Genomic DNA, 126,053 nt, shown 5'->3' with positions numbered 1-126,053 from the left:
ATAACTTCCTCCAACCCTTCCTCCCTCCTGCACATGAAAAGAACTTTGGAATGTTTAAGTTATTCAAATTTACATTCTTATGAGCCTGATAAGATTAATTCATGTTATCGAATAAGCAGGGGGGAAAATTGTGGTTTGGAATCCCAAATCACCGAGTTATAATCTGAACCGCACATGCAAATTCCTTTGACACGGTATGGCACCCTATTGTATGCACACTAAGCGATAACGTAATGTTCTCATATACTCCATTTCCTAATAGGAATGAAAACTCATGCGTAGCCTACAAATAGTGGTGGAAAGGCAGGTCATGTCGAATAACGTTTTGATATGCTCTGTGTCTGGGTTCCAGTAAATGCAGCTGTTGGAATCATTTGTCCCAATTCCATCTTCAAGAGGCATCTCAGACTATACTTAACGTGGATCATCTCCATCGAGACACAGCCTGTCAGGTCCCGATTGGACGTGTTTGTACAGCGCCAACAGCGCCACTTCCTCCAGAGCAGCGGTTTGCACCTTCGTGGCGAACGAGACTCCAGCCACCAGTCTGCAGCTGTGTTCCCACGGCGAGTTAAACCGAGTGGGCACCATTAATCACTGCCACCCCCACATGGGCACTGCCAAGCCCCCAGCGAGAGACGAGAGGGCTGGGGGAAGGCAGAGAACCAGGCCGCCCCCCCCCTCCTCTCTCCCTTTGCCTCTGGAGAGAGTGCATTACGCCTCAGAGAGGCCGGTCCCGGTTATGTCCCTGAAGAACGGGTGCCACGCTGAGAGCAGCAGCCGCTGGGGGGAGGGTCGATGCCGCTAGGCTGAACACGAGACTGAACACCACATTAACGCCTTGGTGAGCCGTGGGAGGCCTGCCTCTGCTGATTGAGAGACCCCACCAAAACCACCACAATTAAAAAGAAAATGATTAACAATTAGGCATCTTGACAGGAATAAACATGCGGTTTGTAGACAAGCTTGCCTCCCATGTGCGTGTGTGTTAGACGGCAGTGAAAGGAGAGCTCGCCGTGCGAAGGTTCTTGCTCGTTGTTTACAGGGCTGCATAAGAGTTTCAGCCTCGTACTCGATGCAACGTCCACATGCGCCAAACCCTCACCTCAAGTGAGAGCGTATAGTCCTCTCAGCAGCACACAAATACTGTAGAGCAGTTATGAATTGCTCATGATTTAGTCTCATCAAAGCTACTTTATTTATGTAGAATCTAAGTGCTTTTATATGTGAAGGTTCAATACATTTTGAGACCCTAGGTACACATACAATAGGGAAAACCCCTACATTCTTACATGTTCTTTATTGCAAATATACAATTTGACAGGTCTGATTAAAACACTTTAGATTGCCATTCGACATTAAGTTGAATTGCAGTGACTCAGTGATATCAGCAATGTTCACATTTCACTGTATGGTCTGCCTGGTGAATTGTTGTGCACCCTTTTTCTTAGCCATGGCACTTGGTAAAAGTTGACTCAGAGTGACGGTAATAAATTGTAAAATAAATCAAAAGGCGCAAGAGAAAACACACTTGATAAAATCCTCTGACAATTGAATGATGAATTTGCTGGACGGTGCCTGGGTGTGCTGTGGGTTGCCTGGAGGTTATTGCTGTGTACTTTATCCACTGTTGGTCATTCATCACCTGGGCACATTGTGGCGGCCATGCCTTCTCATAGCGAGAAAAAGAGAGAGAGAGCGAGAGTGAGAGAGAGAGAGAGAGAGAGAGAGAGAGAGAGAGAGAGAGAGAGAGAGAGAGGGATTGTAGGAGAGTGAGTGAGAGAGGAAGAAAGTTAGTGTGTGACAGAGTGGGAGACAGAAAGAAAGACAGAGAGAGAGAGACACACAGAGACAGAGACATAGACAGAGAGAGAGAGAGACAGAGACATAGACAGAGAGAAAGAGAGAGAGAGAGAGAGAGAGAGAGAGAGAGAGAGAGAGAGAGAGAGAGAGAGAGAGAGAGAGAGAGAGAGAGAGAAAGAGAGAGAGAGAGAGAGACAGAGAACATGGAGGTAGCGAAAAGGATGCCTGCTAGTCCCAGCCACCGCCTTTGGATGTGTTGCTTCAACATGTAAAAAGTTCAGCTCGCACAGTGTGGGCTAAATCTCTACAGGTCTCTTGTGGTCTAAGTCTCTACAGGTCTCTACGGAAGACATTTATAGACCTATGTCCCTTTCCTCACTCAAGCAGTTGTACATTGGAAAAAGGGTGATGTCAAGACGGGAAGGTCTGAATTAGAAACGTCAGCATTCGAAACACCCAACCACACCTGAGACGCCATCTTGCAATTGGATCTGCTTGAGATGTAAAATATGCCGCAAATCGTAAGAAATAGGATTAATAATGCAGAGCAGTGTGGGTTTATGTGAAATCGGGACTCATCTGGACTGAGCCAGAACAATGAGAGATGTTAGAGCATTACTGATCATGGGCAGAACAAGTACTACTGAGGCGGCAGCGCCTCGGAACTGTTGGGAACAATCTGTCTGAAGAGATGGTCATAACCCAATGTTTCTCCTCGATATATCATTAATTCATAGGCTTGAGATGTTCATTCTCTAGTCAGACACTGGTAAAGCCCTTTTCTGGATTCAATTATAATGCGGTACTTCAGTGTGGTACATTTTGTTTTCTTAGACTTTGTAAAAGAAGGACGTTTATTAATTTTAAATCAATGAGACAGAGTAGCTAATTAAAATAATTAGTAAGACAAGACTCCTCTTCTCATCTGGCTATAAATATGTTTCATAAAGAGGATGAGATATTCAGATCTGTGAACACTTACCTGACTGGAAAAGTCACAACAGCAAAGCATTATCTAAAATAAGTGTCTTAAGAAAGAACATTTGGGAAAACTCCTGGAAAGTTTTTAGTCTTGAAGGAAAACACAATAAAAAATAGTTAACTGGTCCATGTTACTTGAAGTTGCATGGTTTCAGAGAAGCAATGCAAAATTTTAGAGAAAGAATAAATATATTTGTTTAGTTATGATTGATGAGAGTGACAACACTTAGTATAGCCTTGGGATAATGGAAATAAATATGAATGGCATTACCTTTCTCTATGAATACATTATTCCCGAAATCTCTCTCACCAAGAGTCCCAAGTTTTTGCATACATATTTATGAGACATAATCATAGCCAGATTTCTGTAAAACTGTATTACATATTCATACACAGGGACTTTGCTTATATAAACAAGTTAAACTACTTCATGCAAACTATACTGTTGCAACAGTTTACTGAATTAATTGGAGGAAGCGGGGAAGGAATTTCATTTTAATTTCAACACTGAGAAACCCATACCCATTTTTGGGTCTGCGTAAAATCAGTCCATAGTCCCATCTCGAGTTGCTTCCTTGTATGTGTACGTATCATATTTGTTTGCGGAAAGTTTGTTTGTTGTAGACCTCATTGAGATAGATTTGTGAGATACATCTGATATTTAAAGCTATGCTATCGATGTGACTGAGAATCGTTGGGCTTGGTTTTGGGAATGTGGATGAAAATGAAAATGTGAATGTATACTGACAGAGAAGCCAGGTGTAGATTCTAAGGCAGAAGATACCGCAGCAAATCTCTCCACACACCTGACTCTGAAACTCCAAAGACAATCTATGACATAGCTTAGCTTGTTCCATTTAGCCACAACGGGCATCTTGTCCAAAGTGTTACCTCGACTTGTAGGGACTTTGTGCTATCTCTTTGAAATTACCACGCCGTGTTTCACCCATCTGTCAAGAGAAAGTCCTGCCGTGTCTTTACTCTGCTCACCGCCTTTGTCTTACATTTTACATTGCGAGACTGCAGACATTTTTCACTTGACAGAAATAGACCTATCGTGTTTCCACATCAAAACCATGACGAGTCTACCTTGAAGTTGGATCCATTTTTAGACTCAGCATAAATCAGGGCTGATTTGATACTGAAGGGGTTGTTGACTGGCATGCATCAAACAATGCCAGAATAAGAATGATGATGGTAGTGATGATGGTGATAAGAATCGTGATAGGAAAGAAGTCTCTCAGATCGCTGAGCGGTTAGGGAGTCGGGCTATAAATCAGAAGGTTGCAGGCTCGATTTCTGGCCGTGCCAAATGACGTTGTGTCCTTGGGCAAGGCACTGCACCCTACTTGCCTCTGGGAGAATGTCCCTGTACTTACTGTCGCTCTGGATAAGAGTGTCTGCTAAATGACTAAATGTAAGTCTCTGAACAGTCGACTGGTCAAGTAGAACAAGCTTGCCCTTTGTCCAAAGTACCCAAGTGGGAAACAATTTATATTAATGCCTTAAATATGCATTACAGGATTCATTGCACTTGCTTTTAAGTATACTAAAAGTATAATTTTCAGTATATCCCAGTATCAAATGATTCTTATTGTACATTGATGGGACAAGTATGAGTAACCAGAGTATCATGAATGTGGCACTTTCCTAGTCAGAGTTAGCAGGGAGTGCATTTTGTGCATATACCTGAAATACGAAACCAAACAAATATATTTAGTATGCTTGGGTATAACAATGATTATTTGACTGTAATCAACATCTTTAACATTCAACGACTACAAACCTTCGTTTCCTCCTTAATGAACTTTTTAATTCAGTGCCCCAACGTGTTCAATGTAGCTGTAGGGTTTATAAAATTCCCCAACCAAGTAATGTGTACGTATCTCACTGTAAGATGAAAAGTTTTGTGAAATCAATACATAATAGCCCAAGACTTCAAAATACTGTGGCGGTACACTGCACAAGACTGAAGTTGGATCGATAGAGAAATACATCTGGTTCACAGCATGAGACGCAGAACGGATCGATAACAAGAACATTTGCAAGAATTCGAAAAGGCATTGACTATTTAATTAGACAGCTTCACATGTGCATGCAAAAAGTCTTGATGACCTACTGTTAATATGGCTCTGGGTGACTTTCAGCTTGATTTAGGCCTGCTGTGTTTAAGGTGTGCTCTACGGCAGCCGGAGTTGGGGGTTGGACACAATCGTCCCTTTCTTCTGCCAGGCCAAAATGATGACATGCTAATGATATATGCATGTGGTTAAATTATAGCCAATGGGAATATAAATTACAGTGAGGTGAAATTACATATGTCTCAATTGAAGAATAGTATAGTGACTATAGTATTATATGAATTAGCTTTAACTGTAACTACAGTACTCTGTCTCTGTGTCTCTGACATTCTCTCTCTCTCTCTCTCTCTCTCTCTCTCTCTCTCTCTCTCTCTCTCTCTCTCTCTCTCTCTCTCTCTCTCTCTGTCTCTCTCTCTGTCTCTCTCTGTCTCTCTCTCTCTCGCTCTCTCTCGCTCTCTTTCTCTCTCTGTCTCTCTCTCTCTCTCTGTCTCTCTTTCTCTTTCTCTCTGTCTGTCTCTCTCTGTCTCTCTCTCTCTGTCTCTCTCTGTCTCTCTCTCTGTCTCTCTCTCTCTGTCTCTCTTTTTGTCTGTCTCTCTCTCCCTATTTCTCTTTCCCCCTCTAGGCAAGGTGAGTATTTCCTCGCAGGGCTGTACATGTAAACATTGCAATCTAAAGATAGAAAGATACAACACGGCTGTGTAAGAATGGCTGCAGTAGCTCCTCCACTGGCCAACAGAAAAACACACAAGCACACACACACATAACACGCACGCACACATTACACACACGCACACATTACACACATGAACACCTTACACACACTCACACATTACACACACAAACACACATTACACACACACACACACACACATATTACACACACATTACAAACGCACACACAGAAAAAAACAGATGAATCATGAGAAAACGAAGAAACAGTCAAGTATAAACAATCTGATGGATGATTCTGTGAGGTAAAGGAGCTTAGAAAAGGCTTTCTGCATTGCTGCTGAATGACGCTTAAGGTTATTTGAGTTTGTCTTTTGATGACTCCTCTCATGATTTATTTAGGCAGAGGTATCTCGAATGACCTTGAGAGCAGCCTCACTTTGTGCTGATGTTTGGGTTAACAGGGGGTTATGGGAATTGTAGGCCCCTCAGTGGGATTTTTCTTTTGACCTCTGACTGGATATGCACCTCCACCACCGTAATCAATACCCTTCTCAGTTCTTGTGGGGAGATTTTGGGGGGGAAGAACAGGTACATTTAAAGTTTGATTTTAAAAGTTTGGACGCTGCTTTGAACCATCAGTTTAGAAACTCTCAGTTTGTATCAAGTATTTGACACAAAAATGTTCACAGTGTAGGCTCTAGAATTGTAGTTTGTACTTTTTTTTTTACTTTTCTTTTGCAATATTAACAGTTACAATATTATTGTACAATATCATCTCCAATAGTATTGGAGATGTTATATGGCTGGGAGAATGTGAATGTATAGAATACATTTACATTTAGTCATTTAGCAGACGCTCTTATCCAGAGCGACTCACAGTAAGTACAGGGACATTACCCCCGAGGCAAGTAGGGTGAAGTGCCTTGCCCAAGGACACAACGTCATTTTGCACAGCCGGGAATCGAACTGGCAACCTTCTGATTACTAGCCCGATTCTCTCACCGCTCAGCCACCTGACTCCCCATCAGAATATAATCATTAAGATCTTTGGTGGATAAGAGGCACCAGCCCACTCTACGTGCTATTTCTCGATCGAATCCTTCATATGACATGTGACTAATGTTCACTGAAAGCATCTGACTTTCATTAATCCTTCCAAACACCCTTGGGCTGGTCGAATGTTCAGTGCTCCTAAATCACTGTGTTCATCAATACATTTTAAATATTTAGACAAGACCCCAAGGCATCAATGCAATAAAAACATATTTACTGGTGTGTGTTAAGCAGGCCTTGCATTTCAACTCTCAGGAAGCGATGAATGAAGAACCTCATATATACTGGGTCAAAGTTTTCAGTATATCCTCTCCTTGAACCCCTACTCCACAACTTTAGCTACTGCACACTTATATTGCCACTGTTTTAGTCAGTGGTTTGCTTGGATTATACCTTCATCGCTTGTATGTATACTCCCTGTAAGACCCCTTGTTGTAAAATTACTATGTAATTTTTAGCTCTTTAATTGCTCATTTCTTTTTTTTTGAAAGACCAAATGAATCCAATAGCATTGCAAGGCATTAGGACCCATTGGTTATGTAAATGTGGTCGTTCCAAAAGAAATCTTATTTGCAAATGTCTTTTTTGGAGAGCTAAAGGTGATGTTGAAATTTTAAATCTGGTTTTACAGGGATATCTAGGATTCTGCTTTTGAAAATGTAACAAAAAAAAACATATATATTTACTATTGTAAGGCTAATACAGATGAACTCCTCAAACCTGTGTCCCTTCAGTACAGCCCATCGACCCCCACATTCTCCCTTTACTCCTACCCATCACTGACAGATATCGCTGGGCCAGATAGCATCAGCTGGTCTAAGAACATCAGTTAATGAGGTCCCTTAAGGCTGATACCCTCCAGACCCACACACACACACATCTACACACAGAGTACACTTGCATAAGCACATTTACACTTGCATATACAGTCACACACATAGATGCACACACACTAACCCCCTCACTTATCTTTCTTGTGGGGTCCATGCACTCATACTCAGGCACACATTTGGCTGCAGGCGAGAGGTTGTGTGGAGAATGATGGTGAGGGTCAAAGGTCAGGCAGAGAGCCGGCATCCAGGGAGGGCTCATTGTTCATTTGTTGCTCATTTTAAAGTGGTGCTCCAAAAGGCCAAAGGACCCCCAACTAACCTTCCAGCTGGAGGATTCTAATTTGGTTCTCCAGATCCTGTGAGATCACCAGCCATCAGCCATTGGTTTGTGTCAAATGGAAGAAGTCTTTCAGTCCTCTTCGTCAAAGACAAGGTACGTGCCAGACGTTGATAACAGATCAGCTATTGACTCACGCATAAATCTAGACCGTACTTCACTAATTCAATCATAAAAAAACACATAAAATATAATCCCAGTTATGTCTGAACAACACACTCATAAATAAATTTTATAATAATTTAAATAAATTGGGCTCTACATTTTGTATGAAGTTTGTGTCAGTGTGTATCTGTTTAATGTGTGTGTGTGTGTGTGTGTGTGTGTGTGTGTGTACATAACAGGAGTGTAGGCCCCAATTCCCAGATAAGTTGTTGAAATGAAATTAGTTGTAATTGGCTGAGCTTCTGGTGATTAATGGAGGCTAATAATGATAAAACATGTCCTCTCTGCAACTGCAAAAGAAATGGGCATCTTCAGCAGACCACTCATATCCTTACTGGCGGAGAACTGTCACGCATTCAGCTCAAATACACAGAAGGAATCGACAAGTTTGTCAAGCAAATGCATTGCTTAAGATTTACAGAGCTGTAATGCTATGTAATCAAGTTATAATTTATCAATTAAAATAATTATGAAGCAGATCCAATTTAATTAAACTGTTAAAGAGGGCGCAGGGGAAGCTAGTCATGTGTACACAAGCTTCTGTGTCGTCTGGGTTTCAGTTGTTCAGTTGCTTTGCCGTGTTAACTGTCACTGCACAGTACATTGCTCTGTACCTAATGAAAGTAGGCTGCTACGAGTTTGATGAAGTTACAACTTGGGTTGGCTTTGCATCAGTAGAGAGTGATAATTGTGTGAACTTGATCCTAAATGGCCTGATGTACTCAGAAGCTATACATTTTGGTGAGCTACGGTTACAGTATCTTAGTCCCCACCACTGAGAACATCTCAGTTTCAAGGGGAAGTGTGCTGAATTATGTGTTACTGGGCATTTACATTTAGTCATTTAGCAGATGTTCTTATCCAGAGCGACTTACAGTAAGTACAGGGACATTCTCCCCGAAGTAAGTAGGGTGAAGTGCCTTGCCTAAGGACAAGTCATTTGGCACGGCAAGGAATCGAACCAACAACCACCCTAACCGCTCAGCCATCTGGGCATCCTACTTTCTAACTCACACACACACTATCTACTGACAAATCCTGTGGCTGGGCAAATATCACATTTCCTTTCGGATGAATGAAGTGAATTGAATTAGGGATGGACATCATGTGTGTGTCACAGGTGTCATAACATTGTTTACCTAGTCGTATCCAGCTCAAACCCCTGCCCACAGCCCTGTCCCTGTCCTAAGCCTTAGCCCTAGGCCCTGTCCTAAGCCTTAGCCCTAGGCCCTGTCTTGAATTGACAACATCAAGAAAGTATTTCCTAGCAAGCTAGACAGAGCTTGAAGTAAAGCCATTTTGTAAGGTCAAGGATGAACTACAGAACAGACCCCACGAGATCATTTGAGGGGATAAAAGAGAAAAATAGACACCATACTGGTTTAGTACGAGTTGATCATCTGATCTGTGATGTTCGGTCCACTGTGTATTGAAATGGTCGATGATAATTGCAGGAAAACACATTCAGGTGTACAGCACGAAAAATTGGCCAATTTGTCAGATCTTTATGTGAGAATAGATTCTTTTTCCCCAGAATAACCTTTCTTTCTTTGAACCTTTTTTATCCTTTTTGTTGCCTCGCCCAAGACTGGGTGAATGAAATATGGAGATGATGAGTGTTGTTGTGCAATCCCCATCAATGGAATCCATTTTAGACCGATACTCCATCCTCTTCAACCAGCTACTGAATTCTCTCCCTCTGGCAGCTGAATGCTAAGGAAAAAGACCTAACAAAAACTTTCCACAATGACCAAGTCATTGTGTTTCCAAACTGAAACCATTTCTCTCCTCTGAAACTTTTAATGTTTTTTTTTCCGCCCCGCCCTCCTTAAAAAAAAGTGGGGAGCAGTAGCGTTTTAGCGAGGAGAGACTCAGGGAGGCCTTTTGCGTTGCACCCCCAGTCACACAATGCATGCGAGGCTTCACAATACGAATTCAATTTTCATTACCCCCCGTGTAATAAATGCGGTGTGAATCCTGGGAGGTCGTGGCAGCGGAAAATAAATCTGATACATGAATAAACGATGTCCCCGGGGAAGGTGGGCTCCTCCTTTGTGAGGAAGATTGACTCCTCCAAGATGGGACGTATCTGCCACAAGGAACGGAAACCGAAATAGAAACCGCCTGACGGAAAGGCGGTGGCTGAGTCTGTGTACTGCCTCCCCCATACCAATCTAAGAGCCTGTATATAATATTAATACATATTCTATGCAGTGTGACTGCAAGCCATCAAATTTCCTCCACAGGTCAGCACTTTCATAATTTCCACACCACAGGGAAATGTTTTTACTTAGACGTAGAAACTTTGTCGCTAACCTCGCCCGTCTGCCCACTCTCTTGCGCTCATCTATCCTACCACCAGTGTAAGCCTGCCGGGTTGTGTTTACTCACTGTAAACGCACTTATCAAAACATAGCAGCTTTGAAGAAGTTGCTTGGTTTGGTCATTTTGCTTCTCTGTGAGGCATACTGAAAACAGACTGTGAGCAGAGGATTGGAGTAGCCAAAAGCAAAGTAATTGCGTTGAATTAATTTGTGTGAAGGTCTATTTCCCAATGCGGCAGATACCAGAGAGTTCAACAGTGCTTGTACAGGCACTTGAGTGAGCGTACAACACTTTGACAATACATACTACTCTACTGTAGGCCTACCTACAAACACATTTATATAAACAACTGGGGAATGAAGGCTTCATTTATTTACTAATCTCCATTAGTGCCTGTTGTGTGTCCCAGTCTTATTGAGGGCTATTATATCAACAATTGAGTCCGTTCCTCCTCTCTGGCCCCACGGCAGATGGGGTGAGGTCTGTGAACTGTGGAGGAAATTTTGTGCATGGCTGCCACGCATGTGCCCGTGGCCGTGCCACATCCTGGCGTGACTTCCCCTGCTGCTTCCCAGGCTGGATTCTGACCTTCAAACAATGATATACAGATGTCTGGCAGAGGTGGAAAACCCAGACTCTGGCAATGGTAGAGGCCAACAATAAAAGAGGGATTGGCTCAGGGCCTTTGTCGTTCAGATGTGAGATAGACTCCATGAGGAATGTGTTGACAGAATAGCTAAACACTGTAGATCTGATGACTGCAACCAAAGTAGGGAGCTAGGGAGCTAGGGAGCAAGTAGGGATCCACTCCCGGCCGAGCCAAATGACGTTGTGCCCTTGGGCAAGGCACTTCACCCTACTTGCCTCGGGGGAATGTCCCTGTACTTACTGTAAGTCGCTCTGGATAAGAGTGTCAGCTAAATGACAAAAACGTAAATGTAGAGAGCTCATGGAACCTTACACCCAGTCAGACATTGGTTCTATGATTAGACAGAGAGCTCCTCATTACCTAAGCGACTGACATGCAGTCCAGTCAGCCCAGGGAGAGGGAGGGCTCAAACCACGAAGCGAGGAATTGAAGGAGGCACTTGACTTCCCATCTGAAACAACATACAAACCAAGCCTGAATGAATTGCCATATAAAAGTTTTTTGCCCACAGGTGCTCACATTTTTCACATCATCGTCCATCATGATACAAGTTGTTTTTACACCGAAATCAGATAGGACAATTGGCATCACAGGCGTCATTAAATCATTACGTCTACCAAATGACTAAGATACCCGCAATTATGTAGGGCCTATGACATTATGTCAGTTACCATATATATGTATAAAAACAAAAAAAAACTGATGTCATCCTGAACCTCCATTAAAAAGAAAATTAAAACTAGTCCACATTTGACAAACATTTCCAGCAAAACAGGTTTAATGGCTGCCCAATTTCCCCCCTGGATCCACTGTGTTGCAACGTGTGTCAGCTCTCTAAGTCTGGAAATAGAGAGGCGTGTGAGGCTGGGAGGCTGTGCCATTGGAGTAGCATGTAGCTGAGGTGTGTGTTAGAGCCCCGGCGGCTCCACTCGTTACAGAGATGACAGCGTGTTTTGTTTCACTACACACGGCTCGCACTGACAGTAAGAGAGCCCAAAGCCAAACAAACAGAGGCGGTAGCAATGCCAGATATCTCAGAATCTCTCTGGCTTGTCCACACACACACACACGCATGCACACCACAGACTCTTTCATACTTTGAGATGTGAAAGACCAACAGCTCAACAGCTTTGATGTTTGGCCTCTCTGCAGTTGCCTGCAGTGGACGGTGAGTGAAGACTGATGGTCAGATACGTTACTACCTCGTCACAAGGGGGTGAAGGCGGCTCTTTCTTGAACTCTGTCAAACTGACAATATGGATGTTTGTGGTGAGGGTACTCATACAGTACCTTTCAATGCGTTTTCTTTCACAGTTGTACTTATTGATCAAGTGACCAAAAGTTTTAACTTGAGAGATTCTACATCATTTCATCAGGTCATAAGCACTCAGTAAATGTTATCATCATCATCCTGTACTGTGACTGATTTTCCATGAGATTTCCTTGTGTATGCTTCAAATATCAGAATATACACACCTGTGTGGAATGAATAATTAATCATTTTGTTCAATAAAATCAACTAGCTACATCTACAGAGACATGTAGAGAGCAGTTCACTACCAACACAAGTGTCCATCCCCCGACCCACCCAGGATTTCAGATGATGCAAAGACAGAGCTAGGAATGCAAGCGCCGGTCCACAAACATACAGCTCTGTAGGGAAGAATATCACAGCAATTCACTCTCAGGCTTTGTTCAAACACTGCACAGATACTATAACATGTTTGCACCAAAGACTGGTCTTCCAGCAGTCTGTCAAAGCCTATAGCTTTGTTGCCCTTTTCTTGGTAACCATGTTGTGTTTGCTTGATTTCTCAGATGGTCCTGTAACTGTAGTCTTTCAATGACCACCAGTCAGATTAAGAGGTACCTCAGGTGGAGAATACACACAGACTTTGAACGGCTCTTTAAGAGATGCCCCAAAGATGAAAAAACAATCATCCATTTCTCTGGGGGAATCTTTTGTCAGGTCTAGTCTACTCTTTTCTTTCCAGAATACCTGATTTACTGAATTTACTTTGATGTATGCTTCACTCTCCAAATAAGCAGCTGGATGGGGGCAGACGGATGAAATATTGATATTTGGGTGCTAAATGAAGCTGTTACAGAGGGAACCCAGCCCAACTCATTGAAGGGGTTAGGGTCACATGGGGTTAGGGAAGGTTCTCCATCTGCCGTGCCCATTCAGAACAGTCCCTCTTGTTATTTCATAAGGTTAACTCAATTACATGGCAAGGTGATTATTCAGTCCGCAGAGTTAATAAAAACTGGAGGGGAAGCTCCTATCAGCTCCATGAGGGAGACTTTGTCACTTGCAATTCAAATTACAACCTGACTCAGTGGTACAAGATGACAAAAATAGCAGACAGGTAATGATCTATTGTTTAAGAGAGAGAGAGAGAGCATCTGAGGAAAAAAAGAAAAATTAGAAACCTTATGGGAGTTGAGGAGGAGGGGTCCTATTTAACAACTTTTTTTTTCTCCTTGGCTGTGGAAAACAATGGGAAAATAAAAGAAAGTACCTCTTGAATTACTGAGGGAGCTGGCACACTTGTTTTCTGCATGCAGCGTTGGAATAAAAGATTTGTGTCTGCATTGTAATTTATTCGAACAGATTCCGTTCCCCATGTGATACACTGTGTTTTTTTCCCTGTCGGAAATCCAAATGAAAAATTCGGCACATTTTAAAGAAAGTTGAAGACAGGGTATTTAGAACAGAGGAATACACAACCTGGGCCCCCTCTGCTTTATTCAAATCCCGACGGGACCCAGGGGTATTATGGGATGGGTTATGGTGTAAGTCATACTAATGCACTTTTGAGTGTAATACTTTGTCATCTCAGTGTTATACCTTCATTATGGAGATATCATGGGGCAAGGGTCACAGTGTGAGTTAATAAAAATAAAATAAAAAGAAACATGCATATTTCACATCAAAGATGAAACAACTAAAATACTTACCCTAAACAAAAACTGTACAATGTACGATAATATTTGATAGCACAGAAAGATGTTATATGGGGTAATGATTGTCAAAACAGGCTTGTGACTTGGGTTGTTATTATAATTTCCATTAAAGATGCACAGTATGTTATCTCTTTTAGCCTCCAACCTCAAGGATTTATCTGAATAAAGAAATCACCCAGAATATATATCTTTTTGTGAGATGAGTGAGTATCGAAAGTTATTAAACACCCTCCAGATTCTGGGTATGACTCACGTGTCTCAGACAATGACACTGAGATGTCTGTCTTTTAGTGGCGGTTCTACACGGGGGCTTACAGGGGCCAGTGCCCCTATAAAAATGTGCGTGAGAGAAACATCTCAAAGTATTGAGAGAGTTGAGCAGCTGAAGAGGGAGACCCAGAGCTGTTTGTATGATTTTAATTTAAAGCAAAATTAAAGTATTTCATGTTTAAATTATAAAATTATTATTAACTATTCAATTGAATATTTGTTTCCGTTTTTCAATGTGTCCCTCTGATTAAACACTGGTCCCACCTTGGCCCCCCCAGTAAAATTTGTCTTGAACCGCCACTTCTGTCTCTACAAACTATAGTGAATCCTTGTACAGTTATTTCAGGTCTACTTCTGCAACCGCAAAAAAATGATTTAGTTTCATCACACCTCTAAACAAAACTCCCCCAAAATGTTTTCATTTTCGTCTGTCCGACATAATGCACGACATGCTCCACAGTCACACCAAGTAACTCAGCACGAAACAGCCTTGGATGGGATACTGATCCGATCGAGATCCTAAAGTGGAGAGCTCCTACAGTAAATGACCCGGTAAGAGTTTATGAGGCATCCCTTCATCCATAGCCATTGCAAATGAGGGCCCCCCCCTCCCTCCACATCAACCTCCCTCCCCCCTCCACATCTACCCCCCCTCCACATCAACCCCCCCCCCCCTCCACATCTACCCCCTCCCTCCACATCAACCTCCCTCCCCCCTCCACATCTACCCCCCCCTCCACATCAACCCCCCCTACTCCCCCCCCATGAGAAATAATCCTGGCTACAAGACACAGGAAGTTACATGGCCCGGAAGCCATGGTGGCCAGATTTACGGCACGCTCAAACGATAATGTCCAACATGAAACTGGTGAGCAGGGAAAATTGGGTGGAGAAAAGGAAGAGAAATCAGACATTTATAGAGATTTGTAGGACATGCTGCTGTGAATGTAACTCCATTGTCCTCCAGTGAAATCTGTCACGGTAGGATGGTATGATGAGATCTATCTATAAACGCTATGGGATTGGCTGTGACAACAATGTCAATTGAGGTAATCCAAGGGGAATGTAATGTACTGCTTCAATTTAAGTTAGCATTTTGATTGGACTGGTAAAATGGTTAACCCTTCTGCCAGTCCTTGTTGCAGTCTTTAAACACTGCACTTGAACAACATCCAGCACGGATATTAGGATATTGTTCTCTCATCAATGTTCTCCTACAGTAATTTGTAGAAGCAGGTGTATGTAGCTGGCGACACTGAATCACTATTTTTGAGCGTTTCTTATACCCGTTCAACAAAATAGTGCAGCTCATGCAATTGCATGAACTATAGGCAAAGCCATAAGAAGTTGAAGTTTCCACACGCAACCAAAACAGAATACATTCATACAGCATTTTTACTGAAGTGGGTGTGGGTTTGGGTTTGAATGATTCCGTGTGCCATTTAAAGACCCAAAAGTCAAAACTAAAAAGTGGAAAATCCAATTTGACGTCCTGGGAATTGTGGTAGCTTTGCTCATTTCCTGAACTTTTATGTTCAGTTCATTGTTTAAAGACTTTTCATGTGATGGCACCTCATTAAGTATTTATGACTCCAGTACTTTGTCACCAGTAGAGAGTCCCCTGTGACTCTCTCTTTGTTCTGTGTGGACAGAGTAGCACTGAGGCTTTGTATCAATGTATGGATTTTCTACATACAATTGCATTTTGGCCTTGAAAACTGTCTTGAATGCCAGTCTTACATGAAACTGAAGAATGTCAGATTTAAGGGAGTCATTTCGGGGTTGTCAGTCAGGCTTGGATCAATGTCAGTTACAATAAAGAAATCAAATAGAGAAAACGTCTGTCTAGTGCATCAAAATTAAGTCAAGACAATTTAGCAAAGTGCAAGTTTGGGTTTGTGCAGTTCAGGTTTGTTCTCATTTTTGTGGTCCATCCATAACACAGCAAATAATTCAAGTTACATGCTATGCATCCTAAGGATATGATTAATTTGTTACCTTAACTTCATTGTAAGCATACACAAAATTAAACATAATTTTCCAACAACAAAATGTGTGTAGTTGAGATGTTATTGTTGCATTGTTGTTAAGATTTTATTATTATTATTATTCATTGTGTCTGGTCGCTGAAATGATACCTGGTGCTGTGCCTACTAAAAAGCACTCAGTCTACAGACATACTGTTGGATCGACATCCTTCTGACTGCTTACTGATCCATGACCTTCTGCTGTAAATTCCATATGCTATGTTTTTGTATGTCACTTTGAATAAAAGCATCAGCGAAATGAACAAAATGTAAATAAAATGTCATGCAAATGAATGTGGTCTGCTGTAACCAGCCACCAAGGTGATAATGGGCAAATTGCTTCTGTGTGCGTGTATTTGTGTTGTGTACTTGTGTTGTGTGTGTGTGTGTGTGTGGGGGGGGGGGTTGGTGGCATGAGCTAGACGAAATTGGTCTTGGTGGCAATAGTGGTGGTAATAATTGCTAGAAAAAATAAGGGATTTTTCATCCAGCCTCTAATTGTGAGCTGGTGAATGTCGTGTTTCCATCAACAGGCCTCTATTCAGTGATATTGGTGAGAGGCAACTAAGTAGATAATTGTAGCCCTACCTTAAATATTGAATAGGTTGAGTTATTTTTGACATTTTGTTGGTTTAGTGTATTGCTGAAGTGCTTGTGTAAAGGTCAGCACATGGGAATTACTTAGTGTACAAAATTCTGAATGTAGATTATTTCCATTTTCCCTGAATACCTGAATTTAAAAACAATTTTGCTACAAGCACAGGTAGTGGCTCACAAGGTCTTGGATTCAGCTGCACATAGGCTACTCTCCTCTCTCCATTAGGCCATGGTGGTCTTAGGGACGCTTGTTTTATCCCTCCTGACAGCCACGCTGCAACATGCCCCCATTTCACAGGTGGTCAGTGTGAGAGGGAGCATTTGTTTTATTTGAACTCAATGTCAACCTTACTCACCACAAATCTTGTTGAAAGAGGGAGTCTGAGTGTAAAATAAACCTACATCTTGGGAGGGGAAAGTACCTTTTAAGATCTGTCAAAGCCTCCGCTAATGGGGGTTATCCATCCTGGGCTTTCAAAATGTCACATTCCAGCCTTGTTCATTTGCATAACCTCTAAAGCAGACGGGAGAGCGAGAGTGCATTGATTCAGTCTGCGTCTCGGGAGACTCTCCCCATGTTGACACAGCCGACTCCGTTAGCACTAGAGCCGACTCTCCCTAATCCACTAAACGGGCTGACTTGCAGGTACTCCAGAGCTATTTTACAGTCACATCATGAGCTCCGCTCATTCCCATACATGCATCTAGCATAATCTGCTCCCTGCTACTGAATAAATATCACCAGTTGATAAATCTTGAAATGCCTTCTGAATGCCCTCAGGACTAGTTTCAAGGCAAGTGCAGGCTTTACACTCATAGGGGGGCTGGAAAAAATGCCCTTACAAGAAGACACACTTTGTTAATAGTGGTTTGTTGTCCGTCATACCGTCTCTAAAGTTATGCGCAAAACGCCTTCCTTTTTAAAGACTATGCAAAAAAAAAAGATTTTTTTCTTAAAAAGTCAAAACATGCAGTGTTACGGTACTACAAAGTAGACCTAAATCATTTGTCCTTCTTCAAAACAATGCATGGGGTGAGTTCCAGCTGTGTAGGGCAATAGACTATTTGCATGCATGATGTTAGTGTACCATATCAAATAGTTAAAGTGCACAGCGCTTCATGGACCCAGGGCATTGAATCGATTGTGAACTGTAACATCTCCTGGAGTGTGACAGCACAGTGGCAGGGGTGATTCATGGAAAGGTTCATGGATAATGATGAAAATCAATAAGGAATAATAAATGAGAAACAACTGAGCAGATTATGGGGTTATTAAGGCATTTCAACAATGAGAGGAAGAGACTGGCTGCTTATGGGGCTGCTATGCTTCACGGGGTCGAGAGAAATATAAAAAACCTTACAGGGCTTATATTGTCAAAAATACTTTTGGGGAAAACAATGATAGTGGAGTTCTCTCACTATGAGCTTTAGGATTTGAAAGTTTGTTGAATATATAGTGCCGGAAACGGATGAATGTGCAATCAAACATGCAAACAAAAGGAACAAATTAAAACCAGGAGCCTCGTTTGCCTCATTATCTAAAAGAAAACATTCTGGAGCTGTCAAGCACAGGCAGCAGATTAATTAAAATTTATATTGATTAGAAAAAATGCCTGTGGAGAAACCTGCACAAATAAATGAAGTTGAGTTGGTTTCTTTCATATACTGTACATCCCCTGCTCAGACAAAAACAAACTGATTTGCTCAACAGGTGAAAGAAGAGATAGCAGAGAGACTGCTAATCTACATTGGACAGTTTTAAATAGGAAAACAAATTGAAGAATGGACTAACAGTTTGTGGATGCACAAAGACTGATAATCTGCCATTATTGTAAACCATAATGTAAGTTGGAGAATTTGCATGACTAAATATTGTATTGCCTTCATTTAAAACATCAACTGTCACCGGCATTTATTTAAGTAATTGTTTTTGTACATGGATTTATTAGTTTAGTCATAAGTAAACATAGCATAGGAATTGTAATACCTGCACCGTATATCCCCTCCCCTGTCCAATACCACCAGAGGTCATCATCTCCAGAATTCTATTAATCATATCTATGAATCATTTCAGTAGAAAAACACAGTTGCCAATCAATACCAGAGAGGGTCCTCAAACAAATGTCCACTTCATTCTGGGGATAGGCAGAACTCAAAAGTATTTAACAATGTTCATTTCGTTTAGCACAATAACAGCAACCGTTTCCATAGGGAAAAGAAACCTGGAGGGGCGGAGCCTCCAATTCTGCCTATTGTACAACTTCCTTCTACTGTGGCTGTTGTATCAAAAAACAATAACATACGTTAAGATACTTTCCAAACCCAGGTTGTCAAAGGGGATTATGGATTAAGGTTTGGACAGAAAAGGATGGCCAATAGCTTTGATGGAATTGCTAGAGCTGTGCACAGCTGGCTGTGGTGGATTGAGGGTGGCGGTGAGGTGGGGCCTGTGCAGGGACCTGGGCGAGGATGGGAGGCCTCCTCATTCGGAGAGCTCCATCTGTTCCCTCTGTCAAGTCTGATGGGCAGGGTGCCCTGTGCCAAGAGCCTGCTGGCTTCCTCTGCCTTCATAGCTCCCCACACACACACACACACACACACACACACACATGTATACACATTCAAACACGCTCACATACACACACATACTCTGTGGTAGCATGCAGCGAAACAACACTTATTTGTGGATTTAGATTTAGACGCATTGAATCTTACTTTTTCTTTACATTTATAAACTACAATTTATTTAAGATTATTGGGAATAGCTTTAAACTGCCCAGTGGGTCTGTTCGCTTTCCTTTATGGATGAATTGTTGTATAAGCTGTGTCTTCAACTGATAGGATGTATCTTCTCTGCAAGGTGTTAATGTGTTTAAGAAAGCATTGTCACACACATTTCTCCTAGGATTGTATCTTCAAGTTTCGTCCCATACCACCGCTTGCTTTGTCAAGCAGGGGGTGCCTTATTATTTTATACCAAATCCTTTCCCCAGACTGAAATTAATTTCAAGTTAAAAGAGCCTCGGACTATGCCGACATCACATTTTCTTTTGAAGCTAAATTATAAAGCGTTCTTTTTGAACTTGATGTCAGTCAATAGAACTTCTCTGTAGATCTGACACTACATTATGTGATTGGATACTTTAGTGTGCATGCGTTCCGGCATGAAATCTGAAGATACAGTACATATTGACTGTGAAGCAACAGCCGTTGTGAAGCTTAATTAATTCAAGAGATTCGCAGGATAGCAGTTCAAGACGTCCACCTAGCTGGTGCGTGTCCCCGCCCTTTAAGTAGATTATGGCTCACCCAAGTACTCAGTGACACAGACAGAGCTCTGTTTATGTGTGTGGAATACACGCGCACAATATGTGTTTGTGGGTGTGAGAAAACATTTAGTCATTTAGCAGACGCTCTCATCCAGAGCAACTTAAGTCTCTGTACAGTAAGTACAGGGACATTCCCCCCAAGGCAAGTAGGGTGAAGTGCTTGCCCGAGGACACAACTTCATTTGGCACAGCCAGGAATCGAACCAGCGACCTTCTGATTACTAGCCCGATTGCCTAACCGCTCAGCCATCTGACTCCCCTCTCTGACTACGTGTGTAGGTATGTATGTGTGTGTGTGTGTGTGTGTGTGTGTGTGTGTGTGTGTAAACAAGACAGGGGCGTGTGTGGTAGTGGGAGGGAGGAGGGAATGGGGAACCTGGGTGTTACATACTGACAAGATTCCTTAACAGCCCTCATTCTTACCCGTAATTGGCTCAGCCACGGTGTAACACAGGGGCAAAGGTCTACAGCATGGTGTCTGCCTGAAGGAACCGAGTCGAAGGGGTTCAGGGAAGTGAAGAATTAACAAGTGGATGCCGACCACCTCTTTATCCACTTTGCGATTCTTCCAATCCTAATCTCATTTTGCGGGGTTGTAATGGTGAAGTCATCCTCCTGTAACGGATGTGGGATGGTGTATAGCCGAACTGCTTCCAACCGACTATCCACGCTTGATAGTGCATGATCATTAGTGGTGAACCGCAGATTAATATTTCATTAGGAGTGTGGCTTTGGCAGAATATACCATCCGTGTCGGCTGATGTGTATTCCTCCTCCTCTCACGCGCCCATTGCTGTCTTCCGTATTGGCAAGATACTTGGTCTCATCATGATGGACAGGCCAACCGAGCAAGGTTTAAGGCTATACAGACATCAGTGACAGTACCATGGAGTACCATCACCTTTCTAGAAGAAATACTTCCTTCTTTATGACTTGGAATGGTACACTTCAACAGCCTAGCCAGATTCAATAGAGACCCAACTGCTATGAGAGAGCTGGTTGTAATGTTTTGGTCCTGGAGATATTCAGTACAAAGATACAGTACATGAAGGACTACTGAATAGATTACTCAATGTAGATCTTTGGATCCAAATTCTGAAACTGTCTTCTTAATGCTACTAGAAAAACATGCATTTAACCATTGTTCATCTAGAATGTAGCATGCTGCAGGTGTCTTCAGGCTTTAGCTATTCTCCTTGCTTTTACTGTATCATCGGTCCTGGATACCTCAACAACTGTATTTTAAACGATATTGAAAAGGCTGATACATGCTGGTTCTCTGAATTCAACAGACCATTTATGCCATCTCACTGATGTCTGAATTGATGTGTACATAGGGAACATGAAAGAGATGTTCTAGACATTTCCAAATCCAAGTGTTTGAATTTGAGATACCTGCTTGCAGGTACAAGGAGCCTTTAGATTGAGAACGCCGAAATTGAGATAAAAGGCTCACGTACATTTTACCTCCTAAAAGCGACTGTCTGATTTCTGACATCCTGAATAAACTTGGTGAATTTTCAAAGATGACACGTTTAAACCCAGCCCTGTTTGAAATATCAAAGGGGTCGTAAACCAACTTTCTAAATGTCACCGCGGGGGATCCTCTGGTCTTTTGATGTTCATTTTATGAGTCGCTGGACTGACAGGTATGAAGGTAATTTAATAGTATTATCCGTGAGGAATTGATAGCTCTTATGTGGGGGTTTTCTTCTTTCGTGAATTGTCACTTTGTCAATATAAAGTATGAGTCCTTCTATCAACGTCACGGTTCTCCTGGCAACTGTGCTGCCTTTGGAAAGACACATTTGTGGGTCACTGAATTCGAATTGTCATTTGCCTGGTTCGCCTTCCTTGAAGAAGTACGCAGTGTGATCTGCACTACATGTGTCTGCAGAGACATAAGGATCAGGAGACTTTCTTCTCCCTTCAAATGTAAAGCTGAGCCCATTTATAACTACAGTATATTTACTCTGCTGCTTCTTGTTTATCATTGAGATATTTGAGTCTTGGCAGTCCATACTCCTCCAGGTGCAACAAAAACTGAAGTACTGTCACCCATTTCCTGTACTGCTTTAAAGCTGAATACAAGACAAGTCTAGCCTATTCTAGAGTTCTGTCGTAGCTTGTTTACATTGAACAAAGACTTGACTTGTTCTTGGTAATCATGACTTCCATAATAAACTCAGACATACTACTTACTTGTTGGTAGCTCTCCAAATGAAGTAATTGGATCTGATATAAAATGGCACATCTCTCTCACTCCACTACATATTGTTCACATGTTTAATTCTCCCTCCCTCCCTTCCTCCGCTTCTCTCGTTAATCTGTCTGTCTCTCCCACTCCTCTCTTTTACATACATGGCTGATTGCCTTTGTCACACTGCACCTCTGAGAATGCCTAATAGAGTTTAATTAAGTTGATCAAGCCTCCCTCCTCCTTCTCCTTTTCTTCGCTCTCTTTCACTCGCCATGTGATCAGGAGGAAGAGGAGCGATGAGGAGGGCTGTTATGCACACAATGCATACGATGGCATCGCGAGCAGCTAATCAGCCTATCAAAGGCTCTAATGAGCGGTTGCCAAGGTAATCCCCCCCCCCCCACACACACACACGCACACACACACATCCGAAACAAAATCTGTAAAAAGACCTCTCCCTGTGTGCACAGGAACTGCAGAAGTCCTTAAATATGAGCAATCAGCGGTATGAGTAGGTGATCAGGGGAGGGGGGGTTAGAGTCGGGGGTTGGTGGGGGGTTAGAGTCGGGGGTTGGTGGGGGGTTAGAGTCGGGAGTTGGTGGGGGGCTGAGAACAGGAAAGTTTGAAAACTGTGAGGAAGAGTGCATGATACTGTCAGGTGGCTGCGCGGGGTGTCAGGTGGCTGAGCTGTGAGGAGTCGGACTAGTAATCAGAAGGTTGCCGGATCGATTCCCCGCCAAGCTAAAATGACGTTGTGTCCTTGGGCAAGGCACTTCACCCTACTTGCCTCGGGGGGAATGTCCCTGTAGCCTACTTACTGTAAGTCGCTCTGGATAAGAGCGTCTGCTAAATGACTAAATGTAATGTAAATGATACTACATTTGCATTGATAAACATGAACATGAACATAAATATGGAACGCCTAAACATGTGTATATTTTGTATGTGCAGAGCACACTTACAGTAAAGAAACACATTTAATTCTATAATTAATTCTATATATTCTATCCTGTTTACTTTTCTCTTGTTCCTGAGGGTATACTGTGGAACACTAAGGGTCAGTATTAATGTGTGGTAGAGAATATATACACTTAAGGCCGTTCTCTGCAGTATGTACTATTGGCCATGACGTATGTTGACCAATGCCAATCTGAGTTTATATAATCTTGATAAAACGCACAGGAACACACAAGAACACACATCATTTCTCATATACAAACACACTCTTTTTCCTAAAGACAACAAACACAATTACACAGACACACACCAGTCTACTTCTCAAACTCATTTGCATTCAGTTTTAAAGCAAAACCAAGGCAACACGTAGGGGCAAAAGTGCAATGTCTCCCGAATGATCTGTGAGCAAAAAGCACCTCGAGCGATGCTAATAAGATGCACTTTGGGTGAGGCATTGGGAATCTGTTGTGCTGGCCTACATCCTTCTCAAGTGTTCCTTCATATGCACTATCAACCCTAATAATTTTAGCAAAAAAAACTGCTATTTTAAAAGCTTAGTTTTTTAATTAGATTTTTGTCATTATTATTATTTGTGTGGTCATAGTAAAATCAGAAAATTGCTCACAAAGAATACTTTGCAATTCCAATAACCAACATGCATTTCAAAGCAATTTTAACAAAATTTGCTATCACACAGCTATGACTATAAATCTGACCAGGTTACATGTACAGTATAAGGTAGGGCGTAGGAGAGGATAAAAGCAATGATGCCAGTCCTCCAGCCCTCCCAGGTTCAATGGCTGTGTTATGCTGTTGCTTATGTTGGCTTCCAGCATCTTCCCCTCAGTTTGACATTCTGCATGGTTTCCCTCTCAACCCTGGTGACCTTCTCCCTCCCAGACCACCAGTGACTCACCAGAGTGACTTAGACCTTGAGTTGTGGGCACAGCAGACTTCTGGAAGGAGTGCACTGGTAAAAAAAAAAATGTTACCACAGCATAAAGTGATGAAATGCAGTTGGGTACAGACCAGGTGTATGTTAAGGATATTCCGAAAGATAGAATCTATACATTGTTTTCTTTTTTTAGTCTTTTATCTAGGTTGTGTAGATTTTGTTTTCTTCAATTTGTTAGTTATTTGTTGACATTTACGTGGATCTCTAAAAAAACTTTCATTTATGCGCACCATCCTCGGAAAATAGATCACTAAACAAATCACTCTTCTGAAGAAATTGCATCAGACATTGATTGTAAAGCCTATCTTTAGTCTTTCTATATTATTAGTCCATATTAAAAAAAAGTATTACTGGGCTTGAGAGAAGGCTATAGGAGATTGTTGCTGGTATGCTTGGTTCCCTATTTCATGATAGCATCATATAGTAGCCATTCCCAACAGAGGGTCTCTCGAATACACCAGAGCACAACCAGTTTCTGAGGTAACTTGCTTCTTAAAAACAACTCTGCTACTTTCTACTTATTATCCCCCCAAACAAGCAAAATCTCAGGGCGCCTCTCTAATGCTCTCTGTGTGACTCTCAGCTTGGTTGATGTTAGAGCTTCAAGAGGACTCTGTGAAGTCTCCCTCTACTCTGAGCTTCCACAGTGTAGGGTTGGAGCCATCAAGAAACAAAGGATTCTGGGAGCTGCGGTTCCATTTGCCAGAGCGATTTTAAAGTGGCATGGCTCTTTCTAATGCTCAGCGGTCTGTTTTAAGATATATGCTTCCTACTTTTATGTCTAATGCAACTGCCACTTTCAAAGAAGCTGGATATGGCAAAAGCATACTTTCAAATATGTAAAAATAAGAGATCCGTGCTTCACTGGGAAAATGGGGGTATGCGGTTTGTGCAACTAAGGATGCACATTACTATGTTTCAAGAAAACTATAACACAAATATGCTTTTTTTAACCTCAAAAGGTAAAGTTTTTCTAGAGGTGGAATACAATAATTATGCATAGCAAGCAGCACAACTTGTAGAAAGTAATACAAATACTATTATGGGAGATCTTTGCCATCTAGACTATGCACCCTCCTCTAGTTCAATGAAATTAGCTTTTGCATCACAGCTTTGTTGAGGTGGGAGATGGGGACTTCAAGCAGCCCTTCAGATGTGGTGACAACGGGGAGGAGAGGGGAGACATGGAGTCAGATCGGCCAGGAGAGGGCTCTGCCTGTTAGGGAACAGACGGACTTATAAGGGTTACAAACACTGGAGCTCTGGAGCATCCTTCCTAAATTTTTGTAGCTGTTGTCCTCCCCATCATCATCATCATCATCATCCTGATCCTATTCGTCATCAAACTCATTTTCTTCCTGACAATCATCATCACCAGGAATTTATTTTGTGTCTTCTTCAGTTTTTTCCATGTTGATCCTGAACCAGAGCTTCGGCAGACCTGCTATTCTGGTATTATTACCCAGGACCAGGCACTGGCTGCCTTTGAATATTTCAATACCCCTGCTTATCTGGCAACCCTGGTGACCTGCCCGAGAGAGAGATGGTATAGAACGAAAGGGAACCAGAATGAGAAGGGGGGGAAAGGTGCTGGTAGAAATGTGCAATGGATACTGTGGACTGATATATAAGCGAAGGACTGGCTGGAGGCGGGCAGATGTATGAATAACAGATCTCTTGGCACTCTAATGTACCTGCCCTCACAACAAATTATGACTTTGTTTCTTTTCCCTTGTTATTTTATCCTTTTAAATAACCAGAAAAAAATAGAGCAGCTTATTCTCGAAAAGAAAAGATGTTCCAAGAGACGTTTTTATTTCTAAGTTCTCCAGCTTCCAAATGGTATTTGTGACTATGAATTGTTCTTGCTGACTGACAAAGAGTTCAATAAGAAACTGTAGAAATATTGCAGTTTATGTCAAAACTATGTTATATTAGGTTGTCACAAAATATGACCAATTTCTTTTATGTCAGAAAGGGTTAAGTGTACAATTCTGTTGAAACTGAACTGGCCTGCAAATGTCATCAAACCAGACCACTGGCTTGTCAATATATATTACCATCAGACAGGGGATCTTACATGAAGCTCTCCTCCTTAAACACAGCCTGGACTGCCCTTGACTCAGAACCGTTGTGTCTCCTGAATGCGCAAACAGGCATGGGACTATACTGACCATTTAATTCCATTGGAAACAACCTCAACAGTCACAAGTCAGGTAGCTTGTCGCTAATGTGTTTGACCGGATGCTGACAGTTAGCGATCTGGCTGCTACACTGCAGCTTGTTCACCTTCAGGACATTTCTTTCACAGCAGAGGTATGTGCTAGGGTCAAGCTCTCATCCGTAATGTTCTGAACGGTGGATAAAAGTGCAGTAAAGGTCCTCACCCAGGTTGCCGTGCGGATGGTCATGGTATAGCGTAGGGGCCAACGCTTTGGGGAGGCATCTGTGATGGTGTTTTGCGCAGGGGTGGGTAGAAGAGAAAGAGAACATTTCAGCCTCTAATTGGTTTCTTTTTCTGAGGCATACACTCCTCAGTCTCTCTCTCTCTCTCTCTCTCTCTCTCTCTCAGAGCCCCTGTGCTCTCTCTCTCTCTCTCTCTCTCTCTCTTTCTCTCACTCTCACTCACTCTCTCTCAGAGCCCCTTTGCTCAGAGAGGAACGGCGGAGAGCCGAGCAAAGCCTTTTGGATTTAAAAGGAATATGTATCTTAAAGGGGTGCTGGCGCGAGGAGGGGGTGCCACGACGATCAATAATTCATAAGACCTCTCCTTATTAGGGGTCTCCCTGCTGTAGCCGGGAGGGTACTTACAGGGGGCGGGGGAGCGGGGGCTTTAAGTTGGATGAGAGACTTCTGGGAGGGTAGGCGTGCCATGGAGGGAACGCCGGTACTAACCACTGTCGCCGACTCTGCACTCCCACCTGTCCTCACGCACATGCTATTGTCAATCATGATCACTCACATGTCTAAAATGCCAGGGCCCAAATCGATTATTCTTAGCATAACAATTGGAATGCCCTAAAGGTATAAAAGGCATTTAGGATTCTTAAGAATAAAGTTCTGGCTGAATGTATATGTATTCAATTTTGTTCTGTTATCCCACGGTGTTAAAGACGATGCTATTCCTTGTGTTATTGTCCGGACTGACTGATGTGTTATGGGTATCTGAGTCATTAATCACAAATATTATTGATGCCGTCGTGATTATGTTATCTGAAACTGGAACCTAAATAGCAGAGCAGATGACAGGAGAGAGGAGATGCTGTGGGAAGACAAAAAAGTGTCATTGAGAAGTGACATTTCCCCCAAAATTATAACTACATTGTTCACGCAATCCATTGCATTACCGAAGGCAGAAAAATTATACACCATGAGATCAATAGTCTTATTAATTTAAAAGCCGTATTGACGCTCGCACAACGTCTATATCTCTCGTGTTCCTGAGAGGCCTGAAGGCACAGTGATTCTGTACACACAGTTAAGAGGATTGGTCATCAGCATTCTTTTCTTCTTCTTCTTCTCTCCAGTCATCTCATATATCACTGGGTAGTCTTGCATGCATGTGCGCAAGTACAGTGTGTGTGTGCATGTGTATGTGTGTGTTGGGAGGGGGGGGGGGAGTTGGGGTAGGGTAGTGACTGATAACTCAGAGTGTGGTCAGTTCTCCTCCCTGAACCTTGCTCATTAGGGCCCAGCTGCAGCACATTAAGACAAGATGAATTACTCATCGCCCATGTGATGGGATCTAATCACGTCAAAGCAGTTTCTCTGGTCTCTTTTTACCACCACCCCCCCTCCACACACACACACACACACATACGAGTATCCCCTCCCTTCCATTTGGCTCCTAGTCAAAACACAGCTGAAGGTTATTATCCTTGTCCACAACTTGCAGCACCCTGCAGCATTTAACAAAGCTAGACTATCGTTTCCAACCAGTGAGTGTAAACTAGAAATCCCAAATTAATATAATTAAAACAGTAAATCCCCGGGGGACACTGCATGAAGAGCAACATTCTCCAGGAGAGTGAACTCATTTACTGTTAATGCTGCTGAAAGTGACTGCTGTTCAGGTAAGAGGCCTGATGTGAAGCAGATAAACAGTGATTACGGTTGCTGTGATAAATGATGGGACGGCATGCTCATGTGAGCCGTTTTACTCGTCATGGATCACAATTCTAAAGTGCTGCTTTCTATGCCGTGGAATTGTGGGGCCCGGGCTCCCGTGTTCATCTCATGAAATCAATAAGCTTTTATGTACGTAGTCCTATCAGACATTTAAAAAAAAGTGGACGTGGGGCAGAAAATCAAACGGGTGTAAATCTGAGTAAATGTATTTATTCATTACCTAGATGGTATCAATATGTGTTTTCTTGGATTGAGAACCTAACATGAGAGGTTAGATGGGACTGCTGGTCAGTCATGTATCATTTTCAGTGATACAGACGTGCACTGGGTTGCCCCACTTGGCTCTTATGTGTAAAGCTGGGAGTCAGGTGGCTGAGCGGTTAGAGAATAGGGCTATTAATCAGAAGGTTGCCGGTTCAATTCCTGGCCGTGTAAAATTACGTTGTGTCCTTGGGCAAGGCACTTCACCCCTCTTGCCCCTGTACTTACTGTTAGTCGGTCTGGATAAGAGCATCTGCTAAATGACTAAATGTAAATGTATATCTGTACATACAGCCGTGGCCAAAAGTATTGGGAGCGACATACATTTTGTGTTTGTGTTTGCAAAGCTTGCTGGACCTTGGCATAAAATGACTGCTAACATAATTTCAGTAAGTCATATCATCAGCACAGGGAAGTTCTAGCCAGGTGAAATCACTATCATTTGGATTGGATTTTAAGAGCAGATTGAGCTGTAAAAGAAGGGACAACATTTGTAATTGCCAAAACTTATGGCCACGACTGTAAAGTATACAAAGCATTCTATTCAAATTGTTTAAATTCTGAAGTGTTTTGCCTATAAAGGACTGGTACCACATTTTGTGTGGCTAATGCAGATACCCAGTACTGACAAGGTTTGAGAAAAGCATCAAAAAGAACAGTGTCCTTTTTGAATGATAGTGACAATGAAGAAAATTACAACACAATGGCATTAGTATGGGGCAGGGAATGTGTCATGTTCATTTTAATTTTACAGTCAACCCAGCCTGGTACTGGAGTTGTCCACTGTGAATACCACATACAGGATTCAAGTCTTCAGTACAGTCGTTCAACTTAATGTACAGATCTCATTTGTATCAATTTACTTAAAAATGATTCAGACGTCAAAATTCTCGCTGTCTTTCTGCAAAGGGATCTCTGGAATATAAAGTGGCCACATTCCCCGCAGTCCAATGGAAAATTATTTTAATGTAATCTCTTTCTATAGTATACCAAGCACCTTGAATGAAAGATCAGACACCCACATTCACACCTATGTAAAACCACCGCTGGCAAATATGCATTTACTAAAATCTTCTGTACACTATATTCGTAGTTCATGAACATATCCATTTAGCGACATCAAGCAGGATTAGAAAATATTTTTGAATAAATCCCTATCTTTTAAATTGAGGATTAAATTGGAGCAGCGTTGTGCAGTCTATAGAAATTCCAAAATAATCGAATACAAGACAGCAACATTATACTTTGTTTACTATGGAAATGAATCAGACTTTGTTTATGAAGGATAAGATGTCTTAATGCCTTATTCTCTTTGAAATAATGAACAGCAACAAGATGAAAACAAGTTTGTTTCTTAATCCAATTTCTCTTTTGCATTGGTCTATTACCCAAGAGTATTGAAGAGATTTTTTGTTCCTGGGTTTTTTGAAAAATTATTTTTTGTCACTTGTCTCTGGGCCTATTTCTTGAGTTTGTTTCAGAGTCCTCATGTCAATCAAAGACAAGATTACTTTGGTTGACATTGCTCCAGGAATCCTATCCACACACTATCTAATCAGTGAAGATACAGATATGCCAATGCGGCAGGGGCCCAGTTGTGAGATGCAGTGAGTGAGTTACCCGATTCCTGACACAGCAAGCTAGCCACCTTCTCTCCTTGTTCATGTTCACATATGATTCATTCAAGCTTTCTCCATGTCAGCACTTTGAGTGGCATGATGCCAGCTTCTGAAGCGGGAATACCAGTCAGACTTGTAAAAGATTGCTCCTATTGTTCTCACCCTTATGCCCCAAATTAAACAATGTCCCTTCATAAAAGCTTCTTGGCTTTGTGTATTAAGTGTCTCCAGCTGTAGGCATGGAAATTCACCTTTCACAAACACTATATCACCCAGCAAGCTGGGCATATTATACGCAGGTGAAAAACCTGGGTTTGGTCCAAAGGGGTTTCATTTGAACAGAAAACTATTTTTATGGTGAAAGTATTGTAATGCTCTTAAATCTTTGGTCTGTATTATCTACCCAGTGTTCCCTCTGTCACCTGGCTAAGGTTGTTCGGGTGATGTAAATAGCTACGCATTCTGCAGCGGTGCATTGGTGGTTGGTGTTGCTGTCAGAGTTTGTTTACGCCACAAACAGCCTCTCTCCGACCGTCCGTTGTCCTCTTACTGTCACATGCGATTGGACTTCTGCAGTCCGGTGGAGCGTTCTGTCAGCATGTGGGAGGGGAGAAGGGTGCGTTACGACAGCCCGGAGCGCTAGGCGTCCGCTGTCATCCCGGGGCCGGACTTGGGGAAGGCGAATCAGGGAAGATACGCGCCGATTGATAGATGCCATGTGAGGAATGCTGTGGTGGAAAGGGGGATGTTGCTGACTGAACGTGCTGTGGAATGGAGAGGTCCTGTGAGGGGCAGCTTGAAAACACAAATGACTAACTGGCCTTAAGGCAGATAGGGGAAGGGCCCTGTCACCGTCTATTACTGGGCCTCAGCTTCACGAGGAACAGCAGGAACACAGACCACAGATTCTGTTGTTCCTTTTATATAAGGCTTCATTCTTCAATGAAGGTTAACAATCACTATCTAAAACACAACATATTACTTTCTTGAAAAGTGTGCCGTTATCAACAAGGTGTAACGTCTTGTGTTGAAGAATGCAAAATTGTGTCAACATACATTAAATTGTATAATCATTGCTCACTGGCAGCTGTGTGCCGGGTTCATCTGCTGTAGTTTTGAACTCTAGAAGGGAGTTACACACGGGAAAGACAAACGAATAATAGAATAAACAATTTCTCACTCAACTGTTTAGTTAGTAGGTTGGTTTGTCCTTGCCCAATTTATGAAGGTGAAGAGTTCATATACAACAGGAAACAGAATCAGTCAGGGTCAGTGCGAGTGGGTATTCGGTTTGTCAGTTTGTAATATCAACAATTTGGTAACAAAGGGATTGTGGGTACTGGGCTACCAGGGGCGCAAACTGGGGAACTCAAGGAACGCTCAATAAACCTCTAGGTTAAGCAACCCAAAGGTGCATCAGCATTCTCGAAGCCCTTAATATCATCCTACCATGGCCTAACAGTGACTGTGGGAAAATGTCTGACTCCCCATCCTTAAACATCAAAAACTATCAACCAACCGATGCAGTGAAAGAAAACATTAAAAAGCCAATTCCATTAAAAACATGTTTTTCTTTTTCTGATAAACATGGCCGATAGAGGCCAATCCGGTTTAACCTTTAGCCTTCCATTGGGAGAGTAGGGAAACAATAGTATTTCCTGCTTGGCTCAATAGTCAAATCTTTACCTTATTGATTCTGTTGCTTCAGGGCTTAACCCACTCAAGTAATCAGTAGAAATGAAAAACTTTTTCAGGAACCTGAAACAGATCATTGTCTTTGTAATCATTATTATTGCCCCCATCTCTGTGTCGTTTCTTATCCCACATGGGTGGGTTTTCACTGGACCATGAAGTGGTCATTCAAGTGTCACTCAATGAATAGCAGCCTGATCAAGCGGAGGGCTGTTGCCGTGGCAACGGCCAGGGGAACACAGGTAAGGGCACGGCTGATTGCCTGAACTGAAGTGCGCTTGATGAGAGAACGGAGGCCACTGTACAATCACTGCCAGTGAGCGAGCAAACATCGCTTAGTGTCGGATGAAAGAAAAAACAAAACAACAAAAAGTGCATTATGGATGGAGCAGTGATTTCTGAACGGCTGAAAATAAGCTGCGATTCTGCTGATGGACCGAGCAAACCCACAACCACTTACATTTTGACAGTGTTCTCGAAAAAAATGCAGGTGTCACACTTTGAAGGACGCGATCAACCCAGCAACTTGAGAGACAGACATTAAGTCTGAATATTACAACCCGGACGTGTTAATCCTTAAAATGGAACCAGTAACCATTACTATAGTACTGTCGTCTTGCATACAGTGCAAAATGACGTGGTCCCCATATCGGCCAATCCCCTCGTGTGCTGTGTTACAGTTTACATAGAGGATCTGTGAATCCCTGAGAAGGGGCCTAGCTCGTGGAAGATTATGTCTCTAATAGTTCTCTACAGATTCCCTAACATCGATCCTAAACACAGAGCCACTAGTTTGGTTTATCAACGAAACCAGTAGAGCACAACAGACAAAATACAGTCGTGGCCACCTCTTTCCCAGCATGGTTCTCAGAGATAAATACACCCCTACCCCTCCCCCCACCATCCCAACAAAGCCGCTTATTTTCAGGGCCACCCCCCCCCCCCCCCACACACACACACACAGAAGAATGAATTATTAGCTTGTAAAATGTTGAACTTCTTCCTCCATTGGTTGAGGTGTTTACAAGGGGAAGGTGGAGGGCAAAAATAGAAAAGCAGGGCTCCTGGACGATAGAGGCTCTGGTGTTATGTGTTATCTTCTTGTGCAGAGGGCTGTAAGTGTTCTTGTAGTCATGTTGATGTGTCAGGTGTTGTTTCCAGGTGAACACAGTGCCAGTAGGCACTCAAAGTCACTGGCAGGCGTGTGCAGGGGACAGGCGGGTCTGGCCTGCGTTTGACAAAAGGTGTGAAAGGTGCGGCAAACTTAAGAGAGGACATTCAAATGTTACTTGCATCTTAGAGGCATTACTGAATGTTTGATACCGTATCACTAAAGGGGTGTGTGTGTGGTTGTGCGTGTGTGTGTATACTGAAAGTATCTCTTCACCCCAGACATTGCTGTGAAAATGTAAGCCTTCTGACACTGGCATATTATGGCACATTATGTGACCGGTATATTGTCATTGTAAATCTCACCTTGTAGTTATGGCTGTTTGTTTTATTCCAGCTCTATATTGTTTTATTCCTTTTCTATAATTTAGCTCTTTTTCATGGTTCATAAAAAAAGAAAGAATCGGTTTTATTGCCTTGTTGAGATTTACAGAACGTATTTTGCTTTTCATCTGATTCCTGACTAGATTGTTGAGACAAATAGATCGTACATATCTAATATTATGACTCAGCACACAGACTGTTTATACACTTACAGTAGCCTTTATTTACTTAATTAAAATCCTTAACATGCGAATAAATGGCATACTGTGTCACAAGCAAGAAATACTGAAGCCAGAGGCCTTTTAAGTCCTCTGAGCATTTCCTGGTTTTCTATTTTAAGGTTAATTCAATTATGCAACCAAATACATGCCGAGTGTTTTCTCACAATGATAAATACATTCATCCAGAGGTGCACATGCATATTTAATCTAGCCTACAGGACTCGACCTTACAAGTCCATATAGTTATACACGGGCACTGTGAAGACATTCTGCGAGGGGGCGGGCGACTATGGCTGGAGGGGAATGCTGTGTTTACAGAAGTGGTTGTGGATCTGGGATGGGCTTGCCATTTATAATCCTCTTCCAGTTTAATGGAAGTGGTCCAGCAATACTGTGGCTGGGAGTCCCCATTGGCCCCCTGTGTACAGGCCTACCCCGAGGTGCCACGCGTTAGAGCCGTCCAATCCTGCCAGAGGGTATATCTTCCAGATTGATAAACGGTGCATTCGTGAAGGATCGCCTCAAGTCAGGCAACAGAGAGAGAATAACACCGCTGCCCAGTAGACAAGATGTCGCCCCTCCGCACTGGATTTGACCTCGGGAAAGATGGACGATGCCTAACCCTTTTTCTTAAGTTGTGCTCTGCCATTTTCCTTTTTACTCACGTGTTCCTGTCGATAGAACGGACAATTAACATCGCTATCCTATGGTTGCATTTCAAATGGGGCTGTGTTAATTCCTTTAACATACACATGAATTGATTGCTGGCTTCGGAATCATTAATTAAGAACAAGACAATTCCTGGCGAGCTGCACATTGATGGAGAGCGAATCATTAGCGGTCCTTTGGGTCCTTTTAATACTCTCTCCCCGACAGTAGACGATTCAGCCGTCACTGGAGAGGCAGGCCCCAACTCACAAATCAACAAGCTTGACCTGCAATTTGAACTGGGGGTAGATCAGAGGCATTAAAACCTGGCGACGCCCCCTGCAGCGTTTCCCATCTATTGCTTTTCTATTAGCCAGCCTTGATTGTCAGGAAGAAGGAAGGGCCACATTAAAGCACTTGAGTGTAACAGGTCATTGAGAATGTGGGGTATGTAGAATGTTTATGATTTACTTTGCATTGTCATTGGCTGTTAGAATCTGACCATAAAAAGCTACTTCTAATTCGAAATGTTATCCTCGTCTCTGTCTCCACGCACTGTGGGCCTAAACTAGTTCAATGACAATGATCACCTCTTCTGAAATCAATGATGCCCTTATTTTGTCACTTGAGAGTATTGGCAAACTAATAGATTTCATAACTTGGGGCAATCACATGTAATTATGAGGAGTAAGAGCCCTTTGGTGACTGGAATACTTTGCATTTGAAATAACCTTTTCCCAAGCGTTCATTTTTTACAGAGAAAGCACAAACGAGGTGTGATTGCATTGATCTTACACCAAGTAAAGAAAAAGACAGGGTAGCAAGATGTCACATTAAACCAGGCCTTCTCATAAATATCACATTGTAAAAGGCTAGTGACCTTTACAAGAAGGAAGTGCTCACACTCCATTGACTACAACTGCTAGATGATGGGAAAAATGACACGGTTTCTAAGAGCTTTATCCTTTTGAAGAAAAAAAAGAGAAAAACAAGAGAATGACGAAAAGAAAAAAAAAACAGGCAGCACAGAATCAATAGGTCCCCCTATTTTCCAAAGCCCTGATCTACTGGTCAAACTTTTGGGCTGTTCCCTCTGGTGGGACCAGGACCTGATGAACAGTGGCATTTCAGGTTACAAATCAAATGAAGAGCTTGATTGCATCTTCAACCGACATTGATTTCCTGAGTCTGACGATGAACCCACGTCAATGTCCCAGCCCCTGATTAAACATCAAACGTCTTTCCTGACAAACCGGTGGAGGTTATCTAGATCATCATCTCTACTGGGAAAACATGGCTGATTGTTAAATAGCAGTTGAGTGACACAGTTCCACAGCGTTGTAATGCTAAAGCAAGGCTCAGAGTCTTCAGAAAGGTAAACATATTTGGATGTACCAAGTTTAATCTGTTGCTTTGATACTGCAGCTGCAGACAGTGTTAGAACAGTCTTAGAACAGATGAAGCCACTGTCCTGAGCAAAGTTAGTTTGGTTTGGAACTTGTACATGGCTCTGAAAGATTGAGGTTCTCTGGGAGGTGCTGAATGTGTAAGTAGGCAACATACTATTTTGGTACATATTGTATGGATGTAAGCATCCTGTGGACGCCTGTAACCATAATAACCGTAACTGTGAAACTATAACATTCGTAATGTCATAACATTTTTGTTAATTGACCAATTAATGTTTTGCAAATTTGCTAATCATAAATTACTGGAGCAGGTACATCTTGAATTGCAAAAAATATGCTCTTTTATTTACCAAAACATTCTTTCTATTAAAAAAAGAAATGCTTTATTTCATGACATGATTTATACCCAGAACTGTCATCAGATTATGACAGGTTGACTTTAGGGAATGCCATCATTGGCTCCCTCGGTCTAGCTGGAGGCAAGGTTTGACACAACAGACTTTGAAATGTTACGGCACACATTTCACTAATTACTTCAGGGCATCTATTTGAAGTCATTCGCTTCAGAATTTCAACAAGAACCGAAATGGATGGTCTTCACCATAAAAGGGGATGCACCATTCTGTATTTTGTCATGGACCAGTCCAGTGTTTTCCAGAGTGCATTAAAAACCAATGAAGGTTTGGAGAAAAGGAGAGGGTTTTTGCCCTGCCTTCCAGGAGGATGTAAAAAGTATGGGGTGAGGGAGAGAGGATTTGGGCAATCAGCGGAGTCTGACTAATCAAAAGCTGCTTGGGAGAGCATTAAGACAGACGTGTGGAGAGGAAATGTGACACCTGGAAATTACACAATGTAATGGAATCAGCCAAGTGGTAAATGTAGCTTTTAAATAGGTTTTGTGTTCTCCATTAACTTCCTAGACACTGATTGGTACTGACAGTGGGGAAAGTGCCGGTCAGCATGTTGCCCTCCCTCCCCTCCCCCCTCCCTCACTTCAACATTCACCTCCCACCTCCCCAAACACAAAGGCCCCTCATGGTTAGAAAGGTTGCTTGAGCCAAATAACATTGCTGTCAGTGTTGGGTTGGGAGAAAAGTAAATACTTTCGGGTTGTGACTTTGGGAGGATCTTGTGAAAGGTCAGAGGTGAGTATTTCTAAAACAGAAACGGAAAGACACGGTTTGTAACAGCAGGCTCTAATGAGTTGATCTTGTTTGCTGCTTGAGTACTGTTCAGAAAGACTACGATAGTCTACGATATCCTAAAAAGCCTGTTCAGACTGTCTCTAACTGTATAATCTTTTAGACATAGCTACATAAATCAATAGGTTTAAGGATCATATTTTTGCCTCAATTCCGATACATAAACAAAATCTGTGTAAATTTTTCTAACCTTTCGTGGGTCTACTGTCTCCTTAAAGTCAATGTGGACAGAGTATCCTGAAGTAACGCCAAAGTGTCTATCTAAACGTAGGAATATCAACTTGCTCAAAGGGGACTGTTCTGGTTGTATTCTCACTTGACACTAACCCTGCAGGTCACTCTATGCAAATGGAGAACCTGTCTGGTTGGGTATATACCGCATTTGGCTCTGCTTTTTGCATTTCAAATGAATGAATGATAAAAGCTCACTTTCAGTCCGTTAGAAACTGTCTTCTCTCTCTCTCTCTCTCTCTCTCTCTCTCTCTCTCTCTCTCTCTCTCTCTCTCTCTCTCTCTCTCTCTCTGTCTCTCTCATCCTTGGTTTTCCTGTTTCTGTTTCTTTTACTCTCTGTTCCCAACTCTTTATTCAAACACGTGGGTCTCCATGGAGCAGATGCAAGTGTATTACCCTTAATATCAACAGCATGGATGTTTTGCATACATATCAACTTTGCTCTGACTTTCCAATAGCCCCTTCAGTTACCCCTCCTCTATTTGAGGCGACGTGACTCTTCCTACAATCTAAAGTCATATTAAGAAGGTTAATTTGGTAAAACTGTTAGTCAGATCATTATTTGCCTCCACTTCAGTGCTTGTGTGGATTACCATCACAGTCATAATACTCCATGTTAACGCCACACAGGGTTTGTTCAGCTGAGTAAGTCTGCACAGGAATCCTAGCCTATGTTAAGTTCTTAGTGGTTGGCAGGGAACCACCTTCTCACACTTGTGTGATCTCCTGTGATCTCCAGAATAAGCAGCCTGTGGCGAAGGCAACAGTCATTGCACAGAGCTCCTGTGAAATAAGAGGTAATTACTGCCCTCCATTTTTGGAGGTGTTGGGTACTAGTGCCGTGGCCTTGTAATGGTAGTGTAACCCAGCCCTATTTCCAGGGAACGAGGGGGTGTATTTGTCAAAGTCCACCAATTACTGCAGCTACTGAACTTGTGATTTGCACGATCTTTCCGGTGGCAAGAAGTAAGGCATTTCACAAAGCCTTGGTATAGAAAATAGGCATATGTGCAAATATCAATGCCCATCCATTGGAGCCAACTCTGATTCATTCAACATGGTTCTGTTTATTTTAAGTTGTTGTTTTAAGTATGATATACCAATTTACTTACTTTATACTAATTTGAATTAATCAGAGATCTAGCAATCAGTCTATCAATCACGATACAGTCTAATACATAATTTAAACCTACAGAAGCATTGCAGTGGTGGACATAATAATGTTTGTTGAATTACAATAACATGATTTTCAGTGTACATGTGAATCAAAATACAGAATTCCAAGCATACATGTACATTGATAAGATGAAAACTTTAAATGCTTTTGACTTCCTATGTTTAATTTGGACATAAATTCCTTTGCAAACACAAATAAATCTGGGACAAATTCATTAATTATTAAACTGCCTTTTATTTCCACAGCTTCTGACTTGATTATGTCCTTTTTGAAAAGTCTGTACTCGATACCATCTAAAATGAATAATTCAGAAAGTATGGAAATTCTCAAACGCAGATTTCTACACTCATGCTGTTTTGTAATAGCACTGGCGAGTTTTGTTTCTGAGCACTGCCTTTCGGAGTAAGGAACACTGAGAGAAGAAGGTGGGTGGAGAATATTACAGGAATATTGTGAGGGCCATTCAAGTGACCCAAGGCAATGGAACAAAGGAATCAACAGACAATTGTGTTTAAGGTCCTCTATAACGTATTTGTCATTATTACCGTTCTTAAAAATATAAAGAAAATGGACCATAAACTGTATGTGGTATAACACAGGACCTGCTATTCTTGTTTGGAGATACACTACCCCTTTCACACTGACAACAATGTTAACAAGTCATTTTTCCAATTCCATGTCACCTGACCCTAACCCTCTTATAAGCAAATGCTAACAAGTTAGCTGTATATTAACCAGCTGATCTACCCAGAAGTGTTTTAAAAATTGCAAAATAATTGCCTTGCCATAATCTTTCATTTTGGTGACGCTGGTTTTATAAACAGCATACCATTTTTGGGTAAACAACTGCCTTATAACCTAACTTAACAAAAGGCTGGCCAGTCTTTCCTCTAGAGTCAAACTCAAATTTATAGTAAATTGATGATGATTCTATTGAGTTACCTGTCTATTTCTTTGAGACTTGTAACTCAAATAGCCTATGAGCCTCAGACGCGAGTTTCCATGTCTAGTCATTGACGCAAATGAGTGACTGCTTTGAATAATTGGACATCAGCAATATTAAACAGAAACAATAGTTACGCAATGTAAAAAAACGTGAAAATGTAAAAGTGTAGATCCAAAATTGTAAAGCTTTTTTCATTCAAATTAAAAACTTTACTCGACATGGGTCGGTAACACCATCAGTCTGGATGGGATTTTTTTTGGGGGGGGTTGGACTCTGGGGTACCATTGAGAGTGGCTCTGTCACGCCAAATAGTGTCCTAGGGCCAAATAGTGTCCTACCTGACGTCACAATGCCGTTCCGAAGCAAGGACGCGTCCGTCGCTATGCCGACCTTAAATTCCTGACATTCCTGAGATGGCTGCGCGTGCAGTGAGAATACTATACGCTTTGCCTACCCGGTCGGCTAAAATCGATGCGAAATAAGGTATTTTTTCGACAAAAAATGTACCAACTAGCTCAACATAGAAGGCAGTTGTTTAATAACCTTTGTAATATTTTTTGTTTACCAAACTAGCTAGCACTAGCTATCGAACGAGTGAAAACTGTGTGAGAGCGAGCCTGAGGTAAATTGCAATTTAGAAGCGAATACCTAGCAACCAGAATAGCAACCAGGATAGTTTCCCGCTGCTGGCACGCGCAGCCATCTCAGGAATGTCAGGAATTTAAGGTCGGCATAGCGACGGACGTGTCCTTGCTTCGGAACGGCATTGTGACGTCAGGTAGGACACTATTTGGCCCTAGGACACTATTTGGCGTGACAGCTCCACCCTGTGGGTGGAGTAATTGAGTAATTTAGCTAATCCCTAAAATCAATCAGGTGTCCAACTGTTGGGGGTTGTGTGAAAGAAGTGAGTGGATATGGAGAGATTGAAATTCATCAAGGCTGAGATGCAAGTTGACAAGAGGTAAAGACACACAAAAAAAAAAAATATGTAGAAGTTCAACATCACCCACTGTATCTACATGTTTGACCCTGTTAGCTGTTTACAATGTAGCAGCCCAGGCTTTTTTTAAATTCCCACTCTGCCACATTAAGTAAGTAAGTAAGTACATTTTATTCATAAAGCATACTAACACAGCAAGGCTGACCGAGGTGCCGAACAAAAGCACAACAAAATATAATAAGACACCATAAAAGTATGTGACTGGAAACTCTATTAGGCAAAACATTTAACCAAGTTTATCTAATCTCAAACGAGACTGTTGCTAATTCTATCGCATTTCCCTTTTTAGAGCATCAGTCAAAAACCGTCCATGCCTTGTGAAAATTCACTGGCCTTGGTGCGAGACGAGTCTTATCAGTAAAGACAGATGGGTTTGTCGATAGTTGACAGACATGCCGATAGCGGATTTTGTTCTTTATCTCAAATCACTTTATTGGATGGAAATCCAGACTGCATCTTCAAAGCCACAAAAGGCCAGCCACGCATGCAGGCCTGACAGACGAAGGAGCAGTGTTTTTAATAACCTTGGTGCCACCGAGGCCTGGGGATGAAGAGAGACACAGGGGGTACTGGGAGGGATGCCCTGGCTCTGTGTCTCAGCCCTTCCACACGCAGGGGAGCAAACACAACCGCTGGGCTGAAACAGGTGATAAAGTCTTGGCATGACTGCTGGTTCCACCTGAGTGAAAAGTCAACACAGAGAGAAAGGAAAGGGTGCTCATGGGCTATGACATTTAGTTCCCTTTATTCTTTGAGGAAGGTTAGTGATGAAATCTCAGATCTTTTGATGTGTCATTTAGATCTGGGTTAAACATGTCACTAACAGACAGCAACATTAAGGTACAAATGCACAATGTCTTCCAAGACTTGCCTAAACGTCTTTTTTCCAACGTTCTTCGATGTCGAAGAAATTATACATTGGATTTAGGTTAGGTTGGATTAAGATTGTTTTCGATCGCAGGATGTAACGACCAGAACACAAGCAAATTACATTCGAATGATTTGTGCTAGTTGGCTTTGTTTATAGCCAAGAGCATAGCTGTTCATGCATTTGGCAAAATGAAACGTTTTTTACAAAGCCTTCTAAACCAAGCTTCAAACTGATACAGTATAGTGTTGGTCCTTTTCTGCTTCACGGCGCCGGATCGACTCGACTCTTTCTGCCTTTTGAGGGGTTTTCATCTGGAAAATCCGGTACCTGGTAACCTGAGTTTTTTTTGGTAGGCTCTGCCATCATTTCAAGAAAGTTGAGGCAAAACCAAACAGTAGTACCTTATCAATAGTGTTGCTGTCGAACAGCACCTTAGATGGAATTTCTGACTTTTATCTTAGGGGCCGTTTAGGAAATAATTTGTGAGTAAGAAGCTTTAAGAATGTAAGAGTGTGAGAACATTTTCACTACATCCAGAAGTCAGCGCAGTAGTTTAGCAATTTTACAGAAACAGGAGCAAAACAGCTTTAAACTAGCACAAATCCTAACCCTAACCCTTTCAAAAAAGAAGTTTTGAAAGGTTGAAAAATAATTTCCTCCTACAGTCAGACTCATCCCCACCAGACATGATCCCAATGAGGTTGGTGTCGTCCGCAAACTTCAAGAGTTTGACAGACAGATGACTGGACGTGCAGCTGTTGGTGTACAGGGAGAAGAGCAGAGGGGAAAGGACGCAGCCCTGAGGATATCCAGTGCTGATGGAGGAGACTCCATCTTGTATTACCAGTTTAACGCACTGCTTCCTGTCAGACCGGAGTCTGTGTTCCACCTGCAAGTGGAGACGGGCACGTTCAGCTGGGAGAGCTTGTCCTGAAGCAGGGCAGGGATGATGGTGTTGAAGGCAGAGCTGAAGTCAACAAACAAGATCCTGGCGTAGGATGCTGGGGAGTCCAGGTGCTGTAGGGTGAAGTGGAGGGCCATGTTAACTGTCATCCACAGACCTGTTGGCTCTGTAGGCAAAGTACAGGGGGTCCAGGAGAGGGTCCGTGTATACACGTACATATATACATTTAGTCATTTACATTTAGTCATTTAGCAGACGCTCTTATCCAGAGCGACTTACAGTAAGTACAGGGACATTCCCCCGAGGCAAGTAGGGTGAAGGACACACGTTATTTTGGCACGGCCGGGAATCGAACTGGCGACCTTCAGATTACTAGCCCAATTCCCTAACCGCTCAGCCACCTGACCTGACCTGACATATGCACATATACAGTATATATGTGTATATGTATTCAATAGTCTCAAATAAAGCACTTGGAGGGTACTGTAACTCATTATTTTAATTGTAATTATGATTACTACAGCCACTGGACTTTATGTTTACACTACCTCAAACATATTTGAGGTAGGGAATTAAAGGAAAGCTGGCGTCAACTTGATGAGGGTGGAGGGGCTGTTCGCTATATTTCATAGCTTTTAGAAGATATGTAATTACTTATTGTTAGGGCAGGGGAGTTCTTCGGAAAAGTTACTGTGCACGACAAAAAGTAAATCATTATCAATAAATCCACAATTTTCTTTATAGTTACACATTTCTGGTCTTGTTTATGACTCTCCATGACTCAATAAAAAAATATGAATAAATAATATGCTCAATTTAGGGCATTGGTTATATCGTCTTATTCTCTATTTTTTTCTCTGTCTACATCTACCTCCACCTTTCTCCACACACCAGTCCCTCTTCTCTGGCCGTATCCATAATTCATAGTCTATAGAATTCAAGTGCTGGATGGGAAACCTGACTGAAAAGGGCAAATATACCTTCAGAATAAATAGTAGAAAAGGTAGAGAATACATTTCAGAAGGTATATTTATTACCCAGTATGAACATTTACCAAAAAGTGGGTGACCATGAAGATATTTTTGGGATGTTTCAGAAATAAACTAGTTGCATCATTGGGCAAAATCATTTACAACATTGACTGTATTTAGTAACTGTGCAAAGTCCAACATTTAAAAGTAACTATACTTCTAAACTCCTAAAAGTGCTCCTCTTGATACAATTTATAACAACAAAAAACTTCTTAATAATCGATGGATGTTTAAGGAAAAATATGAGTTACTCGTATTCAGTATGAGTCAAGTGGCTGAGCAGCAAGACACTTCACCCTACTTGCCTCAAGGGAATGTCTCTGTACTTACTGTAAGTCGCTCTGGATAAGAGCATCTACTAAATGTACTCTGTTGCTACAGTGTGGTAAGACTCTGTAGAGCTCTACAGCTTATTGATCTTGCCTCCTTTTACCTTGTTTGACATGGAGTGTGTCAAGACTGTTTAGGGTGTCAGTGGACAGGAGATGACCACTGAAAAAAAAGAGACTTTGTTGGATTCCGACCATGAAGAGAGAGCTACTGATTGGTCAAATTCTGTAATATGGGGTTGTGGTTCATGTTTTACAGCTGTAGGATGTGCATGAGCTCAGTGTCTGTAGAGTCGTGTCAGTGTCTGTAGAGTTAGCGTGTATGTTTGTATTTTGCCTCAAGATGTGTGAATGTGCCCGTGCGAGAGAGTGTGCGCGTGTGTGTGTGCACATGCCTGCTCTCCAGCACATGCCCGCCACATGTATGTGTGAGTACATCTCCCAACCAATGAAACTTTGAACAGCAGAGTAATTGATTTAGAGAATCTTCAAATCAATTCTCGGACAGCTGGGGCCAAGGAGATTAGGAGTGAAGCACACGCAGCCTGAAGTGCAGTTGGACAGACCCCAGAGCAAACAGTAATCTCAGGATTATAGACCTGGGGGAGATGTACCTGTTTTCTCTCATTTCGTTCCTCCTTTCTCTCTCAGAGGTGACAGTCTATATCCACTAGTCACTTTCCCTTGGCACTGCACACACTCTACTCTCACCTCTGCAGAGACTCTCAACAAGAAAGGGAAAATAAACTTACATGTTCCGTAACATTACTACGGTAAGTGAAGGTAAAATAAAAAATGTTTCAGGTTGACGTAAAATCTACCGTTGAAGAAGTGTATTTTGAGAGAAGCCCAGTCAAAGGCAAACAGTTGTTTTCTTGCTGTGTAATCAAAAAAGCACTTAACCTAATGAGAAGTAAGGAAACACGTTCAAAGGTCGTTTGTATAATTGTTTCGTTCTGACCAAGCGTTGGAATAATGATGCAGACATTTGTCCCATGGCTGGAATATATATTGTACCTTTTCGATAGATTCAATTAAATCACCAGAGTAAATCTGTCAGCATAATGGCGGACAGATGGGTCTCAGAGTAAAGACCAGTGAAAGAGTGAAAGTGTATCTAAGAGTAGCTCAAGAGTCTTATTAAAAAAAAAGCTCTAAAACAATTATTACGGCCTACAGCTGACACAAATACAATGATATAAATACACACACGGGTGTGTGTTGTGTTCATGTGTGTTTAGGTGTAGACAGACAGTCTTCTGTCAGTACCTGCACTCTGCTGTACTTACAAGTTAATTGTTACAGAGTGGATATCAACAAACAATGGCACAGGTGTAGAGAGGGCATATATTCAAATAAATCCAATAATTCATATCCGGCATCTTCAACTGAAAATGGAATGCCAGTCTTGGTTTTCATTAGTGTTTAATACTTAATGAACGAAAGCCATTAAAATGAGAGAACTGTAGATTTAGAAACCAAAATGTCATCTCTCATCATCTGCAAAAAGGAATTAAACGCTCTTGACAATGGCTTGTTGTGGAGCATGGCCCCGTTAATTTCCATTACAACAAAAATAAAGATGTAACAAATTTGCCCTGAACCCAAACTGCACAAACCAAAAGTTAGCAATTAAAACACACTACCTGATGAGCATCTCTTCTGGTACAAATGAGTCATGCAGTTTCATCAGTGTGGCTGCTCGTCAAAATATCAGCATGCCGTTCTCAGCTCTGCTCATTCTTTAGCTAGGAGGCAGCTCTTACAGACGTCACTTTGCTGCTTCTCTTTCAGTTCACATCAGGAACCCTTCGACATCAATGAAACGATGGACTGGGGAAAAAAACGGAGTAAGATTCCTTCGCATATAAAGCTGCTGGCTTACTGTAGTGTTGCACTCTACAAATACACTTTCATACAAACCAGTCAGACCATATCTTTACCCTTCATTATCAGCATACATGGCTAGGAATGCAACAAGGGGGGGGGGGGGGGGGGTGTCACAATGAGGTGTGAAAACATCAAGGGAAACGTTCTTTCGGCAGCTCAAGTCTTTAGCCTATAAGAGATGGGAAAGGGTGCCTTCCAGCATTACAAACTCTGAACCCAGGATACCAAAAGTGTTTGAGAGTGATATGGAGCTGAAGGAGGATGCCATGGCTATGGACGATTAAAGATAAAGTGTTTGTGCGTGTGTGCTTGTGGTGGTTTCACTGACAATCATAACACCACTTAATTGACAGGATTTTAACTCAATATTTCACATGCCCTGGGCTGGATCCCTTATATGTATTCCCGTCTAGACGAAACATACAGTAGAGAGCACAAGAAAAGATTGCTCAAGGGCTCTGAGCGAAGGCCTCAGGTCCCATTATGTGACAACACTGTACTTCTTCGAGACTCGCAGTAAAGTACCGTGGCTTAAAACTCTCATAAAATGCGACGGCGTGTGCTCTTCACCGCCTCCGAGCGTCAAAGAGAGTGCGGCTCTCCTTCACCTCGTCTGCGTAGCTCGATCCAGACGGGGAGAGAGGCGAAACTCGAGGCATGTCTCAGTCATAGACTAGGGTCCTTCCAGACTGCGCAGTGTGGAGACGACAGAGATAAAAACCCTGCGCTCTGACGGCTCCTGACTGTGTCATCACGTTGAGGAGAACAACGGCGCTCTGAAGACAAACCCGCTCTGATTAGCACCGGAGCAGTCGGCAGCTGCTCTGTGATTCCTAATCAATCCCTGAGCAGTGCTTTATAACCTCCTCATAACCCTCCTTTGTCCCTGCCGAGAGAGCCAAGTCTGGGCACAGAACACTTAGTGCAGTAGATGAGGTTCCACCTCTGATTGCCTTCAGCTACAGGAGAGAAATCATTCATTTACGTTACTGTCCTTTGGTGTCATAGTTCATCAATAACACTAAATGTGCATCTGGGTCTCATTATAGATCCAATTGGAAAGGATTTGTCTAGTTCATTTTGCTGTTCTCTAATGAGTAGTCTATGATGAGACGTTTGTATTGATGATTTAAGTTTTGGTATGTGTCTTAAAACATCCCGGACCAAGACATGTAACTGCAGATGCACCCGGGTGGAGTATGACTCTCTGGGGTCCCGGTTAACGACTTACTGTCTAACGTGCCGGGCAAAAAGAAAATACTTGTTGCTGCTGTTTTGCTCCCGCAATTACATCATATATAAGACCATGGACAAGCCACCGTCCTGTGGCACCTCAATCTCCTCTGACGCATCCGTGGAGGAAGGAGGCAATGTACATTTTTTGATTGTCTTTTTATAAGAAATGTTTGGACATCACTTACCAAGTAGGAAACAGCTTTGGTTCCTACTTGCCCTCAGTCCTCGCTGATGAACAGGGTATTTAGGAGCCACTACTAACTCTTACCCACACCGATAAACCCCCAAATACTCAATGACAACATTTGTGTAATCTAAGAAAAACCGACCCCTGAGATGGCATTAAGAAGATCGACTGCCTAAAGCCTTACATTCTTAATGTTAGCCGGCTGTGTGATCCAAAAGCAGCAGCATGGTCTTGCCCATACACTGTACAGTAGCTCACACAGGCTACAACACAGATACTGTTTCCACAGCAGCCAAATACGCATGCATGACGCTGTAGCATACATTTTTTCAAAAGATTCTCAACAGGGTGGGCAAGGTTATGGAGGCTGGTGTGTGTGTGTACTGTACTGGCACAACAATGTGGGCTCAGGGAGACGTGTTCTTATACTCCTACAACCATGTGGGGGGAGGAGAGGGGGGTTTATGGAAGGAAGTGGATGTAGAGCAGGCAGAGATGGGGGAGGGGGGAGGGGGAGATATGTGCAACCAACCAAAAGATGTGGGGATCAGATCACAGAGGGAGAAGGAAAATCTTCTCAGAGCATCTTCCCAGCTCCCAGCTGGATGCTTATACTGTGGCAGTGGTGTGTAATTTATGCTTGTCAGAACGTGTCGTATATATACAGCATGTAACCTGGAGCGACACATTACCCAGCCATTGGGCAGTGAGGGGGACTGCAGTCTAACGCTGGCGTCCTCATGTTTAATAAAGATCAAAAGAAATCCCAAAACAAACAGATTTTGCATTCGGTTTCAGTCGAAGTTCTTATAATTTTTACAAGGAATGATAGGATACAGACGTCTCTGCATTGCTGTTTTAATATTGCCAACGACCGCAGAACAGAAATCAATAAACGTCAAACTTAAAATAAAGCTGCTATTACCCCATGCAGGCCAATATTTCTCCCTGCTCACCATTATCTCTTGGAAAGTTTGTTATTCCACAGGGTCTCACAAGATCGGGATGGGTTTTGTGCCGAGATGTACGGAGATGGTGCATCCAGTGTTCAAGAAAATCACAGATTGTATTACATTATTATTATTATTATATTACGGATACTGTCATGTGCTGGGCCTTTCTGACCTCTTCTTCAGTAATGACGTGTGATTACATAAATACAGTGTTAATGTCGCAGCCATTGTGGCTGTTAATGTGTATGGTGGATTCTCTCACTGACCTATGGCTTCCCTTATGGGAAGACCTTAAGCAGTGCGATTGCCTGGTCTAATCATAAGCCGCTTCCACTCAGCATCCTACAGGTTTGAGGATCGGTTTTGGAGGGCAGGCTCCGCAACGTGCAGACAAGCATATGCTGGCTGGCAACAATGTCACCCAGCAGGATTCCAGGAGGATTGCACAGGGGAAAAAAATTAAGAAGTGGCACAAGTTCAAAGGCTGAGGAAGAGAATCCTCAGCACCTTCTTCATCCATTTAACATGTCGTCAGAACTCGGAGGATGAACCCCTCGTAGAAAAGGACATGCGGTACAATTCTAGAGCAAAAGGAAACATGCATTTTCACATGATTTATAGTACATTTACATTTAGTCATTTAGCAGACGCTCTTATCCAGAGCGACTTAAAGTAAGTACAGGGACATTCCCCCCCTGAGGCAAGTAGGGTGAAATGCCTTGCACAAGGACACAACGTCATTTGACGCGGCCGGGAAGCAAACCGGCAACCTTCTGATTAATAGCTCGATTCCCTAACCGCTCAGCCATCTGACTCCCTAATAGTAATATGATATGGTCAAATAAATGCATTTCCTGAATATTTCCCTCATCCGCTTTGGCCCAAATATGTTACATATTTAAATATATAAACTTTCAACCATTTAATGTTCAATCTCTCTAGAGAGAAGATTCCTATGATTAGGGCAGGTGTCCCAAATGTTGAACAATATGATTTGATACCAGGAGACAATTCTGCCTAATGCCTAACTATGTATACATTAAGTATAGTATGTTTCACATACTCCTGACATGAAATGTGCTCATTAGCCTACCTTTTCGTATCTAATTCAACACCAGGGAAGAGAGAGAGAGAGAGACGAGAGTGGGTGAAAAAGAGAAGTAGGGATTTAAGATTCCATATATATATATATATATATATATATATATAAAATTGGTTAGGTTGTCCACTCACATAACAAATAACAGCCCCCTTAACACGTTACTAACAGCAGAAACTTAAAAGCACATTAGAGGTACCTACCATATACAACACACATACATCAGAGGTCACATGACTCGTCACACAGTAGAGGCGCATCAAAAAGGTAAAATTTGGTATCTATGGCAACCTATGAGGGTCGGCTGACCTTAAACATAACATGATGTGCTTGATAAAATTCTGATGATGAAAACAATAAGGATCTCCCTTTTTTCACTGACAGGAACATTGGGATTAGAAAAGTGTCCCGTTAGTACAGTACATCCTGTTTTTCTAAGATTATTAGGGGCCTTTTAGGTCTCAGTGTTCCAGCTATATTTTCAGACCCTGAATTTCAAACCCTGCTAATGTCTGGGCACTGTCTCATACATCCCACCAAATGATTACATAAAATAAGAGTTTACATTCTCCTTTCTCCCTCTGTGTACTAAACTAAACTTAAATGTTTTTCTTTTTCTTTTCTGTAAACTGCAATTACACATATACAATGATCTGAGAGACATTTTTAAGAATCTAATAAGATACTGGGATTTGGAATTGGAATATTTGAGCAGAACGAATACATTCCACACTTGGACATTCCAAGACCTAGCTTCTTCCCTGTTTTCTTGATTTCTGTTCTATACAAGAGCACGGACGATGCATTGTGAGATATCGCTTTGATCACTAAACCAACACCATCTGCCACTCATTCCTCTTGGTGCTCTATGCACATTTTTGGTTTATGACATTGCAATCGATTGTTCAATTACATCGGCAATTGGACCATGGCACTGTCACCAATTATGTGTTGCATTGAGAAACCTTTAGGATATGCAACATTTAGTCAACCAGATTTTTGTATAGTTGCATTATTTTCTCCATTTCATCCTTCTGCAGATAATTTCTAAGTTCACTGGGCAGAATATGTTTCTAAAGCCTGAGATGATTGCACTCCAAAGTGCTGTTGTTGCCTTATGATTGCTCTCCGAACAGTTGTTGATGTCCTTAAGATGAGGAGCGGTTTTGGACAGTGTTGCTGTCCGTGGTGCTGACATTTTGTAACGAAAGTGGTTTGAAGAGCAAGATGATAGAAGATAGTAGAAGACACTAGACAGTCAAGAATAAATGTTCTTAGTACTTTGGACTATCTGAAAACAGTTTTCTGACATCAAAAGAGCAGTACCTGAATTCATGTAAAACTATTATTATTATTATTAGCTGTCACAGCTACATGCTAGAAATCATAAGAAACCTACCCCACACAAACATACTCCTCTGTATTTAACAGAGAGGAAAAATATTGTCCTTCATTAACTAATATATTTCGTATTATTAGCCCTGATGACTTATCCGTGACAACAGAACACTGCCCGTGATTTGTCTGTCAAAATTGTGGACGCCTCGTTCTATTTCTGTCAACATATGGAGTCAGATGGCTGAGCAGTTAAGGAATCGGGCTACTAATCAGAAGGTTGTTGGTTCGATTCCTGGCCACGTCAAAAATGGCGTTGTGTCCATGGGCAAGGCACTTCACCCTACTTGCCTCGGGGGAATGTCCCTGTACTTGCTGTAAGTCGCTCTGGATGAGAGCGTCTGCTAATGACTAAATGTTACGTAAACATATCCCATAAAGCACTGCAGGTGCATTCATCTTGACTGCATTTTTCTATTCAGTCAGGTTAAAACATGCACCTGAAAAAGGCTGAAAAAGAGTGAGATTTTAAAAGCTTGGTAAACGTGATAATGGATCTGTATCCTCCAGGCAGCCAGACTGACACCCATGGATCAAGAGGAAAATGTTGATGTACAAACCCTATAGGGTGCTATGATAAGCACAGACCATTTTTAAGAAAATATGCGCCTAATCACCTAATGTACTGTAAATGAAATATCACTGAATGGCAAGTACATTTGTAATACATTACCTTTGTACTGACTATTTTGAGAGGTTTACCGTTGCACATCAATATTTAATTATAATGTACATTGTTTTTATTACATAATACAGTATTTAACACAACAATGTATCCTGTCTCAGACTATTGCTTGTCACTCACTAGTTCACAATTAGCTTGGTTGTCTTGGTAGGTTGTCTTTGAAAGCAAAGATTTAAAATTCCATTGACGCTACAGAATTATTGTCTCTCTAATCCTTATAATTCAAGTATATTGTTTAGTCATTAAACGCCCACTGACTGGTAAATACAAATCCCTTCACCTTTCACTTTGGAGTCCATGGATAATTGCCGTACTTCTTTCTCTGAAGAATCCCTAGAGGAAAACAAGCGAGTGCTCAGGAAAGCAGCCCTGTTGAGCTTGACACGGTAATGTGCGGTTAGCTGCGCGAAGACCTTGTACAGGTCTGCCATCCCTGACAGAGCAGGCACAATAGCTAATTAGACCTTTGCCACCCTAAGGTGGTGAAACACTTCAATGCCTTGCTTCCTGCCAAAGCTTGAGCTCCCACTAGGTCTGATGTCTGGAGGGGTTCAGTACATGGAACTCTGACTCATATTGATCAAATTGTAAGATGTTCACAATGCTGAAGTCAAAGCTCTCATTCCCTGTCCGGTTGACGGGAGAAGTGGTATATGTTTGTCAACGTCAACTATTAAAAACAGTAGTGTTGCTAGATTAATTGGAAAGGACTTCAAATGGAAAAATGTGATGAAAATGGGGGTAGTTCTGTAACAGTCATTCAACCATTTGGAAAAACGTTGAACCCTAGAATAATTGTTTTCATGCCTTGTAAGACTTCGTCAGACGGATTCACTCAAAATATGATGACATCAACTTTCAACTTGAATCTGACTTCTCATGATCTTCTAAAACACAGCATAGCCTACTGTTTGCTGGTTATTTACAAAACCACAGATTACCTGAAGCAATGTTGAAGGTCAAGAAAATGTTAAACTAAATACAAATCACATAAATCCTGTTCCAAAGCATTAATTAAAGATTTTTTGGCCAAAAGTTCTAATCAAAGGTGTTTGTTTGATATGACAATCAAACCAATGTTTCAGCTTTTACATTTGCATCGGCGGCTATTTGAATATACAATGGACTTGATAATCACCTTGAAATTGCTTGCTGGCCCGCGATTGGGAGAAATCAAACGTCAAAGCGTAAGCTTGGTGAAGTGTGACAAACGCTTCGGTGCCAGCATTCATATCCCTCCTTTAATGTGTTTAGCCTCCTGTAGAGATAGGATCACAAACGACGATCAAACCGGATAGAACCTAAGTGAGACTGACTCCTGTAACTCAATATATGCAAATGTCACTAAGGCAAGGTTCACTTGTAGTGATTATCCATGTACAAGATCTGTGATTAAGCCAGTGTAACGCTGTGTGGTGCATTGATTAAAACAGCGAGTTTCAGACTGACCCTTTTTCTTGTGCTTTTTTTCTTTTAATTTCATAGATCTCAGACAGTGATAACTTTAATGGATGTGGTAGTTGGTCATTTTCCACCGGGTTGAAAAACACAGAAGGATTGGTCAGGCCTCACAAACTGCGAGTGTTGAATACAGAAATCAGAGCACAGCTCTCCATGTTTTGTGTGTTGATGAGTGTTAAGTACCACTAGGTTTAATTAAACTCATTGATATGTGCATGGCCAGGATGTAATTTTCTGTTGACCATAGCACACTGGAATGAGTTGAATTTTCCTCAGTAGTAACAATGTGTACCCAAGTTAAACTGGTAAAACTCACTCTTCAGTATAAATACCTTCAAAGAGTTCTAGTTACAGAAGTGTTGAGTAAAGGCCCGAATTAAGACTTTAGTTGGTTTGAAAACTAATTTCATCCCAGGTATGTGTTTTGGTTTAGGACTTTCAGGTTGGAATGGATTCCTGAGCTAAGACTGTAATGATTGCTTACTGTAAAGGATTTTACAGTGGATACAGGAAATGATTATAGACATTCATAATGTTATAATGGTTTATAACTTTAGCAGTTGTTGTTACTGATGAAGACATTTTCAGAACCCAGTATGAAGTTGGTAATATCAAGCTACTTCATAGCACTATTTGCCAAGCCTGTGGACTAATTATGAAGCAGTATCTTCTCAACATATGTTGAAAATTCAGACCTCATTCTACAACTCATAATCTATCTGCATGCTCATTATTACATTACGCTAATCCCTTTCAGAATCTACAAATGTTGCTGCCACCGTGTGCCCCAAGGTTTCAAAGAGCCCACTTTTTTTATTATATAAAAAATGAGAAATAATAAAACCGTACAAAACACAAGCACAATCATGCAAGAAACCAGTACGAGCATTAATGCAGAAGAACAGTGTGCTTTGTAATATAATTAAAAGTCCAAGGCAAGGCAATGCTGCAGGGTGCAATTACTCATAACTGCCAATGTGATAACACGAAAGTCAAGGGATTGCTGTATTGTATAAATTCAAAAATGTTTTAGCATTAGCAAGGCCCATCGAGTGCGTGTGTGTGAGTATGGAGGTGGGGCTGTTTCCAACGGCGACACACATGTACATTAATGTCTGGCTGAACACGCACTGCATACATGCAAATGCAACTGCTACAGCAAGAGTTGCATGGTTGTCATCCTGAATGACTTTGATATTCGACACCATGCAGCACTGCACAACCCTAGCACTGCACAGCCACAGCACTGCACAACCCCAGCCCTGCAAGGCCACAGCACGGCACAACCCCAGCACTGCACAGCCACAGCACTGCACAACCCCAGCCCTGCACGGCCACAGCACTGCACAACCACAGTACTGCACAACCACAGCACTGCACAACCCCAGCCCTGCACGGCCACAGCACTTCACAACCACAGCACTACACAACCACAGCACTGCACAACCACAGCACTGCACAGCCACAGCACTGCACAGCCACAGCACTGCACAGCCAGTCTCAACTCACTTGCAGTTCTCATTGTCATCCAAAATTGCAAAGGGAGACCTTAGATGAGAACTGAAAATGAACTTCTAGAATATAACACACTTCAGTATTGCTCATTCACAAAAGAGCATTGAGTTGTTATTAAGTTTAACTGGGTTGCTCTGAATAGAATACAAATTTGAGAGAAACGACTGGATATTTGGTTAAAACGCTGCATCACATTTATAAACAGTGACCATAACTGCAAACTCTCTCAACACCTGTTGTATGTGTCATGCCTGTTGGTTGAATATTAATGGTCCATTGATTTGGCAGCCTCAAACAAAAACAAAATGGAATCGCATTCTGAACCATTTATAAGGTACTTTTGAGCTCACTAAGCCTGTCTGGGATGAATGTTGCATATAATTAATTTTTCATTGTTTGTGTTAGACAGGGTCATTCAGGTTAATTGAGTCTTTCTTTACAATCCTGGCTGGGGGCCATGCGTCATGTCTTTACTGTATATCCATTTTAATTAATATAGAAGGAGTCAGCAGCAAGTCTTGCCAAGCCTAATGATGGGCAAACAAAGTGTAAACAACAACAAAGTCTGGCCCGCTCAACTGCCTGAGTAATATTAGCCAACATAGTAGCTAATCGGACAGTGGATGTCACCACGGCTTGCTCTCGCTCACAGACGTATACTCAAGTGAAATGAGTGGAGAATGAAGATAACCTCAGAAACAAAGTCTTTGGAGGGAGAGGTTCTGCCAGTGTGTATTTTCTGTCGTGATACAGTTGGCTCCGCTGGTTACTCTCTGTGGATTTTGAGGAACCTCTTACAGATAGTAAACACATTTTATATGTGTTTTACTGATGCCTTTTATGTTTAGAGACTGATGAAAAAAGTTATTATCTAAATGTTTTTGTGAACTGGTTTTAAAGTGATTTTGAGTGTGCACGCTCAACATTATTAGGGAGTTAAGACATGGCATCACTCCAGTCAATAGACAAAAAACCCAGCATGAATTAAAATCCACTTCCTGAGAAATTAAACTCTCAAGAGAGGTTGGGATGAGTTGATGAGGGAGTATGGTTTAATTTAGAGCAAAAGGCTATGAGGAGGTCCTATTAAGTATGCAAATATGCGTCACGTCCCCATATCCATCAGGACAGGTCACATGTTCCAGGCCTTAACGTTCCATTACTTCTAATCACAGTCTGATCACAACCTGAGTGTAAGTCTGTGACCTTTGACCCCTCTGGTCACACTTCTTTCTGCTCAGCTGTTGCCACCGTTTTACCGGGGTCATGTAAAATTGTAGAGAGAGAAAATAGGGGGAAGATCTGTTTGGAGAGAATGAGTAGCTCCTTGATCAGTCTCCCAGAGGTCAGTTACGGGAGCAGTTAAGAATCATTTTGTTGTCTGTTTGCACTTGTTGACCACAGGACCCTGTTGAGATCGTTCGTCTCTTGGACTCTGGCCTTTTGGAAAGGAAGGATTGGTTGCTATCGGATGCACTCCTCAACAGAGAGAGAGACAGAGAGAGGAGAGAAAGAGAGAGTTGTGTCCTTGGGCAAGGCACTTTAGCCTACTTGCCTCAGGAGATTGTCCTTGTACAAACTGTAAGTCGCTCTGGATAAAGAGCTTCTGCTAAATGACTAAACGTAAATGTAAACATCCTTGTGTCCTCCTGCCAGTGCAACTGAACTCTAATAACAGACATCAGGAGTGTCAGTTGTGCTAAGGAAGACATAGACATGTGCCATTTGCAAGATTGATGCAAAATCACTGTGGCAATACATACTCTTTAGCATCGACACATCAGTACACCGTAAAGAATCACGAGAGCCTCTACCATTCCGAGCATGAATCCAACATCTATCAAGACTCGATTGGTGATAAAGATAATAATTCAGAGTAAGGAAAGGCATGGGTCCATCCTGTATCTCTTTCACATCTATAACGTTTGGATTGTATCCCCCTTGCAGTCCTGTCCCATCTTCCAGACTGTCTGGATGACTGATCAGGCTAGCGATTGTCTCCCCTCACTCCCACACACCACCCGACACACATTTGGATGAGGACATACATCTTGAGCGGGTTCCAACTCCCAGCTACGGCGGTCCACGAGCCACGGTAAACGGTGTGATCAGTGCCAGAATTGTGCCAATTCCTCATAACCTCAGCTGCTCATGGCACCTTGCTTTGAAAAGTACTGTGTGAGGCCACGGCTGACATTCAATCTGTCAACAGACAAAAGAAAGCTGAAATATGACTCCGCTACTGGGGAAGTTAGTAAATCGACATTTAATTATCTGTGTCTACCCATTAAAGCTGCAAGGACATTATGGGCCAGTGTGATAGAGTCGATGAGAGATCCTGGCATTGACAACCTTAGTAGGGTGGATTTGGGTATTTTCTCCTGCTGTTACAATGTCTAGTCCACATAACTTTTACTCTAGGTTTAGGATGGATGTTCTGTGACTGAAATCACAAAACGTGATTAGTGTGGTGTCACAGAAAGGGGCAGGTCAATTGTCAATCAGGAAGCTCCCATGAGAAAATGCATGCAAAAGATTTCCCAGATTACTCTAATTCACCTCAGTAACAGAAGGACAAATTACACTGACATATGACACTGACATTTGTCCATGACCATTGAAGATGGTTGAAAAGGGCACACTTTAAGGTCATCAACAGGTTAGACAAAACAAAAATCTGTGCATTAATTGCTATAACAACAGAAATAAAACCATAGACATAAAATGGTCAACTTTAGTTTTCAAATTCTCTAACTTCCATGATTTGTGCTACAAAACAAATACTGTATTGTTTGAAAAGTCCCTTTTGAGGCCTTTGATAAAAACCAATCACGAGCTTGTGTAACAAGTGTCACTTGACAAGACGTCTGGAAGCTCTTGTCCTGAAAGATGTTGTTTCCATCAAAGACAAGCGAGAAACACGTAACCCAAAGCTAATATTTCTGGCAGGTTTATATTCACCTTTAGTTCTGTGGAGATGTTCGATCTCCAACATTATCTTCCAGTCGGTGGTAGAGTCTTTTATAGTCTTCTTGAAGTGAGAATAAAAATCAATGAGGAAAATGTTGCACATGAATCATTTTTTGCTGTTCAATAGCAGCACGGCAATTTCATCAAATAATTACGAACAATGCAACATCTTGGATTGCACATGTTCTCCTAGCCAATCACAGGCCTAGACTACTGAAGGCGACTGAAAGGCTCCTTGTAAACATTGATCGCTTCTTTTCTATTTGCGTCACTCGAAAAGTAAAACGAAATGTGTTGATCAATCCCGTCAACTAAGTGCAACCCTTGTCGATGTTTTTAGTTTTCACAATGGAGACTTGTTGTTTTCTGAACCATTAGCTATGACTGACTTGCCAGACAAGTCATTGATTGCTACGGTCTGCTAGTTAATAAATACAACCGCAATCATTTCGTGAAGTGGACATTTTGGAGTTGGTGCAGGCGTTTGAGGTCGTCATGTCTGAATGTATGACATGCTTAAAAGGAGTCCGATGGATTTACCTCTTCCTCTGTGAAGGAATATTTGGAGTCTCATTCAATATATCTCATTGCTACCATGTCCATGAGCTGGCAGAAACTTTGGCCATTTGTCTTCTTCACTCAATTTAACATAAATTCGGTAGATGTACTTTCACGACTTATTGCAAATGCGCTCATTGCAAAAACTGCAAATAAAATGTGAATGAATATAACTAATATATCTATCTAATATCAGACAAACGCTTCTGGGTTACTGTGACAGCCAGCATGATGGCATGCACATGACTTGGGCTCTGATCAGTGCCATAGATCAGCTCCATACTGTAGATCAGTCAGGGTGATTGAGAGAGCAGTCACAAGTCCTTCTATAGAGGGCACCAACAGACCTGTCTTGTTTGCTAAAGCTGTGTACATTTTGTATTTGAAAGAGCAGCAAGTCAATGAATCTTGATAATGAGAGGGCAGGGCCACATAACTCACATTGATAGTCCTTACATTGTGCCAAGGCCCGATAAATCTGCTCCCTGAGACATGAATATGCAGTGGCAGTTAGTTCAAGTCCTTCTCGCTCGCATGCCCTCTGATATAAGCACTTTGTTTTTTTCTCCCATTGAAAACAGGAAAACAAAGTCAATGGGCCAAAGCTTTCTTTGAATAGTTGAGTCATCCTCACATTATTACAGAATTAAACTTTTCTCTGATCTCTACAAACATTTCATTTTGTCAATCATAACAATTATGTTAATTCTGAACATTATTATGTAGTCACATTCATGAACTTATTTGTAGACTAACCTCCTACTATGTTCTCTTCTAACAGAAACACAACATTGGCAACTTTTGTGATGTCTAAAGGGTTGCCGTTGACCAGTGCAATTTACACATCTCTGTATGCATTGCAGTGGCCTATTTCATGACTGGGACCAGCATCCACCTTTCTGATTGCTTCTGATGCTGTGTGGCACAAGAAAGCCTTCTGCCAGTGTTCACTTAAATCTATACGGACTACTACAGTACATGAATACTCCATTCTTCCATCCCTGTATTATCACACCTTCAGCACAGAGAGGACAGGGGGTGACTTTTTTTCAGTGCTTGGTGTGGCCACAGTATCAATGTGAATGCAATCATATTTCACAGCTTGCAAGCAGACAACTCTGCATAAACCATGAAAAACGGACAGACAGATAGGCACTGAGCAGTTATGGGAGCTTAATATACTCAGAGACACACACTGAGCCCCAGAATAAATACAGTAAGAGGTCTGCTTTGTCAATGGCCCCATCCAGAAAATATTGTTTTTTGTCCCCCATGTAAATAATACCACCAAGCCATAAATGTAGCATTCAACTTTTGTCAGGCACTGTTGACAGACCTTTGTATTGATCGACGTGTTGCTCATCACCTCATCGTGACGTTTACTTTGAATAATTGTTCAAATATAAACTGGAGGATGCTGTGAAAATTCGTTTGGTATGTGTTCTGTCACGAGCCTACTGTACCAGCCATTCATCACGGTTTCTGTCATACAGTAAGCTAAACAGCAATAAACATGTTTCAGTTTGAAACACTTGGACAAGCAAGGAAAAAGGGACTTCGGAGTTGAGGAAAAGATAATACAAAATGTTGATGGTAGTTACCCCCATGCGTAATGATTCAAGTGCCTCTAGTGGCAATGAAGAAGAAGGCTCTTGACGCTCGGCTAACTCGAGGTCTCAATAGTAGAAATCTCAACCGTCAACTCATGCATCTGTGCATCCAGCAAGGGGTCAATTGCTTGTTAATGGACATTGAAATGTAGACATGCAAGACAGTCTACCACGGACCTAGGTATTTCACTTATGTATTGCAATTTTCGTCGTTGCGCAAAAAAGAGCCACATGTCAAAATTGATACTCCTCCAATGTTTTTCTGAAATTCAAGTATTTTCTATAGCAGAACGACTTAATTAGTATCGTTCAAATTTGAAAAGTATTCGGTTTCGATATATTGTTATATTCAAACATCCTAAATCTGGACGTTGAAGTCTATGAATAATGAAGTGCTTATTGTGAAACGTATTTGCAAGCCGCTTCCAAGCGCTCACAGAAACGTTCGAAGCGACCCACAGTACCGCAGGCGCAGTTCCCTTCCACATTGTTCGGGAATCCAGACCGGTTGTTGTGGTCCTTGAGCCAACAGACAGATAGCATCAACCGTAGGAGGGGATACAGAGACTCCTGCAGGCTAATTGCAACAGCCAGTGTTCGCAGGTGCAACACTGATCCTCCTGTATGAGGAACTGGAGCTTTATCTTGAAGAACCGTTCTGAGACTTGAGGGTGAAAAAAAAAAACTGGGAGAATGTTGCACCTTGCACAATGAGCGCAAATTTGTCGCAATCGCACAAATCCATTTGATGAGCAATTCTGAAGCGTCTTTGGAATCTTAAAAAGTGGATCCCACGACTTTACAATCATGCGAAATACTTGGTTGTCTCCTTGGTTGTCTCCACGAAGTTCTTTATTGGAATACTGGACAAAGGCTCTTCTAAGTCTTTTTTGGATTCAATACTCTTGCGGGATGCCCCATGTTATCCGAATAGGTAAGTACTGGTAAATTGTATAGAAGTTCTGACATCAGTGGCATTCTTAAAAGTTGCACCGTAATAATAAAGCAAACGGTCGGCTGTGAGTGCGCAACAGCAGTTTTTGGACTAACCGTGGTAGCCTACGGACTCATCTTTCAGCAATCTTTTTTAAATTTGTGCTTACTATTTCAGAGGATAGCCTAGATTTGACCACGTTATACAATATAAAATGATATATAACATCGTACTTCTAGAAACAACAGGAATCGAATAACCTACTGCAGATCTGATCATACGATTTGTTGAAAAAGTAATAGGCGATAGCCTGGACATGACCCCTTAGGCGCACTTGTGTTGCGTAGCCTACTACAAATAGGCTATGTCTGACATTCAAATCAAGTCAGCCGTTTTATGTGTAGCCTAAGAATGGAAAACGTGATTGTTTTATGTGATAAAAGGGTCGCTTTACATATTAATTTAGGTAGGCTAAATGTAAAGTATAACTACCTAGTATCTTAAAGTTTTCTTAATCAGATCCACCTATAATTATGATGGATCTCTTTTCCCCCTACTTCGTTAAAACAAGGTTACAAAGTAAAGCTCAGCACGTGATACTGTTATGGTATCAATACGTGGAAAATAAAGTGAGAATTTTCATTCGGAGACCGACGATGCGATGAAACGTGCCGCGTGGAGACCGAGCAGAATGAAAGATCAATACATTATTGTCTCGAGGCAAATCGTTTTTGACAAGTGGCCCTGTGCCGTGCAGGATAAATCCTCACAATGGTATTAACTGACATTAACATATCGTCACAAAGCTTCAGATAACTGATGCATGAGGCCCTGGAAAAATAGACTACTTCTACAACACTGCACTATTGCTTCTTTGCACTAAAGATTGAGTGAACTGTTGTAAGCTACTTGATTTAAACTAATGGTAATTTTAGAATACGTTGTTTGCTATTGACACGATGTTAACCATATTTCAGCTGTATGAATCACAATTAACCTTGGTGGACTCATGTCTTCAAAATAGTTCATTGTATAGCGCTTATATGTATTGATGTAAATTATAGCAGACCAGTGAAAAAAATCTGGTTTATTCAGGAATCGCCAATCCGTTATGCAGGCTTCCCATATGGGGAATGGACTGCTGCATAGTGAAGAGGGAACAAGACTGACAGTTATGAACACTTGTGATCTGTTTGTAATTTTATAGATGAATAGTGCACCTTTGTTTTACTACAGCTCCACATTTAATGGTTTCATAAAATAGGATGTGACCTATTTTGGTTTTGAAATGCCACAGAGACAAATTTACCTTGAAATGTGCAACAGCAGCATTGTAGCTTTTCATCCAATGTTCTTTTTTTGTGGAGGGATAGAGCAGGTGCGACTGGATTTCTGTACTCTTGAGTCAGTCTTTTTTGACAACTGTCAAAAAGGGTCAGAAGGACATACAGTACAAGTGGATGTTGCTGTTCCTTGATGTCATGAAGGAAATGTATAAGGACAATATCCCTTTTCCATGTCTTCTGTGGTTGCAGTGTACAAGAACGTGTGTTGTGTGTGCTCCATCCACTTTGCTATCCGTGAGCAGCCAAATACTGTTTTGCTATTGTTCTTTTCGCAATCATGACTTTCATAGCAAGCTCATGGCAAACGTGATACCTTGTTATAAAGTGTGAAAGTCTGTGAAAGTGTATGCGGATGTGTTGCCGCAAGTGGGTGTGTGTGTGGGTGCTGTGTGTGTGTGTGTGTGTGTGGGTACTGTGTGTGTCTGCGTGGCTGTCTTCACTCCACTAGAGGGCTCCGTTCAGGCTTGTGCACGACAGCCGACGAAACCTTTGCAACTGTTACCACGGTGATAACGCCACCATGTAACATAGCCATGCCGTTGTCATTGACGTGAGTGGTATGGTTGGGGACCGTGGGGTTGGGATTCTGCCTGTGTGTTGACTGCTCTTGGTTAGGTAGCTAAGCACCTCTCCCAAGTACACCATATGGGTAATGGTGGGCAAACAAGTTGGGTTTGACGCCATTGATTTTAGTGCTTTTACAGTGCATCGCTCCACACTGGGGCCAGATGGTCGATCAGACTCACTCGGTGAGCCTGTAGATGTCGAAAAGAATAAAATACTATTTCTGGTCTCCTCTGTCCGTCTCTGTAACGCTTTTCTTTCCAGCTTTTCCTTTTCAAACACGCCTAACTTTCTCATCTCGTCTTGGCGAGACATTAGTGGATAATGTGATGGCGCAGTGTGATAGGTGCAATTTTTGGGTGGAATACTGTGATTGGTTGGGATTTTGCCTGTCTTCATTGAAGGTCCTGTAGGCACTAGTATACATGATCAAGTTCTCTTTTTAATGCATGCAAGCCAGACCAGTAACATGCCAACTAGCATAATGTGATAGTTAATGTTGCATGGCTGCATCCAAAGACAAAAGGTAAAGTAGCTGACAAAACACGGAGCGTTACTCTGATCGCGTCTCATGGCACATTTTAAAGAACCGTCGGTTGGTCTGTATGCATGAAAAGTGTGCATATGTGAAATATCAATGTGGATTTTAAATCCAGCAGGGAGAATTTCCCTCTGACATGAAAATGATTATTGCATCAGTATCACATACAATTTCTGCCTGCAAATTCCATATTACCTTGAATTCCAGAAAATAAACCAAATCTCTTTCATCTACGTTCGAAGCAAGGATTGATTAAACTAATTTATGGTCTCCTGTCTTCTTTATTTTTGAACTGGGTTATTCAGTGCCAGGCAGGGATTTATTAAATAATCAATTACTTTATCTACCTAATACTTAAAGTACTTCATCATTGCCAGTTAATCAATCTCCTTCATGATATTGTGTCACTTTTGTTTCCTTAGCTCTATTTTTCCTCCTCGAAAGAGGTGCTTAAGGCGTTCTCATTTAGACAGTCACTCTGAATGCTCTGGGACTTGGCTTCATTTACCTTGAACTGAAATATATATATATTTTTTTGCTGTTCTTTCATAAAGGTGAAATATAAGACAATTTCACCCTGAAACATAACATAATACATAGACTTATGTTGAGAGAAAATGTATTATTTAGGATAAGCCAATCCTTTATTTGAAGTCGACGGTCAGGCTTCGTTTTGGACGTCTATGTCTTCTTGCATTGGTGTCTATACGACCACTTGGAAGCCTCACTTCGGTACCAGCAGCCGCGCTCTTCATCCTTCAAACATGGCCGAGCCACTTCAGATAGCTTTCTTTATCTACACCATAAAATGTTGGTCATGTGATTAGCCCCAACAGCAGGCTGGGGGGAGAGAGAGAAAGAGCACACCAACTCTCTGCTTTCAAACTCGCTGAGATACTCCTCACTGTGGTTCATGTAAACTTGTCCTCTGAAATGACACTGGAGATATTTCAAGAGGCTGCGCAAAAGCTCATAACAGCACTTGGCATTCTATTTATAAACGTTGGGGCCGAGACTAACATGCAAGAGAATTTTACCACAGAAGACAGGCAGCAGAAGAAAGACAAGGAAGAAGAAAGATGACAACTCGAGGTGCAACATCAAAAGTTGCGTCAAAATTAAGATGGCCATCGGTTGCTGAGTGGAAATGAATATTTCATTTTCATGTTAATGTAATCTGTCCCTAGACAGAAGTGAGAGCGAGGAGGAACTGGCCTGTTGGTGGAGAGTGAGGGGCCAGGGAGTTGTCGCGGGGCGTATGAACAAAGGCTTTGAGAGGTCACAGAAGAATTGGATCCAGAGAGAAGTTCCTTTGATGTATGATTCAGTGGTCTCTATCTGCGAGTCAGTGGGCAGAAGGAAAGATTGAAGGAGAGGCAACACAACAGTTGTTTTACCTACGCCGACACACTACTCACCTGCTTAGACGAATACAGTAGAAAATCACAGTAGCAGTATACAATTCGGTAGAAATACATCACGCCCTTTTTATGCCTACCTGTCTCTCTGGTTGTCTCATACACTGTGCACTTGCACACATGCACACACACACAAACCCCCTCTTCATAACACACTCCTTCAACTAGCACTCTCCTAAACATATGTCTGGTCTCACAGGGGCCCTTGTACACAATCCAATTCCATCCAGTCTGTCAGCACACACGCGGTTCATCATTAGCTACAATATAGCTGATGAGCAACAGCAGATGTTCGTTTTGTTCTGCACAGGGCTCTGTCTTCAAGTGTACCTGTACTCGCTTGTCACCAGGACTTACTATTCACACTCAACAGGAAGTACCTTATCACTGGAGTCCTATTTCAGGCGCATCATATCCTCTTATGATTCTCAATTTTGGTGAATTAGTACTCCAGAAGTATATCCACGTGCATTATTTTGCCAAAGTGTTACCTTGTTGTGCCAGAGCCATTTTTCTGATTTATCTGCATTCAGTGACAGCACATTTTCCTCTCTCCAGCTTTGGTTCAGTTCTATGACTTATAGTAATGATTGTTTAATGTAACTCAATGCAGACTAATGTAATGGATATCCAGACTAAAGCAACCTCACTGTATGACACAGCAGTGCCCGCTACCCCTGCTAGCCTTGCAGTCTTCCCACACCAGATGGTGTTTTCATATCATACAACAAAGTGTGTGTGCTCCACGGCAAAAGGTCTGCAGCAAGCATATGCTCCTGATAACTGTTTCAACATCTAAAAAGGAGATACCCTTATGTTAGCTTTGCCTTTGTGCTGTCCGTTCATCTAATTACATTTAGAAGTTAGGAAGACTCTTTGGTCATTGGGTTTCAGCGTGATGAGAAGGAGATGGACTTTTGCCATTGTGGTTCCATTCGTTCCGAGTGATTTTATTTATTTCCCTCCAGAGAGATGTTTTGTGGAGAAATCAACAATACGCCGTTCTGACCCTTACTGGAGAGTGAAAGGCAGGTGAAACAGCAGTCACTGATAGAATCAGGCCACCATCTTTGGACCATCCCAGCAGTCTTCTCCTGGGACTGAAATGTCATTATAACAGGACGTGTGCTTTTCCTGGATTTGACAGTGTTTTGATATTCATGAATGTCAATGTTGGCTTCTTTTTTTTTCAGCCAATGTTTCGGTACCGAGGCACTGAATCAAATTTCATGCTCTAGCCATTTGTCTTTATTATGTGCCCTTGTCCTCTCCGTTTGACTCCCCCCCCCCCCCTTCCCCAGCTTCCTCTGGGCTCTACTGGAAAAGTCAAACAACATTAAAACTATGAAAGACCAACCTTGATCATAAGACGTTTTCTTTGTGGGTCACGCTGCTTTGGAGCATTACTTAGAACTATCATCTTGGCAGAAATGTTTCGGGCCTTTGCCACATTTCAGCACCAGGAGTAATTTAGTTCTGAATGATTTTCATCACACGCACATACAAACAGAAACACACTCACACCCTAGTGTACACACAAGAAACACACACAAGAAACACATAAGAAACACACATAAGAAACACACATAAGAAACACACATAAGTGTGCACACAGCTGTGATTTTCACCTGAATGCGGTGAGTGAATGAGAGACAGTATGGCAAAGAAAAGGTTGGAAGACTCCCATTTAGTTTGTTAATTAGCTTGAACCTTTTGATCTCAATTTTAAAACCCGCCACATTGCTACGCTGGCGTCTTTTGTGAGTTGCCCCCGAGCAAAATAAAGCGGGGCCCTTTGTTCAGTCACCTTTCAAACAGCATGGCATTCATGGGAAACAGCTTCCCCTCCCCTCCGTTTACCTAAGAACATATCCATGTCCAGGCCCAGACTGAGCCTGGGTAAACTAGTGTTACTGCGGTCGTCCCTAGTTACACAGGTATTACAATGGAAATACCTTTTTCTTCCTTTTCTCCTTTTATAATAATCAGGATTTGACACGTGGTATCAGTGGCCTACGCTGGTTTAAATCGTATTTAGCAGGGAACACAGTACAGAGGAGGTGGAGCAGTGTCATGCTGCCCTTTTAATCGGGGCCTCATTGTTATGGGCGGTACTGCAAATGTCATGTCTGCTCATGTGACTTCTGCCTGTATTGTGGTTCCATGACTTGAGGACAGTGTGTGTGTGTGTGCGTGTATATGCGTGTGTTTATGTAAATGTGTGTGCGTGTGTTTGTATATAAAATGTTTATGTAAATACGTGCGTGTGCGCGCGTGTGTGTGTTGGCATGTGTGTATGTATGTCAAATTTTTATGTAAATGTGTGTGCGTGTGTGTGTGTGTAGTGTGGAATTGGAGATGTGGGAAGCAGCTCCAGAATCGCTGCATCGGTTACTAATCAACGGTGAGCGAGGGTTTCAGAGAAACTCCACCTTCATCCTGCCCCCTGAAGAGAAGGAACAGATGAGACTAACCTCTCTGGGGCTCCAGTCACTGCAAATGAATGGCTATCACTAAAGAAACTGTGATCTCCTCTGCCAGATTCCACCTTGCACCTTCCCCCCCCCTGCCCCCCCCCCCCCCCCCCCCCCCCCCCCCCCCAGAGGCAACAGCAACAACCAATAACAGAGTGTTAGAGATACCTCAGGAGCCTCTGTTCTTTCCTCCCTTCCTCCATTGACTGATAGCCGGGAGGTTGGACGCCACTGTCAATTTACTTAACACAATAAAAGCCTCCTCGATTCCACTAGTGCTCTGTGTGCAGACGCTCTAGAGCAGACCTTGGCCTAAGTGAATGCTATGCTGTTTCTGTTTGCCGTTTCACTGTCTTACCATCCCCCAGGGTGTATTGTGGTTAACCACACAGACCGCTGGCCTGGGAATCATTTGAGGTCAGCCTGTCTGCATCTGACTAGACAGAAGATAGATGGGACTCAAGATGGAAATTATCATTGACTGGGAGGGCCAGGGACAAAGGATAGTGGGTGGCTTGGGAGCAAAGCCACCATTCTGCTAAGCTATTAGGGATGCATGTAGAAATTAGGTCCTGGAATGTGCTAGAAAAGAGGAATTGATTCCAGTTGTACTGTCCCCTAAGGTCTTTTACTTCAAATGTTCATTTTGAAGTACGGTTAGAAAGCCTTGGTGGGGCTGGGATGGCGGTCATGTGCCTCCTGATGAGCGTTGTGATTGGCTGTGACGCAATGTCAGGAACGCAATGTGATTGGCTGCGACACAATGTCAGGAACACTGCATGTTTCCGAAGGTTCCTCCCCCACTGCTCATGAAGGACGTCAATTCTCTAAATCAATTTTCCATCAACAAGAGTTAATGAGAGAAGTTGACTCAAGTGTTTTTTTCCCTCTCCCTAATCCTGTTTTTCATTCTCAAGCCTTGAAATAGTGACATGCCTTTTTTTGGGTTGAGAGTACAGTTTTGCTGCGTTTGATGAATTCGTAACGCAAGAAAACAAATAACCCCTTCCTTATCATCTTTTAAGATTTGATTCCACTGGACTTTACAACCAACGAGCACAAAGACTACTTTTAATGAATTGCACATTTTGAAACCAATAAATTAGGTAGCTAAAGGTTTTACTGCAAAGTGCTGAAAACAGTGTGTACTTGAGATGAAGATAATTGCATGAATAATAACTCTATAATCAGCTCGTATTATTTAAATGGTTGACAGGACTCCATTGAAATGATTTTACAACCATTGGCACATACAATTATCAGCAATGCAGTATTCTAAAGTGAACATCAATTTTCTTTCTTTCGGCTCACGATTTAAACGAGTCTTTTAGAATACACACTTCCAACAAAACTGTTATCTCCTCCCATCATTGCACTCTCAGACGTCCCCACCACCAAAGCGGAACTTAACATGTGGGACAGGAAAGAAGCTTACCCGCTATCCTCACACCAATGTGATGTCAGGATCTCAGAAGTCTATTAGAGCAATACGAAGGGCATTGCAGATGGGAAATAGCAATATTCGGAATGTCTGAAGCCATCTAATGCAAATGTCACACTAGGCTTAAAATTGAGAAAAAGTATCCGTTTGACGGTAAATAACAAACAGGCCTTTTGCTTTTTAGACACAGATGGGTCTCACTGAGGTTTGGTTTGTAAAATACAGCTGCCAAGTAATTATTTTATAAAACAACTTAAACAGCGAAAGATTGTGAAAATACATTTGCATTGCAGTGATTGAATACAAGCAATCAATTTGTGAGGCATTTTTAACTTGTGGCAATTTGAGTTTATGTCCTTTAGAAAAATAATTTAACTTGTTATATTTATGACTCAAGTTATACAGTATAAGTCCAACAGAGATTAGACGAACACTTTAATAATTAGACCTTTCTGGATGCAGCAGTAGCACTTTGTACAGCCTCTCTGCTTTGTCAAAATGTGTGTATGAATATGGAAAGGAGGAAATACCCTGAATGGGCCTAGGCCTCTTTCTGAAGAAACGCATGGAGACAAAGAGAACCAAACCTTGGTAACGTCACTTAAATACTTTAAATAAAGAAGTGGGTGTATTTATTTGCTGTTTACATATGTGCTCAGTGCAAGGCTCAAAGAAGGAACTAGGTGAGAAATATTCAAAACACGTCCACAGTTGGTTGCTGTCAGACTGGTTAGTCTGAGTCATGCTCAATGGGCAGAAATGGGACAGATTTAAACAGATGAGGATGACAGGGAAAGAGGTAAGAACTACACTTTTTTTTCCAACTCATGGTCTTTTGAAGGCCAGGGGACTATCATCTGGATTGTGAGCTGGAATTCCATCCATTAATGAGGGCTGGCATAAGCTGTGCCTGTGGATCAGAGCCGGCACGTTCTACGTCAATATTCAAAGCAAACTGTGGGGAATGAGCTACTGTGGAGATGACAGGGCCAACACGGTGTGTGTGCCGGTGTATGTATACGTATGTGCATGTGTGTGTGTGCAAATGTGTGTGTTGCAAGCTCAGAGTGGAGCCTATTAGAGAAGGAATCTTCTTCAGCCACTGTCAAACTTTAAAAGAGGAACAGAAAAGGATATTATCTCCAATTATGGGTTTTGGTGTAACTGTGAAGGCTGAGCTCTGTCAAACTGTCGGTATGTCACACTTTTGTTCATTTATTAATTCATTTATCCTCCGTCTCTGACACGACATGGATGATAGAAAGAGGGTCCCTCTCCTCTACATTCCACCCACCTCCCTCCCACTCACCTCCTCTTCCTTTCACATCTTGTGAGGCGAAACAACTGATCATTTAAACTCCTTGTCCCTTTCAAGGGAAACTATATGCTTTTGTTTGGGATTCTTTCTCAATTTCTTTGCTTGTCATTCTTGTAAATGCCATATTGTTCGCCATGCACCTGTTGTAGTAATTAACTCTGTAGTTATCCTTGTATGGACTCAATCTCAATGGGTTTTCCCCTCCAATTTCTGTCCCTTGACCCAACCCTCCTCCTCTTTCTCGTGGTAGTGCTCTTGTTTCCATTTTGTGGCTGGTCTTTAGGCCGTTTTGCCCATTCAATCTTCTGATTCTAATACCAATCCATTCAATCTCACAGTGGAACTGAAAGGACTTCAATAGAGCCCTCAGGGTATCCCTGCTTCCTCAGTTTGCTGCTGGGAAGTGATCAGAAACCAATATGATAGGCCTATTATACTTGAGTACCTTAATGGGATCATCTTTGAAGCAGTCCTTCACTGGACCCTAATGAAAACCTTCCCATTGGTCTTAAGGAGGACGGGTCGGTGACACTTTTGACACTGAGGTCAACTGACGCACCAACAATGGGGAGACTCTTTACCCATCCAATAACTTCTCGCCATTTGTTCTGCTTTTTCTTAGCACTTTTGATTGCACCACCAAATCCTCGCTTGCCCCCCCCCCCCCCTTCCTCTCTGTACACCTTGATTTGTACAAGTTGATGGGAGGAAAAACAGCACATGGAAATGGGGCCGGTGATTGCCTCCTCCCCGTGCTTGCTGGGTTGATGGAGGGTTTGAGTGATCTCTCCCTGCAGACGGAGGCCCTCCTTGGGGGTTGATTAGCTGTGGAGCCCTGGCGCTCCACACTGACACGCTGGCTGAACAGCCCTGGCTCAGTCTGTCAGGGACCCAGTGATTGCAGGGTTATTCAAAATCACTCTCTGGTTCTGCCTCAGCCGACAGGCCTACTGTAACATGCTATCAGGTGAGAGAATGCACAGCCCATGACTTTCCCCCCATTTCCTATGAGTATGTAGATTTGAAAGGAGTCACACTCTTGAGATGGTGAAGGGATGATTAGGCTGTCAGTCGGATGGTTCCAGGGGGGAGTGGTTTCCTCAAATGTATCGAGGGATGACTAACATAGAACTCACAAAAGTGCAGTACTATTATTGTCAAATATATCCCTCCGCCAACGGAAACTAGGGCCCTATGTGTGCCTGAATACACATCACAACGCCTTGGTTGTTTTTGAAGAAATATTTGAGGATTATTTCTTTAAAAGACATCGTTCAGAACAATGTAATACCAAATTATGTTTTGGCAGAGAAGGGAATGAATTATTTTCTCCCGGTTGGGTGTCTGAAGTTGAGCAGTAGATGTCAAAGAAGGCCATCTCTCTCTCCCCTGTCGTTTGTGCCAGCAGCCGAAAAATTTGACTTTTGTAATGACTTTCTTAGCAAGGCAATTCTAATAGAATATCTGTAATGGCCTTCACAATAATTTCTTCTGGAGACATGATTGAAAGAAAAGAACTGAAAGTGCTAGCTCCGGTTATTGCTTCTTATGTTGCTCATTTATATGAACTGTGGAAGAGACTCCATCTGATCCAATGCATTTTTTTTCATTCCACTTCCTGAATTTTCTCTTCATCATTTGTGACAGTTGCTATTCATTTCAGTGACATCTGTTGTAACACTTATACACCCCTAATGCACTGTATTCCAGGAATAGGGCCAGGGGCGTGTCCAGACATTTTTGATAGGGGTGGCACAAGGGGTGGCCCGCCTCTGACTGGGCATATAGCCAATCATATTTTAAGATATTGGGGTGGCCAATCAGATTTCAGGGGTGGCCCGTGCCACCCTAGGCCACTCCCTGAACACGCCACTGAATAGGGCACCCCTTTGTGGTTCAGCCAAAGCAATGGGCGTAGGTATTGTACAGCATAGCCTTACTTTACATTGTGAATTACACTAGCCTGAATCACAACTTACAACTCACATACTTATTAGCGCACAAGCACACACTGTGCACCACGGACCAAACTAAAAACAAAGGCTACCGTCTTCGGTGCAGTTCACACACACTGGTACTGAGGGTTTTCTGGTTGGCAGAACTTGGCACACCCTGTTGTCTATTTTTCTGCCCCAAGTCCTGAACCCAGCAGGCCAGCCTCAGCCACCCACAATCTCAGGCTTGTCGACCCACCAGATAGCTGGACGGACCTCCAGTCAGTCTGCCCAGCATCTACCTTCACTCACCCTTGACAGGACACGCAGGATGACACCATCCTGCTGTGGCTCCCAGAAGCCTCTGCTTCCTCCTACCAATAATGCCACTTGCATGGACCTGGAGTGAGATTTCCGTTGTAAAAAAGACGACCTGATTTTGGTGAATTACTGTGCCCCCGTTGGTGATGTGTGCAATTGCATTTAACCGGCTGCCAGCTTTTATGTTATTTTTCTTCAAAGTCAGGGTGACTGTGGCCAAAGGCTCATTCATGTCCAGTCTCTTTATTCAGAAAAATATAGTGCCTCTGTGCTGTCATGCTGTGAATAAAATCACATACTGTACAATCTAAGCCTTCATTTCTTTTTTGCTTATCCCAATTGAAAATATTCCGAGCACTGAGTTTACCTCTAGTTGTTCTTGCCTCTCTCTCACCCCCTCGCCCAACAATTTAAAATACATTTTCAATCCCTGTGTTTTGTTTACCCAGCTACGTTGCCAGTCATTTCACCTCATCCCCAAGTGCATAGCTCTTTCTGTAGGTTTACAGTCATAACAACCATTCTGTGGAAAACCTGCTCTTTCTCTGGTCTTCCTAGGAGAAAGATTATAGTGTCACAACACTTCAGAGGAAAAAGGCCACGTTATTCCCGTGTTGATGAAAGACTTACGGTGCCTGAGGAGAACAGTATTCCATGATCATATTATTCCGTGCCTCATTTGCATAAGAAGTGGAAGGCTGTAGCAGATGAGTGGCTTGTTGTAACATTATACATTTGTTCAGCAAAGAATGGGTAAAAGTTGTTAACTCGGCAGGAACGGGAAGCCTGAGAGATAATATTGGCTTAGTCCTTAGGTTCCTGAAGAGTACCGTATCAGAGGGGACTGACGTGACACATTAACATATCTACATATGTATGGTGTGTATGAGGAGTGTTGTCATAATTTAGAAGCTAAGCTGTGGATTTATGGGTTATGGCATAGACAGTTTGTGTGTTTTCTCTGTTTATTCGAAACATTAGTGCTTTTGTGCTTGAGTGCATGCATATTTGAAAACAATGTGAATGGTAGAAGTCCATACCCTAAATTTGACCATTCAGTTAACTGAAATTCTTCCTGAGGCCTTGTGTATTCCTGACCGGAATGGGGAAAAAAGTGGGTTATTTCTGCAGGAGCAATGGTAAAATGCAAGGCAATACAGTGCAGCAAAGCACTGATCATAAAATCATAACAGATCAAATAAGATGTAGTACTCTCCAACCTGTGGATGTAAGATGTGCTGGTAAGACTCTAAGCCTATAGAGAGGTCCCTGCTACAGTAAGAACATGTTCTACTAACTAAGGGTTAGTTCTTGAAATGTTTGTCATTTTGCAAGGCCTTTTGTTTTATATTTCCTGAAACAATTACAGGATTATGTTCGGACCCTTGCTGCCCTAATTATCAAGGATAAGCCAAATGACTCCAGAGCAACCACACGTCAATTTCTTAGCCTCATTATTAACATGTCTGTATACTGTGTGCATGTAAAAATTGATGCCCCACAACTCCTGTTATTGTCTCCCTGCAGGTGACCAAACACTGGGAGCTAATCAAAATAAACCGTATAATTTTGTTGACAAGTTAACAGTATGTGCCAACATGGTTGTGAACATGCATGTTCAGGAACACTGGTTATCATTGCACAGTTTGAGCCAGTATTTCGATGTGAAGAACATCCCCCCAGCCACATGGGAGTCAGCAGGGGTGGCAGTCGACCCATAATGTGAACATTATGATTAACATGTCCAGGGGCTGCTGGAACTGCAATTAAGCTGTGGGTCCATTTAAGGTCAAGGAGAAATATGCCTGGCTCTTTTTCTGCCCTCTGTGTGGGACAGGAACATCTTTCCCAGTCCCATGGTTACAGACTTATAGTGTTTTAAAAAATGTTGTAAAGTCTCAAGCAGAGCCATTAATGTAGTAGTTTTAAAGGATGATATTCATTGTAAGATGCAGGACGGTGAATGCACTTTTGGTTTGCCAATCCCCCTGTACATACACACAAACGCACCACACACTCATACGCACACACGTTCCAAACACCCCCTCCTGGCAAAGGCCCCCCCTTCATAATTTTCTTGTCCAGCAAAGCTGACAGCCTAATACGAGGGCAAGCACAGTGTAAACAGTGGGCAGATTTTAGATGTATCACTGTAATGGGGTAATTACTGGGCAGTGGGGGACTGCACAAGGGCTCTAACCAATACCACGGCTCTGAAAAGAGGTCGACCTCTCAGAAGATAAAAAGGAATGTCCAAATATGGTCTTTAATTTGTAATCACCTACCACTATTGCCCTCATTTTTGTTAAGAGTGTAGTAACCATCGGGCATATTTTCTTGAGTTTTCTTTCTATTGGAAACCAGGCGCGGACGAATCAAAGACTGCCAGACCGTTCACAGTTGCGGCCGCCGCTGTATTGAAAACAAATTATTAGATTTAATGGTATGTTGGGGAGAGAAAAGCAATGAATAAATAAGAGGTTATACAGTAGCGGAATTCAAATCAGTCTCAGATTCAATTTGTAGACAGAATAGTAATAGGGAGGCCGGAGAGAGGAGGCAGAGAGCAGTGTGTGACACTCTACCCGGCAGCGTTCCACCGTGCTAATTCATGTTTCATGCTCCGCAAATGCAGGCCAAGCCTATATTTTCTCCTTAAACCCTCCACCATAACTCCTCTATTAGACTTCCCTTTTTCAGTGTTTTTCAAAGGGATTTTTCAAAGTGCTCTCCCTCTCTAAAAGCATTAACCGTGGATGACGGTAATTTTATGATGATGTTCGTGAATGAAGGCAGAAGTGTCCATGGCCCTTTCGATCTGTGGAGACTTCCATTGGTTACTCTCTGTTGTAGTTCATTTTCAAGTTGCCTGAATAGGTTGGTGGCCTTGCCAAAGCTCTTCGATGCTAGGGGTGTGTGGATGGGAGAACCTCACAAGTGCAAATGCCCCTTCTAATGACTCTCAGCAGGACTAGACTTTTATCATTCATGAGGAGAGGGGGAAAGACGTGCATCATTATACAGCACCCATCTGAAATTCCACCAGCAGCATGATGCTCAACAAAGAAAATCCCCTCCCGGCAAATCGAGTGTAATGGGACACATTAGCGCATCGTTAGCCTGCTAGCAAGCCTGGAGGTCAGACACTTGCTGCTGCTGTGTTCCTGCTGGAGCAAGCCTGTCACCAGATGGCGTTTCATTCTTCTCTCAACAGACAGGACACGAGTAGCTTTTACAACACTTGGGAAAGGTACTTGTTTTAAAAATGTGTTTTTGGGGCGAAGGGGGCTTTGATTCAGGATGATTGAACATGTTGTAAAATCGTACTGTACAGAGGTTCTTAATATTAGTGTCATCCAGTGCTACAGTACAGTACCATGTCTCCAAAACAGGAAAACGTCCTTGAAAGATGTCATAATTGAATTTTACTACAACAGATAAAAATGATTCACTAACACTACAGATCTCAAATTTCTCTGGATACTGCAATAAATGCACCAGTCCACATTACATCATCATTATTGGAAATGTCACTCTGGTTAAAAATATGATACAATTATCTGGATAATGGCAAGATAGATCATTGTTACACCATTGATACAATATGGACCCTTTATCATTTCAGTTGTAAATGTATTTACTGGTTCTCTGGGTCTATTTTGTTTTCATGAATAGGTGAATACAGGGAACTTATTCAGTGGCCATTGTGTTGGTCCTGAGAATGTAGTGAAAGATAAGCCTTTTGAGGGGGCCAAATGTATTTGAATCTGTGCCTTGTGTCAGTCCTATAGTGGGCATAGTGCTTAGAAGCGTGACACTGTACTTTGTTGTTAAAGCTTCAAAATCGCTGTCTATTATGAGCAGAATGTGTAGAATATGTTCTCCCTTGTATCGCTCAGGAATGAAGGAATAAGCAGAGCACTTGGGCATATAGAAAGAAACAAATATCAAAGCTTGTAGCTGTAGATGGGGTGAACCAGGCAGTGCTCTGTTTTCTATCTTGTGCTTTGTTTTTTTTTTAGCTGCCAGCTTTAATAGGGTAACACAGCGCAAAAAGTATGGCATTAGAATATTGGGAAACAATGGGGGGGATATGATGAAGGCCTTGTTGTCATAAAGAGCGATGTTGGTGGAAGGACAGGTAGACAGAGGCTGAGACAGATCGAGAGAGGAAGATGGATCGTAAGCACGAGTTGGTTGAGAGGGAAAGACAGGTGGACAAAGTGAGAGATGGATTGTTGGAGAAGAAGAAAAAAAAAGAGAGAGGGGGGGGTGCGACACCTAGCTCCATCTGTCAGTCACTCCGTCATTCTCTCACGACGAGACCCCCACACACCCAAATATCAAGCGCGTCTGATTCAGCTCGCTGCCGAAATGATACGCGCTGGCAGAGCCATCATATAGCCATTATGGTGAAATGATTTTAGAGAAGCAAAGCTGATAGCCTTCCAGAACTCCCATTTCATGGAGAGTAGATGTACTGTACAGTGTTAAGATTTCTGTAGGGTAAAGGCATCGCGTGATCGCTGGCGCTTTACGCCGAGGTTATGTAAAGCAGCAGTGTGGTGGGTCTGGAGGAGACGAATTGCCAGGCTAACAAGTTAGCAGATTGAGTGAAAGTCATTTGTGAGAGATGAGTATCAATTAAAGGCACTTATGGTGCTAATGATCAGCGGAAGGATTCTAATGAGGATAACTGAAGGTGGGACTGCATCTCTAGGAGTCAAGAGTGGCGTGTTGAGAATCAGGCTGAGTACTGAAGGTGATACAGCACACTAGTTGAAATAACCTCTATCAAATATGAGTATAATTACGTACCAAGGTTAACACAATATAATATAAAGTTATTTTTACCGAACATACTCTATTCTTCGGCATGGCATTATAAAATTATACGATTGAATGATCTATTCAGATTAATCCTATTGACAGTAGAGTGTATACTTGGTAGTCCTGTTTTGAGTTTTGACTTGAGGATGTACAATCTCAGACGTAATGTTGCAGTTGACTCAAAACTGTTCCGACGGAGCTCCAGAAATACTTTGTCATTCAAAGATGGGAGGAAGTATTCCTGCGAGGGTCGGCGTCTTGCTGAGGGCTTTATGAAGCGCACATGTCTGGGCAGGAGAGAGCGTGATATCTCTGACACCCGGCACCTGTCCCTTGCCGCTGGGTTATTTGATTATGTCTGTGGCAACGACCGGCTCGAATGTGACCCCATTACCCATCTGGTGCACAGGTCAACTCCATGTTGCGTCAAATAAGATGTACTTCCTGACAATCTCACACAAGGCCATAGAAACCACGGAGAGGCTCAGAGAGCAACAGAGCCCTTTGGAGTCAACAAAAGGAGACACCAGTGGCTGTAGATTGATTCGTTCACACGCAGAACCGTGCGCCGCGGATATATCTTTTCCACAGATGTCCGTACCCTGTTGAATTATGCTTTCAAGAAATTTTATTTATTTGTACTTCAGGGCATTGGAAGCCTTTGACCTCCTGAATTGCAAATGCAATTTCTCTACCACTGTCCTCAACACTACACTTCACTCTGCTTGATGGTGTTTCATTAAGTCCCAGTGGATCACGCAAATTTATGATTAAAGGGTCTAAGAGCATAACAATGTGCCAGAAGTTAATATGACTTTTCATTTCAAGGTAACATGAGGTTTATTTAAAGCGTGCGGTGTTAGTCACTCAAGAGCATAACAATGAAAAACCAAAAGGGCAAAAACATGAAAACACGACTGTTCTCCCATTAACACATTCAGGGGAGCACCAATGTTGGGAAATGTACTTATTATGACTGAAATACTAATCCCTTCTGTTCATTATGTTGCCTGTGCACAAAGTGGCCAGTGAATACAGCCATTACTTGACTCTGTCCACAGAACTACTTTAAAACTATGCACTTCTGATCCATGATCTTCTGTACTTTCTTTATTCAGTATTTTGTATGTCACTTTGGATTAAAGCATTTGCTAAATGAATAAAATGTTAATCGTCTATAATTTAATGAGATTATTGTTGTTTGAAATTAAGATATTGTTTCTTTAGTATGAAAAGGTCGGGGAAGATTGTTCATCACTGGCTCTACAGCTACACAAAATAACTACTGCATGCAGCTCTGACAGACACACAAGACCTGTACTCTTGTTTCTATGTTTCCTCCTATGGGGTTCTGTTTTGCAAGGCTGAGTGATATCACTGGCATCCTCAACCTATGCCCAACATTGACTCCTGATATACTCCTTTTATAACTGCATTGTATTGGTTCACACATAGTGAGATGTGGAGTGTCGAGTAATGTGCGGGCTACCCAGCCTTGATGTGCTGTCTTGTATTTGGACAGACCTGTGACAAGTGGGACTTACCCTGGGGTTAATTGCTCCACGCAGGGAAAATGCTCCTTTCCATTACTTTCTCATGTGATATGACTGAACATGACAGGGTTCACTGTATACCACAGAAGAAGAACATGGGGGGGGTTATTTCAGTAGAAAAACACAGGGTTCCTTTTTGATGTGTGGTATTGTCTTTTCGTCTTACTTTTTTTGGTTCTTGTTGATACACATTGTAAGTTAAATGAAAATTGGCATGCATCTGGCATGCTGCAGTGTCATGTCATTGTCTTGTATTCCTGTCCTCAGACTAACTGAATGGAGGAATAATTCACTCCAGATTGGAGAGTTGTAATTAAGCTCCTCTCAGGTGGCAGTTTAGAGTTTTTGTTCTTTACAAAAATGTTTGCACGCAGTTTAGTTTGTGGGCAGGGCAGTTTGTTACATCCACACCTAAAGGTGAAATGATACTGAATGTTGCTAGTGACTTTCACTGAATACCACAAAGCAATAGATTCACAAAATTATAATTGCTCCTCCCTATGCCCCTATCTGAAGCCCGGTCCTGGCCCATTCAGGCCCAGAGGGGATGCCCCTGAAACTAACCTCACCAAACCACCACCAGACCTGGTAGAAAGACCCACCTCCTACCTCTACCCCCCCCCCCCCCCCCCCCCCCCAACACACACACACAACCGGCACCGGGGCGGGCGGTAATTAATTTCCACATTTAACTGCGAGGCAAAATACTAGCGTCCTGGGACATGCACGTGAGGCACCAGCCTGCTTTCTGTTTTCCAGGGATTAGGATAATTAGCCCCCGGAAGAGCATTACAGACAGATGGAGGAAGGAGATGGTGGCACTTCATGGCCATGGAGGATGATCCCTCCTGTTCTCCACCGCATATTGGGGAAAAAGGAGGCTGTAAACAATCACTTTCCACCCAAGAAAGGAAGATCTTTTTTTTTTGGCACAAATAGATCTCTGAATGGTATTCCTGGTTTTGTTACAGGATAGTCTCAAGATGAGTATTCTATTTGGTTCCAGATGTTTCTGTTATATGGTGTACACATTTGTGTCTACTCCACTGTTCTGTATTGTAGAGGATTGTAGGGGCCCATACTCTGGGGCCCTGTACTTTACTGAACCCCAGGGTGAATTACAGAGCAATTGTTGCAGCAGCAAAAGTGACCACCATCCAGACAAGTCAACAATGACACAATGATATATAATACAAATTACTGAATTAAATATGCATTAATTAATAAAATATACGGTACATAGGCATTTCACATTGAGAATATTACACAATCAAATATCTTTTTTTTGCTCACAGACTTGGGTTTGTATTTGTTTACAGTGTGTAAACTGCCTCTTTTTTTCCTGCGCAGTGTGCAACGGGTAATGCGGGGAGTGCATGTGTTCATGTGTGAGATGGTCAGGCAGGGCGTTTTGACAGCAGCTCCACTATCCAGACCGCTGCTAGGCCTCCAGACTCCCTCAGTCGGTTAATGAAAAAGAGAGCAGACTTGTTGCAAGCCGCCGATGCAGAAAACAGATGAACTCTGTTGGGCAATACCTCGGGTGGTGGAATGAGGAGAGAGAGTGTGTGAGAGAGGGAGGGAAGGCAAGGGTTGAGGCTATTCTGGCCTTCGGGGCCCATTCTGTTGGCCCCGGAATGCCAGCACATCACAGATGACATTAATGTTACAAGCCTGAAAACATGTGTACGTCTTAACGATTTCTAGCACGGCCTGACAGCTTTGGCCGTCTTTACAGACAGACAGACTTTTTTTCTTCTGCTTCCGCTTCTCACAACCAGAACAGGAGAGAAATAAGTGACAGTTAGCTCCAGAGACTGTAACGCTGTGGTGCGCTATGTCTGAGGCTGGCATCTGACAAACCGCAATAGGGGTCCTGGAATTGTGAATCAGCTTGACTTCTGTGGGAGAAGTGGGGGGGAGAGGGGGGGGGGAGGGAGGGGGGGAAGCAAAGGAGGAGGGATTGGAGTACAGAAAGGGGCTTTGACAGGTAGACAGTAGGTGTGAGTAAAAAAAACGTGCCTGCTCCTGAACCAAATCGCTACACCCCTTCCCCACCTTTCACACATATACACACACACACACACACACACACCTACTTTAAAGTTATATCAATGTCTAACCATTTTACACACTTCACATCAACAAAGGCTTTGGTGCTCTCTCATGTTTTTTTTTGTTTGCCACTGGATTCTCAGTGTCCACACTGTGTACAAGAAGAGTTCCGTGTCATCTGTTGTAAATACTGATCCCTAGCATCGTATTCCAGACTGATATTCAATATAATATTCTATCTTATTGCTGTAAAAACACTTTTTCAAGATGCTATTAAAATGTTAAACGGTGACAAAACCTGCATGTTCTAATTGACAAACTATGTATATTTACTTTGTAATGGTCAACACCAAGAATAGTTAACATATACTGTTTTTTTAGGTAATCTTTTTACTAAATTACATTTTTATCCTAAGCCATAAAGGCTTTTTTATATCCGAAGGCTCGTTGGTTCATTCTAGACCGCTCTAGAATGAACAAATTCATTTCCAAGTTGCACAAATAAATACTGATAACATTTGGCATTTACCTTATGTGGCAAAGGTTAGTGGGGAAAAGGATTTAGCATGAAAAAAGGATTGCACTGTGCTTGTTTTGACTATTCTGAAACCAGTGCTTTCAGGCTGTAAACAACCAATCATTCTGGTTCCCCTTGTGTAACATTTTGGTTCCAGAGAACGCAAACGTTTATTTTACAATATGTGTGCAGAGACATGAGGAAACTACATTTGTATATTGATTTAGTAGCTACATCTCAATGTTCTTTGACAAATCACCAGTAATGTTCCTTGACTCTCATGGTATTTTGGGACAAAGAAAGTTTGTAATTAAAATGTGTTTAACCTTAGGTTCACAGCTGGTGAACACGTTAAATGTGGGTCACCGTCTTGCTGAGCAAGCTTAATTGCTTTTAATTTACGTTAGTCTGTTTAGTTGATTAATTGGATGAAAACATGTGGGAAACCTATATATTTGAAGAGTTTTAACAAAATCTGCACAAAAAAGTAAAAGCACAATTAGTTTTTAAAGGGAAACCTTGCTTACTTACAGAAACAGTATGGACGTATATATGTAAGTGGCACTCCGTCTTTGTTACATATGCCACTAATGGTGCAAGCCTCTAGCAACCAGTGTTAGACACTTCAATGAATCATTCTTTTAAACTTCTACTGACAAAAACGTAACATACAAACAAAAACATGAATTCTTTAGGTCTTAGTAAATCAGTACATTGGTGTCGTCGGTCAGAAATAACTGTGTTGCTCCTTAACCTGACCATCTCCAACTGAGGAAGAATAAGTTGGTCACATGACCACCTTTCACACCTGAATCTAATACATTAACCAATCAATGTATCTTATATCTATTAATTAAATAATATTTCTCCATACATGAAATTATGAATTTACTGATTTAAATAAACAATATTCTAGATACTAATTTATACAACAAAAACTCTTCTTCAAATCTGCTCTTACAAAATACTGTATGCAAATTACTTGCTTTGCAACCACTTCACTCTTCTTCATAAGATGTTACATTAATTTGCTGGGAAATATTACAAGATAAATAATTGAACAGCTCATCTCCCATGCCAAATTAGTCGTAGACTTATAGTGTGGTCTTAACCTTAACCTCTAAACATACCAAGCAACCCTTTGGTACAGTTCTACCCACTAGACTCTAAATCAATTATTACTTTCTCAGAGACTATCCCAGTTGAATCCAGGTTAGATAAATAAATAAGAAGTGTCACTTCGGCAGTGGACCGAGTTATGATTGCCTAGTCCCTCAGTTTGTTAATTAAGTTTGTTAACCGGCAATGACAGTGCCTGAAACAGAACACATCACACGTAATGAGTCGTGTGCCGGTCCCCTTGATTCTACCAGACACCAGTTATGATTTAGTGTAGTGTCCTTTAAATAATGACATTGAAGCTTGTCTGAAGCTTACAGACCGCTGTCACGGGTCTGTGGCATACATATTGTAAGATCATATGACAAACGCGTGTTAGGGAGCGAGTTACTGTTAAATTATGGCTGATGCATGACACGACATGACAAATTGATGCACGAATGTCATCATCATTTAAATAGATGCTTGCGGCCTTTGCTCTCTTGTTTACCAACGCAGCGTTGTGCTACTATCTAGTCCACTACAGCTTGCTAGCATTTCAGTCCTTGAGTTTTCAAGCTCCGTCACTGAAGCAGCAAGAACTAACCCTGTGCTATCTTCAAGGAGGTGAGTACATCACAGCTGTTTCTCCGCACGCGACTCTCTTCACACTGTCTCTCTCCTTTTCCTAGCTCTCGCTGTAAAACCTTGAGTCGTGCTCGCCTTGGTCTCTTGATCCCACAAGCACCCTTGAGATTGGCCACGCGGATTTAAAGGTTGTCTTCCTGGCACACGTCTTTCTTTTAGTTGTGTTACAATCATCAGGGAAAACAGTTAAGGCCCCTCAGTCCCAGCGACCTCCCACGACACCAGCCCAGGGGGAGCCCCCAGTGCCCACTCCAAGAGGATCTCCTCAGCAGCTCCACAGGGTGTGTGGGTATATAATGGCATCCCCATACAACATTAAAGCTTATCGTTGACATTAAAATTGTTAAATCGAGTTTGACTCAATCAAGTCCATTTGCCCAAATCTATGTTTTGGGCAACTGAGCGCTCAATTTAGCAACATGGTTGGCCAAAAACAATGTTGGTTTCATGCACAATGTTTGTTATGTTACATACAGTACATCTTTTGTACGAGGGTTCCAGCACATAAAACAAAACAAAAAAATCTTCTGAGATACACTGACAGGCCTTTTTGTTGGTGACCAGAGTTGCAGAGTATGCAGTTATTGCAGGAACCTTTATAGTAAACCTATTAAACCTTTAGAAAAATGAGAAGGTCCCCACACGCAAGGCAGCTGCGGGTTGGTAATGAACTTGTCAGCTTTGAAGCTTTAGAGTTTGGGGTTTGTTGTTATATTATTCAATTCAGCACAGAGGTTGCTCCTCTCCCTGACCAGATTTTTCAAACGCTCCACACTCTGAGCTTTGTTTTGCATGAGGAACACATTTTACCCTGTCCCCCTAGACCTGTAGTATTGAATAGCCTCTCATTCTAAACAAATAATCTGCTACCATAATGCCACTGCAGAGTATTCCCACAAATGCTAAATAGCCAAAACCCTCTTACAAGCAGAGGGATTTTCTTTTCTTTACCAACATCCCATCAATAGTAATAGCCTTGGCCTATAAAAGTATTAGGGACTTGACTGCACAAGGAGGTGAGGGCAGTGTGCACAGCATAGAGACAGATCAGTTGTGTTTTCCGCCTTTCTTGGGTTGATGTCACAGGCGAGGAGTACATAGAATACCCTTTGTGGGTTAACACTGGATGTTAGAAAACTAAGTTTCTTTTAAGATTTTTTTTTGCACATTTGCATACGTAAGTTCCCAAAATATACCAATGCCTGCTTCTTCTATTAGATGCTATATTTTACATTCATAAGGCATTTGGTGATCCCATGCTTTGGGAGGGAGCTTGTTCAATCTTGGGTGTATGGTTTTCATGCAGTTCTTTACAGTGCCCTCTCTGCTCATAAACCTCACATTGGATGATGTGAGTGAGATCTGCAAGAATCTCTCAACCATTTCGTTATTTGAACAACAAAGCTTTTCTGTTGTGTCAGACGTCAGGGCTCCACGTCGAGCTGTCAGAGGTTTTCGTGTCCATGTTAAGGATCAGAGAGAACAATTTATGCTGTGCAATGAGCGTGACCAGCACGCGGAGGAAAGGTTGAGCGAACTGAAAAGAAGCATGTGGTAAGAGTAGCGGACATAATGGCATCAACCCTCAAATCTTTGCATGGGGATATTTTTTTTTTCTTGAGTAATATTGAGTAACATCTAAACTAGCTGATGCACTAACCGTAACCCTATATTACGTAGCATACGGTTATTCAACTGACGTATAGCAGTCCGAGTGTTGGCGGGGTATTTACCTACCGTGTGAAAGCAGACGTTGGGATTTGTAATGGAAGTGCAGACCAAATCATGCATCCATTTTGTGTGATGATGATTGGAGTCATTCAATTCTAACCACGATGTGCCTCGACCAAAGCAACAAAAGATGTTCTCGTAACTGTAGGCCTCGGCTAATATATTTCAGTCTGCACACACTTTGAGACTAAAACTTTATAACCAGCAGAAATTGTCATCACCCAGTGTAGGCCGAATCTAGTGGTACTACCTTTTACTCTTAAAATGATTTTCATGAAATTGTATACCACCGACATAACATGGCAGAACATGCTTCTTTGAGGGATTTTGATCAAATATTTTTATATTTATTACTGCAGTATTTGTTGTTGCTTCAATGGCAGACTACAGTAGTGTAGCCTAATAATTGACAATGTGACATGCTTGGATGCATTTAATGGGCAAACAAATAAAAACCTGAATGATTTTACAAAAGGCATTTGCCTTGGATCTTTATCAGCGATTGTGTAATGAAACACGTGCTTAATGGATTTGTTTAAAGAGGCCTAATGGAGTTCTTGGTCTGAGTCCAATATATTCAGGAAGGCAACAGAAAAAATTTAGACATTTAATATTGGACAATATATTTCTGTCAAGGGCACTAATCTCATTAGTAGTATTCCCGTGTGCCATTGAACAGGGTGCCTTTCGAACTACCGTTTCGCTTTGTGTCCCTTACTTGCTTCTTTGATTGTGATTTCACTGAGCTTCGCGCAGCACAAGGGACTTTTGCGTCACGAACAAAGATCAGTGATGAGACTGGATGCACCTGTCAGAGTTGACCATATCAGTTAATGAGGATAGTCCCCCAGGATGTTAACGAAGCCATTAACTGCTCATGTGAGAAACCACAAAGATGCAGTAGTGTTCATAGTCAAATTAAAATTCGATGTGCATGGTCCTGAAATGTGAATATCCCGCCCTCTCGCCGACGAGCTCCCGTTCTAATCGGCTTTGAAAAGACGTTGGTGAGTGCTCACGAATAATGGTTGTGTGCTGTGATAAAACAGCAGGATTTTATTACAAACCTACAATAGTCAGGCAGTGTTTGAAAAAGGACTACAATTTAAGCTCTGTGCATATTGTTACACCTCTTGAATAATTGCCACTTATGCAGGACGAAACACAGGATTGCTTGATTTCCGTAGACAATGCTGTGCCAGGTCAAGCTATCATTCTCATGTAAACACCAATACATTTATTTAGCTTACAAGCTGTTTATAGCCATGTTTACCATTTGTTCATTGCTTCATCCCCTTTTGTTACATGTAATACAAAGGTGGGTAGGTTTTATTCAAGTCATAATATGGGATGCAATGTACTGTATGCACTTTGAACCATTTTGACATATGTAATTGAATCTCCAAGCAGCTCTTGTACCAGACATATCAATAAAGCTTTTACTGTATGCTACACTTTGTGAGTCAGAGATTTAGTCTTCGACACACTCATGGTGTTAGTACTAATAGTCTTTCTTTCATAGTTATCAATACACAACATGATGAAGAACTGGGGTGAGGGGGAAGTGTGTGTGTGTGGGGGGGGGGGGGGGTGTGCAACAGCATTGGTAATAAACTCAGTTACTTTGTGATTGGGCTTGATAGTGAAATCCTCAGTGAAAAGATCAGACAGAGACCAAGGTAATTTTCATTTGAGCGCTTCCTATCCCTCTCTAGCCACTGGTGTCCCAAGAGGTCTGCCCTGCACCTCCCCCTCATTTGTCTACATTACCATTGCCTGTGTGCGGTAGGTCCAGTAATAACTGGGCCAGTTTTATATTTAGCCCTGTCCGCAAGCACCTTGAAAAAGAAGGTTACCTAGTCTTACTGAACCTCTGTCAACTATTGCCCACAAACTGTTGCCAGCAATGGTTGCTATTTTCTTACCATCTTCAGGTAACATGATTTAATGTCTTTATAACAAACACTTCATGTTGTGAGCTTTACAATCTTGCAATTCAAGCTCAAGAAATAATTTAAAAAGTTACTTCTACTTTCTTTTCATTACACTTTGGCAAAATACACTATTTTCAGATCAAGGCCAAGGGTGAGGATAATGGTGCTGTTTGAGAGTTTGATGTTCATCTATGGGGTAGGAACCCCCTTTTAAACTTAATGTGTCTTGTAATAATTTGGCCCACCATAAACAATGCAGCTCCATCCATGGTATGGCATCCATGGTACTAAAGTGCTATCCACAGGCTAAACACAAGCTCAGATATTAATTGCATCCTTAGTTGTAAAATCAATGTCAATTGCTCTAAACCCAAGTCATTGCGACTCATAGGTAGTCATCAAACTTTTTGATCTGTTTTAGAGCCCATTTTTTATCAGGGAGGTTACCCCCAGGATATGTCAATACCCACCTACAACAGGTTTCTGACATCAGAATTAAAGGGCCCTTTCAAGTACCGAAAATGAAAATTGTGCCCCCGAGCATCTGATTGACCCATGGCACAGAATATGCACATAAAACCATAGTCTTGGCAGTTCTGCAGTAAAGGGATATTACTTTCCACCTCAGTGTTACAGTGATTTTATAACTCACAAATAACCTCATAAAATGAGTCTGGTCAGTCATTGAACATCGTACACAGGGATAACCAAAACACAATATTTGTGGAAATAACCATTGTTTTTAATCGATTCAATTTCAAGGCCCAAATACTAAATACTCAAAGCTCTGATCCTCACCTAGCAAAATATTTTTGCCTTCAGGCATTTTGATGTTTGAATGACGTCATGCGTTAAGGTGACAAACAGAATATCAGGCTCATGTGTAATGTCTAATAAACGACCTATCGCTGCAACCACAGATGTGGTCGGCCTGCATAAAGAGTAGGTCTGTCTCAGCAACCACCCTCCTGTGTTGTCCCACACTAGGAGAATGGCATTGGAGACAGAGACCATTATTTACACCTCTCAGTAGCAACAGTCTCCAGCTGCTGATGCTGGTGAACAAGGGGTTTTTCTCCTGCTGCGAGCCACCTTTGTGTCATGATGTGACAAGATGCCAGGGTTGCAGGTCTGGTTCTACCTCTGAATGCGGACAAAGAAGGGTGGCGGACTGGGGGGTGGGTGGAGGAGGAGGAGGGGGTTTGTGTGGAGGGGGGCTGATGGGGAGGGTTGGCACAGATCTGGGCCTCTATCCACCTGGCTTTAGTTTTTATTGTCTCTGTCTCTTGTATTGGCTTTGGCAGAGCAAGCGTGGAGGTGAGTTTTGGCACATCTGTCCTAACAATGGATCTGAAATGGGGGAGTTTTTTTCCCCTCCTTTGCATTGTGTAAGTGGATTGTCCATTGGAGGTGTGCAGCACATTGTGTCGTGTTTCTGGGCAGGGATTTCAGATTTAAAGGGCAACTGTGTCTCCCCACTCCCACCCTCTTAGATACTACAATCAATTCCTTTCCCCCTGGGTAGTCCTCGAGTTCTTGTCACAATATACCACGAACCATCCCACAAACATTATTGGCCTCTGCTGTCAAGCAAGGTAAATAGGCCATAACTATTTACATTCAGTAAAATAGTAGACACACTTCTCATCCTTATAAAAAGTAAGGTTTTTTTCAGGTGAGCTGAAAGCGAGTGCACCCCTTGCCCCATTATCATAACAAGGGATGCCCGTGTGACACAGAACGCAAAACTCCCACCCTGACAGATTATCCAGTGTGAATGTTTGAGAATGATAATGAGATCAAAACACCAGGCTAAGCTGAGAGGAGAGGAAGGGAGAAAGGGGGAATGAGGTGGAGGGAAAGAGAGCGCGATAGCTGCGATAAATTGCAGAAGCAGAACCACTTGAGCATAAAATTAGATTTTACAAATGTGTTGTTACCTGACAGTCCTTGGATGAGGGAGATATCACAACATTATAGGGTTGCATGAGTATTACTAATCATATCAAACAAATAGAAATGGCTAGAAGCTTTGATGGAGCTAGATGTATATGCGATATTAGACGGTGAGTTAGAGGGGTGCGTAACATAATCAAAAGACCCATTCTCATTATGGACCTAAACATTATATGGCTAAATGTAATTTATATGATAATATATTAGGTTTTGTGAAAGCTTTGCCCAATTACAGCACATTTGTTTGAGTACTGTTACAGTGCATTGTCTGTGTCACGTCCAGCTCGATTTCAGAATTTGAAGGACATACGATAGTGGGGAAAATTCCACATTTGCAAACAGAAGTGAGTTCAGTACATCAAGTTTATCATCATCTCTTTCAGTATCAGTGACTAACCAACTTCAGGGTTTCCCGCAGAAAATTTGTTAGTTAAGGTGGTAGGGTGGGGTTTGCCGTCAGACCGGGGGGTTGGGGGGGGGCTAGTTTGTGCGGTAGACTGGTGTGTTCTGCAAAGAAGGGAGATTGGCATTGGTCACGGTTTGGAATCAAAGAAGAGAAAACATGACAGAGTAACACAGCGGATATTTCTTTGTTTTGATTACGTAGTTAAGGCGGCAGGCGTGTGTTGATTAGGCGGCCGCCTTAGCTGCAAAGTGCTGCAGGAAACCCTGAACTTGTCTCACATCAAAATAATTAACTACTGACCAAAACCATGTATCCTCCAAGGCAGTTTAATTGCCGGATTGGACCTTAGAAGGTTTGGAAGTTGAACCAACTGGAAACCAGCATTTACACCTCAGAACTAGAAGTAGTTTCATGTTGGTGGAAAGGTATATTCGCCAAAACAGCATTTGTATTAGTGTAACATGTCTGTACAAGATACAATTGTTGTCATCTTGCACGTCTCTGTAAGGATGTTGGCCAATTCTGTATTTAGAGTATTTTTCTACAGTAGAAGCCATAATTGGTTTTAATAGAGGTACAGGATATATCATCAAGGCATATAAAACTGAGGGGTTTTGCTCTTGAATGATGAATGCTTTTATTCAATTATTGCACGTCAAGCAGAAAGTAATGCACTGTATGTGCCTTGGAAAGTCAACAATAAGATAACACCTTCCATTTCAAAGAGTCACCTTAATTGAAAAGAATGTGATGGTGTGTTAGCATTTCTATATTTCTCAAGTGCACGCTATTCAATTAATCAGGTGTTCTACAGCAATCACATCAAACATTTGCATTACATTGTACTTTACGTTGTCCTTTGCAATTACTGTAATGAGGAACATATCGAGTCTGACACTGGTTTCTCTTCCAAAAGTTCAAAGTGTTTAGCAAGCACTTCGTACAGGTTTTAGTGTGCCGACATCCATTTTTCTCTCATTGTGGGGCAATGAGTGCTTTCGCAACATCCAGAGAGAGGGGAAGCTATTCACAGACATGTTGGGAATACTCCCAGAAAGCGAGTACAAAAGAGTACTCTCCAAAATGCAGTGGGTAAGCGCACATGTATCTAAGAGCATAATGAAATCGTCTCATTGTTAGGGATCTGGCACTGGTCTGCTTGGCTATGGTTAGTGTAAGAATAAACATACTGTGTGGTACAATGGAGGGCAGCTTTTCACAGGGATCAGCGTAGCATGGATTGCTTTGCTTTTTCAGCTTGACTTTTTCAGTCTTCTAATTAGATCAGTTTCTCACGGTCACGTACTTGGGATGTGTTATGATAAGTAACACCTTATTAACATAATTAACTAACACCAACTTGCTCTCAAAGGGGAGTGAAAACACACGTCACAGAGATTTTGATACACCAAAAAACAAGCGTTGAGAGTACAGTGGAACACCAGTGGTCCATCAGGACCAAAACCTCACGCCACACAAACAGTTTCTTCCCCTCCAGTGTTTGCCTCTTCAACAAGCCCAAAAGTTTACACTGACTTTAATGACTTAATGTCTTAAAACTATTTGAATTTTGCAATACATTACAATACTGTATCTTCTGTAATGTTTGTATTTTATATTGTAAATTACTGAAACTTTTATTTTATTGTATATTTAATTTTAATTCTATTTTACTTAGTATTGCTAGTTTATGCACCCTTAGTATAGTTAGACCACATATTTAAATTTAAGATTCCTATATGTTTATTGTATGCACCTTCCTGCCGAAGCAAATTCCTTGTCTGTGCAAACTTTCATGGTGAATAAATCCCTTTCTGATTCAGATTCTGAAACAGAATCATCTGGAAAGGAGCTGAGATACGCAGTCAGCAGAGGCTGTTTATATACATTGCAGAAGGGGGAAATGGAGATAATGCGTAAAGGGCAAACAGACACTTCCCCTCATGTGTGCATGCCTGCATGTATGACAGAAAGAAATAATAGTAAATACAATTTTATATCAGTGCCCCATGTCTCACCGCATCCCATACCTAACACAGGTTTGTGTCCTCTGAGCCAATCACTAATCCTCTCACATCCTGGACTGGATATGGTCTAGCTGTGACTGCTGACGGTTGGTATTGTGGGAAGCCCCCCCCCCCCTTTTTAATATTAAGATTAAATTGTCTCTGCTATTCTCCCTCAGGCAGTGAAATCATTCTGTTTAGCGTTAACTATTGTAGCTTTTAACAACAGCTGAATCCACAAATGCTCACAGAGAGCCAAATGATAAAAACCGTCTGCTGCAATTATTGGCTGATTTGTGAACGAGGCTACTACTCTAGAGATTAATTAAAGGCCTTAGCGAAGTAGTCTATGCAATTAAAAAAATCTGTCTTAGTCTTTCGACCGACATTCACGAGACGAAGATTCCAAACTTCAAGTTAATCTTGATTTGCCTTATATTTTTGTAATGAGTAGCATCCTTTTTTAGAACAAGGAGTGGTTCTTTAAGTGTGAATTAGTTCAATAGTTATACACCATTACACTGTGGATTTTGTGGTGCAAAAAATGAATCGCTTATTCCTCATTATTTGATGTAAGTCTGAGGATTCCTAGCACATTAAGCGTTGCCATTGTGCTTATGGCAGGCTTCTGAAAATGGCGATGCAAATTAGCCTGGGGATTTTCCACCCAAGGAACAGGTTCCCCCTGTTTATTAAATTTGTTAAAGTGCTTTAGAGAAATGCACATTTTATCCTCTTAACAGTCAAATTACTATATATACTCCAGCAATTACTTAATGTACTGTAATGAGCTTTCCTCATGAAATGGAAGGATTCATTTAATGCTGCAGTGTCTTGTACTAGGCAGTTTATGCATCGCATACTCTCCCGATCCGAGGGGCCTTGAGTCATAAATACTGAAATGCTTGCTTGGCTTCCTGGTTGTTCACCCTGCACTAGACAGCTATGTGAGCCTGTTGACCATTCACACGCTCTGGCTAGGAGGCATCAGTGGGAGCCAGGTGCTGCTTCTCCTGACCTCTCTGCACTCTGTTACTATGCCATCTCCAAGCAAACACTGAAATATTGATTGCAAGGTGTATCGATTGGAGCTTCCTTCTTTTTTGCTTAGTTTGAGATCCTACTGTATACTGTTCTCTTGGCTCTCCTGTCTTGTCTCCCTTTTTTTTTTTCTAACTCACCCCCCCACAGATTTCAATAATTCTATCTTCCACCACCTTCAGTTGTTGACCATGACCTGTATTTATATTACTTGTTAGGCTGTTGTAGTCCTCCACTGTACCTATTACTCTATGTATCTTATGAGTTTTATTGATTTAATTCTGTCGTTTATGCTATACCTGAAAGCTCCTACTAGTTCTGAGACCTACTTTTCTACCAGTGTTGTTTTAAGGAAAAATAAAAGGTTACCCTAATGGGTGGAAGAGAGTTTACGCTCTTGTTTTGATGGAGCCGTTTTCTTTTTTCACCCTCCCCAGTTCCATTACTGCTACAGACTTCAAAGCCGATGTTGGTATTCGGAGCCTTTCCTAAAAGTAGGAGTGAGGCTCTCAGTATTTGGAGAGCAAATGTAATGCCAGACCTAATACACACAATTCACATTTCAGACAGTTTTTAGAGTAAAAACCCTATTTATTATAAATTACACAGTGCAATTTATTTGCACTGTGGTTGGAGAGCCAGAAAAACCAAGTACATTTACATTTAGTCATTTAGCAGACGCTCTTATCCAGTGCGACTTGCAGTAAGTACAGGGACATTCCCCCCGAGGCAAGTAGGGTGAAGTGCCTTGCCCAAGGACACAACGTAATGTCTGCGGCGGGGAATCGATCCAGCAACCTTCTGATTACTAGCCCGATTCCCTCACCGTTCAGCCACCTGACTCCCCAGTAAGAGTTTGTGTAATTGCTAAGGCAACTTTCTCCTTTGTTTTTGCAGGGGGGATTTTCGAACAAACTGAAGGACCGGTTCCATTTGTCAGTTCCGAAGAGCTTGCCTTTAAATTTGCTGTCAATAACATCAACAGAAACAGGACTTTGTTGCCAAACACAACCCTAACGTACGACATACAGAGGATTAATATCTATGACAGTTTTGAGGCATCAAGAAAAGGTGAGTGACCGAGCTGTGAAAGGAAGCAAGGGCAACACGTGGTCATAAAGTAACCTTTGGCTTTAGTACCAATAAATACATCTCCAAACAAATGCTAATATTTAAGTGGGGGGAAAAGGGCACTTTAAACAATTATATGGGGTATCAAATAATATTAAAAAGATTGTATATTTTATTTTGATAAACATTTTGATGAAAATTGCATAATAACATTCACTCTCTTCTTTATCCCAGCTTGTGACCAACTGTCATTAGGTGTAGTGGCAATATTTGGACCATCTCATAGCTCATCTTCAAATGCTGTCCAGTCCATCTGCAATGCATTGGAAGTGCCACACATTCAAGTGCGTTGGAAACATCACCCAATGGACAACAGGGACACCTTTTATGCAAACCTCTACCCGGATTATTCTTCTCTAAGCTACGCCATTCTGGACCTTGTGCAGTTCCTTAAATGGAAAACAGCCACGGTTGTATATGACGACAGCACAGGTGAGTCCTACTACATAACCCGAAAATGTTTCCAAAATATGAATTAATGTTCTTTTAAGCCGCAAAGGTACATTTGATAGAACAAATAAACTAACATAGCATGATTTAATATACCTTATACAATGTAATGCAAGCGAAATACTGAATTGGGTTTTTCCACCTTTCTGTTTGTTTAACCTGTCTGATGCCGTCATTGTGAGAGTTTTTCTGCTGTTTGTCTCCTAAAGGTCTTATTAGACTACAGGAACTGATAATGGCCCCCTCCAGGTATAACATCAGGCTGAAGATTCGCCAGCTACCTCTGGACACCACTGACACCAGACCCCTTCTTAAGGAGATGAAGAGAGGCAGGGAGTTCCGCATAATTTTCGACTGCAACCACGCAATGGCCGCCCAGATCCTCAAACAGGTGAAATAATCCAACTGTATTTGCAGTGCAGCTTCGCACAGCTGTTTTAAGCAGGGACTCATACTGGCTGCAAAGTGCCATATAAACAAACAAAGTGCCCGATAAATAAACATGTTAAGATTTGACTAAGTTAATTGTAGGCTACATCACCTACAGACCTAATTTCCCTGAACTGGTAACAAATAATTTCTATGTTAACCCTATGTTAACCCCCCAACAAAACATTCAAACCTTCTTTCTGTTTGTTTAATTTTTTAAATGGTATCAGTCTGGGCTTGTTCTGGTTCTCTCTTCACACTGACAGTCTCACCTGAACCCTCCAGGTAAAAGAGAAAAAATGGGAAAACATGGCAGGACAAGCAGACCTTCTGTCTATAACAGTCTGGAAGCCATGTCCCAGGTGCCTCTTAAAAGCACTGACCTCTTTTGCAGTAGTTCCATCCCTGTGGCATTTAGTCTCGTTTCTTTAAGTGGCACTATCAGTGTGGAACCAGGGGGCAGATGGAAGGTTTTCAAAATCAGGTTGATGGAGAAAAAATAAATTTAGGGGCCCTAAATCCAAATATAAAAAACGATGTAAAGATATAGGCCATTGTGCACAACCACCAAGATTAAGATGCCATTAAGAGAATGATTCTCCTAAAGAATATAGAAGAGGTTGTTTTAATGTCATGTACCCTCTTTACCATTAGCAGATGGAGAAATGACTTTGCCTTCGTAAAGCGCAGAAACATATTTAAGTAACCTTGGGTATTCTTTACAACAGATGGTACAATTAAAGAGCAGGGCTGCTGCCATGGGAAAATCAAGCATTTGAATGTAGATTGAGTGAAACAAGTGGCGGGGTGGGGGGGGGCGGGGTGGCGGGGTAGCGGCTAAGATAAAAGAAACAAGATTACGGATCTCTATTGATTGAAGGCCCCTTCTCCCTTGGGATAAAGTCACGTGATGAGCTATTTAAAGCCGTTTGAATGTATGACATTAAAAACAGCCTCTGGCGCTTTCAAAACTTTCTGATTTAAATGTTAAAATGCACTTGTGAGGTCATCATTTGCAACTGGCATAGCATAAACCTCACCTGAATGGCGAGCATCAATGGTGAATATACTTTTCAACATACAGGATGACACTTTTTTTGGTAAATGTATTCACAGATTGCTTTGAGTTTTGTTCTGTTGTGTTTGTTTTGATGGTATTATTGATTGCAAATCAGCCCGACGTGACCAAGTGACCATTATCTTTGTCCTGTCTTTCCATCCTTCTCCCCCTCCACTTTTCCTCCCTCTATCTATCTACCTCTCTTTCTTTTGCAGGCCCAAACCATGGGGATGATGACAGAGTACTACCACTATATCTTCACCACTCTGGTAATGTCCCTTGCTTGTTAATGCAAATTGAGTCTCGTTTGTTCTCATCTCTCCGCTCTCCGCCCGGGTTTTTGATGAATGCTGTTTAATTGCCAATGGGGTTTGGATCTAGTCCATAATATCAATTCTGTTTGACAAACTGGCACCATAATGGAGTCTTCAGTATTCTGCTGCAAACACTTCCCTCTCTGTTAAAGTCAACTGAAGTCTTTGAGGAGGCAATACAAAGGCAACAGATTGGAAGTCAATAGTGAATGTCACTTCAGTGTAGGAGAGGCAGAAATGCCAAGACAGATACTCCATTGCTGCTTTCTCCCTTATGCAAACTGTCTTTCTCAGTCTCTCTCTCTCTCTCTCTCTCTCTCTCTCTCTCTCTCTCTCTCTCTCTCTCTCTCTCTCTCTCTGTCTCTCTCTCTCTCTCTCTCTCTCTCTCGCTCTCACTCTCTCTAACACACACCGACACACACTAGTCTCTGGCATGATGGACTTGGCCACTCTGTTGTGATAATGTGATATGACGTACGGGGCCAGGCGTGACGTGTGTCATCTTTCACACTCAACAGCGTGGAAATGCCATTGTTCTGCCACACGTCACTGTTTGTGTACCACAACCGAAGCTTTCATGGTGAAGGACCTCAAGCTTTCTCTGTTGCCAAAAAGCATTAGGCTGAAAACACATGGAGCCGCAGGTCTTTGAGCAAGCATTAACACACTAATGATACTGAATATCATCATTTCTACCACATATTTTGTATTATCATCTCTTAATAATGTTCAGACACGTCTCAAATCATCTGGTTTCAGAGAGATGTTCTATATATATAAAAAATATTTTTTTTTAACTGTTGAATATTGTCCCTGAACCTGACTGTGGGATACGTATAAAACTATCATACTGTCATTTTGATGGACACACTATTAAAAAGATTATCCTGTACCTAGCGGCCCCGATTGACTCGATCTAATGAATACATGCATGACATGTTTGGCAACAGAATTCACCGTTGATGACATTCTGCGATAACGCTCATCTTTTATCATGTCGGGGGGGGTGACCGAGATGCCAACTTATTAGAGCGCGAAGAGGCAACATTGGAGTAGTAGGGGGTAATAGGCTGTCTTGTCCACAGAAATGAGTCTGTCATGGTGCAAGCCTTTCAACCCTACAAGGTTATCTTCAAGAACTTTGCTGGAGAACTCAATTGTCAGCTACCTCCCTGAACCTTTGTGTTCCCTCTTTGTTCATAACACAACAGTGTGAAGTTGCATATTTTTAGGGCTTGAGTCTCCATTTTAATTACATAAGTAGGCTAATGTTAAACTGGCTCCATCTGCCATGTCCGTGTTTTAAGCTAGGCTGTGGAAACAAAGAGGATTTCAGAAGCCAGGACACGGACTGTATTTATTGAATGTTGAAACCTGTTTATCTTAGTTATGATTTTAGTCTCATGAATGGGTGGGCCATTCATTTAATGTTGTTTTACTTGGATATAGTGACAGAATTCTGGTTTTAATATCTAATGTATCTTAAAAACAGTCTACATTTGGAGTTTATACACTACAACCTGTTTTAAGTTGGCGGGGAACTTCATAAACTCCATTTAGTATGGAAGGGACCTCCTCTTGTCTTCCATCAAGGAAATGGAGTGCTGTGTAAACCTGCAGTACGCACTCCGTAATGGCGGAGAGGGGGGTTGGGGGTAAAAGAGAAATGTTGTATCTGCAGGCAACCGTTCTTCCGCGTATGTCTTACACGCTCCTCCAAACCCCACAGGGTGCTAATGAAATATCTATTATGTTCCTCCTAAGTGTCTTTTCCAGGCCCCTTCCGGCCCGTTTCAACAAGATACGTGTTGAAATGTGGCTTCACACTTGAGCCAGAGTTGGTTGCCATTGAAATTACACTTGCTCAGATTAAATCAGTTTGCTTATAGGTTGCAGAGGGATTGTAGATTCTGTATTATTAATTTGCTCCAGCAGATTGAGTGTTTTTCCCCTTTTAAGGCTGCGAATGAACAGGGTTGGGTTAGTTTACAAAGGACACATTTAAAATCAGCCCTATTTTAGGATTTAATCTGACAACAACAGCTACAGTGTACTGCAAGCCATCAAATTGAGAGAGTTCTGTAATGCCACTTTGGGTCATCAATCCAACTGACTCTAGTGTTTGCAAGCGTAAGAGGCTTGTTTCAGTCTACACTACCCATCCAATACCAGGATGACATCTGTGAATGTTAATAGCGGGGAGGGAAAACGCATATAGAAACCAAGACCAATCGTATCAGTTCCATAGTGAGGCACACACCTAAACCTTATCCCCTTGTGCTTGCACAGCTCAAAGCCCCGAATCATCCCGTCCGCTCCTTTATGTAGCCTTAATACATCTTCTTTTTACCACCGGCTCCATCATCTAGCTTTTCATGTGAGGACAAAAGCTGCAGATGATTCTCTTACCGGAACAATAAAGCCCAATCCCAGCCGGCTAAATGAGGTACCCCCCATCCGTCTGTATCCCCTTCTAAGGACCTGATGGCCATCGACCTGGAGCCCTACCGTTACTGTGGCGTCAACATGACCGGCTTCCGCATCCTCAACGTGGAAAACCCTCAAGTGGCCTCCATCGTAGAGAAGTGGTCCACCGAGAGGCAGATACCGCTCAAGCCAGATTCAGGCCTACTGGAGGGGATTATGACGGTATGTTTCTATTTACACTTTGTTGGTGGAGCTTATGAATGTGGCGCAAGATAGGAGGATATACTTTTATAGGGTTGTAATCGTAGAAGAAAAACGATTAGATCTTTAAAACTACTACAGCCTCTTGTATTTCTAATTGGCCTGTCTTGTAATGGTGATAATCACCTTAATCATTGTGTTGAGCCTCATATTTGTTCTGCTGCCAAATAAGATGCACTTAGATTCAGCAGTGCGCACACTACTAAATTCTAATCTAATTTATTCAGTGTATTCATCAGAGCAGAGGTATTGTATTCTAATAATCCCCACAAAATATAGCAAATCCAATCATCACAAATTCCTCTCCCGATATTTCAATGAAGCGTTCCTCGGCATTCTAAACTAATACGAGTAAAACTAATGAGGGATACTTTTACAGTACCTGTGATTAATTTAAAATAACCTAGTGCAGTGCCCATGGTATACATTTCAGACTTTGACTGGTTGCTAGTTCTTCTAGTTAAACAGAAAGCATGTGCTTTCTCTTGGACATTTAGCTATTTTAATCAAATAACTATTTGCTGAAAAACCCTGTCAGTTGGCCAAATGGCTAGACAATCTGTTATGTGGGTAGCTATAGTAACTAACTGTGAAACTTGAAAACTAGACTATTGCTAGGTAGCTAGCGCTATGTGGTAATGGATAGGCTATAAAGCCAACCCACGCTTTTACCTTTTTATGGCCTCCTCATACAACAAGAAACATATCCTTGAGTTTTTGCCCATTTCGATGTGAGGAATAAAATGTTCAGTGAGAAAATGCAGTCAGTACCAGTTTGTTTCTTTTGAAATCGTTCTTTGTGCAGTAGCTAGTTTCTGAGTCTTGTTGCTGTGGTTCAACAAATGCCAGTTGTTCATGTAAGGTATAATGCCTGACAAGCTGTTCATTATCAGAAAATAATGGACAACGAGGAGGCCTGAACTGTTCTGCGATAATGGACACCTCAAAGGGCATTATCCCTTACATATTTATTTGTTGCATGTATGTATAATGTAAATGTAATGTATGTATAGTCTTTATATTTCATTTGTCGCAAACACAACACAGCCTGTCCTAGACTGGGGCCAGAGCCATAGGCCTACATCTGCAACATTTCGACTTCCTATGACCTGTTTGTGAGTTAATCAAGCCACAGATACACAGAGATTCCTTTAATTATAGTGTGATATGTGTTGTTTATCTATAATTTTTTCTGACTGGGTTCAAACACTTCCACACAACCCTCTCCAAGGTCTCATTATGGCAGAGTAGATAGGTAGGTTTTTGTGGAAAGAACGTATGCACCGCATGCCATTTTAATTGCTCCCATAACACTATTAAAAAGTATTTAGGTGACATGCGCTTCAAGGTAGGCTGACTTCAATTTATTTCTACTCAAATGCAAATCGTCATATCTGTATTTAAAAAGGTACAGAACATAAGAGGGAGTGAAGGCAAATTTTGTGCTGCATTTTTGGAGCGACAAATATTTCTCTGGAAAAAACGGTCCCTTTAGCGCTTGAAGCCCACATCTGATGTAAAATATGTCTTCCTAGTCTGCAGCCATCAACTGAAATAATCTCCTCCCTTTATTCCAGACAGATGCAGCTCTGACCTACGACGCGGTCCACATTGTGTCCGTGTCCTACCAGCACGCCCCTCAGATGACGGTCAACTCCCTGCAGTGCCATCGTCACAAACCTTGGCGCTTTGGTGGGAAGTTCATGGGTTACATAAAAGAGGTGATCGGAAACCCTGTTTTTTTGGATTTAATGACGGTAGTCAGGTGGTTGAGCGGTTAGGGAATTGGGCTGGTAATCAGAAGGTTGCCGGTTTGATCCCTGCGCCGTGCCAAATGACGCTCTGGATAAGAGCGTCTGCTAAATTACTAAATGTGAATGTAATGACTGTAGTTCATCTCAGTGCAGTTGATTGAAAATACCAATATTATAATAGTATAGCGTAATATGTCAATAGTACAATTTGATTGTGGTATTGAATTGTACGACTATTAGAATAGTCTAGTTGTCGTTGTAGTAGTTGGGATCTTGGTGAAGTTTCTTTTGTATTGGAATCTTACACTAAATACATGAATGTTGAACATGAATAAGTCCCTGCTTTCAAAACCTATTTACAGATGGCAACTCAAACAGTGAGTCATTGTGTCCCATTTTTCTGAAAAAGGATACTGGTACGCCCCTTCTGTGCAGTCTGCTACACAGTAAGACTGTTTGGAAAGTACAAAACATATAATCAGCTCTTATTTCATCTGACAAAGGAGCGTGTGATGGTGATTCAGAGGAGTGTGATCGAGGCTGTATAACATGGTGCCATGCACCGAGCACACACTGTACCAAACATCAGAGAGAGAGGGAGAGAGAGAGAGAGAGAGAGAGAGAGAGGAGAGATACAAAGAGAGAGAGGGAGAGGGAGAGAGGAGAGAGATAGAGAAGGGGAGAGAGAGGAGAGAGATGAGAGACAGGAGAGAGAGAGAAGAGAGAGGGGGAGAGAGAGGAGAGAGAGAGGAGAGAGAGAGAAGAGAGAGAGAGAGAGAGAGAGAGAGAGAGGGGAAGAGAAGAAAAAGAAGAATAGAAAGAAGAGGGTTTCAGTGAAGGGAGCATGGTTTCCATCAGTGCCAGCAGTAACAGACATCTCTCTGTGAGCTGAAAAAGCTGTAGTAGGGCCCTGGTGTGTGTGTGTGTGTGGTGGTTGAAGGCAGGGGGCAGAGGGGGAGGGTGTTCATAACGAAGGACAATAATGTGTTTTTTTTCCTCCTCATGGGGAATCAGGCAAAGGAGATGGTCGTTAATTAACACTGTGGTCTGGAGGGGAAATGTGTCGGAGGCGTTGGGATGTAAAATGTAATTAAAGAGGGAATGCATCCAGTGTGTGTTTTGTGTGTAAGTTAGTGTTTGTTGTGTATGTGTTTTTTTTTTGCGTGTGTTAGTTTGTGTCCGAGTGCATATGAGTATGTCTGTGTGTGTATGTTTAACAGGGTTCAAAAGTAAGAGATCATTGTGGGAGAAATCAGGGATTTCCAAATTGAATATCTCTAAATCAAGCAAAAAGGAGACTAAGATATTCTGAAATTATTATATTCTGGAAAAAAAAGGTTACATTCAAAACAAATGCAAAGTGTATTGACTCTGTGTTATACTGTAGCTGTGTGTGAATGTATTCACGTATATTACATTGTGTAATGGGGCTTGACTTCTGTTCTGTTGCAGTCCCACTGGGAAGGTTTGACCGGCCGGTTATCATTCAACAAGACTAGTGGCCTACGCACCGACTTTGACCTGGACATAATTAGTCTGAAAGAGGAAGGTCTGGAAAAGGTAACTCACAAGTTATGATTTTACACACAGAAGAGTTTAAGGATATAGACACAATGTGTAGGTCTATGTTTCAGTCAAACCTTTGGCTTCTCGGTAGGTAACATGGTTATCATTGCATCATGATAATAATGTACAGTTTGCCCCCCACATAACAACAACGCTGATGCACCTCATACTGCTGCAAGCGAGTTCATATTCACTGCAGTATTGAGCAATCATCCTCTTTTCCAAGCCCTTAATGAAATTCCACATTTCATTCTAGTTTTTTTTTTTTTGCTCTTGGAACGTGGAACAAATAATGCACAAAGCACATTTGACAGCACATTTACCCCCTTATAAGGAAGCAAATAGAGTGTTGAAGCATAAGTATAATTGACGGGATCATAAAGCAAATTGGATTAGGGTTCACATTAGGGTGTTAATTGCAGTCTCTCCTAATGGTAGTTTGAGGTGGTGCCCCACAATGCTCTTGGGTGCTAATGAGGTATAAAAACATGTCTCACTTCAAAAGATACAAACTGAAATTTTGTTGCTGAGTTGCAAACGTGGAACTTAATGTATCATATTGGATAGCAGGAAAGCCTTTGGGCTGTACCCTTATTCTGGTGTTTGTCATGGAGGAATAAAAAAATTAAAAAATCATTTTCATATTTGTTTGTGGTGCCTCGTAAGCTCCGCCTTCCTCATCCATGTTGCATTTTCAGCGGTTTGTAATGGATTCATAGGATTCCTTTTCCCTATATCCGTGGAATCGGCTTTAACCGTTATAGCACGTACAGATAGGGAGGTTTAGACTAATCCAGTCTAATTGAATATTAGCCTACAAGTTTGAGCTTGTACCGGAATTACAAGGGGTTTCCTCAGTGTCAAATTCCCTTGACATTAATATTAATAAGAAACGAGAGAAAGCAAAACGCCAAACACACACCCTTGTAGTTTTAAATGTAAATAACTTGAGTTTCTCAGATAGCTAATCATGTTTAAATGCACTGAGTGAAAAGAGTACAATTACAAGGAATTGGCGGGGCGCAAAGTGGAGGACATTTACACATTTCTTTTTTCAATGCTCCCCTCCTTTGGAAGCCTCTTTGCCTGTGTCACACAAGATGGAATCAAAACGCTTTTCATAATGGTACATATGATCCCCTGCATCTAGCAGGAGAGTATTATCAGGTGTTATTAATGCCAGTTGTGGTGGGTTTGTGTGACTTTGAAAGGATCCTTCTTTCACTGCTGGCTCCTATGAATATTAAATACCACTTTGGTAGTTATGAAGGAAAAAGAGAGATGGGGAGGGAAGGAGGGAGGGAGGGAGGGAGAGAAAGAGGGAGGGAGAGAAAGAGGGAGAGCAGAACGGATAAGGGAAGTTTGGTGGAGAGCTCAAGATGGAGAAGTCAATTGTTAACGACTGCCACAAGAATACTTGTGATAATGTTCCAGAGTGTCTTTCTACAATAGGAAGAAGCTTTTAGCCCGAAGGCTCCTCTTATTCTCAACTCCCAATTTATTCAGATTTCTGGTGTTATCTTAGCCAGATTACTCCACGGCACAACTTCTCCTAGTAAAATTCAGCCTTTCATTCCCTTGTTGAAACCCCATGCAGTTTTTTTTTCTCCAAAATTAATTGTAGCCATTTGTGTTCTGCTATAATCCAAGGGCACAAAACTGCAAAGATCCCAGACCTAAAATAACCACATGATAATCACCCAAGGATGTTTATCTAACTTGCTATTTTTACAGCTCAGATTTTTAAAATGACTTTCAAACCCAGAAAAGAGAGGTTGCTTTATGGAGATTATTATGGAGTCTAAATCAACACCATTGTTCCCAAAATTGAGCTTTCTTGGGACACTGCCTTTCCTTTTTTTACAGTGCCTTCTTACTGTGGACACACATGCACACCCACACCCAAGACACTACACAAGTTGCACTAACAATCGAATACATCATTTGTTTTTTCCTCACATTCACAAAACTGCATCAATTACCTTTTGTGTCTGCCGTGAGTGCAGCTTCAGTTTTGAGAGAAAGTTGTGACTGTTGAAGTGTGGGAGAGGAACAGAGGCTGTGCTCCTCTTTTGATTTCAACATTCATAAGATATTATATTCATAAGGTACTGGTATTTTTAGAACAAGGCCAATGGTGAATGTGACAGGTGACAGATTCAGGTTTTAGTTTGATACAGATACAATCGTTTGATAAGGGGAAAGTTGCAAAAGAACACAACAGCGTTTTAATCCACAAACCGATTTGAGTTTTATTGTAATAAACAAATGACAAACCAAGAGAAATTACCAATCATGGGCTCCCATTGGAAACACTATTGGCGTATATATAAATGCGTGGAAAATAAAATCTGCAGAACGCAAAAGAGGTCAGTCAAAGTCAGTCAAAGTTCACTCAAGTCAAGAATGTTTGTAAGGCATAGCCATTAAAATGTCAACATAGCTCCGCATTGTATGTTTATTTAATTTGCTAAAATTGCCCTTCATGCTCACTTCCTTTAGAAAACCTTCCGGTCCGACCACATTCTCAAATTGTTATCCATCTGACCTTGTGGCAGTGAGGTCTCCCAACCAATCAGCTAATGCTGCCAGGTGGGCCTCCCAATGGACGCTAATGCAGGAGCAATGGTTTGTGGGTAGCCCGAGAGGTCAGGAGCCACCACGGGGGAATGGAACACTTAGCTACATGCTTTTCATCTTCCGCAGGTGGGGAAGTGGAGTGCGTCCGGAGGTCTCAACATCACAGAAGTGCCCAAGCGGAAAGGGATGAACATCACAGACTCTCTGGCCAACCGCTCTCTAGTCATCACCACCATCCTGGTAGGGCGAGCCTGAGATCACCCTGCACATGAAAGACACTTCACTCTCTCTCTCTCTCTCTCTCTCTCTCTCTCTCTCTCTCTCTCCTACTCTCTTTCCCCCTTTCTCTCGCTCTAACTCTCTCTATATCTACCCAGATGTATTCATCAGCAGAGACTGGTTATATTATACTATATATAATACTGAAAAAGTCCCGTTGATCTTGAAATCCTGTAGGCAAACACTGTCATTCATGTTGGCTCACAAAAATAATTTTTAGTGACTGATAACCCCTGCTACTCAGTCTGAATAGAGATTTGGGATATCTATTAAAAGAGTAAATATACTTTGGAATTTTAAAAGATCTGTATCTCTTATGTGTTATAAACAGAACCCCCCCCCAGCTCCACATCATTTTCTATTGTCTATATTAAAGCTTGTCACTGGAAGGTTTTATCAGGATTTTTGTGGAACAATCAGGGACGCACTGACAATGAACATCCCTTTTAGGCCTATTCTGGACAGACACACAAGTTATCAACAATGATAAACACAGTCATTAAGGCTAGATAGGACCACCAGGCTGTAATTAGGATCCAGTGAGGTCTAGAAGGGATATAATCAGTGTCTTTCTGATGCCAACCACAGGCCCTAACAACTTCCATCACAAAAAGAAGAATTGGAACCATGAAACAGGTGGTGTTTTTGAACGCCATTCAAACATGGATAATTGTTGTCAAGTCATGAGCCGTTGTGGTCCACACACAGAATGGCTCACCTGAACACTAATAGATGATGAATTGTTCAGTGAAACTGCATGGGACAGGAGAGCGCAAGCAGAATCTCCTAGAAATTGGAACGTGAACTCTTCATTAAAGTAACGCATATTTTAAGACAGCTCCGACTCGAATACAACCCTCTGTATTTTCACAGAGCTTAATGGCGTTGCATCAAACTGATCTCATCGATGCATAAATAAGATGTCTGACACTTTTTATAGAGGTAACATTTGCTTTTGAAAATGAAAATGAAATGCGTTTCTCTCTCACACATTAATTGTTTTGCACTCCAGTGCCTTTACTGTCTCTGTGCAGACCCAGGCCTAGCACCATCTTCTCCCTCTTATCTATGCCCATGCTGCGAGCAAGGATGGGGAGATGGTTTTAACTCTTTGATTTGTGTCCAAACCTCGGAGAATAAAAATAAAGTAGAGAGTAACAACAGATGGTAATTACTTTTTTCTCCTTTAGCATAAATACTTTTTGATCAAGTTAATTGGACACGTTTCCTATCTGTACACGTTGTCATCAAATATGCATTGGTTATGACTTAAGACTAGATTTGTTATGGACAACTGGCAACAAATAAGAATGGCGAGCAATTAAAGAAGTTCATCTTGCCATCGCTGAGATGGCATTGTGACTTGAACAGATAGTGACAGAGTAAGATACCGGAGCAAATCTTTTAAAATGTTTGTTTATTCATACACCCCTCTGAGGCTCCAGCATCAAGGCAATGGCACAGGAAGAACAATACATAGAAAAAGATTTCAGCCTTGCGCTATTAAACTGAACACCTTATTCTTGGCCGCCATAAAGTAAGCTCACCTACGTCCTTACACGGGTTGACATGGGTTTTCTAGGAGAGCGAGAAATGCAGTTATGACTGGTTATTTTCAGATCGTCGTTCGAAGCTGTCTGATGGCATTGCGTCAGGCAAATAGTAGGTGTCGGGAATACAAAACAGAGGTGACCTTCACTAGAGAATCAATAACTTTGCTTATGAACTGAGTTTATGAATTGTGAGTCTGCACATTGGAAGCTATACATTGGTTAATAGCCCATAAATTGGTGGGTCTCTGTGTTTTGTCATGCTCAGTAGGGTACAAAGGAATATCTGGCTGACAAATCGAAACAGACGCCATGAAGAGGAAAACATTGAGCTAGTGTCTAGTTAAGCCTCTCAGTCACTGTCAACGTAGGCCATTCCCTAAGATACCGAGACCAGTGAGAGATGAAGACAACATAACAGACATGCTCGGTTTCATTGCGGCATTCTGTTCCTAATCAAGCTTTTATACGACCCAAATTATGAGCATCCAGGGGGAATATTACAGGGCAGTAAAGACTGACAGCTACCAGGCCATAAAGAACACCAACCTGCACTCAGAGTGAGCCCAGGGCAGCATGTAAGGTACAGATCTGCCGGTTGGAAATATATGTGTGTGTGAACCGATGCACCACTTTAAACATTCACCTGTAATGCGAACGACAGCAGACACACATTTAATTTAGTGGCGTACATTTCCCAGTCTAAATGGTGCATGCATATCGTACATCATTCTGTAAAAATCCTGTTCATGTATGGGGGGGGTGGTGGGGGGGGGGGGGGGGGGGGTTGGGGGGGGGTAAACCTCAGCAGTCTTCCATATTTAAACGTTCTGCATTGCCAGGCATTAAATGTCGTAACCCTTGTCACTCCGTGTTAAGCGCAACAGCGACTTATCAGTTCTGATCACTTTGCTTCTATTAGGTCCTCGTGCAGAGAACGAAATGAAAATGCTGACCACACCACCGGTGGCCATTTGATGTTTTGTGTGTGCGCAGGAAGAACCATATGTCATGCTTAAGAAGTCTGACAGGGCGCTGGTGGGCAACGACCGCTTTGAGGGATTCTGCATCGACTTGCTGAAGGAGCTGGCCAACATCCTGGGCTTCACCTACGAGATCCGCCTGGTGCCAGACGGAAAGTACGGTTCCCAGGATGAAAAGGGCCAGTGGAACGGCATGATCAGGGAGCTGATGGAACATGTGAGTGAGATCGCCGGTATTGGAACTGACTGTAGGCAGAACCGTTGTTCATCATGACCTATATGTAGTGGGTTCAACTGTTGTTTGGTGTTAATATGCCATTTCAGACATATTGTCTCTTAGGTTCACACACTGTCTTGAACGGTGTGCATTATTGTTTCTCCATATATGGTATCATAAACAAAAACACTGAAACTACAGTATTAGCTACAGTATATCATGACTGTCAACGACTATATTGGAAATGTGTCTCCTGAAGTGCAACAGAGTTCCCAAAGTGTCGAAATAGCAACATGGACTTTCCTCAGAGGGTAAAAAGCCACTTTATTGGAAATTTGGAATACTCCACCGACTCCATTTTAGCTCCAAAGCATCAAAGGCTATGAGGCATGCTTCATGTCTCCTGAGAAGAGCGTCCTACTGGCATTTGTAAAGTGTCCCTCCCATTTCCCTTGAAAAGTGTCCTTGGCCCTTGTGAGTCAACGCTTTGCTCGGCTGAAAAGTTGTAATAGCTTAAGTGGCATTTAGAGGAGGGAATCATATATGGGGAGAGTCAATGGTTAGGTGCTGGAAGGGTCGGGAAAGGTGGACTATCTCCGAAGCACTTTATCTTTCCCTAAGCTTTTGTGTGAGATCAGACCTGATAGAGGTAACCTTGAGGAGAACAAATGGATTAGGGCAGAAAATGCTGAAAACGGACACATAGGCCTCTTTAATAACCAAGAAAAAACATAGAGCACCTCTCAATTCTGTGTCAAAATCTGTATGCAAATGTCAATGAAAGCATCGTCTTGCAAGTTACCCATAGGAGACAGGGATGTAATATGAAGAAAAACGACATAAACTAAGATCACACTGTAGAATGGAAGTTTCGAAACACTTCTTTCCAGTCCAGTGTTTGGCGCTTTACTTTTAACATCTTTGTGGTACTGTATATGTGTTTTTTGGGGGGAGAAACTCTGGAGAAACCTATGGTGTCTGTACCACCTACATTGTTTTTCTTTTTCTGTTATGTGTCTATAGACTAAAAGTAAGGTTTGTTTTGCACAAGCATTGATTTCAACACCTCAAAAGGGTTAACAGTCTATATTATGGTTTGGCTCCTTATCCGATGGCCCAAGGCTGCATCACCACTGCTTTGTGGATTCTTAGCTAGCTCTATTATGTGGCTCAGTGCTCTTCTCCCTCCTGTCTATATAGATAAGCCGATCTTGAGTCAGCAGACCTGAAATGTAAACTTTAGGGAAAGCGTGAGTGAACTGACCTGGGGATTTACCACGAGGAGCCAGGATGGCTATCCATATGAGTAAATCAACAACAGCTTTATCTCTAAAGTGGGGATCCCAAGTTTGAGTTTGTTTTCATGCCCATTGCATATACCAGGATATCTAAACATCAGTTGCTAATATTAGTGATAGTACGAGGAGTTGAGTCACTTTGTCGTGTTTTCAGTGCTGAAGGACAAAACAAATGAACACCATCAAAGTTGTTTATCACTCCAATTTAATTTCCATGACAGCTTGTTATCAACCCCTACAAATTATGTGATTACTTCCTCATTGCTACGCGGGTGACCATGTTACTTTACAACACTACCAGACAGTTTACTAGCTACAACTTCTGTCAAAAGATTACCTAGCTCAATGGGTTCTAAGGAAGACCACAAGCAAAAACAAGCAGTCAGAGTTGTTCTCAGCTGATAAAGTGGTGTTAAATCACTAGCCCATATATTCGTCTTGTCAACCCACATGGCCACATAAATCATAGTTTCATTACTGAATTACAAAAACCCTTTGGCCCAGCACATCTATTTAACTGTGCAAGATTCGTATGGGTTTATTAAAAGCAGTTATACCCCTTCATTCATCTTTGTAGGTCACTGAGTCCACGTCAAACAAAGAACCAAATACGGAATGACAGAAACAAAGATGTATGTGTGAGCGCAAACACGTTTGTTAGCATCCAATATGTTTGCACGTTAATGTGTGTGGGAGTGAGAGGTTTCAGATATAATTCATTATTTTCTCTCCAATTTCCTTTTTTTGAGCATATAAAAATTATGCACACGGTGGAATGGTGTGTATTTTGTGGCTGTGATCAATGTGGGTGAAACTGCTGAACTGTCAACAAGTCTGCCATTGTATATCTGTCTGGAGAGTTGGCATGCATGCATGTGTGTTCTAGGAGTGTGTGTAGTGGTGGCTAGCCATTGTCTGTAAATGAAGAACTCTCGAATGAGCATGTGGAGCTCATGGTGTGGTTAATTTAATGCGAAAGGGCTTTAGTGCCATGTACCATAACGCCCTCTATTTTCCTCTGCATATCCACAAAGCCCACTACAAAGCCAAAGGGCATTGTAGGCAGTAGCTAAATGATGCAACAGGCCTTGTTAAACTTGATTTAGTCACAATAGATGATCCCATTAATCATGCAGTGATGCCAGTATTAATAGCGGGCTTAACACATCATTTGTTGCTGTCATGGCAATTAATCTCCTCTTCAACAGATACACGTGGAAGGTTACGGCAAGCCACACTTATTGTCCGCAGAGAGAGAAAGTGCACTGGATTTGAACCTTCGGCAAGATATTGTAATGAAAAGCAGCTTTATTTGTAGTCTGAGGAGCATGCGTATGCTTGGTGTCTCTATCCGAGGGTTGCAGACCTGAGTGGTTTTACATCGGTACCGAAGGAGCTCTCAGTTACTGAGGGTAAAATGTGACGGGGCATGTCAATTTGACAGGCAGGTCCTCTAGTACAGCTTTCTTTCCGGCAGACATTAAGGTGCTCTGATCTCTGATAGCCCTCATAATTCATACAACATTAAGTCGCAGTCTCCATTTACCATTCCTGTCTCAATTTCCTGTTGCGCAACATCTGACTCTGTCGCGAGCACATCCTGCCTAGAGGGTGTACAGCTGAGACTACTGGAGATTATAGTACAGGATCTATACTGTAGGACACTGTAGTACTAGAGCACCTACAGTAGAGTGAGGTGCAAGTAGGTGTTACTAGCAATATTCCGATCTAGTAATTGTATCACGTTTAATGCTTCTTATTTTGTATCACGCATCTCATTTGATGATTGAGAAATACACGGAAACCATGTGAAGCAGATGTAACCTACTATCCAGTCATTATTCTAAACAGCCACACGAGTGAACAATCAAACTCATGTAAATCACATAAATGTCAAGAGATTGAAAATGGGCCGAACGTAATATGCTGGTCCACCTCCGCGGGCCAGACTGATCTAGGAATAATTGTATGAATTCTAGAGGATGTCATATCAGGTGAGGCAATTCAGAGTGGAGGTGGATCAGCTGTAAGCTCACCATCTGTGCACCCAGATAACACCAAGCCGTTTGGCAGCACAGCAGTGCACGATCAGGTTAGTAGGGGTGTGACCAGCATATGTGTCTAAACAGAAAATGGCCGTGCGGCATGTACATTAGCCCACCATGAGGATGTCTGGGATCTCCCGCTGCTTGATCTTCCAATTGAGTGGCAGCTTGCTCAGAGGAGAGGCAGTGGGGTAACGGAGAATAGAGCGAGCCATATGTGTTGTAAATGTAAATAGTTAACGAGGACACAGTGGATAGCGCTGTAGGAACGATTGGCTTTCCCCCTTTCTCTTTCTCACTCTCTCTTCGGAGGCCCGTTGTGTGTTCAGTGACTGCGGCGTCGACCGCAGCGGCAGGTAGTACCACACAGGTTAGGCTGCTGGGTAACTTGACCACTATGTAGCACTGGGGATCCTATCAGGCTAATGGACCATTGTTGGAAAGGCAGGATTATCTGTGCAGGAGATACAGGCAATGGTCACTTCTTATGTTACCCATGTGCTGCGCCATAGTGACTGCAAAATCTGCTGGAGAATCAGGTCAAGAAAGCATTTTCGGGGTGTTTTGTAGAGAAAAACACTCTATAGGTAATTCCATATATCTAGTTGGCTATGAGGATTATGTTGCGCAATGTGAGTATTTGCCAAGCATGCTGTTACTTGAGTGTATGATCACAGCTCATGTTTGAACGGACGTAATCAGCCAGCCTGACCACTCTTGAGTCTTTTAAGCATCACAGCAAAGTGTGTCATACAATGCCTTCAGAAAAAAGTAGCTCCCTACTATCTGGCCAACATCAGTGATGCTGTATGAGCAAACACCTCTGCTGTTCAAGAAGAAGGGAAGGTCCGCACCCTCATTGTGAGTTTGCGTCATTTTTCGAGGAAGGAGCTATCCAAGTGTGAACCAAGCAGCTGGTTTCATTAACCTCCTGTCCACCCCTGGAGTGGGGGAGGTGTGGGTGACGCCAGGAGTGACCTTCTGAATATGCTGCCGGACGCACATAATCGGGGACTGCAACTTTTCCGCCAAACCCTGCCATGTCACTGCCTCGTAGGGCACTTAAGAGGGCTATATTAAGGTTACTCAGAAGCTTCAGAGACACCTACACTGAGGGAAAATAAGCCTTTGTCTGTGTAGCTGTGAAAATGCTTTTATTTTCATGGCATAGATTTTTTTTCTTATGAATGAAATCAGTAAGGGAAAATAAGACAGGGTTACTTGTGCAATCTCAGAAGTAACTACCCTCAAACAAGAAAGGGTTAAAGTTCTACTAAACTTCTCACTGATTTTACTGTATTGGGATTATATGATAACATTATACACATTTTTATCAGATATAGTAGGTCAGGGAAAATGTAATAATCGCTTGAATTGTCTTGTTTTTGTCTGCTTTTAGAGAGCAGACTTGTCCGTGGCACCTCTGACGATCACCTACATGCGTGAGAAAGTGGTGGATTTTTCCAAGCCTTTCTTGAACATGGGCATCAGCATCTTATATCGCAAGCCCAACGTCACCAACAACGGCTTCTTCTCGTTCCTCAACCCCATGACCCCCGACATCTGGGTGTACATCCTTCTGGCATACCTGGGGGTCAGCTGTGTCCTCTTCGTCATCGCCAGGTGAGTCATTTGCATTGTTTTGTCAGTGAAGTGGGGTGGTGAACTTGAATCAAGGAAAAGCTAGGGTTTAGCTCCACTGTAAGCCCTTGTTCAGGTGGTGGAAGTTGAGTATTGGTACCAGGGTGAAATACTGTATCCAATGGCCATATGACATGACAGATCAAGCATTTTCCACAATCACGCAAAATCCTCAACCTTTCAGTTACATATAAAATCATCTTGTATTGCAATAAGCTTAAGTGATTAGCTGAAAAGGGCTTCTTGTGTTTTTAAATGACTTTTCTGCGCTCAGATGACATCATCAAGCATAAATGCGTGACAGAAAACAGAAAAGAGACAGAAGTGTTACTCTCAGTCTTCCTTCTCGCCTTTGACGGCCATTGTCTCCATATCCTGGTTCTCTACATGTAAAGTGGTGCTTGAGGAAGTTCCACAAAAGTAGGCTTTAAAAAGGCTCTAGGTTTGAGAGCCTGCAGCTGCACTCGTCAACCCTTTCCTCTTTGTCTTCAAAACACATAGAACGTTTTGAAGCACCGTTGTATAAGTATTCAGAACCATCTCAGACTGATGTATCATTTTTTGGAGGCCAGCCTAGCCAGCTGAGAAGCCGTGAGCCAAAAGGATGCATCATAGAGCATGTGTAGTTTGAAGTAGGAGGATATTTCTACAGAACACAATGGCAACATTGAAGGAACATGGCAAGTACAAGGAAGGTTTAATCATAGCCAAACATGCTGTAAGTATGAATTCTTGCCTCACAGGCATTTCATAGTTCCATTTAAAACCTGGGATTACCTTAAATATGCTACTGGGGGGTAGGGGCTGAAGGGGGGTTGAGGTAGAAATCCCTTTAAGCCCTGCTTTAATAAACTGCTCCAAGACCTGGAAATTATACATTAGAAATGTTAAAGATAAAAACGGGCCTTTGGATGCTGAAGTTGAAGACTTTTATGCCATAACAATGTGGATAAGAGCTTCCACTCCAGCTAGTGTGTAATGGAGTCACACCCATCCCCTTTTCCTTATCTCCTCAATGACCAACACACTGGGCAACTTTCAATTTTCTGGGAGTTAGCACACTGTTGGTCTTGGTGCTAAGTCAGAAGGAAGGAGGTTTTTAATCTCATTATAGATGATTTAGAGATGTTTGACGTGTTTTAAATCATCTTTACATCTTTGTGAATAGTATGTCTAATGGCACAATATTTTAAGGAGATGATATCTTGATTCAGAAGACCAAAGAATTATTCTTCAGCAAAACAGACAGCCTAAATTTGAATAATCTGAATCTTTTGGAAAAACATTTTCAAAATGAATTTCAGGAGGGGAAGCCACTGACATTTAGCATGTTTTATCCCTCCATCTATCTTTGAACATGACTGTTTCATCTATGTTAAAGGATTTATGGTGAGCAGTTTTTTTACAATAAATGGCAGAGGTATCTGGATCAGCCAACATTTAACGCCATCTCACAGTCTTATGCCATCTTTTTTTACACAGATGACATTTTCATACTTATCATCCTAACAGCAGTATATTTGTATCATGTTAGCTACCTTTGAGTGCTGAAAAGAGTAGAGAACTAAGGAAACTTATAAAGTTGAACTGCCTTTGAAACTTAGAATCTGAATACAGACAACCTTTGTCAAAGATGCATTTTTTTCTGTTAAAACAACAGAGAAATGTGTTGTCAACTTCCCCGTAAACAAGCAAGCAGACTGAGGAAAGGTTGTCACTTGTTCAAGCACTATGTTATGCAAAGGACCTTTCTTCATGCCATATACTATAATGTCTACTGAGTCAGGTGGCTGAGTGGGTAGAGCATCGGGCTAGTAATCTGAAGGTTGCCAGTTCGATTCCCGTGACGTTGTGTCTTTGGGCAAGGCACTTCACCCTACTTGCCACGGGGTGAATGTTACTGTAAGTCGCTCTGGATAAGAGCGACTGCTAAATGTAAATGTCTACTGTTCAAATTGTATCCAACATTGTGCAGATGGAGGCAGTTCATATCGGTATAAGGACTATAACAATGAACTGTAACTATAAAATGTACTTAGTTAATTTTCTACACTACAACTAACAGCTATGTTGGGTTATTTGGCTGCTAACTGTTTCATCCACGTCCTTCCGTCTGGGTTACCCAGGTTGGAGTTTTGTTTTCTGGTACCATCCCTTCTCTCTCTCTTTCCAGATTCAGTCCTTACGAATGGTATGACGCCCATCCTTGTAACCCAGGATCGGATGTTGTGGAGAACAATTTCACCCTCTTGAACAGCTTCTGGTTTGGTGTGGGCTCCCTGATGCAGCAAGGTAACAGTGGCATCACCCCTCCCTCACCTGTTCAAAAACAAACCACCCAACTCACCCATTCCCTCCTTTCGCTCTACCTCTTTAACTGACAAGCAGTCCTGATTCTCATTCAGAGACTGTTTTGTGAGACACTTGCCTGTCATGAACAACTGTAGCTCAGTCTTACATGACAAAAGCAAGCTGTTGTCACCTTCTTGCTGCTCTCAGAAACAGGAATGGTGAGGCAAGTAGGTGTCAGACACCTGTCAGAGACTGCCAGGCTAGGAAGAAAACATTTCAGCGTTTGTTTCCCCCGTAATGCAATCGCTGGCCCCATTCTAGAGCGGTTTGCACGTTGGGACAAAGGGGTACGTTGAACATGTCTAACAAATGCAAGCTGTCGGTGCTCGCTTAAGTGAGGCTGATGTTTACAACGATTTAGGTTTACATCAAGGACCTATTGTGGTTGATCTAAATCCTTCACTCTCCAAATGTCATTTTTACTATGTCACTCAATGCTTCTATGATAACATAAGTGTTTGTGTGAATAGATGACTGTGTGTATAATTTTTGTGAGGATTTTTCAGGACAGTACAGGGAAAAAGATAATTGTGCAGTGCCCTGAAATCCTCTAAGATATGTAAGATTGATAACCCAATACTATTTCAAGATACAGCAATGTCAGTTGGGGAGGGAAAACACAATTTATCCTCAGTGTAACAAGAAAGATCATGGAGGCTTAGTGAGACTCCACAGTGGATCTATGCCCGTAAGGATAGCTCACACGCTCTGCAATTCATTAAGCACAAAAAGCTCTCCCGAAAACTGCACGGCAGCATTGCCAATTTGCCACAGCAAACCCAGGCTGGGAATCTTAACAGCAGCACACCATGCAGGAGCGAGTACGATTTTTTTCTAAATGAGCAAGTTGGTTCATTATACAGTTTTAACAGCATTGATGCTCCTTTCTACAGAAGATGTTAGCACCTCTCTCAATTAAATATCATCAGCTTCTCATTAGAAAATGTTTCTCCAGTACTGTATATCTGTCTAAGGTGAGATAATTATTAAACTAGTTTGAATGTCATACCTTCAGCTTGGTGGGCTAACAGAGTGCATTCATCCAGGGGCTTCGCATTCAGCTTGTCTACGGAGTCTGTCATAACAAAGTACAACCTACTGTATGCTTGCTGTCCTGAAACAAATATGGTCCAAATATTTACATTGGGATGCAGTTTGTCTGTGGCATATCAACAGACAGCCAATGCTCCACTGTCAAAGATACTGACAGCAACTGAGGAGGGAGCCATATCACTTGACATGTTTTAAATGCAAATGGATAGATTTGGAATAAGAGCAATGAAGTGTAGAAAATATGTCATATTGTCTGTGGGAGGAAGGTGTCATACACGACACGAATAATACAAAAAAATTAAGAGGTGCAAAAGCACACACCTTTTGTGTTTCCCGATGGCTTTGCCAAAGGCCCTTGTAGGCTCTCACAACAAACATATGTCATATCTTTTCAGCAATATTGCTTTGCACTAGGCATAGGTGCTATCATTGCAATACTGTAGTGTGGGATACAAAAAAAAGTTAAAATCCTCAGTACTTACAAAGTTTGTGCTCTATTTTCTATTACACTGACAGATTGTGAATGCTATTTGTCAAACTTTTCTTAAGAAGGTCTTTGTAGGATTCAAACCTCACGAAAGTGACTTTTATAGTGTTTCACATGAGCTCTTCCGGTTAAGGCTAGAAAAGATGCAGCTAATACTGTGGTCTGTGTTGATGACTTGGTCCAAACCCAAAATTGTGTTATTTGCCCGTGAGTTTGACGTAAATCCATTGAAAAGGGGGAGCCAGTAACATTGACAGAGGTTATCTGGAAAAAATAGGCTTAGACAAGCAGAGATTTGATCACTTCAGGGATGGTGAAGTAATTCGTCTGAATGTCATTGAGCAGTTATCTTGCTTTAAAAACTGCAAGTTTTATAGGCAGTCCATTTACAGTCTTAATGTTGAATAATTGCAAACAAAATTGTTTTTACATTCGGTAGCTGTATAAAAGTAATGGATAGGTTTGACAAAACCTTTTAGAAAACAAGTAGTTTAGTATTCAATCTAACTGTACGTTAACAAGTCCAAGTGAAATATTTAGCATACACATTTATCTAATGTAGCACATTCAAAGCATCACCATGAAGCATATTTGAAACATTGATATGTTACAAACATATTTCATATTTTTATGTACTGTCAAAATGTTTCCACTATATTTGATGTCAACATCTAACCCAACCAGCTGTAGCAGTACTGCAGTCACTGAGATGGATGTGGTGTTTTGTTCACTGGAATTGCATCATTATCCTCTGCCCTGAAAAGACATTCATACTTCTTTGGCTTACAAGACATGAGTCCTTCTTCAAGGAGATACAAAGCAGATTGACACAGTTTTATTCTCTCAACTCTATATGACCAATCTGTTTTTGTATTTATTAGCGTTCTGGCGCAATGCCAGACGAGTTTCAGCTGACAGGAGCATTTTATAGCTTGGAATCCAATTGTGCTGTCAGTAAATCCTGTTCTCTCCCAGTACGACTGCAAAGATAGCATATTACTAAACAGTACTGCCCTGCCCTTGTTTTCCACCGTGTAAGCTTTAAGAATCACAAATGAAAGTTGGTAGGAGAGGTTAAGAAGCTGACCACTCTGACTTCTCTTAGTACGCTAGTTACTCTGCAGAATTGCCGTCATAAATCTTCTGTGTGAAGTAGCGGACTGTACCCAACAGAGTCTCTTGATGGGGAGGTAGATTTAAAGGTTGTCATGGACAAAATAAAGTAACTGTTATTCTAAAGTCAAAAGGCTGTATATACACTCAACCTAGCTCAGATTCATACATGAAAGATGTGTTATTTGACAAACTGTGTTTGTCTGTATGTAATACAACTGTATTTGTGTAGCAGACCATCTTTCTATGTTCCTTTTGTGGAAACACTTTGTCTTTAATATACTGTATGTGCCTATTTGAGGTAAAGAAAATACAGTTGTTGATGCTAGGAGAACATATCACTTATAGTAAAGCAGCACAGAAGCTTCAAGAGTGAAGTCAAAACAAAATTACTTTGTTCTGGTGAGATTGTCATTGCAATACCAACATGGCTATATAAGAAAAACAGAAATGTGTCTTTTGTGCAATGCAATTTTCAGGTATGTAATTCTCCCATATACATTATCACGATTTTTGAAATACTGCACAGTATGCACTATATTTGGTAGAATTACAACCCATCCTGACCATTTATTTCTGTGCAAAGCTTGAGATGGATTCACAGATTGCTTGGCAGCTTTCTGAACTGTACATTAAAAATCTAAAGAAGTAGCTTGATTCCGTTCAATTTTCAAACTAAGAACTCTGTAAACCCCGTTTAAAATTTCCAAACTATTCACTCATGCCGACTTTCAAAGGCAATTTTTCTACTCCTCGGGTGAATTATTATAGGAGTTTGATTTTTTTGGTGCAATATTTAAAGCCTCTCACATACTTGTGCCTACTGGACGCAAATTAACCATTGTGTGTCACTTATAATACATGTTTTGTGCAGAAAAAAATACTACATTATACTGTAGCTGTTTGTACGAAAAAAACATTGTTACTGGAGGTGTTACCATGCATTTCTATAGTTGTGTCACTCATTAATTAGGCAAAGATGCTTAAAAGATACCGTAGCATTATGTTTACAATGATCCGTAAAGCCAGACAAAGTCCATTCAACCAATATCATATCTCACCCTGCAGGCTCAGAGCTGATGCCCAAAGCCCTCTCCACCAGGATCATAGGTGGGATCTGGTGGTTCTTCACCCTTATCATCATCTCCTCCTACACGGCTAACTTGGCGGCATTCCTCACTGTGGAGAGGATGGATTCACCTGTAGACTCAGCGGACGACATTGCCAAGCAGACCAAGATTGAATACGGAGTGGTCAAAGATGGAGCCACCATGACTTTCTTTAAGGTAAATTAAGAAGTAAAGCGTCAATTATCAGAAGTAATATTCATACAGTTTCCTAAACATAGATTAAGCCTAGTACAAAACTGCGACATATATTCTATATTCTATATATACACTGAAAACAGTTTTTAGTCAAGGCTTAATCCATGTTTGGGAAACTGAACTGTTGTCTTCACTGCTGAGTTTAATACTGAGATGAACTAAGAACTAAAAAGTAATTAGGAAAAGGAATTACACCCATTATGGGAATTTGTTTTTTCTTAGCAGCCATTTAAACAAATGCATTCTGGGTATGTAGACTCACGGTGTATTGTTGCCAACTCGTGAAGAACTGACACAAGATGTTGAATCATCAACTTTTAAGCAGACTTTCAAAAAAGTTTTTTTTCTTCTTCTCTACAGTATGCCTCTCAAAGAAAGAAAATCAATACTATTCCACAAAGTTCTTTCCCAGTTAGATCTTAATTCCCACTGCAAAAGTAAATTCTCCAGCTTCTCAACTTCTCTACGCTGTTTGATGTGTTCCTCAATAATGATTTTTTTATTCCAAAGTTTCAGTTTTTGCCTGCAGGGGTTTTCACTTTATTTTATTATTTTTCGTTTTTGCCTCAGATGCTGCTGCTATGGTACTAAATAACACATGTAAGATGGTTACTGTTTCTCTGTATATGAAACTGAAAACATTGCACATTTACATACTTTTTACTGCAATAGAAAATGCCGTAAGTGAATATTTTTCAATAACTAAATGCTTTCATCTAGAGTGATTGTCCCAGTTTTATGCATTACAATCTCAGTTGAAATTGTACATAAATAGTGCATGTAATATTATTGTGCCTGGTAAAGAGCACATCTATGTGAATTCCCCAGATTCTAATGCGCAATCTGGTTGGATTGTTACTTATTCCCTAAACTTTTGGTAGGATTATTCTGGACTTGCTCTACTATTTCTTCTGGGACACTTACTGCTACATGTAACTCGAACTATATGCTCCTGAGACCCAGAATTCATTTTTGTCCACTGTAGTAGACATTGTTTGGGGGGGGCTAGTAACTTTGCTATCCATACTGCCCTTTTCTGGGTTTTAGGAAGATAAAACAGATGCTTATCTCAGGGTTATTTACCTCATGATGTAATTCTCCAAGGTTCACCATAAGTGAACTGGTAATAAATAAATACAATAAATCATGTTTTTGTAGGAAACGCTAATGTTTTCTAATGTGTTTACAGTACAATATTTTAAGATCAAAGATAAAATATGTTTTAATAAGTTACAATAACATAACACAATTGTGTAAGATCAAATATCCTTTTCAGATGCTCTATCATCAGTGTTTAAAACTGACTACAGAAAAAATTAAGGACATAAGTGACAGCGAAATCAGTGTCTTGTAGTAGTGTCAGAAAACATCTTTATCATTTAACTTGGATGATTTAACATAATCTATCTTCCAATGGTAGTGGATTGGGGGTAAAAACAAAGTTGTCAAGGTTAATCGTTTCAGGCAAGTGCTAAGGTTTTGCTTATGAAAAGCAATAACCTTTTTTGACATTTGATGTCCTATTCAGAAATCTAAGGTTTCGACTTTTGAGAAGATGTGGGCATTTATGAGTAGCAAGCCAAGCACATCGTTGGTCAAGTCTATTGAAGATGGTATCCAGAGGGTTCTCAAGTCAGACTACGCTCTTCTCATGGAGTCTACAACCATCGACTACATTACAAAAAGGAACTGCAACCTGACACAGGTTGGAGGAATTATTGACAGCAAAGGCTATGGGATCGGCACTCCTTTAGGTAAGATCTGATGGAATGATCTAATGTATACTGTACAGTTCATACTTCATGTAATAGGAATACAATTTTATACAGTTTACTAAGAAATTCCAGTAGATCACAAGGAAGTAATCTATGCCACACTATGTTACAAGCCTACAGTTTGCATAATTCATTTAAAGTAAAAAAAAATATATATATATAGCAGGAATTTATTTCCAGTTTTGTTCCTCCTTGCAGGCTCGCCATACAGGGACAAGATCACCATAGCCATCCTGAGTATCCTTGAAGATGGCCGTCTTCACATGCTGAAGGAGAAGTGGTGGAGTGGGAGCAGATGTTTGGACGAGGAGCGGCGGGAGACGGGCCCTATGGGCATTCAGAACCTGGGCGGTATCTTCATCGTGCTGGCCTCAGGCCTAGTCCTCTCCGTCTTTGTGGCCATTGCCGAGTTTGTTTACAAGCTGAGGAAAACAGCCGAACGCGACCAGGTAAATATCTTGAAAAATTACTTCACGGTACTTGCATCTGTATGACAACCCTTGTGTATGTTATCTGTCTTTTGGTTCTAGTATTTTAACTGATGGACTAATGCGGTGATGATAGTGACACAGAGTGTAAATCAGAGCAGTTTTCTGTCCATGGTACTGAGTTCAAACGCTCCATAAAGGGATTTGCAATCGCTCAGCTAATCCCTAGTGCTATTTGGCCGACAAAAGCACAACATTTACTTTATACTTTAACCGTCATAATTGCAAATTGGAGCATAGAGAATTAATCTGTTATTAGTCATTGCAGATGTCAGATCCATGTGAACCCAATGGCTGTGAATCACCAATAGTCGAGTTATCCAACTATGTGGGTTGCTACAAGCATGCTTAAGTGTAGATATGGAAATTGTTTGATTTAGTCTATCTGTATCTGACATTGAATATCATCGGGGTTGTATGTAATATCTGGTTGTGGTTTGACATTGCTGTGAGCCATATACTGTGGAGCCATGACACATGAAACATGAATGTTCATTGTTAATATGTTCTGCACTTTTGGACTGTTAACTGTCAGAACGATTTAAAGCTAAGGCATTTATCCCCCCCGTCCCTTTCCCCGTCCCCTTTTCCTCACTTTCCTCCCATCCCCCCATCCCTCCCCTTTTTGCCCAGAGGTCTTTCTGCAGTGCCATGGTGGACGAGATCAGACTGTCGTTCACCTGCGAGAGACGAGTGAAGCACAAGCCCCAGCCCCAAGCCGTGGTGAAGACGGATGCAGTGATCAACATGCACACCTTCAACGACCGACGACTCCCGGGAAAGGACAACGTGACATGCAACACTGGGATGACCCCTGTGTTCCCGTGACAGTGTGCGCCTCTCAGGGGAAAAGCCTCCTGAGTCACATGACAGGGGCCGTGCCAGAGACCAGGGACAACGGGATCGAGGGAATCACAAGGTTCACCATAAACCACAGCAACATGGGAACACTAACGAAACATGGTCAACTCAAAATGGCGGCATCTGCAACACAGGTATGACATCGTTCAGCGATGTATTTTGCCAAAACAGAATAAATAAGAGGTCGGAGGATTGATGCCATTTCCCAGGAAGGAAGCGACATCTCCCCAAAAAATCTGTATTCACGTCTGATGTTTACGTGCGCAATTCAAAAACACACTAAAGGAAATACCCAAGGAATCCTCAATCAACAACAAATATGGAGGCTTTTTATTGTGCACATACAATAGTCAGAAAAGGGCATCATTGAGCATGGCAATAAAAGAACTACAGACACACAAGGAGGAGCAGTATTCACAGAAGATCAGTTATGTTACGCATAGCACATCTATGTTATACAAAGTTCTTACCGCTTATCTTTTACCCTGTTTCGAATGAGCCCGGGTGTCTTTTGGCAGCAGAAACTGTCGTTACTGTAAATGTTATCCGGACTGAACAATGAAACTGGAGTACACAAGTTATCGGCATACTGCATTTGGACGTATGACTTAACCTTTGGGGCATTTATAATATTGTACGAAATCTATCAATTAGAACCTGCATTTGAAACCCACACCTACTGTTTGCAGATGGTCATAGATCACTTATTGAGATTTTAAACTAACTAATTGAATACACACAAAAAATAACCTCAATAAAATCAAAAAGCAGTCACACAAGTTCAGTAAACATATTATATTGCATATGTTTTACTTTAAAATAAGCCGTTTCTACACAATTTTGTAGTTGAAATCCAAACACAGGATATGGTCATGTTTGTATTTGCTCCAACACACGATTTGCATTATTGTATGTTGATACATTAGGCTAGATATTTGATTAACATGCCACTTGCCAAAGAAAAGCCAATTTGATGGTAAATAATACAATAACACATAGAATGGCTGCATGGGAGTTACATTTTGCATCCCAGAAATCCATCAAACAAATTAAGGATATTTTTTTATTGCAGTAGTTACAATGTAGTTGTGGTCTTACCTGAAGGGGCACAATCTAGGTCCTAAAAAGTGTCCAAACACAACTAAACAAAACTTATTTGTCTGGTATCTAACATTTCTTCTACAAAACATTTTGACAAGTCAAAAAAATATTGACACAAGAATGATTCAATCTGGGAATAACCCCTAAATAAAACATTTCATAAATGTACTATGTTTTCTTGACTTGTGTTTCAAACTATTGGACATGACTTCCTCCCTTTGGCTTAGTCTTATCTTTGATGGAGAATATTGGGCATTGGACAGAGTTTTGAAAGCTGTCATTATGACGTCTGCTCAACAACATTCTGTTTGTCTATATCCATGTGTTAACTGTGTGGTCACAGCACCAGTGAATGTCCTTGGCACACACACACACCATTTCAGTTTTCTGTTTTTATTACTGACATCCAACAGCTTTGTGCCAATGCACTGCATCTTAGATGGTTTTCTGTAAACAGTGTAATATCTGCCTATGAGAACGAGACAAGGTACTGACTATTACTCTGCAAGATAGCTATGAGTGGCTATTGACGCACTTGTTGTTTTTACATTTGAATCTCATAATGTGAATTGAGATAGAGATCAAAAACTTTATCAATATTTATAATGTCTAGTTGTTGATGATGATATCAACAGACGGTGGATCATCAGTAGTGTATGTTGGCATTAACCTTGATGAACTGCCGGAACAGCAAGCTGAAGAGACAGCGAACCTCTGTGAGGTTTACATTGTTGTTAAATCAAGACAAATATATCCTTGGTTCCACTTTTTCAATATAAACATGTACGATCCTACAAAGGAAACTTAAATCTGTGTGACTTATCATTGGTTTGGTAGAAATTCATTGTATACATGTTTAACAATTCCCTTCTGCAAAGTAGAGTATATGTAGATAAGATGAACAGGAGAAAAAATGTATTTTGCTAAATTTATACTGGTAAATACATACATTTTGTTCACAGTCAAACTTGATATAGATTTTACTTTGAATTGAAATGTCACTTTAACCCTATCCCCTCTCCCATATCAACAAACCCCCATTTATATATTGGATAGAAATGGATTATATTATAAAATATTGGATTATGATCATCAAAAACTCTATAAATATATAAATACAAATTTTCTTTAAAAACACTTTAGACTTTAATATAAGGTGTTGTGTGCTGTTGTTCCCCCAAATTCCCCTAGAATAGGACGTTTCTTCAGCTGCGTGCCCATTTATACAGTTGGTCATAAGCCTTGATGGATGCCTTGTAAAAGTAGCTACTACTTTACTACTTTACTAAGGATACTTCCACCCCTGCAGCCCTCCCCACCCCCCTTTCCTGCTCCCCCTGACACGTCCACCCTTCAAGACACGTTCAGTCTTCACTTCCCTAAGCATTGCTAATAGATGAAAAAAAACGACAGGGTTTGAACCGGCTCATTCGTAGAGTGAGTATAGGAATGGCCATTTTTTTGTAACTGAAAATTAATACTTGTCATTTAACACATTGAGAGGTGGGGAAGAGTAAGTTATACAGAGTATGTGTTCCATAAACAATACCTAGTCACAGTTACTAATGAGCTGCAGTTACAGTCTATGCCTATGTTTAAGTAATGATTACTTTTGAGTTGCACTTGTCTGCTTTTATCATTTGGCAGAAAACTTCTCAAACAATACAATGACTATGTTGGTGCCAACCAGGGTTTTCTTTGTGGACATGCAGAATTTCTATGAATATAGTTTTTTGTAATGTTTTGTAACTATTTTTGTTTTCCTAGTAACTGTATGTGTTTTGAGAAGACCATTAGAATAACAGACACTGAAGTAAAACATGGATAAAAACAAAAATCTAGAGAAGCTATTGAATTATTTTCTTTTTAACACACTGTGAATAATTCAATTGTACAGTTTGCTGTATGGGTTATATGATTTTAAAGTTTTAAATAAAAAATGTAAACATGATTACTCGATTACCGTTTGATGATTCTTAAGGCAAAACATTTGTCAGATAAGAACAATCTTTACTGTACCAACAGTTATTGCAATGAAGACGTCATCTTACCATCTAATTGTATTTGTTTTGGCCTTTTCTTCCTTTCAAGGCCAATTATTTTCGATGAATATATGATAGATATAGGTGATGAACTCCTGCACCAGGGCACTGCATTGGCCATGTTGTTTTCCATAGTTAACACTTAACACAGTTGTGTTACAAGTCGTAACAGTTGTAGAGGACCTGAACTAGCCCTACCTGTACCTGCTTAGCTGTTTCAAGGAAATCGCCGTTGCCGTCTGCCATGCAAATCCATTTGCTCAAGGTGGAACATATCTTTGAAGCCATGTTCTACAACAAAGGACTGCTTCAGATGCTCTGAAGTACCGTCACTTACTGTATATGTAAGGATGGACAGGCACAGAGGAGAAACATGTTTTGTTTTTTACTTGCAAGATGTAGCGGAGGCGATGGAGGTGTCATATTAATTGTGACTCACTGGTGCATCTCATCAGCTTAGAAAGTACATGTTGGGGTGGTTAGTGATGGTCTAATGTGGGGGAAACCCCTGCATAGTGATAAAGATTGATGGAGGCCATTTGAAGGTTCCATCTTCAACGGCTGCATATGAGACGTGGGAGCAGAAATTGATTTGTACTGGTGGACTCATCTCACATTGCGTTTGATCGTGTAATTTACTAACTTGAGAGTGATGACTTGTTCTCAGTCGAATAGTGTTATAGGCATGTGGCAAATACGAAAACCTGATTTTGATGAGATAAACCAACATATACAATAATGGTCCAATTATATGGCCTGGGAATTCTCTATAATGGTAACATCTTAGGGGTGTCTTTGTGTATGCAAATGCATGGCATGCAAGCTGCCACTATCGCAATGTAGTCCAGCCAACAGACTGCGACAGAGACAAGAGATTAACCTTGTTGGCGTGGTGATGCCAGACGACTGTGTTAAAGAAGCTGGGGGAACCCCGGGCAACGCGCTGAGGAGCAACGGGTGCATAATGAGCGATGGGCAAAGGGCCTCACTCCTAATGGGAAGATTTATTATCACTCACTATCAATTAATTCCCCCTGGACAGGCAGGGGCCAGGATGAGAGCATCAGGAGTATGTAAAAGAGCAAGAGAAAGGAGGGAGGAGAGGAGCATAGGCTTTTATATAGAGAAGGGAGTGAGAGGCGGAGCGACATGGGGGAAAAAAATTCTAGGAAGAAGGGGTGTAATGGAAGATTTTCACAATGAGTCAAAAATGATGGGAAAGAAGAGGGAAAAGAATAAGGCAGGGTTAAAGTTAAAATGACTAAATGTAAATGTAAAGCTGAATAATGCTACGTTGTACGTATGTAAGGAGAGGAATTGACGCATAGGCATATAGGAAGGAAAGGGGATGTGACAAAAGTGAGAATGCAAGTCGACATACACAAGGTGAAAGCAGTAACAAAAAGAAAATTGGAAGTTGAATACAGCAACTTCTGATATTGAAAAAACATAATTTAGCAAATATGCTTTGCATTTACCTAATGTTCTTATTCATTAAACCATTACGGTTGATCTTCCTTCTCTGTGAACTGGAATACACAATCAATTATCTCAATTAAAACCTACCATTTCTGAGAACATCACCATCTTTGCCATTACTGGAATTGACTTGCCCCATCGCTCATGCTTGTCGGTGGCAATGCGGTTTCTTGGATGGCAGATGTCCAACGTTCCTCCACATGACCTTGACACACGCTAACCCTAACACGTGACCACGCGTGAGCTCTGACAGGATCTCCGGGGTCTGCCATGCCCAGCAGCCATTCAAGCATCGACCCCTTTGAGGGTGAGTGGCGCTGGTACTGCTACCAACCCTGGCTGTGCCCATCTTTGAGGGCCCACAGGGTTTGAAGACCCATTTCAGCTGGAAATGCTCTGGAGGTTTGTTGATAAGGGACCTGTGTAGTGAACCTTAACATGTGTATGGACTGAAACCAGACTCCCCTCCAGGAAATCCAGGATATAAACTTAAAGGGCATAGCTAAAAACAAGACTGCTTCTTTGAGAGCTGAGGAAGCAAAGTGGCACCATGTAAGAGGAATGTACAACAAACAGAGGCTTGGAAAGATGACTTTAAAATATATTGCAGATGGAAGATTTACTCAGACAATACTGCAGAATCTGCAAAGATGGTTATCATGTTACCCAACCAAATGTGTTTTTTTTGTATATACATAAAATCTAAATCCTTCCTCAGTTCACAGGGCATAGAAACTCAAAAATAACACCAGTTGATAAATTCTAGTTAGTCAGTATTCTAACATAGCTTCTAAGGTTTAATATTAGTGCCTGGTTTAAACTATTCCATATTCATGGGCCCCTAGCCAGAAAATATAAAGGTTATAAAAGGTGGCCAACATCAACCAGCCCAATAACATTAGTAAGTGTGAATAATTAATTAGTGTGTAATTACAGTAGACCATAGTGGCCCAATGGAGAGGTCCCATAGAGGGAATACTTATGAATATTCTTCTGCCCA

General features: G+C 41.6%; 1 protein-coding gene across 1 annotated transcript; it reads left to right on the top strand.

Annotated features, from left to right (window-relative positions):
* Positions 1 to 59,541: 59,541 nt before the first annotated feature.
* On the top strand, positions 59,542 to 123,443 carry grik3 (glutamate ionotropic receptor kainate type subunit 3). The gene is made up of 16 exons (XM_047040759.1): positions 59,542 to 59,860; positions 91,890 to 92,063; positions 92,298 to 92,555; positions 92,783 to 92,964; positions 94,278 to 94,331; positions 96,855 to 97,025; positions 98,642 to 98,785; positions 100,271 to 100,378; positions 103,091 to 103,204; positions 105,790 to 105,993; positions 110,736 to 110,959; positions 113,151 to 113,269; positions 117,051 to 117,268; positions 118,836 to 119,061; positions 119,281 to 119,531; positions 120,204 to 123,443. The coding sequence occupies exons 1-16, from the start codon at positions 59,734 to 59,736 to the stop codon at positions 120,396 to 120,398; spliced, it is 2,769 nt and encodes a 922-aa protein (XP_046896715.1). The 5' UTR covers positions 59,542 to 59,733; the 3' UTR covers positions 120,399 to 123,443.
* The last annotated feature ends 2,610 nt before the right edge of the window (positions 123,444 to 126,053 follow it).

Source organism: Hypomesus transpacificus, chromosome 2 (assembly GCF_021917145.1).
Source record: "Hypomesus transpacificus isolate Combined female chromosome 2, fHypTra1, whole genome shotgun sequence".
Lineage (NCBI taxonomy): Eukaryota > Metazoa > Chordata > Actinopteri > Osmeriformes > Osmeridae > Hypomesus > Hypomesus transpacificus.
The sequence above is the reverse complement of the archived record's forward strand: the minus strand, read 5'-3'. Positions and strand labels throughout refer to the sequence as shown.

Bases quoted from the DNA above. Each gene is read 5' to 3' on its own strand.
- grik3 (XM_047040759.1), top strand. From the start codon at position 59,734: ATGCGAAATACTTGGTTGTCTCCTTGGTTGTCTCCACGAAGTTCTTTA. The intron at 110,960-113,150 runs GTGAGTCATTTG...CTCTCTTTCCAG, and splicing joins GTCCTCTTCGTCATCGCCAG to ATTCAGTCCTTACGAATGGT. The intron at 113,270-117,050 runs GTAACAGTGGCA...CTCACCCTGCAG, and splicing joins GGGCTCCCTGATGCAGCAAG to GCTCAGAGCTGATGCCCAAA.